Source organism: Peromyscus maniculatus, chromosome 3 (genome assembly GCF_049852395.1).
Source record: "Peromyscus maniculatus bairdii isolate BWxNUB_F1_BW_parent chromosome 3, HU_Pman_BW_mat_3.1, whole genome shotgun sequence".
NCBI classification, from domain to species: Eukaryota; Metazoa; Chordata; class Mammalia; order Rodentia; family Cricetidae; genus Peromyscus; species Peromyscus maniculatus.
The window spans coordinates 74,430,039-74,574,217 of record NC_134854.1 but is presented as its reverse complement, the minus strand read 5'-3'; the positions used below and the strand labels follow the sequence as shown (position 1 = coordinate 74,574,217).

The 144,179-nt window shown below is 45.9% G+C and overlaps 1 protein-coding gene and 1 long non-coding RNA gene across 5 annotated transcripts; one reads left to right on the top strand and one right to left on the bottom strand.

Moving 5' to 3' along the window:
* The first annotated feature begins 39,740 nt into the window (after positions 1–39,740).
* On the top strand, positions 39,741–63,385 carry LOC121828302 (uncharacterized). The gene is made up of 5 exons (XR_013049833.1): positions 39,741–40,265; positions 51,521–51,653; positions 54,109–54,200; positions 57,017–57,144; positions 63,133–63,385. It is a non-coding gene; the product is annotated as an uncharacterized LOC121828302 (long non-coding RNA).
* A 12,732-nt stretch (positions 63,386–76,117) lies between these two features.
* On the bottom strand, positions 76,118–143,625 carry Snx10 (sorting nexin 10). Of its 4 annotated transcripts, none has more exons than XM_042273330.2 (7): positions 143,459–143,625; positions 107,115–107,161; positions 91,362–91,448; positions 86,783–86,883; positions 86,324–86,422; positions 78,348–78,560; positions 76,118–77,897 (listed from the first exon to the last, which is right to left on the bottom strand). In XM_042273330.2, exons 2-7 carry the CDS (start codon positions 107,136–107,138, stop codon positions 77,816–77,818), a joined length of 606 nt encoding a protein of 201 aa, XP_042129264.1. In that variant the 5' UTR covers positions 107,139–107,161; positions 143,459–143,625; the 3' UTR covers positions 76,118–77,815. The 4 variants fall into 4 exon arrangements, with proteins under 4 accessions (XP_042129264.1, XP_076422923.1, XP_006982261.1 ...); XM_076566808.1 differs by having other exon boundaries at positions 143,455–143,576; XM_006982199.4 differs by lacking the exon at positions 143,459–143,625 and adding an exon at positions 127,190–127,399.
* Positions 143,626–144,179: the final 554 nt, after the last annotated feature.

The following is a 144,179-nucleotide window of genomic DNA, read 5'->3' as shown; positions in this document are numbered from 1 at the left end:
TAAATCTGCATGGTTTCCTTCCTTGCCATATCAACTCTAGCCGAGAGCTCCTGTAGAGTGTGGCGTGAAACAGGAAGACTGGACATGCTCTGCTGTATTTGAACTCTTATGGGGTGACGTTTAAGATATTTGCGCCGAACATGCCACCTGTCCTCTTCTCACAGACGTTTCCTCAGGCTGAAGGATCGCCCTGTTAGTTTTTCTCGGTTCAGACTACTGCATTTGCCACGTGTTTCCTCGACGCACTAAGATGGCCACATTTTTGTTCCGGCTGTGATCAAATATCCAAAGCATCCTAGGGAAGAAAGGGTTTATTCTGCTCAGGAGCACTGCCCATTGCGGCAGAGCGACGCTGGGCGAGCCTGAAGTAGCTGGTCCAACTGCGTGCGCGGAAAGCAGAGAGAACACGGATGCTTTCTGTTCACTTCACTTTCCCTACACAACTTAGGACCCACCCTGCTGTCAAGCCTCACGGCACCACGTGACCTCTTTTGACTCCAACAGCACTTTCCTTGCAAATATATTGAGTTCTTCTGACTTAGAAACCATCTGCCACTTTCCTAACAACTGGAATAGATTCAAAACATTTTTTCACAATGTGTTGAAATACAGTGCATGGCAGGACTTGGGAAAACGTAGGCTTAATATAGCCATAAAGATTCAGTCAGTGTTTGAGAAGATTAAAGTCTAGTAGACTTTCTCAATTTCAGCAGTATCCTAATTCATCTATCCCTTGAATAGTCCTGCATCTTATTCTTTCATTCACTTCCCCAGCAAGTGTCTCCTGAGCATCTACTATGGGCTGGTACTGGGTGTGGGTCTAAGTCCAGGGGAGACAAGATGGAGCAAGATGGACGGGGCCCTGCCATAGCACCCTGTGCTGCTCAGACTCCAAGGCAGACGCAGGCTCCCTGCCCAGATCTACTGCAGCGCCCAGCACCCCAGCCCCGGGAGTCTTTACCACCTACAGCTCCTCTCTGAGGCCCTCCCTATGCCTCGCTCCTGGCCAAAAGGAGCTGCCTCACGGAAGTCACAGTGTCTTCTTCAAGGGTCTGAGGAGTCGCATAGAGTGACTGTGGGTGGGAGGACAATATTTTCAAGTCGGGAGCATCCTCGCTTGGGATCCTGGATTCATTACGACTCAAGTCTTCCTTTACCCAGTGAAACCTCCACCCACTGACTATTGTTTCCAGAATGTTCTCTATTAAACATCTCAGGCTCAAATCCCATCTCAAAATCTGTTTGCTGGAGGAACTAGCTTCAAACAGGCCCCAACCCCTAAAATCTCTGTTGAAGATTCTGCCTCTGGGAGGAGAGGACATTAGCCAAATGGTTGCATCGTCTTTCCTTAAATAGAGTCGAGTTTAAAAATACACCAAGACCTGAGGCAAGAAAGTTCACTGGAAAGGAGAGGCCAATTCTTCCCTGAAGATTAAAGCCATAGCTGACCATTCTCAGGGGACTCACACTCCCGACTAATACTCCCTCAAGAGTTCAATAAACAAACAAAACCGCCCACCGAGGAGCCCAGTTTCAAGAACATTTGTCTGCCTTTGAAAGTTCAGGTACAAAAATGTCACAGACGTTCGCTTTGGAAGTTGACGCTATTACTTGGATGGAACTCTCAGCTCTGACAGGAGTCACAGGCTGCCACCATCTGTGAGATGGAATTCCATCTCACACAAGGTCCCCTGTCACACCTGGGCTCTTCACACGAGGAGTGTTTACTCACGTGCTGCCCAGGCCCTGGCATTCTTTCCAGTTTGGTTTCTCTTCGGTGGCAGAGTAAAATTTGCCGATGGTGCAGCAAGACGTGAAGATAACCAGCCTGCACCGGAACATGCGTGGAGGTTCACGGCGGATGGTGCCCCTGCCCCCTCTGGCCCGGCGTTGGCAGTGGTACCAGGTGAAACTGACACGCCCCAGTGACTCGCTGCTCATTCAATAACAACTCAACAGCCAAGCTGAACGCTAAGCCACACACCCAAAGGACCACCCAATCGAGTGACTGGGAGAAGCCTGGGTTATTCTGAGCTCATGTAGCACCTGAAGAAACGTAGTCCAGGTTGGGGGAAGCTAGTCCAAATGCAAACGTCCATCCGTGCCCCACCACACTCCAGAACAAGTGTTATCCTCACCTACACAGTCAGGTTGAACACGGGTACCACTGTGCTCTTGGCATCAGCAAAGAAGTGTGAACTATGGGTTCCTTCTGAGCAAATGATGCAGAATTAGACATATCTATTCCTTTTACACCCCATTAGGTGGTGACGTCATCACCCAGGAATATGGCCTTAAAGGAAGCTGAGAAGTGTGTTCTCTCTGGATATCTGACAAGGGCAACTATACAAGCTACACGGGCTCTAGAAAGCTCAGAGCCTGTCATCCTGCTGGGCTCTGACCCCTGTGATGATCACACCTACAGAGTTTCTGCTAGTGTATGGAAGAAAACAGCTAAGTCAGGAAGCAATAGCCAAATGCAAAGGCCCAGGAAAGGGTGAAGGTGGTCCTGTAATAAAGACGAAGATCTAGGGCAAGAAGACAGGCAAGGCTTGTGGGAGCCAGTCAAGACAGGTAAGCTGAGACCTAAGGGGGAAATCTTAAGTGTCCTAGACAAAGGAACCTAGTGCTCAGAGCCACTGAAGAGAAAGTCTGGTGTTTAGCGAGTCAACCTAAATAGTGGGTCCAGAGCAGCAGGAGTGGGAGGAGGTTTGGTCCAGAGATGCAGAGGGAACAAGGATCCTGAAGGACCTTTCAGACCATAGTGAGAGTCATACACCTGGACTAGGAAGGTAGGGGGTAAAGATGTCACATACCTATCTTTAAGATGGCTGCAGCTGCCGTGGAGAAGACTGAGTCATTATATAATTCACCTACAACTCTAGGAATTCTAAGACCAAAATAGTGAGCATTTAAATATCATCTGTAAGTAACTGGGGGCTGGGGAGATGGTTCTGCCTGTAAAGGGTTTGCCACACAAGCATGAAGACCTGAGTTCGATGCTAGTGTTGGGGAGGTGGAGACAGAACACTTCAGGGACTTCCTGGTCATGCAGTCTAGCTGCACCAGTCAAGGTCAGTAAGGAACCCTAACTAATAGATAGATAGATAGATAGATAGATAGATAGATAGATAGATAGATAGATAGATAGATAGATAGATAGATAGATAGAATGAAAAGACACTGAGGAAGAGGCCCAATGCCAGCCTCTGACCTCCACATGCCTGTGAGCATACACATGCACGTGTACTCTTGCACACACACAAAGGTATATAGCTCAGCTGTAGCATGCTTGTTTAGCATTCATGAGATCCTGGGTTCAATAACCGGCACTAGGAGAAAAAAACTAAGATGAGACATGACTGTCCCAAAGCCACTGAAGCCACAGCCAAAGCCAGGAAGAGTCAAACCAGCTTTTCCAGAATAAGATGAGGCAGGAAGTGCTTTGTGGAAGGGATGGTGATAGTTTTCATGTCTAAACCACAGCTTGCCACCAGTGGAGGGCTCCTCAGACGGCCAGGTTGAAAGGTTCTGTGGCTGACTGAAGAATGCAGGCAGCTAGGAGACAAGTTGTTTTTCCCTGAGGACACAGAAAGATCTGGAAAGTTTATGATTTATGAGTCAAAATCCTAATACACAGGCCAGGCAGCCTGGAACTTGTGATCTTCCTGCCTCAGCCTCTTAAATCCTGGGATTACAGGTGTGAGTCACCACACCTAGATGATGTCATTTTGTGGAAAATAATAAAATTGTATTTGTGACAGAAACAGTAGGCAAATGTATCTAGTTTGCCTACATTTCTTAAAAATACTGCTTGTACATAAATCCCATGTAGACAGCTATAGAATGTAAAAGTAGCATCTGGTTCTCCAGCTCAAAACTCTTTGGCCCACGTTACCTTCTGCAGATACTGCTGAACTGAATTTTCATGAATGACTCTTCATAAACAGTTGAGATCATTTGACCAATTGAAATGTGTAATAGGTGTGTCCTGGCTAGTTTTATGTCAACGTGGTACAAGCTAGAGTCATCTGGGAAGAGGGACTCTCAGCTGAGAAAATGCCTCCATAAGATTGGCCTGAAGGCACACCTGTAGTATGTTTTCTTGGTTAGTAATTGATGAGGGAGGGCCCAGCACCATTGTGGGTGGTGCTGCCCCTGGGCTGGTGGTCCCGGGTGCTATAAGAAAGCAGGCTGAGCAAGCCATGGAGAACAAGACAGTAAGCAGTGTTCCTCCATAGCCTCTGCTTCAGTTCCTGCCTCTGGGTTCCTGCTGTGAGTCCCTGCCCTGATTCCCTCAGTGACTGACTATAACTTGAGGGTTGAAAATGAAATGATCTTTCTTCCCCAGGTTGTTTATAGTCACGGTGTTTTATCACAGTAATAGAAACCCTGCCTAAGACAAGGTGTATGTGTCGACTTTCCATCATTATGAAATCCCTAACACAGGACGCTTATGAAGTAAAAGAAAGGTTTATTTCATGCAGTTTGGTGGTTCAAAGTCTAAAGTCTGATGGCCCTGTAGGTTTGGCCTTTGGTGGCAAATGGTAGCACACCATGACAGGAATGCTTGGAGGACAGAGAGCACGAGAAAGAGGTCCCTCCCCTTCAAGGGTACACCCTCAACAATCTAAGTACCTTCTACTAGGCCTCACCCCACAAAGGCTCTGCCTCCTGTCAACAGGGCCAAGATTTCAGTTACCGTGGGCTTCAGGAGAGCACAATTAAACAAACCACACCTACGCTGAAGGAGCCTCGATTCGGGCATCATAAGCATTGAAGTCTTCAGGAACAGTCGGGAGGCTCTGTTGTCCCAAGATGTATTGGTTTCTTGAGCCCTTGGCTTGTAAAACGATGACACTTTGGATGAAATGCTGCACATTGTAAATAACCCTGAAACTCTGGAAGAAAGAGGCCATTTCAGAGCTAAGACACATCTGCATGAACTCCAATCTCAATTAGTCTCAGGGTGAGCCAATCATCTCAAGCATTAACACCTGGCCTTGGGATGCAATTAAAGGAGAAGCATTTAGGCGGAATCATTGAGGAATTCCCCTAAAGTAAGACGGCTAAATCCATAAACATTTTCCTAAGGGAATAGGTAAGAGTATCATCAGCTTCTAATTCTAAGTACAAAATAATAATAATAAATTAACCCGTGGACCATAGACATCAGCCTAGTGCCAGAACACTGAATCATGCTTTTCCTGCCTCATGTTCCTTGTAACCAATATCTCCTCATATTGTTCAATGAATAAATGTAAAATAGAAATGTGTCTCTGACTCATCCTCCATGGAACAGGTACAGAGGTGTCCATGGGTGTCCACGTTCAAACACCCACATCAGGTACAGACGTCTCTAGGTAATTAGGGATGTACCAAAACTAGGTGGGAGATGAACAAGGCAAGAGAGAAATGACAGGAAACAGAGGAAAGACAACAGAGAGCACCGTCTACTGACCACTCTCCACTTCCCACCCCGCTCATGCTTTCTGCTGGAGGACGGTGTCGTTCCCTCTCAGCAGCATCTAGTCACTCGTCCACCACTGCTCATCCACTATGGGCAGGATGATAAGAGCTTAGATCGGGTCTTTGTGTGTTGCTTGGACCAAGTAGTGAGAAATCGACTTCAGAGAGGAAGGACACGTGCTGGTCTCAGAGGTGTAAGTCCATCACAGTGGAGGGCAGAGAAGAGCAGCCCTCTCCACATCATCCAGGAAGGCTTTCTCCTTCATCCCTTCTCCATCAGGACCTGTCTGGTGGGACACCATTGTCTCTATTGAGAGCAAGCCTTCCCCTCTAGTTAGTCCTCTCTGGAGACACTCACAGACACAGCCCGAGAAGTACTTTACTAGTTTCCCGATTCAATCAAAGGGACTTAAAATTGAGATTTGCAACCACAGAGCTCTTAGATAGGCACCTGGCAAATACAGAGAGAGGGCAGGGGAGACGGCAATTCATTCACTGCCTGGAGTTTTAGTGCAGGCCTTACACAGTAGGTGTTAGCCAGTCCCTGATGGATGCTGCACTGTCTCAAATGGCAGAGGGGAGAGGCTGCTGGGAGCCCAGAACATGAAGCTTACCCCGGAGCTAAGGGAAAGATCAAAAGAGTGTAGGCATCTGGCTGCTCAGGCTGGATTCTGAAGCTAGAGGACCTCAGCGGGCTTCAACTTAGAGGAGGGGCAGGATTGAGCACAGGCCTTGGAGGGGCCAGCAGCATGATGCTCACATCTCACATTTGACCCTAGGACACACCCTGAGTGGAAGAGTCTCCTCTTTTAATGGTGATTGACCGCCAACCAGGCATTTCCAGATTCCTGGTATCTTATAGAAGAATGAAACAAAAGCATACAGGAATTACGAAAGTAGCAAAGTAAATTTATTCACACAAAACTGTAGCACAGGGCAGATACACTATCAAGAGAGAGGACAGCAGGGCCACAAGAGTGAAAGTCCTCAAGAGCCCAGGTTATGGCCTGAGGCTTCTTTTATGGAATCTAAAGGGAGCAGTCTGGTTACTAGGGACCTAAGTTGGGTGGTTCTCTACTTTGATTGGCAGGTTTGCGTTATATAACTTTTCTCTACTGTGCATATTTACTCCCATAATGCATTTGATTTTAATCATATGCACAACCATGTACATATGCATAAGTTGAAAATAGAGACTCCTCCCTAAATGTTCCCGTAAAGGATATAGTTCGCCTTACTATGAGTACACCCACAACTAGTTCAAGGGAGATCAGCACGCCCATCCTTGTGCCCAGACATAACTAGAGTACAATTAAATACAATCTGTCTACGTTCCGTGAGTGTTAGGCGAGGAGAAACTTATTCCATTGTTCACAGTTAGGTGCGCATGTAGCTCCATACAGATGGGGTTCCTAAGATGCCAGTGTGCTTCTAGACACAATGTTCAGAGAGGGTGTGTGTGCATAGAAAATGCAAGCAAGGGTCTCAGATTGTTCGGTGCATTGTTAAAAGAGGGATGTGCCCACAGGCCAAACCAAGTGGAGTCCTAGTCGCTCAATTATTCCATAGACATGCCTGCTTCACCAGGATATCTAGGGTCACCCTAAGAGTCATTTTCTGTCCTGTCAATGACTTCATCCCAGAATGTAACAGTATTTCACTCTCACAGAGGCCAAGTCGGGGAGGAGGGTCAGACAGAGAACATTGAGGGTAGCGTGTTCAGGCTTCTGCCCCCAAAAGGCCCAAAGCGAGAGTGCATGGCTGGCAACTGGAACCATCTAGGGTCCGGCTTGGGATAGCACGAAGTCCAGGACAGCTGCATGGAGCTCCTCTAAGGGATGTGCTTGGAACTAGAGGCCGACGCAGGTCGCGAGGACTCGAAAGGAAAACATCTGGATTCTTGATGTCTTTCATAGCACATGGCCGGAGGAGGAAACCTCTCCAAGAATTCTTTGCTCCTCTGTGTTTACCTTTTGGTTTTATCCCTTCTCAGCCCAGTGCCATTCACAGAACCCAAACCTTCAGCACATAGCTCTTGGGGTGCCACCATCCTGGCTTGTTTCTGTTGCCGTGATAAAGACCATGACCAAAAGTAACTTGAGGCGGAAGGGTCCGTTTGTCTTACATTTCCACATCGCAGTGCATCGTGAAGGGAAACCAGCCCAGGAAGTCAAGGCAGGAACCCGAGGCAGGAACGGAGGCCGGTCTGGAAGAACACTGCCCGTGGCTTGCTCCTCATGCCTTCCCCGGTTTGCTTTCTCATACAGCCCAGGACCACCTTCCCAGGGGTAACACCCCCACGGTGGGCTGGACCTTCCCACATCAATCACTAATCCAAAAATAATTGCCTACAGACTTGCCTACAGGTCTATCTGATGGTCCTCAACTGCCTTTCCACATGACTCTAGCTTGTGTCAAATTGACAAAAAAAGAAACAGCCCAATAGACCCTTGTCAGCTTGATACACAAACACATCACTACTAAACCATAAATAAAATTGTCATGTGACCTGGATTTTATTCCACCCTAGATATATAACCGAAAGAACTGAAAATAGATCTTAAACAAAAACTTTCACAGGGGAGATTCTTGCAAAATTGTTCACTATATCCAAAAGAAAAAAAACAACTCAAATGCCCATCAATGTATGGGACCCATTTGGGTTTCCTAGTGGCTTTATCCAGCAGGTCTGCAGAGAGAGGATGATTGGGCCACGTGCAGGTGTCTGAGATGCTCTGCACTTGGCTGTGCTGCTGCAGCGAGGTCTTTTGCTCCACCCCTTGGCATTCCTTTATATACCCTTGGGCAGAGACAGTCAGGCCTGATGGATTAGGATCCAGGGCCTCTCGGGGCTATCCTGTATTTTCTATCTGTTTCTCCCCTCCTCTATCCTTCTAACTAATATTTCCTGCTGCTCCTACTCAAGAGTACTCTGGGGAAATGTGGGGGTGCTTGGTAGTCCCCCACATCAATGAATAAATGAAATGTGGAATATTCTCCATAAAAATTATAACGTTCTGACCCATGGTAAGCATGCAAGAACCTAAGAAAACCTTGCACCAAGTCAAAGGATCCAGACATTTAAAAATCACATGGTGTCCATCTTAGGGTTTCTATTGCTGTGAAGAGACACCATGACTGTGTCAACTCTTACAAAGGAAAACATTTAATGGGGTGCCTTACAGTTTCAGAGCTTCAGTCCATTATCATCATGGTGGGACATGGCAACACGCAGGCAGACATGGTGCTGGAGAAGCTGAGAGTGGAGCAGGAACGACACCTTGATCCTGTAGACAACAGGAAGTAGTCTGAGACACTGGGCAGTATCTTGAGCATAGGAGACCTCAAAGCCTGTCCCCACAGTGATATCCTTCCTCCATTGAGACCACACCTACTTCAGCAAGGCCCCACCTCCTAATAGTGCCTCTGAGCTTATAAGGGCTAGCTACATTCAAACTACCACAGTACATGACTGCATTTATAGAAAATATCCAAAATAAGAACATTACATTACAACATAATATAGATTTATGGGGAAATGGTAACTGCTATGTAGGCACCGAGTTTCCTGTTAGGATGTTGAAAACATGTCTGAACTAGATAGGAGTGGTAGTGAGACAGCATCCTAAATGGACTGTTAAATTCCACAATTTAAAGTGGTTAGACCTGTTACGTAAATTTAATTGAACAAATGAAGAAAACTAAGGTGGGAGTGTCTTCATGGTTTCTGTCCCTAATGCTCTTAGCCAAGGCCTTCTGGATCCCAGCCCCTCAGACCCCTCAGAGGTACACAGGAGGCAGATGGGACACTTCCCAGTGGCTTATTAATAAGGGAAGATCACAAATATTTGTTAACGGCACAAGCCAGCAATGGGTTTCACGCTTTATATGCTTTTCTCCGTAATTCCCACAGTCACCCCACAAAGCACAAGCTGTTTGTAGGGAGCTGGGGAAACCCTGGTGCTTTAATCTCATTTCTCTTCACTCAGCAATCACCCAGTGTGTTACCCGTCTCATCAGGTGTCGGGGCCAAGGGGCCTCTGCATCCCCAAGGACCACCCTGGCTGCTCAGTGGCCCTAGCATACTTGGCTTCTGGGCAGGCTGTTTCTCTGGGAAGCCCCAGCTTCCTCTCCTTATGGAAACTTCTAGATGCACCTACAGCAGGCATTTCCCTGTCGCAGCTTGCATCTGTCTTGCTCTTCTAGTTAATACAGGGTGTGAGTCCATGCACACCAGAACTGATGCACCCACAGGGATCTCGGTCGGTCAGAGGAAACAGGAGTCCATGGCATTCCTGCTGAGGCCCTGTGATCTCCTGCTTTGTGTTTGGAACCTCTGTTTCCTCATCCATAAAATGGGGCTGCAAGATTGTAAGAATTTACCATGTAGTGTGGGAAAATGCCTACATTATTTCATTCAAAAATTATCCATGGGCCAGAGAGATGGTCTAACAGGTAAAGGTGCTTGCCTCCAAGCCTAACAACTTGAGTTCAATCCCCAGGATCCCCATAGTGGAAGGAGAGAACTGAGTCTTACCAGTTGTCCTCTCTTACACACACACACACACACACACACACACACACACACACAAATAAATGCAGCTTAAATTTTCTTCAAGTACTCATCAAAGATCTATCCATATACAAGGTAACATGATCTGATTATTTGTTTTTTGTCTTTTTCAATTAGTATACTTCTTTTTGTGTTTTTTTTTCCATGCTTTTGTACATGTACATATTGTAAGTCAAACATGTTCCTTTCTTTTCCTAGGCCCCCCAGGCTGGCCCCAAATTCACAATCCTCTTCCTTCAGTCTCCTGAGTGCTGGGATTACAGGCCTGTGCCACCTCACCCAGCTCAGCATGTACTTTTTGTTTGTTTGTTTGTTTGTTTATTTTGTTTTGTTTTGTTTTGTTTTGTTTTTTGAGACAGGGTTTCTCTGTGTAGCTTTGCGCCTTTCCTGGAACTCACTTGGTAGCCCAGGCTGGCCTCAAACTCACAGAGATCCGCCTGGCTCTGCCTCCCGAGTGCTGGAATTAAAGGCGTGTGCCACCACCGCCTGGCCAGCATGAACTATTTTAAAGTGAATTAATTAAGAAAAAAAATTCTGGAATACCAGAGTGTTCATTCCAACAGAAACATCAGGAAAGGAGCAGCAACCACCTTGCCTACCTAGAGGGAGATCTTTCTGAGGCCATAACCTTGGAGCTTAAACTGAGGGACCAGAGGGAATTCAGCTGGGGGAGGAGAATGTTTCCACGGCAGGTCATTACCATGATTGCCCTGAGCAGGAAATGAGGCCAAGTTGTCAAATGGATATGGCCAGTCCTCAGACAGGGAGAGCTCACAACATGAGTGCTTTTTACTTTGGAGGTAAAATCAAGAAAGACATCAAGTTTCATTGAACAGGGGTAAAGATGGTGAGTGAAGAACCTTGGGCGCCCACACCAACTTCTCACTCTGTAACAAAGAGATACCGTAAAGAGCACTCAGTCAGTTTATCGCCAGCTTCCCAATGACTGCCGCCTGGCAGTGTGGTGGTTTCCATTCTGTCTCATTCTTTCCCTGTAGTGGTTTTTTTTTTTTTTTTTTTTTTTTTTTAAATCTAATAATCAGCCAAAGTCCCAGATAATTTTGCTAGTTGGCCAGCTGGCTAGTGTCTATATATCTATGTCTTTTTACAGAGAGTTGTTCAAACCGGGACCCAAACAAGGTCTGAACATCAAATCCTGTTGACACACACCCTCCAAGCCTGAAGCAGCTGAGCACAGTGTCACATCTGGCAATCAGCAGTGAGGAGGCAAGCACCCAAGGATCAAGAGTTTGAGGTGAGCTTGTTCTACCTAGGGAAACACTGTTTCAAAAACAAGTAAATAAAGTCTGATTGTAGCCGTAATCATGTATTCACACTCACTGTTAAACGCAATCACAGAGTAACACACTTTAAAACCCTGCCAAACTCTGACCTCACACTAAGGCAAAAGAAATCTTACAACAACATCTGAAACATCAGGATCTACCAAATCATGTTAGGTTCCCAGAGGCCACATGGTAAAATGTCCATCCAACTTACACACAACAAACACATATGACATGGTCTGTGAAGAGTCTGAGACTCTGAGACCTGAGCCCTTCAGACAGACTATTCAGAAATGTCTTCTCAAAGAAGGTGTCTATAGCACCAGTGTTCATCTCCTTAGTCTCCGGGATACATGTAGTACCATCCTGAGACCCAGAAACCTTGGGGATGGTGTGTGCCGTCATGCCATGACAGTGGCCCGTATGTTGGCAAAGTCATTTGATCTGTGCTTCTGAAAGGGGGTGACTGTCACCTTGGGTTCAAGTCTGAGCCTTTGGCATGATGTTGGTCATACTACCAACCAAGTATGGCATTCCTGGAAGACTAGCTCCACATCCAGATGATTACCATCAGTGCTCATGCAAGATGGAGAGGACTCTGGAATCTGAGAGACGGGAAGACAGGAGAAGGGACAGACAGGGAGACTCTGAGGAGAAAGGTAAGGAAGCATGTATCTGTTTACCAGTTCTCACCAGGAGACAAAGGCAGAGAGGGCCGGACAAAGAGACGGCCAGAGTGAGATGGGAAAGCACAAGATGGAGGCAGATGCACCTCATTTCGGGCATAAAAACCAGCTTTCTGGAGACCACCAACCCCAAACCAAACCACTCTAAAAGAGAGTTTCAGAGAAGCCTCCACCTCCCCATGATTTTACACACACACACACACACACACACACACACACACACACACACACACACACACAAAACACTTCCTAGCCAGCTGTGTGGGTCACCCATGCTGTGCTCAGGGGTGGGTCTGAACAACCAGCCTTTGTTCTGTTCTCCCCCTAAAAGGGGAGAAGCCAGCACAACCCACGGCTTGTTGGTTTCAAAGAGGATCCAAAGCCCAGCAACCTCACCAAGGAGAAAGTGGAGAGGACAGAGAAGACAACCCATTAAGTCGGCTTGTTTGGAGTGACTTGGCATGGTGATGTGATCGGGGTATGTAAATGATCAAAAGCAATTGAGACCCTCTCCCATCCTTCACAAAAGATGCTTAAGGCCGGTGCCTTTGAATGCTGTTTTAGTAGTGGTCCCATACAATACATCTTAAGGCACATTTATACTGTGTTCACTGTGCATTCAACTGTGGCCACTTCAAAGGTTTAGCCAAGTATTTTATGGCCATGGTAAAGGGTTCTTATTGATTTAAATTACAAGCTTGGCTCCCGTCAGCTCCACTTGAGGGCAAAAATGCAATAAAATATCCCCCAGCACAAGAGACAGACATATCGCTTTGAAAATCTTCTGAGATCTCTCTCGCCATAATCACTCTCAATGATATTTATTTATATGGGCAAGGTTATCAGAGAGATTTGTCTGCAGCCTCCAAGCTGTGGGGGTTGCTTTAGGTTGGGGCTATTTGCTTTTAAAGAAATCTAGTTCTGACCCTGGCCGAGGAAAGGTCATGAGTATGCTGGGTTCCTGGGTTTAGTGGCTTCTGCCTCTTCCTGGCTACTGATAGAGTGGCTTGTCCTCAGCACAGTGACATTGACATACTGGCCATCACACTTGAGGGATGATGGCTTTCAGCCCTCTGATCATTTGCATATCCAGCCGGCCAGATTCAGATGAATGAGAGGTGTCAAGGCATGAATGACAAGCTTATCAAGGCGATGGAAGGCTGTCTCCAGATTAACTGTCAGGGAGACAAACTTCGCTCTGGAGACAGACAAGAACATGCACTCCAACGGGAGACTGCGAAATGGAGAAGAATCTGGAGGTTGTCGATTGGCGAGGCTCTTCACGCCACTCAGTAAACCCAGGAATGACCAGCACCAAAGGAGCCAGCCTGTGCTGAGACAAAAAAAAGCCGAAAACCAAAGCGAGATAGTCTGGTCTGCTCTATTCCTGGCTCCTTTGTAATAATTTGCCTGAAACATACCCAAGATGGAACTCACCCCTGGACATACACAGAAAATAGCAAATGACTATTATGTATCTGACATTTGAAATAACATGTTTCTGGAGGGTTGGCATTACAAGAGTCATTTCACTTCAAAATGTTATTCCTAATGTAATTTTTTAAAATTCATAAGAGGCACTTGCTAGAATTCAGCGTAGCACTAAAGTCACTCAAAAGACAGAGGTCAAATTCATTCCATTTCTTTTATGTTTTCTTCTCTCTGCTAGATGAAATAAATGATTAAGCCTAGAACGCTTGGCAGTTCCGCGAATGTGCTCCGTGGCACCATTACAAGATCGATTTTCTCAATACAGGAGTCTTTCTAGGGTGCACATTGCTTAGCTGACATCTGTCGCTGTTGTCATGGCAGCGCACTCTCCAGCACAGTGAGAGGTCAGGCCTGACAGGGAAGGCCTCGCCAGCTCTACCCCAGTCACTTCAAGGTTAACAGCCAATGGACCAAAGAAATAGGCAATTATAGTACAGTCAATTCCGGTTAAGGAAATAGCTGAGAAGTAAATATGTCTGATAAGTGCATGGCAATGAAACAGCCGATGCTACTGATGCAGTCCCGTAATATCAATACCGTTCTGCGGTGGGGTTTGGCTATTCCTTGGTTATTCCTTGTAAAATTTTCTACACCCGAAGAACTCTGGCAGGAGAGAGGATGAGAAGGTTCTCATTGTGCCGCCATTATCCTCTGTACCTGAAGAGCAGGCTTCCCACGGAGGGAAGACAGAGGGAAGACCAGCAGAGAACAAAGCCACTTCAGGGAGACAGTGAAAGAACCCCGGGGTCCTCAACCCCATTGTTTGAGTCCCTGATAGTTCAGCTGCATGTGAAAGCATCCCAAAGAAACTGACCTTAATATTCCTCATTGCTGTATTTACTAGATGTTTCACTCTTCAGGATGAAAATCCATCCTACAGTTTCAATAACATTTAAAAAAATACCAAATTATTGCAAAAAAAAATTCAAATCGTCAATGTGCTAGAATTAATGTTTTCCCATATGCATTCCCACTAAAGCATAATTTCTGGTAAACCGATAAAAGGTATTATTTTAATAGAGATTTGTTGGATAGAATTTAAAAAAACCAGCAGGTGAAACTAAAATGTAAATATCTCCAATTACAAGTCTCATAGACGGGGAATCCAGTTCCTGACGGTGTCTGCAGCTGGTAAGCTCTGAGACTCTTAACTGCGTCCGTTCACATTACCCAATCCTGATGAAATCAGGATCTACAGCCATACTATAGTTAGTATGAAGAGACCTTTAAATCTCAGCAGACACCAAAAAGAATGCCAATGACCTCAGCTATGAGATTGTGCTAATAAGAAACAGTGAGTGTGTCTATACACACACACATATGCACATATAGTCATTGTGCTGACTCATCTCACATTTTTGTAAAAAAATTCTCCGCTACAATCAGCATAGACCAAAGTCGGAAACCTAAGGTCTATCTGTGATCACATCAAGGGGCACCGTTTCTCAACTTGTTTCCTCGAGTCTCAGGGACCAGCCAAAGGCACGATGTCCTCCTGGCAGCTCACTGGGCCAGGCTGCTTTGGCCACTAACAGGTGACGCTACCAGGACAGCTTTCACTGAGTGGTCTCCTGAGGGCCGATGGCTTCATCTGAAAACTCAGGAGGACTCCCGGATTACGTGTGTATGCAGGATATAACAGCCCACCCGCATTAGCCTAAGGGGGAAACATTCTGTTGTACAGATACAGCATGTGGTCCTGAAGAACTGGAAATGGGACAGGAGACAAGTGCATGTATAGCCAATAGGAACCAGACCTGGAGCTGCAGCCCCAGAGCCCAGGGCCCTCCTCGACACCTACGTCTTGCCTCTGCCGCGCCTGCCTGCTCTCTTTCTCTCTCTAGTGAGCAGCTTCCTCCGCGCCTGTCGGCTCTCTTTCTCTCTCTTGTGAGCAGCTTCCTCTGCTTCCAACGCAGCTGAACTTAGCATGCCCTTCGCTTCTGGCAACATCTTGCTCAGTTTCTCAACATACTGATTCTAGTGTCCCCTAAAAGCCAGTTGAATCAACTTAGCCCTGGTAGGTTCTCTCAAGGTCAAGTGCCCAACTGGATTTAATGAGCTAGGTTGTAAGTCACTTGAGTAAGGAGCTGTGAACCGGGTGGGGTAGCTTTTGTTTTGTTTTGTGGTGTTTTAGGGGGAATGTTGTTGAGATTTATTTATTTTCACTTTATCTGTATGGGTGTTTGACTGTGTGTATATTTATGCACCATGTGTTCAGTACCTGCAGAGGTCAGAAGAGATAGCTGGACCCATCTCTGGAACTGGAGTTACTGATGGTTGTGAGTCACCATGTGCTGAGAATCAAACCCAGGTCCTCTGGAAGAGCAGTCAGTGCTCTTAACTGCTGACTCTTCTCTCCAGCTCCTAGGTCATATAGCTGAAACAAGACTGGGCAGGCCCACCCTTGAGCAAGGTCAAGCACATACTAAAAACATGGGTCTACTATATTTCCGACAAGAAACAAAGATAACATGTGAATCTAGAATTCCTTACCTGACCAAAGGTGTGGAAATGGCTATTCAACAGAGTAGTCTTTTGGAATTGTCAAAGTCAAGCCCACCATGAAAAAAGACCACACCAACACAGACCTGCAGGAGCCCCTCCTTCCAATTACAGAGGGAGAGGAATGAACACAGGACAGAGGCAAGACTGGCCTCCACAGCAGGCCTTTGCCTGCCTTGGACCCTCTGCTGTGCTGTGCTGAACAGGGCTGTTTCCTGTTTCCTGTTTCCTGTTGCCCGTCTGAGTCCCATCCTTCCTTTCCCGGTCTTTTCCTCCACTCAGTGTTGACACTCCATCTTCTCTCTGGGCCACAGCTATAATTAAATAAAGCGAACACCTAGAGGCTTCCAAAGACTAACCAGGAAGAAATGGATGGCCTCTGGAAAGGGGGTGTTTTATCAAGCAGAGAGCTTAAGTGGACATTGAATGTCACTCATTAAAGAGGAAACGTGCAGGGTCTGTCCTTGAGGGCCAGCTCCTTCATAAAGCTTCCCCTTGACTATCTGGGTGAAAAATCGATGGTCTCTCCCCAGAGGAAGCGTTTATTGTCTCCATCACGACAGCTGTGAGAACTTGTGGGTCCTGACAACAGACACAGTACACTAGAGTAAAGCCTTGTCATTCAGGGCACCACAGAGGGGCCAGGGGAGCTATGTCGAATCATAAGCACAGGACCTGAAATACCACAGCTCTAGGCTGTTAGTCGAATCACCTGGAATATTCTTTCACTGGTATTTGGATGAACAGCAAAATAAAGGCCCAGATCCCCGTGGCCATCACTGTGACTCAGTCTGTCTTGGACAAGAGGTTCTCACTTCACACGGGCCCACAGGGAATGTCACCTCCACCATCCTGAGATGACTATGTTGCTCGGGTCCTGAAAAGCTGAATGCTCTCTATAGCTTGGTAAATTCTGCATCATCAGTGTATTCTTGGTCAAAGCCATATATCCCAGGCTTTTCTGGGTAGTGCTAGACTTGATACAGACCTACAATTTCAGGCACATCTTCTGAGTAAGAATGCCTATTGTGGGGGGGCTGGAGAGATGGCTCGGAGGTTAGGAGCACTAGTTGCTCTTCCTGAGGACCCAAGTTCAATTCCCAGCACCCATATGATAGTTCATAACTATCTGTGACTCCAGGTCCAGGGGTTTTGACACCTTCACACACATGCAGACATACCAATCCACATGGGTTGGGGGGTCCTTATGGGTCACAGTCCAGTTCTGGTTCCAGTTTTCTGTTTCTGGTTGGCACCGTGGAAAAACGGCTGCCGATGCCTTGGCAACCGTGGAGACACTAGCTACCACACCTTCCTTCCTGTGACGTGACGGATCCTGACTGGAAACTAAAATAAGGCCCTTCTCCCTTGAGTTGCGTCTGTCAGGCGTTTGCTCAGAGACATACAAGTAACCAATACAGTACTGTAGCCGTGAAGAAGATGAATGCTTTTCACCCTTTGTCTAAATTATCCTTCGAGTATTTTTACTCCCTTTTATCCAATATGTAAGATACCCAAAATTTTACTAGGCATCTTGGAATACAAACATTTCATGGTCTAATTAAATAGACACATATGCAAATAGTTGATATAATGGGATAAACTCAGAGAACAAGCTGTGTGTTAAAGGAAAATACTTTGGTCCTTACTCAGGCTTCAAATGGTTGTCTGTCATGGGAAGGAACCTTTCCAGCACAGGGTCACTTATATAAGTTACATTTGTCTGTGTAACAAGTTACTCCAAATCACACATAAAATTAGTAAACTCTTCCCTCACAGTTTCTGTGGGACAGGAGTTCAAAGGTTACCTCAAAGTCCTTCCAAGGCTGTAATCTCATAGCTCGTGTGGTTTTGGGCACGAGGCTTGGTTCCTCTGTTTCCTCTCATATTGATTTCTCCACAGATCTGTTTGAGCATCCTCATGAAAGCTCAGCCAGAGAGTACAGAGAGGAGGAAGAGGGAGAGAGAGAACACCAATGTCTTTCATGTCTTAATGTGGGAAACACTCTATTCTATCATTTCCTACATAGTCTGCTCATTAAAACTTGCTAGGAGCCGGGCCTGACATCACACGCCTATAATCTCAGGTACTCTGGATGATGAGGCAGGAGGACCACAAGTTCAAGGCCTACCTATGTTTCACAGAGACTCAAAGCCACCCAGGACAACTTAGTGAAACCCTATTTCAAAAAACAGAAACATAAAATCATGGGTTGTGCTACAGCTCAATGATGGAGTACTTGGCTAGCATGTGTAAGGCTCTGGGTTCAACCCCGTTGCAAAAACAAATCAACAAATAGGTTCCCAGGTACTGCCTACATGCTACAGGATGGTGAGTAGCAGGGCTCGGGGGAGGTCAGTCCCAAGTGCTTGTCACACAAGCATGAGGACCTTAGTTCAGAGCCCCAGCACCCATGAAAAAGGCAGGCACGTTGACTATAATCCCAGTGCCGGGGAAGAAAAACAGATGGATCCTGGAGTTTATTGGTCAGCCAGCCTAGGCAAGCTGGTGGGCTCCAGGTTCAGCGAGAGACCTTGTCTCAAAAAATTAGGTTAAGAACAATTGAGGAAAACACCAGCATCAACCTCTGGCTTCCAAGGTGTTTAAGTTACTTTTTTATTGCTTTGCTAAGGCATCATGACCAAGGCATGGTCATGATGAGTCCATTTGGGCTTACAGTTCCATGGCAGGGAGCATGGCAGCAGGCAGGCACGGCGCTGGAGCAGTAGCTGAGAGCTGACACCTTGAGACGCAACCACAAGGACAGAGAAAGGAAGGAAGGGGAGGGAGACAGGGGGCACTGGGAATGGCTTGGGCTTTTGAAACCTCAAATATATGAGCCTATGGGGGGCGGATCTCATTCAAACTACTACACGCAGGCACATTCTCTCTCTCTCTCTCTCTCTCTCTCTCTCTCTCTCTCTCTCTCACACACACACACACACACACACACACACACACACGAATAATGCATAAAGAGATTGGCAATTAGGTCCCATATTTTGAAGGGAAAAGAACTTGTGGACATATTTTTAAATAGCCACAATTTCAAAGAACGGCAGGGAAGACAAAGCAGAAGGAACAGCACGGAGAACAAGAAGTTCCAAGAATAATACCCGGCTCCTCGCTGCTGGTTTTCAAATGCATTTTAACCTTTTACATGGACAAAAGTCTTACAAGGAATCCCGGTGCACAAAACAACTGAGAACAGTTCTAACAGTTGAGCTCAGAACGATACTGAATGAAGGAGGGAGAGAGCAGTGGACTCCCCAGGCAGCCTAGAACTTCACTGGAGAGCCTAGAACTTCACAGGGTGTCTGAAAACCACTGCTGTGTACAAAAGCCCTAAGTGCTTACCAGCAGGTGCAACATAGGATTTGTTCATCTTTCTCCTACAGGGTAACAAGCTAGGTTCTTTTTCTATCATTAATTTGTGGGGGGAAGATACCCCCCGCAAAAGAAGTCCCATTAAGAGACTAGTGCTCTTGGGACTGCTCTTGGGCTCAGTGGTTATGAGTATTTACTGTTCTTCCAAGGGACCAAGGTTCCCTTCCCATCACCCACATGGTGGCTCACAACTATCCATAACTCCTGTTCCAAGGGAAATTGATGCTCTCTTCTGGACTTTGTGGGTACTGCACACAGATTGTCCACATGCATACATGCTCATACACATAAAAAATAAACAGATCTTTTTTTTGAAAAGAGATTCCCACCCATTCTTATCTGTCCTTTCCTAAGATAGAGGCCAGATGGGAGCTGGAGAGAGTGCTCAGCACTGACTGCTCTTCCATTAACCAAGCTGTGGCTTCCAGCATCACACAGCAACACAGAACCATCTGTAACTACAGTTTCTGAGGGACCCAATGCCCTCTTCTGGCCTCTGTGGGCATCAGGCACACACGTGGTACCCAGATATATATACAGGCAAAACAGCCATACACTTAAAATAATAAACAAACAGTGCTCACATCTCTCCCTCTATACTCTGCCTTTCACCCCTGCCTCCACCCTTGACCTCTCACTCTTACCCATCCTCTGCTTTCTGACCCTAAATTATCTTGCGTATAAACTCCAAATCCTCAACAAAGCTCACAGCTTACTGCCTAAAATAAAACGATCAGAGTAAACCAACTCATATACGTGTGCAAATGATACATCACTTACCATTGGCTAAAACAATTGCAGTGTGTGTGTGTGTGTGTGTGTGTGTGTGTGTGTGTGTGTGTGTGTGTGTCCCAATGCTTGCAGGTGTGAGAGACTAAGTGTGTGTAGAGGTCAGAAGTCAACCCTAGGTACTCTCTTCAGGAGCTGTTCATTTGGTTTTTCTTGAGGCAGAATCTCTCACTGGAACCTGGGGTTGCTGATTAGACTAAGCTAGCTCACCAACACTAAGAGTTTATGTGTGCACATTTTATGCAGGTTCTGGGATATGAACTCATGCCCTCAATGTTTACCCAACTGAACTATCTCCCCAGCTCGACATTTACAGGGTTGAAGTGGCTGTCTCACAGCCCAGCATCCCTCGGACCGATGAGATTTAAATGGTAAATATACTAATAAACTTTGATGTTTCCAGAGAAGGAGTCTGTGTCTTCAGTAGCCTGACGCTCTGTGGAGGCATTGATTGCATCACTTTTGCTTCCAGTATTCCCTTTCCCTCATGCTTCTGCAGAGAACTGGATTCACCAGCCGGTACATGCCTGGGTTATGGTTTACATTTATTACAGGACAAGTGTTGTTTCCCGTTTTTGGACTTTACTCCATAGGCCAAATCTTTAAAGACTTTCTTTTTTCTGTTGACATTAAAAATGATGCACTTTAGCATGAAATATGTCGACTTTGGCTTAGAAAGAGCTGAAGGATTTGGTCCTCATACTGGCTTTCATATGAACAGCCCTCTTTTATACAAACGAACAGGTATCTGGAGAATATTGCTATTAATCGTCTCTGACAATATGTTTACTTTTAAAGACAGACTATAAAGAAGATTCCAATTATTCAATTTTACTAATAACCAATTTTCCATCCTGATTAAATGTATGTCTGCACAGACAAAAGAAGGAGAGAAGTTGAGGATCAGAAATGCTATGTAAGTGATTGATCAGTATAATTTGGACCCAAAAAATATAATATTATTGATCCTGAAGTATGAGTGTGTATCTGATTCTTCACTTCTGCAGATGCCTTTGTAAAAACCCTGGTAATGTCAGCATGTCATGACAGTGCTGTTATGTCATAGTTAGTCATTTTAACAGCCTTTTTTTTTTTTTTTTTTTTTTTTTTTGGTTTTTCGAGACAGGGTTTCTCTGTGTAGCTTTGCGCCTTTCCTGGAGCTCACTTGGTAGCCCAGGCTGGCCTCGAACTCACAGAGATCCGCCTGGCTCTGCCTCCCAAGTGCTGGGATTAAAGGCGTGCGCCACCACGCCCGGCTCTTAACAGCCTTTATATAGTCGACACGCATCCCTGTTGCGGGGGAAACCACAGCAGCTGTCTTGAAGAAGAGTAATTTCTCTTCTGGTCTTATCAATTACCAATAGCAGCATTGATTTCACGGGTTATATCAAGTTCAGATTCAGGATGCCTGGATCCTTCTCACACTGTTTTCTTTACATTAACTAAAGATGTCCGAATTCCATGCTACCCAAGAAGTTATGTTTGTACCTTGTTTCTTAATGACAAAATTTCTAAATAACATCAAAGTTCTCAGTGGGAGCTGTGACGAGATGTGATATGAACTGTGTGCTTGATACAGAGTGAGATGGGGAAGTTCCATCCTCAGTTATCAGGATAACCAGTCACCCATGGCTGTCCTTATTACTGGCTCATTTAGGCCTGCGGTTTATAGCAATAGTTCAAACTCCAGGATCTACATTCACCAGGCAAGATCTTGACAAGTTACTTCTCTTCTATGAGCTTCTATAGACACCTGTAATCCCAACACTTGGGAGGTGGAGGCAGGAGGATCAGGAGTTCAAGGTCAAGGCCAACCTGGACTACATGTCTCAAGGTATGTGTGTGGAGCTGGGAGCAGGGGGGGGGGGGACACACGACAACAGGAATGCAAGGCCAATCCTGGCCAACCTGGCCTACATAGTAGAACCTTGACTCCAAAAACCAAATAAATAAACAACAGCAAAAGAAAGATACACAATAAATCATGATCACCCATACCTTTGGAACGATTACTGGAGTCTCAGAACAGTAATGATATTTATTTTAATATTTAATGATATTTCTTAGTTCGGACATGTGAGTGCTTCAACATTTAATTGCAAAGTTTTACAACTCACATACATTATAACATGGCATTCAACACCATTCAATGAAGAAAAAGCTAGAGAACCCCTCCCTTACATAAAAATGAAGCCCATTCATCTCAGGTGGCTCTTCCTGACCCAGCATCTCATCCCTTATGGGAGGGCTGTATCCTACAGGTACCTGATCCTACAGGTCCCTCTCTCCCACGATGTACGTAGTCCAGTCAAGCAGTGCTCTGGCTCTACTGTTACTTTTGTGTATTTTCTAAACGTAAGTGTGCCATGTCTTGTCAAAATGGCCGCCTCTCCTCAGGAGCCTTCCTGCCCGCCAACCAGAGAGCAGAAGGGGGGTTTGCATTCCCTGCTTCACAAAGAAACCGGCCAACCTGTTGTTGTTCGCTCTGGTGCCTGAGACCAGGGACACACCCTGCTTCCTTCAGGCTGCTTCGCTTCTGGTTTACCGTCCAGGGTCCCTGGTGCCCCGCCTTGGTGTCCCCAAAACCATCCCCAAGTTCTTCTACAGGTCAGAGCGCCCTCCACCTGAAACGGAAAACCTGGTGAGGGGCTGGTGCCTCAGGGGTTAGGACCCAGTGACCCAGACTACGGGACTGGTGATAAGACATTGCCTAACTGAGCTTTGAATACATGGGCACTGTTTATTATACACGGGCATGGGCCCAGAGAGAACTGAAGCCCAGCTCCCACACGGTCTAGGAGCCCGCCCCAACACAGGCCCGACCCCCACTCCCACACAGCCACCCACAGCTTTCCTTTGCTTATTTATATTTATTTATTTATTTATTTATTTATTTATTTATTTATTTATTTATTTATTTATTTTTCTAAGACCGGGGTGGGGGAGGAAGGAGAGGAAGAAGGGGAAGTAATTTTTTTTCTTAATAGGTTTTCTCTTCTTACTCTAGGTGGGATCAATGCAAGTGGGAACTTACTCCCTCAGATTCCCTTCTCTCCAAGCTGCTTCCTCCCATCATAAATAATTCAGGCAAAATAAAATAATCATGGGCTGGTAATTACCACTGTCCCCTCCCCCCAAAACATGCCATTCCTGAAATGCTACAGACTTCCTTCCTCTGGAGGCCTCAGGAGCCATTGTGTACCACACCCCCATGGCAATGGCAGGAATGGCCAGTTGAGGCTGGGCTGTGTGTAGGTAAGGGTGGGACAGCTGTCCTGTGGTCATTCCTGAACAGGAAGGTAATGACATGAGTTCCTGTGCTCCCATGGAGACAGCTGGCCCTCTGCTCCGGAGCCCAAAAGCGGCACACGCTGCAAAGAGCTTTATAGGCTATATAAGGAAACTCACTCTTACCGCTAATTCTACTTGTCATATTTCCAGCTCTGTGCACGGGAGCAAAGCTTTTGTGCCTCATCTAAAGCAGGACAATGCCCCTTTTCTCCATCCTCACCCCATTGTATGATTTCTCTAATTGTTTTATTTTTTCATCCGCATCCCTTGCTGCATCGGCAGGAGCAAGGCTTTGAGAGATCAGTTAAGTCCTGTGCAATATAGAACATGGCACAACACAAGAATGGATATCCTTAGTGCTAGAGGAGAAAGGGGTAACATCACACACACACACACACACACACACACGCACACACGCATGCACACAAACACACTTTTTGTTTAAAAGAAGGAGGGGAGCGCTCCTAACAAAAACGTGTGAGCAGGTACAGGAAAAGACTGAACTTACAAGCTCGAGGACTAAACCTGGCTCCTCCTCTTCCTCCCCCTCCTCCTCCTCTTAGTCACACCTCTGAGGCTGCAGGAGGAGTCCCACCCCCACCCCAGAAGCACAGATGTGGCCAGCTATCCCAGCAATTTTAACTGCAGGCCAGTGGTAACCCAGGCAAGAGGCCCCAAATCTGACTTGTCTGGCACTACAGCCACCAGCAGCATGTGGCTATTTCCACCTAATTAATTTAAATAAGTAAACCTTAATTTAAATAAAATAAATTCAGTTCCTCAGTCACACTGGCCCACGTTTCAGGGTCTCGATAGCCACATATGGCTAATGGCTGCCACACCGGATGGTGAGGATGTGGAGCATTTCCATCCCCTTAGAAAGTCTTGTTGGGCAGGCTGCTGTAACACTGACATGCAGGGAAAGCCTGGCAGATGTGTGGGCCCTACTGGAGAGGAAGGGGATGTATGGGGGAAGGAGAGAGATGTGAAAGGGATCCATCCTAAGTCAGTTCCACCTTCAGACACAGATTTTTTTTTTTTTGCAGCAATTCCAATAAGTAAAATATCCATGGAAAATAGGCCCCGAATCTGGTGTTTAATACCTGTTTGCACACTAATGACATTTAAGATACAGACATTAAGGTAGAGCATTGCCTTTTTGTTGATGTTGTTTTTCTTTTATTGAAAGTAGATCTTTTTTCATATAATACATTCTGACTACAGTTTCTCCTCCAACTCCTCTCCACCTCCCCTTCCATCCAGATCCACCCCCATCTGACTCACATTAGAAAATAAACAGGTGGCACACACCTTTAATCCCAGCATTTAGGAGGCAGAGGCAGGTGAATCTTTGTGAGTTTGAGGCCAGCCTGGTCTACAAATCTAGTTCCAGGACAATAAAGGCTACATGAAGAAAACCTGTCTCAAAAAACAATGCAGAAAGGAAGCAAGGAAGGAAGGAAGGAAGGAAGGAAGGAAGGAAGGAAGGAAGGAAGGAAGGAAGGAAGAAAGAAAGAAAGAAAGAAAGAAAGAAAGAAAGAAAGAAAGAAAGAAAGAAAGAAAGAAAGAAAGAAAGAAAGAAAGAAAGAAAGAAAACAGGCATCTAAAGGATAATAATATAGTAAATATAATATCGAACAAATCAAAATAAGACAAAACAAATAAACAGAAGGAAAAGAGCCCAAATAAAGGTACAAGAAACATATAAACGCAGAGACATGCTCATTTGTACATTCAGGAATCTCATATGTCTTAGTTAGGGCTTCTGTTACTACTACAAAACACCATGACCAAAAGGCAAGTTGGGGAGGAAAGGGTTTATTTGGTTTACCCTTCAGCATTGCTGTTCATCACTGAAGGAAGTCAGGACAGGAACTCAAACAGGGCAGGAACCTGGAGGCAGGAGCTGATGCAGAGGCCATAGAGGGGTGGTGCATACCGGCTTGCTCCCCAGAGCTTGCTTAGCCTGCTTTCTTATAGAACCTAAGACCACCAGCCCAGCCATGGGACCACCCACCATGGGCTGGGCCCTCCCCCACTGATCACTAATTGAGAAAATGCCTTACAGCTGGATCTCCTGGAGGCATTTCTTCAATTGAGGCTCCTTCCTCTGATGACTCTAGCTTGTATCAAGGTGACACACAAAACCAGCCAGTAGACCATAAAAACACAAAATCTGAAGTCATTTAAAACCTTTAGGGGAAAAATAAATAAAGAAAAGAAAAGAAAAGAAGTAAAAGTAAAGAAAAAAAGCCCTAACATGACATTATAGTCAAGGAACCTTCAAAGATGCCATTGAGTTCTTTTGGAGTTGGCCGTCAACTGCTGGGCATGGAGCCTACCCTTAAGGATAGTTTGTGTCCTCTCCAGGTGCTGGTGACACACCCTTTAATCCCAGCACTCAGGAGGCAAAGGTAGATGGATCTCTGTGAGTTCGAGGCTGGCCTGGTCTATAATGCAAGTTCCAGAACACCCAGGGCTACACAGAGAAACCCTATCTTGAAAAACAACAACAACAAAAAGTTTGTTTCCCCGGTGAGACTCCCTTGGAGAAAACTAAATTTTCATTTGCAAGTCGTTATCAGTTGGAGATAGTTTCTGGGTTAGGGATGGGACATGTGTCCACTTCTCCTTTCAGCTCTAGGACCCCATCTGGTACAGACCTGTGCAGATCCTGGGCATGCTGCCTCAGACTCTGTGAGCTCATGGGTGCATTGGTCCTGCTGTGTTTAGAAGGCCTTGATGTCCTCCATCCCCTCTGGCTCTTACACCATTTTTCCCACCTTCTTTTCCACAGGGTTCTCTGAGCCCTGACGGGAGGGATTTGATGGAGACATCCTGTGTAGAACTGAGTACTCCAAGGTCTTTCGCTCTCTGCACAGTGTCTAGCTGTGAGTCTCTGTATTCGTTTCCATCTGATGCCAGAGGAAGCTTCTCCGATGATGGCTGAGCAAGGCACTGATCTACGGGTATAGCAGAATGTCGTTAGGAGTCGTGTTATTGCTATGCTCCTCTTGGAAAACAGCGGTATTTGGTTTTACCCTAGGTCCTTGGGCTATCTAGTCTCAGGTTCTTGGTCACCCAAGCAGCATCAGGTTTGGGTCCCATCTCATGGAGTGGGCTTTAAATTAAATCAGATATTGGTTGGTGACTCCCACATGCTTTGTGCCGTCATTGCTCTGGCACATCTTGCAGGCAGGTCACCACTGTAGATTGAAGGGTTTGTAGCTGGGTTGGTGTTTATGGTTCTCCTTTGGTAGCGTGCAGAGGACCTTCCAGTACATAAAGACTAGGCCATAGGGGTGAGGGCTCTAGGTCGGCACCAGTTCAATTTCTCCTTGTTTAATGAGTTGTGTGGGTGTCATTTTTCAGACATAGGGTCTTGCTGTTGTTTTCTGGAGAGCAAACCATAGCCTGTGCAACAACCTGTGTTGTTTGGGGGTTCCCATGGGACCCCTTTGGCCAACAACTGGATTGGATATAAGCCTTCCTGGCACTGAAGCTTCATTTGGTGGTAAGAGATGTCCAGTTGAGGCTCTGTCTCTCCTGTCATTTGGCAATTTCATTTCGATTGCCTCCATAAATGTATATACTTGGGAAGCTTCTACTGTATTAGGTTTCCAAACAACCCCTCAAAGGGCCCTTAATTTTCTCTGCCTCCCCCTGTATTCCCTCCCTCATCCCCCTCGGCCTTCCCCTCTCTGTTTGATTCTCCCATTCCAGCTGCCACACCCAGTCATCCGTGACTATCTATTCCCTTCTACTCTACTCTCTTCCCCTTTTGTCCCCCCACCCCACTCTGTGGCTGTACAGATTGCAGTTTTATCATCTTTGACTTAACAGCTAATATCCACATATAAGTAAGAACATACCATATTCGTCTTTCTGGTTTTGAGATAACTCACTTGGGATGATTTTTTCTGATTCCACCCATTTACCTTTGCATTTCATGATTTCATTGTTTTGCTGTCTTAACAGAGGAGCAATCTTCCGTTGTGTTAATGTACCACATTTTCTTTATACATTCACCCAGTGACACACGTCTAGGTTGTTTCCAATTCCTGGCTATTATAAATAGGGCAGCAATGAACGTTGCTGTGGGTAGGATGAAACATCCTTTGGGTATACACCCAACAGCAGCATAGCTGGATCTTGAGATAGATCGATTCTCATCTTCCTAAGGAACCACCACACTGATTTCCATTGTGCATGTACAAGTTTGCACTCCCACCAGCAAAGGATGAGTGTTCCTTACTCCACATCCTCCCCAGCATGAGCTGTCATTTGTCTTATTGATCTTGGCCATTCTCACTGGTGTAAGATGAAATCTCCAAGTAGCTTTGATTTGCATTTCCCTGATGGGTGAGGATGCTGAACATTTCTCTAAGTGCTTCTCCACCACTTGAGTTTCCCCTTTTGAGAATTCTCTATTTCGATCTGTACCCATTTTTAATTGGTTTTTTTTTCTTGATATCCAATTTTTTGAGTTCTTTATGTATTTTGGATATTAGCCCTCTATAAATGTGCAGTTGATTAAAAAAAAAAAAACACCTCCTTCTGTAGGCTGACTCTTTGTCCACATGATGGTGTCCTTTGCCATGCAGAAACTTTTCATGAGTTTCATGAGGTCCCATTTAATTAATTGTTCATCATAATGCCTGTGCTAATGGTGTTCTGTTCAGAAATTCTTTTCCTGCACCAATGAGTTCAAGACTGTTCTCCACTTTCTCTTCTGTCAGGTTCAGTGTATCTGGTTTTATGTTGAGGCCTTAGATCCATTTGGAATTGATTTTGTGCAGGGTGATAAATATGGATCTATTTGGATTCTTCTACATGAAGCCATCCAGTTTGACCAGCACCATTTATCGAAGATGCTGTCTTTTCTTTCTTTCTTTCTTTCTTCCTTCCTTCCTTCCTTTCTTTCTTTCTTCTTTCCTTTCTTTCTTTCATTTTTTTGTAAACAGTCTATATTTCTGGCTTCTTTATTTCTTTATCAAAACTCAGGTGTCTGTAGGCATGTGAATTTATGTTTGGGTCTTCAATTCACTTCTACTGACCAATGTGTCTATTTTGGTATCAGTACCATGCTGGTTTCATTACTATACCTCTGTAGTACAATTTGAGGCTGGGGATGGTGAGACCTCCAGCAGTGTTTGATTATTCAGGATTGATTTAGATATCCTGAGTTTTCTATGCTTCCATCTGAAGCTAAAAATTGTCCTTTCAATGTCTGTGGAGAATTGTGTTGGAATGTTGATGGGGACTGCATTGAATCTGTAGATTGTGTTTGGTACCATGGCTATTTTCACTATATTAATCCTACTGATCCATGAGCATGGGAGATCTTTTCATCTTCTGGTATCTTCTTTAGTTCTTAGAGTTTGTATCGCCTAACTGTTTTGCTTGCTTGGTTAGAGTTACTCCAACATATTTTACATTTCTTGAGACTATTGTGAAGGGTATTGTTTCCCTGATTTTTTTTCTCAGTCTGTTTGTCATTTGTATATAGGAAGGCTACTGATTTTTGTGAGTTATTTTTGTACCCAGCTACTTTGCTGAATTTGTTTATCAGCTATAGAAATATCCTGGTGGAAATGTTACAGTCACTTATGTATACTATCATATCATCTACAAATGAAGATACTTTGATTTCTTCCTTTCCAATTTGTATCCCCTTGGTCTCTTTCAGTTGTTTTATTGTTCTAACTAAGACATCAAGTACTGTATTGAATAGATGTGGAGAAAATGAACAACCTTGTCTTGTTCCTGATTTTAGTGGAATTGCTTTGAATTTCTCTCCATTTAAGTTGATGTTGGCTATGGGCTTGCAGTAAACTATATTTATTATGTTAAGGTATGTCTCTTGTACCCCTAATCTCTCCAGGATTTTCATCATGAAGGGGTATTAGATTTTGTCAAAGGCCTTTTCTGCATCTAATGAGATGATCATGTAGTTTTTGTCTTTTAGTTTGTTTATATGGTGGATCACATTTATTGAGTTACATATGTTGAATCATCCCTGCATCTCTTGGAAGAAGCCTGCTTGATCATGGTAGATCATCTTTTTGGTGTGTTCTTGGATTTGGTTTGCAAGTATTTTATTGAAAGTTTTTGCATCTATGCACATAAGGGAAACTGATCTGTATTTCTTTTTTGTTGGGTCTTTATGTGGTTTAGATATCAGGGTAACTGTGGTCTCATAAAATGAATTGGGCAATGTTCCTTCTATTTCTATTTTGTGAAATAATTTAAGGAGTATTGGCATTAACTCTTCTTTGAATCTGATAGTAGTCTACACCCAAACCATCTGGCCCTGGGCTTTTGGGGGGACGCAGGGGGTGCTGGGTAACTCTTAATGACTGCTTCTATTTCCTTGAGGGTTATGGGTCTTTTTAAATTAGTTATCTGATCTTGATTTAACTTTATTAAGTGGTATTTATTGAGAAAACCACTCATTTCTTTTAGGTTTTCCAATTTGGTTGAGTACAGGTTTTAAAGAATGCCCTTAGGGTTCTCTGGATTTCCTCAGTGTCTGATATTATGCCTTCATCCCTAGGTTTGCTCATTTGGATCTTCTCTCTCTGCCTTCTAGTTAATTTGGAGAAGGGTTTGTCAATCTTACTGGTTTTCTCAAAAAAGCAATTCTTTGTTTCATTGGTTATTTGTATTATTTTTGTTTGTTTCTATTTTGTTGATTTCAGTCCTGAGTTTAATTATTTCTTGTGTTCTACTCCTTTGGGGTGTAGAATTATTTCTTCTTTTTGTTCTAGATCATTCATGAGTGCTGTTGTTAGTACGGGATCTCTCCAGTTTCTTCATGTATAGGCACTTAGTGCTATCCGCTTGCCTCTTAGAATTGCCTTCATCATGTCCCATAAGTCTGGATGTCCTGTTTTTATATTCATTCAATTCTAGAACATTTTTAATTTTTTCTTAACCTCTGTATTAGTCAATTTTTAAGTTTTTCCTTCAGTAGTAAATTGTTCAGTTTCCCTGAGTTTGCAAGCTTTCTGTCGTTTCTCTTGTTGTTGATGTCTAGCTTTAATGTGTGGTGGTCAGATAGAAGGCAGGATGTTGCTTCAATTTTCTTGTGTCTGTTGAGACTTGCTTTGTGTCGGATCAGGTCATCAACTTGGAGAAACTCCCATGAGCAGCTAAGAAGGTACATTCTTTTGTGCTTCTGTGAAATGTTCTGTAAATATCTGTTAGGTCCCTTTGGCTTGAAATGTCAGTTAGCTTCAGTATTTCTCTGGTTAGTTTTTGTCTGAATGACCTTGTCTGTTGGCAAGAGTGGGATATTGACGTCTCCCACTATCAGTGTGTGAGGGCCAATATGTGGTTTAAGCTGTAGTAGTGCTTCTTTTGCAAACTTGGGTGCCCTTGTGTTTGGGGCATAGATGTTAAGAATTGAAAAATCTTCTTGGTGGATTTTTCCTTTGATAACTATGTAGTGTCCTTCTCTATCTCTTCTGATTAGTTTTGGTTTGAAGTCTTTTGTTAGATATTAAAATGGCTACACCAGCTTGCTTCTTAGAACCATTTGCTTGGAATATCTTCTTCAACCCTTCACCCTGAGGTGATTGATGTCTATCCTTGATGTTGAGGTGTGTTTCTTGGATGCAGCAAAAGGATGGATCCTGTTTTCATGTCCACTCTGCTAATCTGTGCCTTTTTATTGGGGAACTGAGACCATTGATGTTGACAGACATCATTGAGCAGTATTTGCTGATTCCTGTTATTTTGTTCTTCTGGTTTGTCCTGACTGCTCCCTTTTGATGCGCTGGTCTGGGATTATTTGTTCCTTGTGTTTTCTTGGGTGTAATTAACCTCTTCTGATTGAGGTTTCCCTTCTAGTGCTTTCGATAGAGCTGGGTTTGTAGATACATACTACTTAAATTTGGTTTTGTATTGTAATGCCCTTCTTTCTCCATCTATTGTGATTGAAAGTTTTGTGGGTATTGTAGTCTGGACTGGGTCGGCATCTGTGGTCTCTCAGAGTTTGTAAAACATCTGTCCAGGCCATTCTGTCTTTTAGAGTCTCCACTGAGAAGTCGGGTGTAATTCTAGTAGATCTACCTTTATATGTAACTCAGTCTTTTCCCCTTACAGTCTTTAATATTCTTTCTTTGTTCTGTACACTTAGTGTTTTGATTATTATATGCCAAGAGGACTTAACTTTCCCGGCCCAGTCTCTTTTGTGTTCTGTATGCTTCTTGTACCTGATAGGCACCTCTTTCTTTTGGGAAATTTACTTCTATTTTGTTGAAAGTATTTCTATACCTTTGGCTTGGTTTCTCCACCTTCCTCTATTCCTATTATTCTTAGATTTGGTCTTTTCGTAGTGTCCCAGATTTCCTGGATGTTTTGTGCCTGGAGGTTTTAGATTTAACACTTTCTTTGACTGAGGTCTCCATGTCTTCTACCTTGTTCCCAGTGCCTGAGAAGCTCTTTCCATCTCTTGTATTCTGTTGCTGAGGCTTGCCTCGGAGGTTCCTGATCCAGTTCAGTTCCTAATGTCCCTTAGTTTGGGTTTTCTTTATTGAACGGTCTCGAACTCTTCTGTTCGTTCCTTTCTACTGGCTGTGTTTTCACAGATTTCTTTAAGGAATTTGTTTGTTCCCCCTTTCAGGGCCTCTAGCATATTCATAAAGCTATGTTAAGGTCCTTGTCTTATGCTTCAACTATGCTGCCTTTCTCAAGGTTTACTGCAGTCGGGTTCCCAGACTCTAGTGAGAACACACTGTTCTGCTTGTTTTGATTGTGTTTTTATACTAGCGTCTAAGCATCTGGGGTTGGGATGATCGTAAGTGCTGATATCTGGTCTTGTCTTTATTGGGAGTGATGCTTGGGAATGGGAATGGGCTAGAAGAGGGTGGGGGGAGCTGAGGGGAGGGAGGAGGGAGGAATTCTACCAGAATCTGCTTAGTCCCCTGGGAGTGGGGGCAGAGAGGGAGGGGAGGCCGCAGCAGGTAGTCTGCTACAGAGCCGGGGGTAGGACGGAGGGGGTGGGCAGGGGTTGGATTTGGAAGCAAGAAGGGAGAGGTGAAGCTCTGCAGTTAGGCTACCTGCCGCCCTGGCCTGTGTCAGGCAGAGCATTTTCAAATGCTTAGTACTGCAGCTGCCAGTGTGGTGAATTGGGCCTGACTAGTTGTGCTTAGGAACTGCTAACATAGCAAAGCTTTTGGAGAACTTATTCTAAGGGTTTTTTTCTTCATATTTTAAGAAAGAGACATGATTACAAAGATGAAAATATTGCATGAAATTCTGCAGATTGGCTTATATGAAATAAATTCCAAAATATCAGTGCTTTGTGAAAAGGTTGTGCATATGGTTGCCGTGCCTCTGTTCCGATGTCCAGGGCAGCAGCCCAGCTCCACCTTTCCCTCTGAGTCTAAGATGTCTTCATCAGGAGCCAGAGACAACAGCTGGCCCTGGGGGGTCCAAGCTACGTGGATGAAAAGCCGGCCTCACTATTAAGCTAGGACGTGGAGAGCAGAAGTAGAGAGTGTGCGGAAACAGCTCTCAGCAGGAGGCAGCAGCTCACCCAAGGGCGGCAAGGGCTCCACCTTCTCCCGGGTGTGCTCCCTGCACACCCAGACTTCCAGCCCGCAAGGCCAGCGTCGGCTACAGAACAAGACCCTGCCTCGACAACCCAAGGATGTAGCTCAATGGTACACAGCTTGCCTGGCATACTGAATTCCATCTGCAGCATCACAATTAATTAATTGAAGTCTGTGCTTTTAAATGCCACACTTACAACAATATAGATACTAAGATCCTGAAAATTTTCAAAGTGGTATGACTCGTAAGATATTGACTTATTAAGTTTAGTATTGCCGTAAGTAGGGGAGAGGAATGTGTATATTTCTTATTCTTACACTTAAGCCTTCTTTGGACAGGCAGGGTGCTGTACACTGGTTGCAGTGTGACATGACAATCCTTTTCAAGGGCCTGGAGTGACTTGTGATCACACTGATTTTCACCTCAGTATCCCACACATTTCTCTCCTCGGTTGTTTTTTTTTTTTTTTTTTTTAATGCTTTCTTTAATCCTGGTGTATGTTCTTTCTTTTCAACTAACATACAATCTTCTCACTCTACGTGAGGCACTGAGTGAGGTTGTGGTGGATAAAATGGTGCATCAGAGCCTTCTGGCCAGCAGACTAGGTAAAATGTTTATCTTCCCAAATATTTCTAATACTATTATACTATATGATATACGTACTGGATACTATACTAGTATTCAGCTGAGGGGTGCTGAGGGCCAGGCAGCAGGTGAGGGGCCAATAAGCCTTCTTGGGAGGTTTCAGTCTCCAGGAGAAAACAGGCCTGGTTACCATGGGAAAGGAGGTGCGTGGCACAGCTGGTAGGGAAGGAACCAGAAGACGGGGCATCTTTCGAAGCTATGGAGCCCGGGTTCAGCAGAAGAGAGGGACATCTTCACAGAGGAGATGGGGGAAGCCCTAGACGTGTGTCAGGGGCACCTGAAGAGCAGTGGGAGAAAAGGTAAATCAGACCTCAAAGGGAACCTCTTTTCTTTCACATATAAAGTCACTATCCCTTTGGAAATTCTTGCACATGCCTTTGTAACAAGCACAGAGGAACTGCTTTTCCTGACAAACACTGAGTCTTCACTTGGGACCACAAGGAAACCGGAAGCAGGACGAAAGCCAGGGGCCTCCGCCCCCTCTTTGTGTCTGTCTGCTTTACGCCAGGTCAGACACCTGCTTATCTCTGTGCAGGTACAATAATCACCGGAGAGTCTGTCTGTCTTCCTCGCCAGTCTCCTCTCCTTGCAGGGCTGAAGGCACAAAGATAAGTCACTGTCCTAAACTGCAGTCACTCCGCATCTAGAAACAAATCCGTACAGGACAGACCATCCCAAGATGGAAACAATTACCTCTGCTGAAGAGCCTTCACCCTGGAGGACATCATCTTGTCAGAAGCAGATTGGTCCCCTCAGGTGATGACAGCAATTAACAGATTAATAATTTATCAGACCTCTTGCAGAACCAGAGCTGAGACAGTGATGGGCAGGACCATACCTTACTAGGACTTGTTAATTATGCATACTTTTTTTTTTTTTTTTTTTTTTTTTTTTTGCCTTGACACAGGGTCCCAGCATGTAGCCTGGCTGGCCTGGAATTCACCATGCAGACCAGGCTGGCCTTGAACTCACAAGAGCTCGACCTCCCTCTGCCTTAGTGCTTGGGTTAAATGTGTGCACCACCCGCCTGACGAGGCAGAATGCTGGCCACCTGCCCCAGTTCAGCCTCGGTTGAAAACAAAAGCTCCTACTGATGCCTTTTAAGATGAACTCAGGGTCTCTAGTTTGCTCCTCTTCCCAGTGGCATTGGTTAAAGTCCTTTTTCTGTTTTTCACCATTGTTCCTGTCTTTGATTGGCATATCGGGACAGGTGGCTAAACCTGTGCTTGCGCCCTGGAACTCTGATTACACTTTGGCAAGATTTCTTTTGCTCTGTTATGATTTGGTTGTTTGTTTTGATTTGGTATTTTCTAAGGCAGGGTGTGAAGTCCAGACTGACCTCCAGTTCCCTAGGTGGCTGGGCATGACCTTGAACTCCTGATCCTCCTACATCTGCCTCCCAGATGCTGCAACGACAGACCTGTGTCGCCACACTTGGCTCTTGATTCTTTCTTTTCTTATTGAAATGCTTTTTCGTTTTCTCTTTACTCTCAGGCATATGTTCTGATTCCCCACACCACTCCCCTCATAGAGTCACCAAAATCCTATGCAGTTTGCCCATGTGCCTTAAATACATGTCATTTTTACATGTGGAGGACCACGAGAAAGAGAGAGAAGCAGGAACCTAGGTGAACGTAGCCGATTAAGGAAGGCCCAGGTGCACAGGGCAGCCTGGGCTGGGAAAAGTATTGCTTTTTAATACTTGAACACAACATGGACTATTTTTCTTCATTGCAAATATCCACTTCTGACTTTACGTGTATGTTCATGTGTGCACATGCATGTGGGGGCAGGGGCCATTGGGGATGGAGGCTAGAGGCTGAGGCTGCTGTCTTTTCCAGTCACTGTCCCCCTTATTTTTTGAGACATGATCTCTCACTGTCTGGAGCTCACCAATTTGGCTGGACTAACCGTCCCGCAAGCCCCAGGGACTCTCCCGTCTCCCTCTCCCCTCACTGGGATTACAGGCATGAGCCACCACGCAGGGCTTTTTACCTGTGTACCAAGGATCTGAATTCGGGTCCTTGTGCCTGGGGCAACAGCACTGACTGTGTCTCTTGATTCTCCCCTAGCTTTTACTTCTTCACTGAAAAGGTTAGTTTACTCTGCAACTTATATTTTGAGGCATCATGGATTTCTTAAGTGCCTCCTATGTGCTTAAAATCATATTTCAAGCCCAAAATTCCACCAAGTGTGGGAATACAAACCTGTAATCCCAGCATTTGGAAGGTAGAGGCAGTAAAATCCAAGACAGGATCTCCTGGGGTAGGGGCACTGTTTGTATCCCCTGATGGGGGGAGGCCGAGCTGAGGGATCATCTGGGGATCCAAATCTTTTTGGAACTATCTTTTGTTTTTCGCTTTTTTTGTTTGTTTGTTTCTGTGGTGCTCTGGACTGAATCTAAGGCTTGCACAGCATGCTAGGCAAGTGCCCTGCCACTGAGCAATGGCCCAGCCTCCTTTCTGGTTTTGTTTTGAATTGGGATTCTCACCAAATTGCCCAAGCAGGCCTTGAACTCCTGCTCCCCAGTCTTGGCCTCCTGAAAAGTTAGGATTACAAGCCCGTGTGACCATGCCCAATTTGAAATGTTTTTCAATGTGATCAGACCACGTCATTATATCTGGAGAGAGGCAGCCTTGAAGCCAGGTGTGAGGAGATGAAGGGACGGTAATGCGGTGGTTTGAATAAGAACACACACACACACACACACACACACACACACACACACACACACCATAGCTCATAGATTTGAACGCTTACTCACCAGGGAGTGGGGCTATTTGAAAGGATTAGGAGGTGTGGCCTTGTTGGAGGAAGTGTGTCATGGGGGGGGTGGTGTTTGAGGATTTCAAAAGACCAAGCCAAGCTCTCTCTGCTGCTGCTCCAGTACCATGTCTGCCTGTGTGCCACCATTCTTTCTGCCTTGATGATAACGGACCAAACCTCTGAAACTATAAGCCAGCCCCAATTAAATGCTTTCCTTTACAAGAGTTGCTGTGGTCATGGTGTCTCTTCACAGCAATAGAAAACTCTCCGTGTGGATAGGGCCTGACAAAGCCAGCCAGTCTTTGGAAAGAGCCAAATACAAGTGGTAGCTTTGCAGATCCGCCTTCTCACTGGAGCCTCTGACCCAGAGAGCCTCAGACCCAGGCGGACTCTGAGGGAGGGCGTTGGATACAGCTTTAATAGTTCAGTGTTCCAATGACTGTGCCGCAGAGTGGGTGAGCATCGTCTGTCTCACTGCTGGCTGCTGACTAAGCCCTTGCAGCATGGGAAGAATAGATTATATCCTGGCAGTCCAGTCCTTTATCTATGTTTACAGAAGAAAGAGAGCCCAGGAGGCAGGCCAGCAAGAGACAACAAAAGCCAGGTAAGCCAGTTGACCAGACATGGTAACTTTTTTTCTTTTTTCTTTTTTTTTTTTTTTCCACTTGTAATCCTAGCATTTGGGAGGCTAAGCTAAAAGGAATAGGAGTTCAAAGCTAGCCTGAACCTCAAAAGTCCTGAGGCCACTCTAGATTATGTAAAACCCTGTCTCAATAAACAGCAAGGAGCTGGGGGATGGTGTGGTGGGTAAAAGCATTCATCCCACCAATCTGACCATCCAAGTTTGATCCCCAGAACCCACAAAGAAAACTGGTACAATAGCAGATACACCAGAAACCCGACTGCTGTGGGATGGTCTGTATGTCAAATTACTCTGATTGGTCAATAAATAAAACACTGATTGGCCAGTGGCTAGGCAGGAAGTATAGGCAGGACTAACAGAGAGGAGAAAAGAAAGAACAGGAAGGCGGAAGGAGTCACTGCCAGCCGCCGCCATGACAAGCTGCATGTGAAGATGCCAGTAAGCCATGAGCCACAAGGCAAGGATTTATGGAAATGGATTAATTTAAGCTATAAGAACAGTTAGCAAGAAGCCTGCCATGGCCATACAGTTTGTAAGCAATATAAGTCTCTGTGTTGACTTGGTTGGGTCTGAGCGGCTGTGGGACTGGCGGGTGATAAAGATTTGTCCTGACTGTGGGCAAGGCAGGAAAACTCTAGCTATACCCAACCTCAGCCAAGTGGGATGGCAGAACTAACTCCTGCCCTGGCCTCTACATAAGCATCAAGGCACACGTGCACATGCAAATGCACACACTAAATAAATAAATTACACATATACACAATCTATATAATGTGTGTGTGTGTGTGTGTGTGTGTGTGTGTGTGTGTGTGTGTGTGTGTAGTGCTACAGCAGATTGGAAGAGGATCCTTCCCCACACTTGGACTTTGGGTTTGGCCACAAGAATAGTTTTCACTAACTGGAAATGGGACATAGCTAAGGCTTAAAATGTGCTGTGTGTTAGGGCTTGCCCACTCATATTTCTGTCTTGACCTTCAGTTATCCCTTGGTCCATCCAACACAGTGCAGACTCAGACCTGCAGAATGAGACAGAACCAAGTCAGCCAGCCTGTAGATCCATAACAACAAACAGCATAATATAACCCTCGCCTACAGAATCCAAGTCACTCGGAGCAGGAATCCAACATCCCATAAACAACAAACAGCATAATATAACCCTCACCTACAGAATCCAAGTCACTTGGAACAGGAATCCAGCATCCCATAAACTGTGACTGTGCCTCAGTGAACAACTTACTACCCATCAAAAAAGTGTGGTCCCCGGAAAGAAGCTGAGAAGAAGGGGTACACACGAAGATGATTTTGTTCCCACTGGAAGCAGTGGTTGAACAACTAGCATACAGTAATCCAAACACATTTAAAATACATATACTAGAACAAAGCAACTGTTCACTCTAGCTTTAGCAAAAGAGAACAGAACAATAACTAAAAGGTCGAACTGGCCCAGATGTGAGCTGGGTCCCATCTCAGAGGCATCTATAGTCGCTGCATCATCTCAGTGTATCTTCCTTTTTTTTTAACTTTTTATTTTGAAATCGTTTTGCACTTGCAGAAAAAAATAATTAAATAGACAGTTCCCGCCGGGCGGTGGTGGCGCACGCCTTTAATCCCAGCACTCGGGAGGCAGAGGCAGGCGGATCTCTGTGAGTTCGAGGCCAGCCTGGGCTACCGAGTGAGTCCCAGGAAAGGCGCAAAGCTACACAGAGAAACCCTGTCTCGAAAAACCAAAAAAAAAAAAAAAAAAATAGACAGTTCCCATATTCTTCACTTAGCTTCCTCTAATACTATATAAGCCTACATAACCTTACCATCCAAACCAGGGCATACATTTGGAGAGACATGCTTGGGTGTGCTTTAGGCTTGGCTTGGTGCTTCACCATTTCTCATTCTGTGCCCCGCCTGAGCTCTAGGATTTGACCCAGAAGCCTTATCTCTGCTCTTTTCTTCCCATCCCAGCAGTTCCTCAATCTTCCTTGACATTTATGACTTGGGGCATTTTTAAAAAAACACTGATCACTTCTTTTATAGAATTACTTTATCTGATGTGTTTTCACGGTGTGTGTGTGTGTGTGTGTGTGTGTGTGTGTGTGTGTGTTAGTTTAAGAAACCGTAAGAATGTTGCCGTGTCCCTCTGGAGTGCTGGGGCACACTGTCTTGTTGCGGTGACATCAGCTTTGACTATTTGGTCGAGGCGTCTCTGCAGGAACTCACCATCATCCAGTCAGCGGTTTCCTTTTGAAGTCAGTGACTGCCTTGGGGAAGAGACCACAAACAGCATGTTTCTCCTCCAGCCCTCCACGGTGGACTTGAACCTCTAGCAGCTGACCTTAGCTGAGACACTACAGCTGCTGCGCACAGCAGCTTGCACACCGAAAGCTAGAGGGAGCCACTAAGGAACCGTCCCTTCGAATCCATCCCCAACCAAACCACTAAGAGACGCGAACTAAGTGTGCAAAAGCGCTCAGAACGGTCCTTCCTCGGACTGGTTGACTCTCAGCCACCTCTCTGCACGGCTTTGCAGAGCCAAGCGAACAGCCTTTCCCGGGTCTTACAGGCGTCAATACAGAGAACCGCTAGGAACATACCAGCGTCCATGTAACCAAAGCGTGTAAAGCCAAGGTGTAGAACAGAAAACCACAGGAGCCTGGTGAGCACAAACAGGCATTCAACTTAGCCCGCTGCCGGCTTCCTGCGAGTTGTTACATTAACAAAGAAACGGCCTCCTCTGAGCTATGGCCCAAGCAGAGCCCCAGACAACATCCTCATTTTCAATAACTCTTCCCCTTTATCTCACTCCGCCTGATGCCTAATAAGCTGATTGCTATTTACTTTGGGCCAACAGCTAATCTGTTAATGATTGATTTTAAATTTTTACAGTCATTTGTCTTTGGCAGGACCTGAGACTAAGGAAGGCAGTCCTTTCCTACCTGATGAATTGGCTTTTTCTTTAGGGGAGAGACCAACAAGGCAAAAAAAAGAAAGAAAGATTTAAGTCAAAAGTCGTCATGGTTACATTGTGCTGAGGAGCAGTTGACACCCAATGAGAAATTTCAGTGCAGAAGCCGAAAAGGTAAATTCTTCCCCCGAAAGTCAGCTGCCTCGGAATTGTCAGCAAACAACGCAAGTGGGCGTCTTCCTGATGGTGCCCCTGGGTAAAGACTGTCTTCAACATGAGGTAAATTGTAATTGTATCATAACTTTAAAGAGCCTGAAACTCTTAATTAACAAAATTGATACTCATTGCCTGGCTAGAATGGACTAACTAAAACCAAAACCATTCCAGTCCTTTAAAACAATCTAAACTGCACACCACACGGTGTATGGGTTTTTGTAGAAAATATGCCGAAGAGTGAGTTTGGCTTTCCACTTAAAAATCAGATGACCGTCGACGAGACAGTTGTTGGTCTGATTGGCATCACCCAACGGCGCTCTGCAATTTAATCACTGCTTCTAAGAATGGAGCCGTGGACAACTACTGTGTTCTGAAAAGGGCAGGGAACACCATGAGTTAGTGCTGTGCATCTTCAGGAGCATGACTTCTTCCCAAAGTTAAGCTCTCCTCTGAGATGCCATCTCTAATTTTGTAAATAAGAATGACCCCCAAGGCTAGCGTCTCCATCAAATATTTATTAAAATGCACCCCAAGACCTCTAATCTCAAAATGAAATTGAATGCATCCAAGTGTCCCTGAAAGACGAGAGTGATTTTTCAGTGTGAACCAGCACACTGACGTGATGAAGAGGAGGGACATGGGGAAAAGTGGGGTTCAGGGGTGCGGAAGTGATGGCAGATCTTCCTGGAGAGCCAGTATCATACATTAACAGACAGGACACTTTACAGAGCCTCTAAAAGGAAAGGCTAAACGGTTTGAAGGATAAAAGCCTTACCTTATTAATATTTTAGATCCCACAAGACATTGAGGCTCCATCTGCCATCACCAATACCTGAGAAAGGATGGGGGCAGTGGTGGGAGCAGGAGGGGGGGCATTGCCTCCCCCTGGTCTGCTGACCTTCTAGAGAGGCAAGTACCCCGTGACAGCAAGTGCCTATCTCAGCAGACACACTGGGAATGGGAGAAAGTGTTAAATATAACCAGGTGGACAGTGATGAATTGACATACTGAAAAATCGAACGCTTCAGTAATCGGCCTAAGGATCTGATATCAACAACATTTTTCAGTTTTGTCCAAATTCATTGAAAGGCGTACTTTAGCAAGTTCACTTCCCATTGGTGAGACCTTTCATCTTTACACTGCTTTCCTGATTGGATTCGGTGTCGCTGTCGCTTTGGGCGGCAGTATACACCAGCCGCTGACAGTTCGCTCGTGAGCCGAGGCAAAAGAAGATGAGCACAAGTATAAATGGGTTTTACTCTACCATTAATTAAAAAACGATTAAATATCTATCAATGTGGTTATTTAAAAAGAATTATGAAAGCCCTGCTATATAAAAATGCATCAGGTACTGAGCCCGATGGCGCTGGGAACCCGAGATGCTGAAATATGGGCTTCTGTTTTGCAGGAAGGAGCTTCTATAACTATAATTCTAATTACAGAACTCTAATTAATGTCAACAAGGCTCCCGATAACTTCATTAAATCTTTGGAATATTTGTATTATCTTAAGACAATCTCTATCCATTAGAATGAAGAAATCCTTTAAAATAACTTTTTCTAAATGCTGCTGCTGCATTTTTTCTTCTTTGGGGACACAAGTCATAAAATTTACTCCATGGTTTCATTCATCTCCAGAGCGGTATTCCAAAAATTCTCAAACTCAAACACTCTTCTGTTTTTTTCCCCTGGAGCAGATGTAACATGGCTGTCAGCTACGATCACTCTCTCCCTTAGGCCTAAATAAAAACTGGCTCCAGCTTCCTTCCCACATCCTGTGGGAAGGCCAGCATCTTCCCCCTAGATGTCTGAGAATGGCTGAGAGCTAACATTCTCAGGGTCACTTGCCTCTCTCCCCAATGGCTCACTTGTCTCACATCTCCTGTGGCCGAGTTAGAGTCTAGACCTTGTACACAACCCTTTCCACTTTATTTAAAGACTCAAAGTGTCCATGGGAAGCCGACCTTCCCTTTTCAGAAGTTCCCATCCTTTGCTGTCCTGCTTGCTCCCGCATTTCATCTCCCACCTCTTCTTCCATCTCCACATTCCTGTAAACTTCTTCCTCAGAGCAGTTTACTATCTCTTCAGCTAGCTCCAGCCTGTCCGGGCAATCTCCTCTGGGCCTTATCTTCATGGCCAAATGCCTCCATTAAGGTGGCAGACTGTCTCCTCCCTGAAAGGAATTCCTGGCCAGCTCTTAAAATAACAGCATTTTTCTCCCGGCTGCCCATATATTATGAGAACATCTGACTCATTCCTTCAACTGTTCAGGAAAAGGAACCACAAAGGACAGCTGATTTTATGATAAGCACCATAGGAAAGCATAGAAGGTATGCAACAGATAGGAACATAAGGTCAATATGGGGGTGGGGGAGTAACTTGTGGGTAGGGCCTCTAATTTCAAATTCATCCTGTGAAGGTTCATCAAAAGACTAGTCTGTAAAATAACCGGAGAGCTATGTTAAACTGATAACGAGTTTTCTAGGTCTCTAAGTTCCTAGCTTTTTCCAGAAGGTGCTGTGTGTGAGATTCTTATATAGTAGTGTGTGTGTGAGAGAAAGAGACTGACTGATTTCCCATTGCAGACTAAGCCAGAACCTAAGAGAAGACAATATCTTGATGCTTGGAAGGATGCAAAGAATTCCAGAAACAGGCAAGAGGTCAATGGCTTTCCTGTCCTCTCAGAATGTAGGAGACAGTGTCTCTCGGCTCCCACAGCTCAGACCACTGGTGACTATAAAGATAATAATTCAGGGTGCGACTTATATGCCCATGAGAGGTCACCAGCCTTAGTAGAGTGGGTCCAGCCCCAGATCCATGGATGCAGAGTGTCTCTATTCATTGCCAAAGTCAGACACACCCTAACCTCCAGCAGGATAGTTCACGGAGAAGAAAGTTAAGATATCTAAAGGGGTCACTGAGCAATGCATTTTTTTTTTCTGTCTGTTGTGGCAAAGTACTAACAGTTTCTAAACAAATGATAGTTGTTAAGTCAACTAAGTTCAAGCCCAAATAAAAAAGTTCATGTGAACACAATGCTGGAACCATATATTCAATCTACTATGCTTCACTCAGTGGGAAACAAAGGTAAAAAACTACCTACCAGAATACTCTAACCAAATCACTGTGAACTTCTTGAGAGGACTGAGCCATCTGTTGACAACAGACTTTATTAAAATATTGTGACTCATTAAGCATTTACCTCTGCTGTTCCGTGGCTGCTTGGAGGCATGTGGGGCGAACTTGCCCGTCACATTGCAAGGGACTTAATATAACTGGTCAAAAATTCGTTCTTTGAATCAGACTACATGTGATTCGATCCATTCAGGCTGAACTCATGTGTTCAAAATATGATATAAATAGTAAACAGTTCAATAACACCATGAACCAGGCGCTGTTATTTAAAAAAAAAAAACTTTCTATTTACTAATTTATATATCCTTTGCGACACTAGAAGGCAGTGTCTACCAACATTCCCATCTTACAGAGGAAGAACTGAGGGATGGAGATGGAGTAAAACTTCCTTGAGCTTTCACCAATAACACATAGCCAAGCCAGGCATGCCACCAGGAGTGTGACCAACCAGGCTTCACACTCAGATGTCACACTGCCACATGTGGGCCGTAGTCCAACTTCAACCGCTCAGCAGTGGCAATGCCAGAAACCAAGGCATGCATGGGCTATGGTGTTATTGCCAACTTCATGCCCTGAGGTCTGAGGCCTCCAGGAAACCTCACAGATTCCAACTGGCTGCAGGGAGGGTAGTGGCTGATTAAAGGATTTGCATTGCTACATATTTAGGATATACCGCTTCGGATAATTCTGCGTGTGAATGGTACCTTCATCCACAAGTCACTAATGTGTCAACTACAGGCTCTGGAGTCTTGTTTAAATAATAAGGTAAATATTATTTGTATACGATTATTTCACATGACAGAGTATTAACACATTCTCTATACTCCTGCTTGGAGAATCTCTTCTTTTGCATATAACTCCTCTCTTCAATACTGGTCAACACCAGCCTGACCAAATGACCTAGTGTGTGCTCCGAATTAAGGGAGGATGCATTCATGAGACTAGACTGCAACTGTCGTGGGGTATCTGAATCTCTACCTTAACCCAGGAGACACTGTAACAGTGCATACACTAGGACTTACCTGAGATCGTTTTGCACTGAGGCATCCCCTTTCACACAGTCGGCTGGCTGCACTGCACGTTAGTTTGGGTAGCTGGATAGAATACATTCCGTCAAATTGCCTCCAAACGAAATTCTCTCATTATCACCGGCCCTTAATATACACTGGACAAATTAATGCACACAGTTACATTTCCTGCTGTCCCTTTTATATAGTCTCAACTCTAAGCAACAGAAGGCCCCAACTCCAGTTGCCACCCGATGAGAGCATCTCTGCTTCCAGAGAACTAGAACTTTATCATTCATCGCCCGTAGCCCTCCGTTGGCATATAACAGACATGGCCTCTTTTGTGCGCTTGTTCAATGTATGTTTGCTTCGTCGCTGTCTTTCCCTGCAAGACTCCTGTGAGAAGGTGTATGCAGCAGTCTTTACTGCCTTTGCATCATCCTTTTGGGAGAGGGCCTGAGTATCTGCTCTCCCCGTACATGACTCAGAGTTCATCCTGACTGGTCCAAGCTGTTGACTGATTTAGACACGGGCAAGTGAGCAGAAGTCAGCTAGAGATCTCTGGAGTGGGCTTTGCCACTCTGGGAAAGACTCAAGACAGGGAGGGAGAGAGCCTCTCTGTTTCAACTGCTCTCGCTGCCTAGATGTGATGCCTGGAGATACAGCAGCTGTTTATGGCAATGAGGGCACCTAAGCAGGGCAGAGGGACGAGATGGAACTGGAACAGGAATGACGTTACGGAGCTATCAACATAACCGATCACATAACTGTATTTCCAAACGTCCATTTGTATGAGATAATACGTGTCTCACTATGGGTCAGGGTTTCTGATGCTCAGATCTACAAGTGTGGCAGGAGCTGGCAGGTCATGGGACTGTGGCCTTCACTGTTATTTGTCCAGAATTTGTTAATTAATTATCCATAGTTGCTTATATTGTCATAGAGCTTGGACACAGAACAATAAATAAAATAAGTAAGTCCCTGCCAATGCGGAGACTTTGTGAATTAGTAAATTCACCCTGTGCATTTGTGTTAGCCTTGTGTATTTAGTGCACCCACATGGGAGAAAGAAGATACCCAAAGCTGGCAGAGTGAGAAGGAAACAGCATTTACTGTGTGTGAGAACAATTCTCAAAGACTGTCCCATTCTGTCACCACAGTCACATGCTAAGGTTTCTTTAAGGTCTCCATCTTACCCATAAGAACGCTGAGACGCGGAGAGCATGGGCACCACAGTCAGGCCAGAACCCAGGTCTGACTTCATCTCTTTCGGGCCTCTGGGCGCACCAAGCCAGCAGCCTAGGAAACAGGTCTGAAGTGGTGTCAGAGCAAAGCGGAACACACACATCTCAGCACGCCTGATATGGACATGTCACAGACACCCATCCCCTACCTCATCTCGGGCCACTGTGTGCACATGATGACTGTAAACAGGACAAGACAGTAAAATTCAGGACAATCCAAAACGGATGGCCTCTGGCAAGGGTGAGATAAACACTCGGAGCTTTTGATGCGCTGGAGGCAGAGAAGGAAAGAGCAGGGCTCAGTACTCTGAAGGGTGTGTGATTTCCTGGCCTGTCAGGCCTGGTCCAAGTTGCCCTGAAAAGAATGAGGCCCTGACTTCCATAAAAGACAAACACAAATAGCTTCTAGGCCACAGAGAGGCTGATTTAAAAAAAAAAAAAAAAAAAAAAAAAAAAAAAAGTTACTTCTGAAAGCTGCGTTTTGCAGCTACAAGAAGCAAAGGCAAAGCTTCCAGCCTCTTCCACAGGTTCCTAATACAAGCCAGGGACTGCGCTCTGCTCCTCACCTGTAGCATCATGTCATGGAGTTAATTCTGTCGTGATTGCCATGTTTGCGTGTGTGGAGGCACGAGACAGAGAGTTTAAAAACTCTAGCAAAGGTCTCAGAATAAGGACAGGCAGAGGCGGAGTTTCAGCTTCTTCACTCTGTTCCTCCCTCTGAGGGTCAGTGGAGTTCCATGGCCCTTGTGCGTGCATTCTCCTCTCTGATCAGGGTGTGCTTCTCAGCCTGTCTACAGGGAGGAACGGTTTGTTTATCTGTTTAGTCCGTTTCCCGTGGACAATTATGCTCGCCACATCATACTCATAACCTAACCTTCTCTATATCCTACAAAGCCACCTCTGACCACTTCTTAGACAGAACGAGGACGAAGGGTTCCAAGCTTCTCTCAGTTTCTGCGTCTGTGCCATGTGGGCCAGCACACCGTGTAGGGAGGCACTAGAACAGACCCCTTCCCACATGAATCATTGATCAAGAAAATGTCCCCACAGGCTTGTCTATAGGCCAGTCTGATTTTCTCAAATGAAATTTCCTCTTCCCAAATGACTTTAGCTTTTGTCAAGTTGGTGAACAATTAACCAGCACACCTTTTATCCCCTTAATCCCATCCATACCTTAATCCTATTCATACCTTAACCGCATCCATACCTTAACCACATCCATACCTTAATCCTATTCATAAAGGTTCTGCCTCCACATACTGTGACATGGGTGGGTAGGGGGGCTCGGAGGGCTACAGTTTCACCTGATGAATTGGGGGTGGGGGATATAATTCAGTCCAGAGAAGTGGTGATATCAAATATTTTGATACAATATTTTATTAATTCTTTGAGAATTTCATGCATGCATACAATGTACTTGGATCACATTCACCCCACTCCCCCCAACTCCTCCAAGATCCAACCCTTACTCACTCCCAGCTTCATGTCCTCCCCTTTCTTTTTCTTTTTCCTTTTCTTAGAACCCAAGTCCACATACTCCTAGGTGTGGGGACATCCACCGGAACTTGACTGACGGCCAGGGGCCACATCCTTGAACAAAACTGATTCTCCTTTCCCCATTAACTGCCAGTAGCTCCTCAGCCATGGGTGGACTCGCAGACCCCTCCCCATTGCATGCTGGATTGAAGACTGGCTTGATGGAGTGCAGGCGTGTGCAGCTGCTCTGAGCTCATGAGTGCGGTGGTCCTATCATGCCCATAAGACACTGATTCGCTCCAACCTCCCTGACCTCTGGCTCTGACAGCCCTCCTGCTCCCTCTTCTGCAGTGATCCCTGAGTCTTGGCACGAGGGGCTGTGATATCAATGTCCCATGTGTGGCTGAGCAGGCCACAGCCATTTCTTCTCTGCACTTTGGCCAGTTGTGAGTTTCTGAGTTAACCATGATATACTGCACTGAGAAACTTCTCTGATGAGGGCTGAGTACTATCTGGTACTACTGGGTAGAGAGACTTGAATTTAGAAGGCAGTCTGTATCAAAGAATTTTTAAAGGGGAAAAAACCCTAAAATGTTAAAGGAAACAAGATGAGCATACAATATTCTATAATAAATATCATCTCACCTCCAATGCACCAAAGCCTAGTGTTTAGACTATGAACCACACTGTCCTAAACTACAGAGTGGTAGATTACTGGCAGTTTGTACTTATCTTTTCAAAACATATACCAATTTTCTCATTTACTTATTGCAGGAAAGTCGTTAAAAATTAATTCTCACTAAAGTACAAATGATGACTATGTCTCCTTCTTATATACTAAGAAATATTTAACTTAATAAGAGACAGAATTAGTTATCAGAAACTCACAGTCAAGACTTCAGTTGTTGGCTCTGTAACGGTACTTGGAAGTCAGCCATCACGTGAGACTTTGGATGTTACTCCCAACCCTGGTCCCAGCTTTTCTCTTTCCAAATGACAAAGAATGAACGAGTCCCTGCCTATACCAACAATCCATGAAACTAAGTAAGTAAATGGCTGTCTCGTTTCCCAACTTAGGAGGTTTACTTAGGGAAGCTTTTAATTATTTAAGACTTAAAACTCACCTACTTCCCCAAAGAATTTGAAGACACTTAAGAAAACAGTTCTATTAAAGACAGAATAGAAATAGTTTACCAGCGCCAGATGATAGCTCTAAAGATATGAGAATGTAGCGGAGCAATGGATTTTGTTTGCATTTCCCTCCTAGGACGCAGTATTAGTTTTCATGCAATAACAATTTGTTGAGCGATTGCATGCCTTAAATCCCTTCCCACAGTAGGTGTTCAAAATGAACAAATTTAATCCAAGTGCATTAACTGGAAGGCTTAGCTTTCTCTCTAAGGAAACTGGAAGAAGTCGATACTCAAATTACCAAGTATTTTGTAAATTCCAAAGCAATAACTTACTCTGATTATCATTTTCTTTTCCTGCCAAGCCTTTTAAAGCATCTCAGGCCTGAAGTACGTGGTACGTTATCACTTTATAATGTATTTAGAGCTCAGCCGATTTCCCTTCCCCTCACCTCCCCATCAGATGATCCGCATAGGTCAAACTTGGTGTCAAGCAAATTAAAGTGTTATTTTATTATCTGAAGTAATTGTTTCTGTATTAAAAGGCCATTATTCTGAATGGATTATGTTGGTGATTATGCCATTAAGGATGCGGGGCTATCAGCAGAGCTGAATACCCATGTTTGTGAAAGTCTTTGTGAAGCTCTCCTGTATGTGGCAAATCATTCTTAACTGGGTACTCCAAGTGGTCTATGTGCCTCTGATGCATTTTTCTAAGCCATTACCATTTTGAAGCCCCACCCCCAAGGCCCCAGTGGATCATTAATTAACCAGAGAAGAAGGAGCCAGGCTTCCCATTGTGATATGGCTGCCACTAACTTTTCAGCAATGGAGCACAGAGCCAGCCCCTGGATGGGCTCAGAGTCGCAGCAAATGGGTTTTCACAGTGTAGGAGCTCTCTGTGAAGGCTTCTGGGAATCTCAGCATTGGGAGGATTTGGAAACAGATGCTTTAGCCTTCAAGCAGTTCCTGTGTCTGATGACCCACTCAGCACCGAGCGGTGTCCCCAAGGCCCACGTGCGTGGCTCTCACGCTGCCTTTGGTAGATCCCAAAGCCATTGCATTCCAGTTCCAAGCTTACATTTATGATGGAGAGAGACTTGTCATGCACATGCCTAAGAACTCGTGGCCAGCCAACCAACTCCAAAAAGATTCCCAGAAAAAAACTTCAGGAAGCAAATCAAAGGATAATGAGTTGAGTGTGGCAGCACACACCTGTAGTCCAAGGGCTTACTTAGGAGATGGAGGCAGGAGGATCAGGGATTCAGGTCATTCTCAACTACATATCAAGTTTATGTTCAGACTGAGCTACATGAGACCTTGTCTCAATCCCATGCCCCAAAAGAATAGGTAAAATTCATTTCGCAGCACACACACACACACACACACACACACATTTGATTCTCATATAACACTCAGAACTATGAAAATTCTCCCCAAATTAGTCCATAGATTTATTTAGCTATAAATGGCATAAATTATACAGCTCTAATAAAAACCCCAACAGGATCTTTTTGGAAACTTTGAAAAATAATCCTTACATTCCTCTAAGGGAACAAACATTCAAGAATAGCCCAGAAATTTCTAAAAGTGAGAAATGAGATGCTGACATGTATGGCACTGCCTTAGAAACTGAGCAAATGACCATCGGGGGCCCAGAAGGGCATGTGGACAAGGAGAATGGTGCATCAGTGGGCTAAGATAAATTATTCCAGGATGGTCTTGGGAAACCTAGCTAGCCATTTGGAAGAAATAAACTCATCCTAGAGTCCTTCCTCATGCCATGCAAACTCCAGAGGGATCAAAAACTTAAATGTGAAGATTGGGACGGTAAAAGTATAGAGGAAAAACAGATAGAGACTTTCATTGCCCAGGAGAAATGGCCGTCTATCCGATTATGAGTCAAAGGCCGGAAACAGAAAGAGGGAAAACTCGATAAATTTTATTTCATAAATAATGTAAAACCCTGTAAGTTTGGTGAAAAGGCCAAATGATAACCATAAATAATGTAAAGCCCCGTAAGTTTGGTGAAAAGGGCAAAAGATTAACAATGACTATGGTGATCAAAGAGTTAATGTCACAGATCTTCAACAGTAAATAAAACATTCCCTGCTGTATTTCCCAACGCCATTTGTTTGTTCTTGGCTTTGGTTTTGAGACGGGGTCTCATAAAGCACAGGCTGGCCTTGAAGTAGACTACATGTAGGTAAGGGTGAACCTGGAGCTTCTGAGTCTCCTGCCTCCGCCTCCCAAGTGCCAGGCAATTACAAGCATGCACTGCTGTGCCAAGCCCTGTTTGGCTTTGGTTGTTGCAAATAATGAACAAGGCTAGCAAGATAGTGAAGGTGCTTGCCACCAAGCCTGATGGAAGCTCATTCTTCCAGCCCTACAGGTGGAAGGATAGAACCAACTCCACAGATTGTCCTTTAACTTCCCATGTGCTATGAGCATGCACAGACACACACACACACACACACACACACACACACACACACACACACACACACACACACTAAACACATAAATGTAATTTGGGGGGTGGCGCTCAAGACAGGGTTTCTCTGTGTTGTTTTGGTGTCTGTCCTGGATCTCAGTATGTAGACCAGGCTGGCCTTGAACTCACAGAGATCCGCCTGGCTCTGCCTCCCGAGTGCTGGGATCAAAGATGTGCGCCACCACCGCCCGGCTACTGGAAGCTTCTTTGATTTTGTTCTAACAGGTAAGAGTTCATTAAGATGATGTAGCAAGGGCAATGGTGGCAGAAACAGCTGAGAGCTCAAATCTTGACCTGTAAGTAGGACACACTGGCATGATATCAGTCTTTTGAAACCGCTAAGTCTGCCCTCAGTGACACACCTTCTCCAACAAGGCCACACCTTCTGATTCTTCCGAAAAAGTTCCACCAACGTGGATCTGAGTCTATTGGTGTCATTCTTACGCAAGCCGCCACAGCTTCTGGGTCAGCGCGGCAGCAGGGTAGCAAGCAGCAGGCCTGAGGGCTGGAGATAGCAGGCTGAGAGCTCGCATTTCAAACCACAAGCATGAAGCAGAAAGGGGGAAACTGGAAATGGCTGGAGTCTCTAAGCTCTCAAGGCTCACCCCTAGTGACGCACTTCCTTCAGGGAGGCCACACCTCCTAAGCCTCCCCAAACTGCACCACCAGCTGGGGACCAAATGTTCAAATGCATGAGCCTACAGGGGACACCATTCAAACCACTATGAGACTCAAGATGTTTTCCATGTATCTGAGTTTATCCAGACAGAAACAAAATAGACCTAAGTAGAACACCTGTAAGACCAACTATGTGTCAAATTATCATCTCTTAGGATGCATGGCTTGCCTAATACGAAGGAGTTTGGTGGAATTCTGGAATAAGTGAAGAAGGCTCTATTGTTGGCCTCACCTGGCTTTTTGGAGACTTGAACTTTACAAAAGAAAGCCAGAAGCCGGAGAGACTAGGTGAGAACCTGCAGAGCCTAGCCGTATGCCTCATTCATTGATATTGGTGATTTCCAAATAGCTGCCAGTGAGATGGCCTTATACCTGCATCCACTATGAAGTCCTGTAGGGGTGACTCCTCATTGAACCAAATCTGGTATTTCATTCATGTGGAACAAAGTCTGGCCAGCGAGAATATCTTTTCATTTTCCCAGAAGTCAAGGGCAGCAGAACTCTGTTGAAAAGAGAACTCTCTTGCTGTTTATAACTTTTCAATAAATATTTGCTGAAAGACAAATTAGTGTGACCGTATTCTAGTTCTCCCACAGTGGGAAACTGTTGCCAAGATTCAGCTAATCTCACTGTGATTTGTGGCTCAATCTTTCTTTTTTATCTTGACTAACAGGACTTCCTACTCCATAGTGTGACTTCTACACTGCACTGTATTTATCACAGTGCCCAGGGCTGGACTCGCACCAGAAAGCTGAGGAGAAAGCTTGGTGGGAGAATTCAGGGTCACACACATCAGAAGTGTGCTGTGTGACAAAACATGGCTTGGACCAGGAGCGGGAAGTAGACACACAGCTGTTAGTTGGAATGCAAGATGATTAACTTGGCAGTATGCATCCACATTTAACTGTGCATTTCTTTACCTCAGAATTTCCACTGCTGAAAATTTTCCCTATGAACATGCTTGTCCAAATCTGAAAATGCATTGTTAGCCGGGCGTTGGTGGTGCACGCCTTTAATCCCAGCACTCGGGAGGCAGAGCCAGGCGGATCTCTGTGAGTTCGAGACCAGCCTGGACTGCCAAGTGAGTCCCAGGAAAGGTGCAAAGCTACACAGAGAAACCCTGTCTCGAAAAACAAAAAAACAAAAAAACAAAACAAAAAAAAAAAAAAAAGAGTATTCATTGTTGTGAGGGTAGAAATGGTAGGCCTTTAAAAACTGTTTCATCATGCTGCCGAATTCTATGCCGTCATTGCAAAGGGTGAGGAGAGATGTTCAATATATTATTAATTAAAACTGCAAGACTGCAAAGAGTAATGTTTCTTGTCAACTCGCTTATGTAACCAAAGAACAGAGACATACAATTGTCTGTGTACAAAATTAATAGAAGGAATATACAAAACATTAACAGTGGCTGTGACATTTGAAAGTATAGTAGAAGAAGAGAGGAGATTTTATCTTGTGTCTTATACAATTGAATTGTTACTATTGAATATACTGCCTTCGTGATTTCTAGCTTCCTCCATCTTCTTACTCACCTTTTTTTATCCATTGTGAGTTATTCACTAGGTTTTCTCAGGATTGAGGTTATTTATTTTATATTAATTCTCTCTAACATAAATCTATTTCCCAAGTGTGTTCTACCAAACCATTTTTCCCCTTTAAATATGACCTTTCATGGCTCTTTAACCTGTGATTAGCCAGGCAAAACCTCAGTACATGGACCCCACTGTAAGCACTGAGTTTCAGATTTTATATGTAGGGGGAAAGTCACAACATCAACAGTCATTGATGATACCACAGTGTCTGGATGCAGGAGGTCAAAGACCCAGACACCCTGTACTGGGAGCCACAGGAGGGCTTAACTGGGGCATTTCTGGTTGTGCCTTAGGACCATGAGCACTCCAATCTCAAGATATGGTCATTATCTCCGGATCATTGCCACGAAAGACCCAAACAACTCCAGTCTATCGTGTCAATGTGTATTCCGGGAGTCTTTAGTGCACGGATCATTGGTGAGCCATACCATAAGAGCCCAGTAGGAGCCATGGCCGCATGTGGAATCAGCACACACTCGGGGACTCCCCCAGGCCGCATCATTTGCAGCGCAACGTGCCAATGCATACTCCGGGAGTCCTTACTCTGCTGCCTGTGCACGATGAGGAACAAGACACACCAACAGTACTTATGAAATAGTCACAGCACATACACAGTATTCACTCTTGTAAACGGCACATCAGTGAGTGGAGTGTGGGACAAATAACTCCTAAAAGGCACAAAGCACTCCTGGAAGCCAACTTCGTACACAACAGGATTGTGGCATGGCTGTGGCCACCCCTACAGAAAACAAAGGAAAGAACAGACACCTTTTAAGCCACAGACTCTGCTCTGTGTCTTCAGGAGGTTCCACGCAAAGACAACCGCTCTTGACTTCCTTTTCCCTGCTCAGTTTCGAACCATCTGCAGAGGAAAGTGAGTTGGTACAATCAGAGCTAGAAAGTTCCTTGGCTCTTCCACCTCCAGACTAACACTGTCCACAGAAATAGAAAAGGAGCCACAGACATAATTGTAAATCTTGTACACAGGCACACATCTTTAAAAAACAGAAAGCAATATATGATCATAACACCGTATTTTATTTCACACACTATATCCAGAATATGATGCTTTCAACATCCAGTCAGTACTTTACAACGACTACTGAGAGAGTTCACGATCTTTCCCTCACACTGTATCTCCTCTGCAGGAGGATTTGGCCTGACCACACTGCAGGTCCCAGGTGGCCAGGACACGCTGGTGAGCAGCCCAGCTGTCATGGCCTAGAGAGATGAATAACAGGTATGTAAGCAGTCATGTCTACCTTACGTGTCTAGACAAGTGTGCCTGTCTTTCCCCCTCCTTCCTCACCAAGGCTGCTAGTCTTTCCTTAGCAGCCTGGGTGTTCAGGTCCGATATGGGTTTTGTAATCATAAACATGCTCATAAATACGCATTCAGAAGGAGAAGAGGACAATCCTTTCAGCCCTATCGCTAACGCCAGGATTAGGTCATCTTTCTTGCAGCTGAAGCTGAAGGCGATCAGGGATGGCTGCGGAGGGAGGGAAGAGGGCAGAATGGGCTTCAGCGCTTAGGTGGTTAGATGTGCAGCCCGGGGTCGCAGGGTCACTAGACCTGGGGGCGTCGCTGATGTGGGACTCGGAGTCTCGTCAGAGACACAAAGGGAGGGAGAGGCGCGACAACGGAGACAAAGCGGCTGGAGAGAGAGAGAGAGAGAGAGAGAGAGAGAGAGAGAGAGAGAGAGAGAGAGAGAGAGAGAGAGAGAGAGAGAGAGAGAGAGAGAGAGAGAGAGAGAGAGAGATGCGGGCGCGGGCGGCGCAGCCCCGGGACTCAAGGGACGGCCGGGGCGGGGGCGGGGTGGCAGGCGACACGGCAGGCGATTTGAATATCAGGCTCTGCCACACTCGGGGCGCCGCTGACAACTTCATTACCTCCGCATATAAAAATGACTGCCGGGGAATGCAAATGGCTCGCGCGTCTCGGCCGCCTGCCCCCGCTCCGCCGCCGGCTGCGGGCCCCGAGCAGCCACTGCGCCGGGGTAATGAGCGGCCCAAGGCGCCTCCTTCCCGGCCGGCGGGCAGAGCCGAGTCGGCGGCCAGGACATTGCCCAGGCTCGGCAGTGTCTCCCGAGCCTGGCTCTCGGCTCGCATCCGGGCACCGGTCCTAACCCTGAACCCTGATGGCGCGGGTCCTGCCCATGCCCAGGGTCACCACCCCCAGGGACGCCTGGCCTTAGCCTTAAGGAGGGTTCTCATCTACCCAGCAGGGAGGGAGGGACTACAGTTCCGGCTCCCTAGCCCTTCAGGTCCTACTGCCACCCGGAGGACACCCAGGCACCTGCAGGACCCGCGTCCCTAATCCTAGGCCTGTGTTCCTCCGGATGGAAACTAAGGCAAGCCATGTGCAAAGAGGAAAGCGGTATTTACTAGAGCCTTCCTTCTATGGCACAGAAAAAGGGAGGACCCCCTCCTTAGCAAGAAGTCACACCTGGTGACAGCCATGGAGGGTAGAATTAGTCCATCCGCGTGAAGGTAGCGCTGCAATCACCGAGCGCACCTTTGAGGCTCTCTCTACATTAAGTGCAAGGCACTGCGCCTGCTTTACGCGACGTGTGCCACACACCCTACGGCTCTCCTGGAAACTGCGGTTTAGGAAATAATGGAAAGAAGCGCAAGGGAACCCAGGTAGGAAAGGGACATACTCCCCACCGCTCCGCGAAGTTTCTTCATGAGCCCTTCTTGTGGTACATGAAGGGGACCCGCACTTCACTCCACTCCGGCCATCCCCAACCCCCTTCTCCTACTATGACCTGAGATCGGGGCAAGCTCTCTCAATCTTCCACGATCCGTCCCTTGCCGCATCGAGGGGTTAGTTTGGAAAGAGTGTGACCAGTCCTAAACACCATTTGAAGGGCCATCGGCCGGAAGACCCTGAGGAACAGGAACATCTTGTCCTAAGAAAGTGTCTCATGGAAGAGATTCCCATTCCTCGGCTGGGTGGGGTGTGACTTTTACCTGGTAACCCCGGAAGAGCAAAGCGACAAAGCTGCCCTTTGCCATGGGAGAGTTGAGTCCTTGGAAACTTGCCAAGTTTTATGTTTTAAAAGCTACATGAGAATAAGCACTACAGAGCAAGGCCGTGTCTGAAAAAAAAAGGGGGGGGTCGGGAGGAGGGAGGAAGGAAAAGAAAAAAATAAAAGATTTTTATAGTTTATTTTAAATCGTGTGCATTTTTTCATCAAAAAACAAAACTGTGCAACAAAAAAAAAAAAAAAAAAGGTAAAAAAGGTACTGTGTTTTAGTTTTGGAGTCAGGTGGCAATAACCTCAAATGATTGTTTCCCTCTGCCAAGGAAAGAAACCCAAATTCCTGAGCAAGACCTTCAAGACCCTCCTGGTCTTCGCCTAACCTAACCTCATTTATCTACCACTATCACATTGCTGTGCCCCTTCCCGTGACATGCACTGCACTGTGTTGGATGTCCACAATCTCTAGTGTGCCCTTGAACTCCATCTCCAACCATTTAAATACTGCAGATTCTTTCAGGCCCGCCTTAAATCCACTTCATTCGACAAGCAGGTGTAAGCCACCTCTGTAACTAAAGCTGGCAGATGCAGGGTTCACCAAGTTCTACCTTCTTTGCCCCTTGTCTTAAAGACCCCACCACCACGTTGCTTACATATACTCTCGTGTGCTACAGTGGCATCTCTGTGAACCAGAGACCATTAAATCCAGTGGAGAAACTGAGACCCTGGAGTTTAAGAAAAAACTTTCTGGAAATTACGCTAGTTAATGATAGTGCGAGCAAGCTTCCTTCTTTTCTTGTTGGTCTGTAAGGGCAACGATGCTTTTGATGAATAACTTGAAGGACAGAATTCCCTCCAACCAGGTCAACCCATTAGACCCTTAATTCGAGGTAGTAGTGCCCATTCCCACACAACTCAGAAGGGTGAGGACCTGGAGACAAAGGGCATCCTCTAGCCCCCAGCCCATCATAACCGGGGATGCTACCTTCTACCCCCTCGGGTCTCACACACAGCTCCCTGATATCTCCTCTAGCCCCTAACGCCTACTCATTTCTGCGTCTCTTCAAATCTAGCTCTCAAGGGCATCCTTAGCCAGGCTCTGGCTCCCAGTCTGACCTGCCCGAGAAGAATGAGGAAAACAGGATGGAAGTGAGCATTGCTGACCCTTCGTTCCCCATCACAGTGAAATTAGAGCCCGATGGTATGATGAGAGTCTGATGGTTCAGGGGGTCAGCCCTAAGAACAGGGGGTTTCATTTGTGGGGCTGGGGTGGAACCCAGGCGCTTGCACACGCTGGGTGAGCTATCTCTACCACTGAGCTCTCCCTCCACCCCACGCAGTACATGTTTAAACCTCATCTTTTTGGTTGGATGTTCCCCCTGCAATCAGGGTTTGGATTTGGAGGCCCGGGAACCTGTATTGAAAAGGTACGGAATTCTTCCATTAGCAGCTTTCAAGCCCACCAGCCATTCTGATCAAGTCATACATCTCTAAATAGAAAGATCTAGGATGTGCTCCAGTTCACTCAGATTTTTAAACCATTAAAGCACAGCTAAGGAAATGAAACCTAACCACCACTTCTCTTCTTCCCCTTCTCCTCTTCTCCTCTCCTTCTTTGACCAACAATTGCTGCGATCCACACTAATGAGGGAGAATATGTTAGGAACTTTCTTCACTTAACGTTGCTCATTATTAATAAATTTTGCACTGACAAGTCTAAAGCGAACACTTTGGATTTATGCACCTAACCTAATTACATATGCCGCGTGTACGCATTTCATTATTTACTTGACAGATTCATTCCTTGATATCATAAATAATTAAACAAGAATCAAATATTAACAATCAGAGACATGTTAATTCTCCTCAAATCTGAAGAAACAAACTATATTTTTATCTTCAGTTCAACAAGCATTGATTAAAATTTCTTCATTAGGAAAATTTCGTAAGCAAAGTTCCCGGTCCACTTTTATTTCATCAAAAATTAAACCTGGAACAAATTATTCCAGGGCTATTTCATGGGCACAAGTGAACACAGCAGTATTTCAGCAAACCACTGGATTCACAATTTCTCACTTGCAGATCTTATGTCTGAAGCATGCATCTGTGTGTTCGTTAATTTTCAGGTGCTGTTTTTACTATGCGCTGGAAACCGGTAGGATATTGGCAGCTAGTAGCATCTGGCCAGAGACGCCATGCCTTGTGGGACAATGGTTTTAACCAGTTATTTTACTATGCAGTTAAATCCAAGGCACTGTGGATGAGGGCAGAACTCAATGACTCTGGGCTCCGAGTTTTCTCAGCTGTTGCTCTTTCTGCATCCATGAGTGGCTTTAAGGTCTTCTCGTCATGTACATCAACATCTTCCTTGATCAAACTATTCTCACATTTTATCTGATTTGCTTTGGTAGAGCACACCATACAATTTCATCATTTAAGGAATATTAAAGATTCATAGATAGCCACATTACTCATAATACAAGATTAATGCTGGGCTGACAGGTTTTTGTAAAGATCTGCCTCTTTTTTTTTTCTCGGTGCAGGCACCATATCTGTGTGAGATGTGCCTTTGATGTTGCATATTGATTACTCCCTTCTCTTCTCTTTGAGTGCTAAAGAGAGAATATTATAGAATGATTGTCAGGGTCAGTGTGCCTCTGACCTACACATGTATGATTAATAATTTATGAATGGATTTGAAATACAGCACCAGGAAACCAATGGAGGACCAAGGCTGTTGCCTAAGGCGACACAGACTAGGGGCTGACAACATGTGCACCCACACTTTGAGGCTGTTAAAACCTCTAAAGAGATGCAGACACTCCAAGTGTCAGGGTTAGCAGAATGGAAGAAAGATGCACCTTTGTTAGAAATTTCAAATGCATTTATCTCTTTCCATCTACAGCATGGAGATTTCCTTTGAACATTATTTAATCGCATTGTTAACTCATCGTGTCCATAAATAGTACAGAGCCTCAATTCAAATAGTATGGGAGATAAAACAAAAGCCAGCTAGCTCTTTCTCCCTGGGTGCCCTGGGTCTTCACACCCAGGTTTTCACACCCAGGTTGTGGTAGTGTCTCCAGACTGTTTTCTGTGTTCATGCAGGGACAGAGGAGGTGGGGAACGCATGTCCCCTCTGTGCTCAGAAGTGGTAAGGTACTGACATGCTGTGCTGCGACTTGGTCCTCCCACTCAACACAGTAACACAGATACCCCAGCTCATCAGCACATCTGTCTGCTGCTCATTTTTAAAATCAGTGCTCCATTTGATGGATGCCCTGTGCCGTGTTTACCTACACCCTTCCTGATGCATTCCTAAGTGAAAAACAAGGCCAGACTATAATCCTGGTAATCAGAGGCAAGAGGGTTGGGATTTCAGGGCCAGCCTGAGCTACATAGCAAAACTGTCTGAAGAACAAAAACCAGCCACAAAATGCCATACATATTGAACATGCATTTATGAATTCGCTGACCTCCTACTTTCAGGTAGATTCCTATCAGAGCAATCACTAGGTCAATAACTGACCTTTGAAACTCCTTAGCCCATTAATTAGGCAATAATAAAAATATTCTTATTTGAGCTTTAGATAATATACTAGTTGATTAATAGAGGTGCCCATAATATTTAAGGACATTTTAAAGGAATGTATTTTTTAAAACCTTAATAATACAGAATAATGAAGAAAAAGTTTTAAGCTTCAATTTCCTTAGTTTTCTGTGTGAGGAACTCCATGCAAAAGCAAACTAAAGCCTCCGTGTTTAATGCTTTAGTAATATGTCATCAGACTCCGTGTCTGTATAGATTATATTTAGCATCAATATCCCAGCAGCCAGTCTTCATTTTAGCCATGCAATAGACAACTAACACCTTAAAGACGTGCTTATAGAGATTGACATCTGCTTAATGCTTCTCAAAACAGACTCAAGGAATTCTAGCTGCGGAAACTGCATCTGGGAAGTCAAATTAATAACCACGCTGTTGTGTTTATTTGAAACAATCACACGCAAGTGTGTTTGTAAAATTCTCCGCACTCAAATTGTCTGAAGCCTTCTCCGTGACTGCAACGGTACCTAGAGTGTCTGTCAAGTTCTATTATCTGAAGTAGAATATGCTTTCAGAAAAGATGCCCTGCATCCGATGACAGGCCCTTCCTATCTGCTAGGACTCATAAAAATTGGAACATTGATCATTTCTTGTAGAGATTTGCTTTAGCAAGAAGATAAAGGGGAAAAAACCTTGTTATGCCAAATGACTGACTAGTCAAAAGTAGCCAGGACATTGAAACCTGAAAACTAGTTAATGGCTTGTAACAAGTCAGAAATAAAGATGTTCAACCAAGAAAGTGACATTAAGTAGCACTGGCTATAAGAGGAAAGAGCAGCCTGTCAGAATCATGCTAGGGCTGCAGTGACAGCTAAGGAAAATCGGATGACAGGGCTTCCTCTCAGCAGGGGAGGCTGCCACAGCTGCCTCCTGGGAGTTCCCATGCACTTCCTCCAAGCAAGCCTTCCCTCTAAAGATGGCAGCAGAACCCTTGGAGGCCTTATTAAAATTCTCTTTCTGTGTTACAAAGTGTGTCACAGAAGGCTGTTGACAGTGCCCAACAGTTCATTCTTCAAGGCACAATGGTGGGGGGAGCGCGGGGGGAAGGGGGGGGACGCCAGTCACACCCGTCAGGTAGCTCAGGGGCTGACAAGCCAGTAGCTCTGCACAGTAGGCTTTGAGAAAGAGGAAATGAGCCCCAGGGAAGGTGGGCCACAACCCCTATGGCGGCGGCAGACAGCGTGAATCCAAACAGAAGCAGTAAGGCACAGAATTCATATTTCCTGCGTAGACCAGTGTGTGTGATATCCGCAAATGAAATTCGGATACTAGCTTAAGCCCTCACAGTGTGTGGTCCAACAGCATGACTGGGCTGGAGAACAGAGCTCATAGAGCAGACAGGAAACAGAACCCAGTGGCCGCCCAAAGATCTTCATAGCACTTGTTTATACATTCCAAAATAAGACTATTGTCGCTTTGCGCTGTTACGTAGCTGGGTTCTAGCGTCCTTACATCATTTCATATGTCTATTTAAAATGTTATAATGCTTCTAAACTAATTTCCAACAGAGCAATGGCTGGGAGAGCCATCTCTAAACCATTTCTCTCTTTTTTTTCCTCTATCCTCAGCATATTTCAAGCTGGATGACAAAATAAACATTTCATAACATTTTTCAGCTAAAATTTTTTTCTACTAATGTCATCTCAGCCAGTGGGAGGTCTATGTTTCCACACAGCAGTGCTACATTTAAAATTATTTCTGCTATAGATTAGCTGTCCCTTAGTGAGCTTTGAAAGATAAAATCTTAGCCTCTTTAAGCCCATCTTGCTTGACGGCATGCAATATTTACGTGAAATAAAAAGCAAATATTTGTTCTTTTCATACGAGCTGTCAGTAGAAACTTGGGTTGTTTAGAAACCTGTTCAGACAAACAGAATTGGTTTTTACCACACGATCTATGCTAAAAGGTCAACGACAGGTAACATCGGAGCTTATTTGAAAGAAAAGGAGATGTAACATGCATTTATGGAATCAAAGGTGTTGTGTTGGCCTTTAAATTACCGAGTGTATTGACAGCTAAAACTTTTTTTTTTTTTTTTTTTTTTTTTTTTTTTTGGTTTTCTGAGACAGGGTTTCTCTATGTAGTTTTGGTGCTTGTTCTGGATCTCACTCTGCAGACCAGGCTGGCCTCGAACTCACAGAGATCCCCCGGCTCTGCCTCCCTGAGTGCTGGGATTACAGGCGTGCGCCCGGCTTTTTGTTTGCTTCTTTAAGACGGCATGCATTGGGCTGGTGAGATGGTTCAGCATGTGAAGGCCCTTCGCCATGCAAGCGTGGTAACCTGTGTTGAATCCCCGGAATCCATTTAAAGATGGAAGGAAAGAGCCAACTACACAAAGTTATCCTTGGACCTCTACATATGTGCTATGCTATATATACATGGGCATACATACAAATATACCATGCACACAGACACATACATTAATACTTTTTATTTTTTTTTTCATAAAAAGAAAGTGTGGTTTAAAGCTAGGTGTAGTGATACAGACCTATAATCCCAGCATTTGGGAGGCAGAGCAGTGGACAAATCCAAGGGCTACAAAGCAAGACGCTGTCTTAAACCCGCTCCCCACTAACCAGAATGCCTGGCTTCATTTTAATTTTATGCTTGCCAGAGTATTGACTTCAGGTCTACTACAAGGATATAGGCAGGAAAAAAAAAATGTTTGCTACCTTGAAAAAAATCAATTAAACTTGTTTCGGGTCTGCGGTCTCTGAGGAACCTTCTAGCGGCTCATAGAAACACGCTCTGAAATGAGGGGATCTGACATAACTGTGGCCCAATCAGGGTCATGGAGCCAGCCCAGCTAGCTGCCCAAACAAACTGTGCTTCTGCTTGGGGACTCGGTCACTCGTAAACACACAGGAGCAGGTAGCTGTTCACCCTCCTCTCAGACAGACCCTCATGCTGGGGGCAACTTGGACACGCCCCAGACAGCATCCATTCTGAAGTCATGAGCACGGGACTTGGTTCTGCCTCCTGCCCGCAGTGTCCCATCTGCTGGACCGACATTTAATCTGTAAACTCCATCTCCAGGAATAACACCTATTGCTATTAACCAGAAAATAGCATCTTTACAAGATTCCCTGAAAAGAGACCCTGTCAGCGCCACTCAGGCTACCTCCAAAGACAAGTCGTTGTAATTACTTTCTCCTCTCCGCTGCCCTGTCTGGATAAAGCAACAAGAGCAGGAGAACCTATTCATTCTCCCCAGATGCCTTCCAAAATGCACATCTGCTTTGCAGGCTGGATCAGAGATTTCATTATCTGTATCTGTATTGGTAATTCACTGCACAAAGAAAACAGGACCAGCGGAGGAGAGCGAGCAGGGAGGCAAACATCAGACAACTGCATGTATGCAAATGCTTTCAGATTTCTGCCAGCACGTCCCTAGGTATCACCAAGCAACAGGGAAGGGCGCTCATTCCTCTGACTTTTTTGCTACCAAACGTGATTGTGATTTTGGAGGAAAATATCAGAAAACCTTGAACTTCCAGGCACAGGGACTACATCTAACTCAAAATCTACATCAAAGGCCAACAAAAAAATAAAATGTATGGTTTTTGTGTTTTGTTTTTTAGGATGGGAGATAATGAAGCTTCTTTTGAAAACAAGATGCCCTGTGAGGGAGCGGGGAGGGGTGCTTTGTGAAGTTTTCCAGCCTGGTTGGCAGAGAAGTAAAACCCTGTCGCTGAGGTCACACATGTGCATAAACAGCCTACGGGGGGAAAGGCAGATAACAAACCGGAAACACATGCAATAAAGGAAATGTCCAAATTCAAACTCTTAAATACAAGCGCTCAATCTCAAATAAATATTCAGGAGTCAGCAAGACTCAGCATGTATTTGGTTTGTCTTGAAATCGATTATTTCAAATAATAATGGCTACAGGCCTTTGCAGAACTTCATTTGGGTTTTGTTGTTTTTTTTTTTCTATCCATCGAAGATCAGTAATGGCAACGACTCACCCATATGTGGACAGTAATTCAGCTCATCCTCAAAATTACGCTTGAGGATATGGTCAGTTATAGTCTTCTTACACGTAAAGAACCGAGGCTCCAAAATGCAGAGATTTACTCAAACTTGCACAACCCATAAATAGCAGGACAGTAATTCAAACTCTCACGTGGGACTTTGAAGGCCAAGTGTCAGCACACGGCTGTGGCTTGAGTGCCTCTCCAAAACCATGTTGGAATTCCATTCCCCTTCGACAGCTCTAAGGAGTAGGACCCTAAAAGGTGATTAGGTTATGACAGTAGCAGCCCCATGAGTGGATTGAGGCTGTTATCACGGAAGGGAGTTAGTCATAACCCAAGGATGTGGATTCGTCAGAACATGGCTTCATAAACTGTGGGTCAGGTATGAGGTGGCAATACCTGAATTTGGGGGATGTAAAAAAATGGCAATAGTGAGACTCCTGAGCGCACAGTAACCAGTGGTGATTTGATGACCAACATCAATTCAACATCACACGTATAAGGAATCCCAGATGTTTCTGGCAAAGCTCACCTTCGTTGCCTTTCATGACTTCATGGCAGCCTTGGTTCTGAGAGCACAGTGTGAGCAAGACAAAGAACCCAGCTCGTTCTGTCCTTTAGAACAGTCATGTCATATATGTTCCTGTGTCTACCCTCAGAGTGGAAACCCTCAGAATAAGGAGTGTATGTTTATCATTGCGTCCCCCAGGCCCAGACACGTGCTCAGACTTTTCATGTGAATTCATTCATTAAGCTACTCTAGACACATTCGTTCGCTCATTTCAACTTCTAGGACATCTTGTCTTTTTATCACACAAAACTGCACAAAGTCTCAGACCAATATGCACCCTGTCACACCCGAGGGACAGGATCCCAACAACAAAAGCAGATACGCTGTTTGGTTCCTTGCACACCTAGGGACCTTCTCTCCTCTGACATCCTCATGGCCTTAGATTTTACACAGGTGAGAGGAGAGTGCAACTCGGCCTTCCTAAGTCACGCGATTTTGCTGTTGTTGCCACTCAGTAAATGTTGCATTTGCTAAAAATGCAAAGCACGGGATTCCCTGTGTCCTCTCCAGAGGCCTCCATGTGCAGTGTCATCATTTGGATTCTACTAGAGTAGAAATGACCTTGGCCTTTCCTTGAATAATTTAATTTCAATCTAAAGCCCTTTTTAAGCACCACCATCTTCAAATTTTGCAACCATAGGGCTGAGCTAGGGCCCATTCTGGGGCTGAGATACCGTACACGCAGGAGGACCCAAGTTCAGTCTCCAGGACTATGCAAAATGTGGTGGATGGCGGCACGTCTGGGATCCCAGAGTAGAGAGTGCATCCCTAGAGTTCACTGGTCAGACAGCCCAGCCTACTAGTGAGAGACCTGTGACAGACCCTGTCTCAAGATACAAGGAGCTGGAGAGACGGCTCCTCTTGCTCCACAATCAGAAGAAACTGAGTTCAGATTCCATCACCTACCTAAGAAACCAACAGTCCAGTGCAATCCTGTAACTCCAGTTTCGAGGCAGGGAGAGACAGAGGCATCACTGGGGCTTGCTATCTTCCAGGCAGCCAAGAAACTACACACATCAGGTTCAGGGAAAGATCCTGCCTCAAAGGAACCAGAGGGAGGTGTTGGAAGAGCACACCTGACAAGCACATATATCCAAATAGACAACAATACATGCATCGATCTGCAAATAAATCCTCAGAAAAAGAAGATAAAAACAAGGTAGACATCTCCTTCAAGGTTTGACATCTGACCTTCATACATGCACCCTAAAAACCTGTGATCCTAAGAACAGCCCTCCTCCTTCCTCCCTCCTCCCTCCTCCCTCCTCCCTCCTCCCTCCTCCCTGGGGAAAAACCTGCCCAGCCTTGCTTGTGGGTAGGTGTACCATGTGACAGAGTTCTCATTAAGTAATACAGTGATGGGTACAACTTCCAGATCATCTGTTTAGAGATGCCAAGGGCTCTGTTTTAAATAATTCAGAGAGGAGGTAGGGCATGGGGCATCTTTGAAAGATAGAAGTAGTGTCTGTGGGGCCCTCTGAAAGTAAGTAGTTGGCCTACGTGGCTGTGGAGAGGTATGATATGACATCGTGCAATGGTGTTTTTAATTGCTTAAAAAAAAAAAAACACTAGGAGGCCAGTGAGATGGCTCAGTGGGAAGGCCTGACTTTAATTCCCAGAACCCACATGGTGGGAGAAAAGAACCAACTCAGACAGTGGTTGTCCTCTGACCTTCACACATGAGCTGTGGCATACACACAAGGAAGGAAGGAAGGGAGGAAGGGAGGAGGGAGGGAGGAAGAGCAAAGGAAGAGAGAAACAGAAATGAGAAGTCACAGCTTGCCCCAGTTGTGACTAACACACACTTTGCAGACCCCAGGCTCCTCCTGGTCCCTGGATGTCTTCCTGGAGCCAGGCTTGCCTTCCGATCCTGAGAGAGCTGCCTGAAAGAGAAGCCGATTTCTCAGCCACGAGAGCCACTGCTCACGATGTCTCCTACCAGTCTCAGGCCTCCAGGTAAGTCAAGCTCCTCATCCGTTTCCACTCAGTGGACACCTTTCTCCTTTACTCTAACAATAACATAACCACATACTGTCTCCAGCTTTCACCAACCGTCCTTTTTTCTGGTCGGTTTATAGGCCAGGGCATCTTAGAACACCATAGTGCTGATGTCCTCTGTGGTCATGTATGGTTCTCAGTCAGTCATCTCCTACTCTGGAGATGGAGCTGCACACATACCTAGACTCTCCTAAAACAACCTTCCTGTGTTTTGTGCGCACGCGCGTGCGTGCGTGCGTGCGTGCGTGCGTGCGTGCGTGCGTGCGTGCGTGTGTGTGTGTGTGTGTGTGTGTGTGTGCAGGCACACTTGTGACCCTGCACAAGTGTAGAGGTCAGAGGACAACTTTCAGGAGTCGGTTCTTGCCTCCCTCCTTGCTGAGGTGGGGCTGTGCTTATTTCTGCTGTCTGAGGTGTCCTGTGAGTTTGCTGGTCCTCAGGTTCCTGGACAATTCTCCCGCCTCTGGTTCCCATCTCAGCATAGGGGTGCTTCGATGACAGATGTGCGCCACAAGTATGGAGACTCCTGGAACCGAGCTTGGTTACAAGGCTTGGACAGTAGTGTTTTACCCAGTGACCAGCTCCCCAGCCCTTATTTTTTATTTTTGTGTGTTTGTTTGTCTTTTGAGATAGGATTTCACTTTATAGCCCAGGCTTGCCTAGAATTCACCATGTGGCTGCCATGGCAACCTTAATTAAATTGTTTCTAGCCAGGTGTTGTGATTCCCACCTGTATGCAACATCAGCACTATAGAGACCAAGTCAAGATCAACCACTATGGGTTCAAAGCCAGCCTAGGCTACAGTGAGTTCCAGGAAAGCCTGGACTACACAGTGAGTTCCAGGAAAGCCTGGGCTACACAGTGAGTTCCAGGAAAGCCTAGGCTACACAGTGAGTTCCAGGAAAGCCTGGGCTACACAGTGAGTTCCAGGAAAGCCTGGGCTGTAGAGTGTGACCCTGTCTTTAAGACAAAACAAGCAAATAAATAAATAAACTGCCCCTGACAGAACTCACTGCAAAGCCCTGTACACAAACATCACATTTTGGAGCTTGGAACTTGATTCTTTCACATAGCTGTAGGCAAACTTTTGATCCAGAAAAATATCATAAATCATTTTATCAAGACTAAGGATGAGGGCTGGGAATGTAAAACATTTACCAAGCATGCAAAAATACCAAAACAAAACACACAAACAGCAACAAGGAACAATTTAGGAGGAAATAGTAAAGTTGAGAACATTTCAACCAGAAAACAAAAGGGTTTACTGCGAGACTCACTGTGTCACACTGTAGCTTCCATGATGAGATTTTTTTTTCCTTTTTTTCTTTCTTTTTCTCTTAAATTTTATTTTATTTTATTTTGGCAGAGGAAGGCTGCAAGGGCAGAGGATGGATACACAGGGAGGGGAAATGAATGAGATCAAGATGCATGATGTGAAAGACACAAACAAGAAATAAAAAGAAAGTTACAAAACAAAACAAAAAATGGTGAAGAAAAATTAAAGCTGGCCATGGCCACATATGTCTTTAATCCTAGCATTTGGGAGGCAAAGACAAGCAGAGCTCTGTGAGATTAAAACCAATATGTATGTAGTCTACATGAGTCTAGGCCAGCTAGGGCTATGTAATGAGACCCTCTCTCTCAAAAAAAAAAAAAAAAAAAAAAAATGTCACTCATTTGAGAGATCTTTCAGCAGTTAAGAGAATGAACTGGCCAGGCAGTAGTGGCACACACCTTTAATCCCTGCACTCGGGAGGCAGAGGCAGGCATATTTCTGAGTTCAAGGCCAGCCTGGTCTACAGAGTGGGTTCTAGGACAGCCAGGGCTGTCTCGAGAAACCCTGTATCAAAAGAGAGATGGGGAGATCTCCAGTGGAATGTCACTGGGGTTATCAACCACACTCCAGGGCAGGCCCCATTCCCAGGAGTAGTTGGCCAACACAAAACAAATTCTGTGGCTGTTTTTGTTTTTGTTTTGTTTTTTGTTGGGACTTTTTATTTAATTTTGTTTCGTTTGAGTTTTTTTTTTTTTTAAACTTATTGGTGACGTGATAGTTTTTTTTTCTTTTGCTGCTGTTGTTTGTCATTATTGTGTGTGTGTGTGTGTGTGTGTGTGTGTGTTTTATTGTTGTTGTTGTTGTTGTTAAAGAGAGAGGAGGGCTGGAGAGATGGCTCAATGTTAAGAGCACCAACTGCTCTTCCAGAGGTCCTGAGTTCAATTCCCAGCAACCCCATGGTGGCTCACAACCACTTGTAATGAGATCTGGTGCCCTCTTCTGGCCTGCAAGGACACATGCAGGCAGAATACTGTATTCATAATTAATAAATCTTTTAAAGAGAGAGGAAACACAAAGTTAGGGAGGTGAGGAGAGTTTGATGGGGGAGACATAATCAATATATATTGTATAAAAAAAGTTGAATAATGATAATAATAAAGAGTATACTGCTCTTTCAGAGACCCTAATCCAGTTCCCAGCACCTAACCTGGGCATCTCCCACCACCTGTGGTCCCACTCCAGGAGAGCCAGCGCCCTCTACTGGCCTATGCAGGTCTGAACTTAAATGCACATACCGAATCTGAACTCTCCCCCACACAAACACCAATAAAAATGAAAATTAAATCTGTCTTCTTTTTTATCTTTAAACACAGCTATATTTAAGCAACCTTGTAGCTGGGACATTTTTTTTTCTCTCTCTGTCTCAATTGGGAAGAGCTCAACACCGCTTTCAGGACTTGGGTATTGCAGTGTGCTCGGAGGGCAGCCTGTCCATCCTGGTAGCCTCGTGGTGCATGGACACCAGCCCTGAGGGATCTGCCATAACCTGGGCTTCACCAGGAGGATGGGCCATGTGGGTGGGAGGTACCTTCTGAGAGGAGTGTCCATCTCTGTCACGGATTGCCAGAGACACCAAGGTTTTAGAGGCCAGTTTTCTAAAGTCAGGGAATAAATTTGACAGACAGATCTGCAAGTGGAAAGCTGAAATCAAACGCAAGTAGTGCTCATTAACCTAAGCAAAATGGGGAATTTGGCTCCGGGCTGAACTCTGTTCACTGTGCTGGCCAATGGCAGCCTTTGCACACCACACATATACACACACACACACACACACACACACACACACACACACACACACTCCACCCTCCCTTCTCCTTCCCCTCAGACCAGTGCTAAGCTGTGATTGGTTGGGTCTGGAATTAGTGTGAGTGGAGTGAGGGGGTACATGGTCACACGTACCGAGCCCTACTGAGAGGGAACAGAACTGGGGGTGGCAGAGAAAAGAGCCGGTGGGACTGGGGTTGGCAGTGTGCAAGAAGGCTGAGAAGCAGCAGCAGAAGTATGGAGTGAGTGTGTGTGTGTGTGTGTGTGTGTGTGTGTGTGTGTGTGTGTGTGTAGAAAGAGAGAGAAGCCAGGTTTTTAAGAAGCTTAAGAGGTTAAGTAAGATTCCATTCTTGATGGTATTAGGTCTTAGTCAGGCTTTAAGCTCCTTCAGTGAGTGTGTCAGAGTCACCCTGGCTCCTAGCTTACGTGGGCCTCTGTGACAGAACCGCAGACACTTGGAGAAAATGCTCCCCATCTGCATAGGTGAATATTTCAACTTACCACCTCTGTACTGAGTGGCCATGCTACCTCCTACACATTAGAGGAGACACAGCACCTAACCAGAAACAGGTAGACCTAAGTAGCCAAGCAAGATATTCCAGGGGATGACCAAAGAATTCTCCTTCAGTCAAAGAGAAGGGCAGTTACAGCCGGAGCATGATTTTGACTACACGGTCAGCCTCATGAAAGGAATGAGTTACCACTTCCCAGCAGCCTCTCCAGAGGAGAATGGGGGCAAAGCCGCAGCTGGTTTTGTTTGCCCTCAGGATGGCTGGAGATTTCCAAGTCCTTGCACAGAGGCTCTCACCCGGCTCTGAGGCCTGCTGGTGACAGATGTGCCACAGGAAAAGGGGCTTTGGGAAGGGCCTGTGGGCCTCTCGCTTCCCCAGGAGTCATTCCACAGTGTGCTCTGCCTCCATCAGCTGTGCCTAGTGTCACAGGAGGGAGAAGGGATCCAAGGTGCAATGGGGTCCCCATCTTCCAGCGGCTTCCGCCTGAAGACAGGGATGGTCAGGTGACAAAGCATGATTAAAGATTCCCAGTGTTGCCAGAAAGACACCTGGAGATGGGGAAGGCGGGACTACGGAAACAGAGAGGCGGGGCACCAGACTTCAGTGGGTGTGGTCAGAGCATGGGAACATTTCCTCGGAGGCATAAATGACTAATAGAAACTGACCAAGTCCAGGGGCTTTGGGAAGGACGTGGGTGAGTTCTTTGCAGGCAGAGGAACCAGCACACCTTAGAGGGGATCCGCCTGCACCGAACACTGCCTCTCAAGCACAGTTTTATTCTCAAAGAAGCAACATCAGAATAAGGGTGAAGTGACTGGCCGGGTACTCACTTTCAACTTACCACCCTAGGGCCTGCCTCTCCAGCAGAACCTTGTCTTGAAGGGCGACTATTCCCTTATTCTGAGACAGAATGTCACGCTGTCTAGGCTGGCCTTAAACCCACTATGTAGGCGAGGATGACCGATTTCTGCCTCCACTTGCTGAGTGCTGGGTTCACACGCATGCAGCGTGATAACAGGTTTGGAAGGGGACTCTTTCACAGCTCCACTTGTCCCTGGCACCCTGGCCTCAAGAACACCAAGTGGGAATACAAGAGCCTCTGGATTGTTCTGAGAAAGAATCCAAAGCACCATAGTTTCAAAGATATTTAGATTCTCTTCTTTAAAACAGTGTAAGGACTGCCTACAATCCCCTCCTGTTCCTGACACACAGGTTCACGGGAAATTGTGACATGCAAAGGCAATGAAAAATCCCCTACAGGTTTAATGCTAATCTTTAATGTTACTCCCATGTGTCTGGAGCACGGTCAGCCATTAAAACCTCCATCCTTTTCCTTTTAGAAATGCTTACTTGGGTCTCTCAGACCCAGCACTCTAGGGAACATCTGGAGGATACTCTGTACCCAGATTTCTTGTGATATCGATGTGGAAATGGAGGTCCAGAGAGTTGGGAACTGCCCTTGAGTATAATCCAGCAGCCGAAACAGAATCTGGTTTAGCAGACTTCCATATCAACATCGTCTCTAGTTAACTGGGCTTCAGTCTGTCTGCTCTATACTCCTGCTTTACATAAACAGAACACACAGAGCTGATAGCATCACAATTGTCAAGTTACACATACATCCCCCTTCGTTGAGAGAGAGAGAGAGCTGGGCAGTGGTGGCACACACCATTAATCACAGCACTCGGAAGGCAGAGGCAGGTGGATCTCTGTGAGTTCAAGACCAGCCTGGTCTACAGAGCGAGATCCAAGACAGGCACCAAAACTACACAGAGAAACCCTGTCTCAAAACAAACAAACAAACAAAAACCAAAAAAGAAAGAAAGAAAAAGAATCCCTATATGAAATCTGAGATCATGTACATAAACTTCTACTGTGTTCACCTACACTATTAATAACCCGTCAGGTTTGTGCCGTTGCCCAAGCATTGCTATCATCTGTTTATCTTCATTGCCATCCCACTGAAATAATAATACCAACCACCAGCTCTTCTTGTTCAGTATGAAGGATAATGTTAATATATGGATGCAAATGTCGAGTGTTTATCATCGCACATTTATTCCAATGGAACCAAAGCTGAAGAAGTCACTCCTTAACGAGGCCACCCCAAACAAATTCCTCACCAAGTACTTTGATAGATCAAATCCTCTTAGCCCTCACTAAAATTCTTTACTGCGGCACTCGGTCGGAATCAAGACCTCCAAAACAGCAAAAAAACGCAAGGGTAAAGGAGTAGAAATCGGCTCCTTTTCCACCAAATTTATTAACCATATTTGTTCTATTAAAACACAAGTTGTTATAATGGCAGGAAGTTCTTAAGGCGACAACTGGAAATAAATTTCAAGAGCAGCCAATACTCAACTTTGAAGAGCATTTATGAATAATAATGCATTAGGAAAGGTCAATTGGACTTCTGGTCTAAGTATTCTGGGCCTCTACTCCAGATTCCTTAGGAGGTCTTCCTTATCGGCACAAGGAGGCAAACGATCCCAGCGAACGTTTTAAATGTGCAACTTTGCTTATCTCCCCGTATTAATGATCCTTATGGCAGTTGCTGTATTAACCTTATCACACAGCATAGCAATAAGGGAGGCCTAATGTGCAAGAAAGGGAAAAACATCCCGTTGAATCTCAGGGACCTTTTTCTAACCTAGCCATTTTCTGACTGTCAGGCAGGGTGAAAAATGAAAGCTGGGCTTTTACTGGGTTTTTGTAAAATCACAAAGAAGCTAAATGTTTTCAAATGGGAGACCCACTCATCAGTGGGAAGGGAATCAGATTAGATTATCCACTAATGCCCTGGCCTTGTGAGGTCTGCTAAGGAGCTCTGGCCAGGAGACAGGAAGGACGTCTTGAGCGAGCCGGTCTCCTTCAGGGCTCTGAACTGTCCATCTGTGGGGTAGGCACTACCAGAACCCCCAACTGTCCCTGTCCACGTGGAGGAGACTCCAAGACCCCCTTCTTTTAATTCCCTCTTAACTTTGACAACAAAAGGAACCTTGACCCCCAAGACTCTTGCATCGTTTGTCTCGGGGTACCTGAGAAACCACCTAACTTTAAGATGGAAATTAGTATTCTCTTTCAGGGGCAAATGCTTGCACTCACCACACACAGTGGCAGGGTGAACCCAGCCCCTTCCACTTGCCACGCAGGTAATTTCTTTTTCATTATCCCTTTAATGCAAAGCAGGGCCACTGATTACAAAAAAAGCAGTTTGACTCCAGCAATAGGCCTTCTTTGGTAACCCTCACTGTCGTGGAAATTCCAGCTGCTCCAAGAATAAGAGGCTCAATCCATATTTGCCAGCTCTAATATGAAATCTGTCAGAGCCCAAATTAATGAGTTCCAAATTCCTTACATCACGATAACAGGTTAAGACTGGTCAATTAATTACATAAATCCTTCCCGATTCATTGTGCGTTTGCAGCCCAGATTGTGTCTTACATTACTCCATGACACAAGGCCTTTTGGCTCCTGTTGTTCCGAAGAAAGGCCCCATTTAAGTGGAGGCTGCCTGCCACGGCACAATGTTAAATGTCACACGTTAAATGTGCACTTTTCTGTAATTGCTTTTGTTAAAAAAAAAAAAAAAAAAATTAAAGTGCGGGGCTCCGCTCCTAACACACCACGGTGCTGAGGGCTGGGACTGTACTGGGCACCAGCATGGTCAGTACCTGTGCTCTGACTCCTACAACTCAGACTTTCTTCTGTAACCATGCTTTGCACAAAGAAGCCGAAGGCTGGGTTTATGGGAATAAACCCGGTCCCCCTAAGATCAGTAGTGGCAAAGATAGACAGTTAAAGGTGCTCTTTTTTTTTAATGAAGGGATTAAGATCTGACTTCAGCTTCTCTTGTCAGGCAGTAAAATTACAATTAAACGTGTAACCCATGGAGGACCTAGTTAACTTAAAAAGGAAGGCACTTTATACACGTGTATACGGTACATGTGTAGTTCTCGTCGCCAAAAAGGATGCTCCTGATGGCTTTGCTATTTGGATTTGTAACTGATGTGCACATATAGAGGGTAGAATTGAGGACTCAGGGGGCCACAGAATCATCAAGGCAAAAAGTTTTGTTTTTTGTTTTTGTTTTGTTTGAAAAAAAATTAAAAACCGTCCAAATGAGTTTGGTGTCAGCTAGGTAGACCGTGATCTGAAACTGTGACTCTGGACTCCTAGCGCCGTCTCCCCTTCACGCCGCGGTACTGCTTTGTGCCCGGATGCAGAGATACCATTTCCTGAACCATCTCACGGCAGCCTTGGGATCTGGCAAGCACCAGCGAGCAGATGATGCTTTGGGCAGAGCCCGCAGGGTACCAGCTGCGCCACGCTGCCCGACAGCGACCCCATCCGTCCACCCGTGGCCTCGCACGGCTGGTCATCCTCAAGTGACCTGCCTCGGCAGCTTGGGGACCTCTATCTCCCCACGCGCGCGTTACACACCAGCCTCACCCAAGACCCAGAAGCACGTGCCCCTACCCCAGCGTCCCAGTTCTGCCACCGGGCACAAGTGTCCGCGCCGGGTCAGGGGAGAGATGGATGTTAGCGTACTGGGCTCCAGTCTGGAAGATTCCAGGCTCCTGAGGGTACGCGCTCAGCAGCGTGGGGGTCATGGAGCCGATGGAGCCATGTGCACGCTCTCGGCGGGCGGGCGGCGTCTGAAGAACAAAGGCCCACGTGCCTCCCCCACCCGCGCCCGGCATGTGTGCGGAGGCTTTGTTTGGTCCTCGCTGTCCGGTGCGGGACGCTGGCGGTGGGTGCCCGAGGCAGGTGGGCCGTGGTAAATCGCTCTCCACCCGCCCACTCCAAATGGCTCCCCCGCCCCGCCCGGTTCCGCAGAGCAGTTGCTATGGGTTACCAGGGCGGTTGCCATGGGTTACCGGACCGAGGAAGCGGGAGCGTGCGTGGGATGGCGGGAGCGTGCGGGCTGCTGAGCCGAGGCCCACGGGGGTGGGGGCTGAGCTATAAAGAAGGCCCAGGTAAGAGACGCGATTCCACGTGCGATGCCACGCAGAGCCTGCTGGCTTTGGCGGCGTCTACACTTCTCTTCCGCTTAAAGCAGAGTGGATTCTGCGGAAATTTTTGTAGCTTAGTTTTCTTCTCTCCCTCTTTTCTGCTTTATCTTTTGAAAAGAAGTCTTTGGATTTTGAAGGAAAAGGGTCATGAACTAGCAGAGTCTGTGCAGCTAAAATAAATTAGTGTCCAATGCACTGTGCTTAACAAGGACCTAGAAGTTTCCAGCAAGAGGGAAGGGCAATTGTGTTTGACTTAGAGGGACAATGGTGACGAGACTGTAAGATGCATACGGCCAAGAACAAAGCCCCAAATCCTTTGTAAATACATCAAAACCCAAAGTTATTGTTTCTTTACGTGCTAATTTTTTTTAGCTCCATTCTATTAAAATGTCTGCATTTCTTGTGCTGACTTGCAAAGAAAACTGTATCCGTGCCTTTAATGAATGTCAAGTTGCCACAACAAAGTTCAGACATTTTATATCTGGAAATGTGTTCATAGCAAATTAAGAAACAGTTTTCTTCCAAAACAAAACTGTATTGAAATAAAATGTTTCCTCTGTGAAAAAAAAAGATGCTGCATTGTATTCATAGGGTACCAGCTAAGTAATTTAAATATTAAGAGGAAGACGATTTAGAAACAGAATAAGCCTTCCTAATTTTTGAACGGGAAAAAAAGAGGCCTTTCGTGCAAAAGGCTCAATACTTAAAATCTTATTGTACACATTTAACTCAATGATAAAGCACCAAAATAAAGAAACTGAGTTTAAAACAACATCCAGCTACCACTATCGGATATAATGTGACTCAACAAACATCTATAGTTTGCCTGGTGGTTTTTGTTTTTTAACTGAAATTTTTAACTAGAATTAAAATTAGTTTTTAGCAAATGAGACTTTAAGTCTTAAGTAATAGGTTGTTGACTTTCACTGTTGACACCTTTAGCTACCTATAAAGTCAGCTTTAAAACAAATGCATAGGATTATGACCTTCCAGGTGCAAGGGCTATTGCAGAATTATCCAGGAAAACAGAGTTTTGCTGAATGTAAATCAGAATTAGAATCCCTAAGCTTAACTCACATTAAAAGTAGTACTAAATGTCCATCTATTTAGTTACAGGTATAGTTACTTCGCTCTCCCCCAGACAGAAAAGGAAAAGGCAAAGCAAGTGACCCATTGAAGTTCATCGAAATATCCAGGCCCCTCAAAGCCAGTTTGAAAAAGCAAGTGCTTAGGTGTGGCTACAGCAGAGCAAATACAAACACAGCAAATATCAAAACCAAGGCTTATCAAAGTTCTTCATAAAAAACTACCAGTAATTTTAAAAATATTGAATTTAGGTCTGAGTCAGAAGAAATGTATTCTCTTATGTAAAATAAGTGATCTGATCCAACAATGTTGTTTTCTATGTTTAATGTGAAAACAATGACCTTGTGAAGTTTACAGAGCAAATATTAAGCATCACTTAATATTAACTTGGATGGTTACATAATCTCGTCAAGAAACAGTATGATAACTGGTGGCACAGTATATGCTCTTCACACGTGCTGTAGAACATAAATGTTGTGAATTCATATATATTACTGAGGGGTGGGGATGGCTCTAGAATTTAGCAGCTGCTAAATCTTCCTGCATTAAATTAATACTAGAGGACAAGATCTAAGACACTAAATCAAAATATTTATAGAAGTTTAATAATGTGTCAGAAATTTTTTTAAAAGGAGAAATTAAAGAAACCATTCTTATTCTAAATTTAATACTTGTTTCTTTTTTTACCAGTTCTCTGAAACAAGCATTTCAAAGGACAATTCAATAACTTTTTATTAATACAATAACTTCTAAACACCCAAGTAAATGGCTCCTTCCTGCAGCAGCTTTTACACCCAGTGAGAGTGGGAGCCATTCACTGAAAGCAACAAGTTATCTCACGTAAGTGAAAATACCTTCTTTTAGCTACCGAAGATACTGTGCATCGTTGGTGGGGAGGACCTGGCTAATTATCCCAGGAAAATGCTGCCTCATCTGAAACGGGAGGTTCACAGCGGACCCAAGGCATCTTATCTTTGGGCCACAAAGAGAGAGAGAGATAACTATCCAAATTAAGCCAATCTTCGGGTAGATACCTTTAAAAGAAAGGGCTTCTAAAACACAAATATGAGCTCTGACATTAGCAACCTGACTTCCACTCCAAAATTATTGAAATATTTATAGATAAAATTATTTTAACTCATAAATACCTTCTTCCAACTTAAAAGTAAGTAGTGAGGAGCCACCGCTGTGAAAGTTACCAGGTGATTTTTTTTGTAATGCACATTTTTTTTAATGTCAGAAAATAAATCATAAGCTATGATTCTAACTACACAGTGATAAAATGCCTTGTTTGCCAGAAGCCATGTTTAAGCTGATTTTGGACAGTGAGAATGTATTTCTAAATCTACGGATGGCAAATTTAAGCAAAATTACGAACATGTCTATTCTTTTCCCCCCTAAGATGTAAACATTATTTTAGTACGTCTTTATTTGTAAGACATATTTTCCATTTACATGTGAAATAGTATACTGGAAAGCTTAAATACTCTTAAATATTTCAGTCAAACAAAGTGTTTTCCAGAGTAGGGGACGTCTCCACAAAACAAGAGCCACGTGTCAAAGAGGCAGTGTGTGGCGCCACGGTGACTCTACCCTGGCTCCAGTCACACGCTATTTACCCTGACTTCCCCAGGGACCCTGCAAGGATGCTCTGTCTGGGTTTTAAATGCTACTGGTACACCTAGCTCCTTAAAATTCAGTTAAGACCAACTGTGCTTTATTCTTATATACACAGCATATGACTCACTTCACTGGAGAGCAGGATCATATTTACAAGTATTATATGGCAATAAAGGGTCGTATGGCATTCACAGACCGTACAGCTTTTGTACAGAAGCCTGGCTAAAATTAGACAACATAAAAATACTACCACTAATAACCCACCACTGTAAGTATTTGACTACCTAAGATAGTAACGGTGGCGTTAGGTAAGGATCTATCATGAGCCAGCGTTCTCGCTGGCTGGGCACGGTTTCGTGCCTGAGGTGGCGGCCGGGGGATTCCTCCTCAGGACTCCTGCAGAGCTGGGCTTGCTTTGCATCCCTGGGAGACGCTGTCATCGCTACTGTGTCCAAGCCCAGAGGATGAACTGGAAAAGAAGAGAGGGGGAAAATAATAAAAAGAGGAAATTGGTTTTCACAACACACTCAAAGCCCGAGTAACAGAGGGGAACTTTAATTATCTCCAGTCACAAAGAGAGACAGGAAATTTGGACTTTTAATTAGCCATTTGGAGTGCAGTTGGATATTTTTTTAGCTAGATAATTTAAACGCGAATAATTCAAGTCTGACTAAATGAAAGTCACATAATCAGAATGCAGATAATTGAATTTCTGCTGCATTCATTAATTCAGTGTGGAGGTGTGTGTGAAGACCACTATGATGAGCTGTCACAGCTCAATAAAATCTCAGTCAATTAATTTTTTCATTATCTTAGTATTACATCAACAAAAAGCAAAATGTGTATATATCTATGTGCATGCACATGGACACTGTGTGTTATATAAATATGTCTGTTAAATCAAAGTGCAGAGAAATACCTTTCTGAATCATAATCTACATCGTTGTCTTTTTTCCCTTCTTCGTCTTCTTCAGGGAACCGTCTATTCATCAAGGCAAACTTGTGAATTGCTTCTTCCACCGAGTACTTGGTCTGCCCAGAAACACATGCCTCAATGTCCTCGGAGTTCAGATGGCTCTGCAGAAAGAGGTGCAGGCTGCTGTCGGAGAGCAGAAGTGCATTCTGCAGAACTCTGCACGGGGGGGAAAAAAAAGAGGAAAGAAAATAATTGATGAGCAGGCATGGGCAGAGATGGGGAGCAGACAGGAAACCCTTGCAACGGTACCACTGATCTCTCCGCTCCTCTGAGAACTTTGCCCCGACACTGGGCCCTGCCCACCAGCGGGGTGAAAACATATGCTAACTTTTACTCAATTATTTGGAATCTTAGGTGAGTAAAAACACGAAGCTAATGGTTAAGGACATCTGTTAAAAGAATAACTTCAAGGACATTTCTTCAATTTAACCATCTGTTAAGACCATGTGGATTAATTATGGAAATGTTTTGCTTCTATGGTTATAGAAATTTATCCTACTTTTAAAAATTTACGACCGACGGCATGTCAGTGCCGCCGTCTTTATTGAATGAGCTGTCACGAACCATCAAGACTTCCAACTACCACTAAAATTACAGGAAAAGTCCAATGCCCTCCGCAGCACATTCTGCACTTTACTAGTGTGCTGTGTATGTAAGTACACGTTTACAAGGCTCCTTTGAGGCGGCTTTTCCAATATCTAAAGTTAACTAGAAACTTCTGCAGCAGTGCATCTCTTGTCAAAATAAGCAACCAAGTAATTTTGCTCCTAAGCCTTGTCCCCAAGAAGGGTAATCTGGTGCTAAGTACACACTGGTGGTCCAACAGGACAGACTTGACACTTGTTACCAAGACAGCACAAATTTCAACTACAGCATCAGAACCAGATGGAGGTTAGAAACTGGCCCCGTAGCAAGCATCTAGCATGGTCACGTTCGTGTTCACAGCTGAGTATGTGCTTTTCTGGGGTGCCTCAGAGTAAGAAACCAAAACAGTGTCCCCTCACACTTAAATAAAAACTGGCTTTTCATCTTTTTAGCAAATATTTTTGAAATATGATACTGAGTCTCTATTAATGGTGTTCAATGGTGACATTACAGGACACACAAGGACCAGGATGTATGAATTAAAGGGGAGATGCTACAACCCATGAATCATTTTGCACGACATGGGATTTTCTCATACAGAGACTATGAAAACCAGATCACACATTTCAGATGAAATGAAACTTGCTTTATAGCTTGCATGTTTAAACAAGTAATTAGAAAAGTAATTCTCCTCTGGACATTAATACCAATTTTGTTAAACACCAAGGGCATCACAATACCACATCCTTTTCTTCCAGACAACACCGTTCTTTCTTGAAGAAGGCAAATGTCTACAAATGCACGAAGTCCAGCCCCATCCCTTCTGCCTCAACAGATTGATAAATGTAATCTGAGGGGAGGGGGGGGGCTCTCTACTAAAAGCAAAAGCAAGACTGTTGTGCTTTACAAAGAGAAAATCTCAAGGAAACGTCTTAAGTGCTCAACGCTGTGCTCCTCTGCCCTGGTCCTCCCAGAAGATGGCCGTAGGGTACGCTAAAGGTTCATTTGCCAAGCAGTAAAAGCCTTGGACTGCACTAAAATCTATCTTCCTTGTTTACAAATGCTTCCCATTCATGCCCTAAAGAATCCAAATTAGGAAAGAGTTTTATGGCCATAAGCCCCCGATACGAACTTGGACCCGCTGTGCAGTCTGGGCCGCGCGCTTCCGGTGGCTGTCCTGGTGGCCGCTTCCCGCCAGCCACAGGACAAGTGGCTGTTCATAGGATTGTACACACGGCTTTGTTTCTGTTGGAAATGTGTTTTATTTTCTCTATAAAATAATGGGTGATCTTTAAAATTGATTTTAGATGGTCTGAGGCATTACACAGCACAGAAGTAATGTGCACTAATGGCGACGATATTGGACACAAATTCATTTTAGCTTTATTTCACGTCTAAAGCAATTCTACTGAGCCTTGAACTGCTCACGTGCTGTTATTAACTCGCTGGGTACCTAACACATGGGTACCGCAAACAAAAGTGATCAGGGTGCAGGCTGATGGAGACCTCAAGGCTACTGTCCCTTTTCTTCTGCCATAATTCAATTTCCAATTTGACTGTGCATTAGTCTCCTTAGCTCTCGGTTTTCTGCTGAATACTGCCACCTGGAGGACACAAGGGTGAAAAGCGAGAGTCCAGGCCACCCAGTTCACTGGGAAGAGAGGTAAGCGTGGGGGACAGGAGACAGACACCCCCCTGAAGGCTCACACTCACAGGGCCCCGAGAGAGCTCGGAACCACTGTGCCTGCTGAGTTTAGTTTTATTTTTTAATTTTTGTGCCTTGATGGCTAAATTTAGGCCACCAGGACTGTACAGGTATGAATTTGAAACAAATAAAAAACTACTTTAATATATATAAATATATTCGTGTTTTCATTTTATGGTCAGGTAGTTTACATTGTAAAATTTAAAATGCAAATCTTAGAGTCCGGAGTGGTGGTACTCACCTGTAATCCCAGTGCTCAGGAGGCTGAGGCAGGAGAACCAAGAGTGAGACCATCTCAAATAATAATAACTTTAAAAATATTTTTTAATTTAAAAGATGTAAGCTTTGGGAGGATGAGAGGGCATGGTGCCTCTTCTGAGTGATAGTTGTTTTACCCTCCATCAGTGTTGTGTCTACCACCATCAGAACAGAAAAGCCTTTGTTTTCCTCAGGCATATCTGTGCCACATTTTCCACAAACAAATCTAATAATAGAAAATCAACTTCAAGGGCTGGAGAGATGGCTCAGCGGTTAAGAGCACTGGCTGCTCTTCCAGAGGACCTGGGTTCAATTCCCAGCACCTACACGGCAGCTCACAACTGTAACTCCCGTTCCAGGGGATCTGACACCCTCACACAGACATACATGTAGACAAAATACCAATGCACATGAAATAAAAAATAAATAAATAAAAAGAAAATGAACTTCAAGCTTACTACAACAAGGACTTTGTAAAGCAGTCAATAAACGTAATTATTAGAAGCTGCCACAAAAATAAATGGTGATGGTGGCGGCACACTTTTAATCCCAGCACTCAGGAGGCCGAGGCAGGCAGAGCTCTGAGTTCAAGGCCAGCCTGGTCTATAGATCAAGTTCTAGGACAACCAGGCCTATATATTGAGACCACACACAAAAAAATATAAAATAAAATAAAATGTATATTATTCTCAAGCCTTCGTAGTGGGAGTTTCACAAAGCAGCCTGTAGAATTTTAAAGGAATTTCTGGAAATATATTTACAATGCAAGTCCAAAGTTGCTTCTTCCTCGACCCTCTACCCTGACAATGCTGGACAAAGCAAGGCCTGCGCTTCCCCTCAGTGGACACAGTGAAGTCTGGTTTTCCTTAACGCAATTTTACTAAGCATATTATACAGTGGGTCAGTTGAAGAACAATATGATGCACAAAATCATTTAATTCTACAAATGCCCTGGATATTCTGAATTCAATATGATGCTCCCTACACACAGCTGTAGTGTACGGAAGGTTGATGCTGAAAACAAACAAACAAACAAAACTAACTTGGCCTCTTCTTACCACGAGAGAAATAATTTAAACCTATAAATATTCATTGAAAGATATTCATAATCTATGCTGTGGTGCCCTCTATTGAACATAGAGATTTATTTAAAAAAAAAAAAACTGTGTGTACCTGTGTGTGTTTGTGTTTGTGTGGGATGTGTGTCTCTCTCTGTGTGTCTGTGTGCACGCCTCTGTGTACGTGTCTTTTGTTTAAAAACAAACAACTTTCTCACACAGCCATCCTCCATTACATAACCAGTTCAAGGTCAGCCTGGGCTGTCCTCAAACACCAACAAAACGTGAATAAAAATTACAGAAAAGCACATCTAACGTCTAAACTGGCGGTGTGTGCTCTCACTGGGATGCATTCCGTAAAGCAGAGTCAGCCCAGGCGGAGACTCCCACAGACTTCACAACTCTAGTCCATAACCTTCTGCCTCCGTTCCTATTGGAAGAGCCTACAACTTAGTACTAGGAGAGAGAATACAAAAGGACAATTACAGTCACGGGGGAAAGGGAACGTCTGAAGTCTCACAACCACACGGGCCGGTTCAGCTTGCCGTGGCCGCTCTGCTGATCATAAACACAGCAGTTCCTAGCACTCAGGACCGGCCTGTCTTCCTACAGGTGGCTCGTTTGTACAGGTGAGACGACACTCCCCACCATCCAAGACCAGCGAGCACTGAAACAGAGCACCTGGAGCGTCCAGCACGGACAAGATCAACACATCGTCTTCTCCGACGACCAAACAGAGAAAGAATCTCTGATTCCTCCTTGAGCGTCAGCCAGAATCTGTATTGTGCTCATATTGAGTACATATTATTACACAACCTTAAAATGAAAATTTCACTTTACGTTGCACACACATACATATGCAGAAATATTTTTTCATGGTGTTTTAACGACTTCAAAAATTACATAAATATCAAAATTTTTAAATATATGCTTAGAGTCTGTAACCAGCACATGTCACATATTAATGCTATTGATTCCAGAGGCCTTCCACCAAACAAGGGGTCGGCTACAGATGGATGACCCTACTGAATGGGGGACCATTGATCCCTCAGATCCTGAAGGGTACAGCTCACCCAGCTGCCCTAGTGACCTACGGCTGAATGTAGGAGGGGCACCAGGGGCAAAGACAGGGATGGCTGCCACACATGCCCAAACTGAACCAAACAGGAGAACTGCGCAATGATAAAGGAGGGCTCAGCCATTGGGCCCAGTCCAAAGCCAACTGGGAACCGTTATTTATTTATTCCGTGCACTTGTGGGGGATGCATGCATGCCACACCACGCAGCATGTGGTTCAGAGGACAACCTGTGGGAGTCTGCTCTCTCCTTCACCACAGGGGTTCTGGGGATCAAACTCAGGCTGTCTGGCTTGGCGGCAAGCACCTTTACCCACTTTTTTTTTTTTTTTAAACTTTTAAGTTAGATTTATTCCGCTTACTTCGTGTGTGCTTTGCCTTCATGTATGTATGGGCACTGCATGTGTGCGTGGTACTCATGGAGGTCAGAAAAACGTAGCAGAGCCCCTGGAGCTACAGTCATGGATGGTTGTGAACCACCATGTGGTTGCTAGGAAACAAACGCTGGGTTCTCTGCAATAGTAACAAGTGCTCTTAACCACTGAGCTGCCTCTCTAGCCCCTCCCACGTCATTGTTTATGTGAAACTAATTCATTAGAAACAAATGTTCACATGGCGTGAACAGTATCCCAAGACAGCCGTCTGCTCCGTGATTTGATCCTCGGATGACAATCCATATTTTATATGTACGTGTATTTGGCCTCTATGTACACTTGTACACCAGACAGGTGCACATGTGCGTACCTGGTGCCCAAGGAGGCCAGACGTGGGCTTTGACTCCATTGAAACTAGAGCTTCAGAGGGTTGTGAGTTGCCATGTCGGTGCTGGGAACTGAACCCAGGTCCTCTGGAAGATCAGTACATGCTCTTAACTACTGAACCATCATCCCTCCAGCTCCCAGATCAAATGTGAATTACTTCAGAGCTCCCAATGAGAGTGGAAGCTTCGTAGGCTTCGGTCCTGTAGTCCTGGCACACAGCTGGCAGATGAAGGGTCAGCACATGCATTTCAGGATCCTTGCCAACCAGTTATCCGAACACAGCTACCAGCAAGGACAGCAACACACGGGCTACACTGCTCCACGCCACAACCAAAACAACTAAGGGACTCACAAGGATCTGGGTTCCAAAGCCTGGAATAGCAAGAGCCAGGACTGCCGGGAGCCTTAGCCCCAAGTCCCTCGAGATCCTGAAGCAGGATGCTCGCCACCGTAACGTGCCTCAAACACAGCCAGTGAACGGCCAAACGATACACAGTACCAAACCCCTCTGCCCTAGCACAGTCCCGTGGGAGCAGACGATGGGGGAGCAGCTGTTGACGGAAGAGTGCTTAAAAACAGTGCAGAGGGCAAAAACCAGACGCTGGGCCTGGCGGCACACGCCTGTGATCCCAGCAGGCAATCGGGAGTTCAAGGCCAGAGTCAAGTACGTAGTGGCTTTGAGGCCCGTCTAAGCTCCAGGAGACCCCGTTTCAAAAGACCAGCGACAGAAATGATCAGTGCCCTGCGCTGACCTAGTGACATAAACACAAAGGTGCTTTCTGTCCCTGGACCTGCTGCACTAGCCCAACAGCTCCCCGGTGCCAGCCAGGGCTGCCAGCCAGGGCTGCTCGCCTGCTCCCTGCCCAGGCCTCCCAGGTGGTGGCCAGGCTGCAGGCTTCCCCGGGAGAGCATCTGGAATGAGGCTGCCCTGTGGACATGAGCTCCATCTTAAGGGAGAAGCCCTCGGCCACCTGGGCACCTGGGCGACGACAGTTAACAAAAGGGAACAGCTGGGAAGCCCCGACCAGCTCTTTGCTCGGTCACCACTGTGACGCCACGGAGGACACCGCTGTAATGTTTTCAGAGGACTCTTCTCACAGTGACCGTTCTGGTGCCTGTCCTTCCCCTGCCCTCTCTCAATTCATAAGCTTCCAGCTCTCCGCGTGTCCCAGTGACCTCTTGGAAGGAAAGGCACTGGGTCAATCTAATAGAAATAAGTATTAATATTCATGTGCATACTGAATCCCCAGGCCCTTTATAAGTGAGCCATATGGGGAAAGCAGCATATTGTTCCAGGACTAGCTCGGGGTCCTATTTAGTGAACTCAAAAGGAGATCATTTCAGATCCCAAAGCCACTAGAGAAGAATGGACCCTTGAAGACCCCTGCTTCTAACTGGTACTCACCTGACTCTGCCTACTTCCTTATCTAGAAAAAAATATATATATATATATATATATATATGAGCTCACAGCTATTTCAGCCCTGAGTGTGCTATAATAATAATAATAATAATAACAACAACAACAATGGCGGTCAGCACCCGTAAATTAGGTTGCCAGGCACCCCTGTCAATGCATAGCCTACGTCACTGTCTCAGTCCTTATGGGAAGGGCTACCATTGTCCCCATTTTACAGGTAGGACCAACCACACAGGCACAGAGAAAGGAAAAGGCTTGCCTAACTCCCAGCCAGTAAAGTGGCAGGTCCAGGATTTGAACCCCAGGAGCCTAGCTTCAGAGTCTGTGTGCCACCCGGAGTGGGGCAAGCCTCCTGCGCTGGCATTCTAGAGAGCAAGGGAGACAAGGGAGCTCATGGCGGAGAGGACCCGGGCGGCTCCCGCAGGAGTGTAATCCAGAGCCAACCTCCCGAGGACACGTGCGTTGACAAGGCATTCTCTGCGAGAAGAATAAAGCCATTCAGACAGAGGAGGGCCATCAAGGCTCAGGGACAGACGATTCGGCCCGTCAATTCTATCTGCTGTAAACAAAGCCAGTTTTAAGGAAGGGCTTCTTTTAAATAACAGGACACACTTATTTCCTGGGAAATGTTACTTCTGTCAGCTGGACTCCCGAGGAACGTGCATCCACTTTACCTCAGCTGCTTTGGGTTTGCTGTTGTTATTGTTGTCATTTTATGGTAAGGAGTGGCCTAGAACTCACTGCAAAGCTTGGGCTGGCCTCAAATTCACAGAAATCCTCCTGCCTCAGCCTCATGAGTGCTTCCATTAGAAGTGTAAGCTGCCACGGTCTCTACTTGACTCTTAAGAGATCATGTGTTTATTCTCTGATTCAGTTATCCATTGTTTCTAGAAGTCTCTGTTCATATCAGTACCATTCAATGTGAGCCACAAGATGGCGCTCTAATACAGGATATGAACATATGTGGGCCACAGTCCAGCAGCATTTCAGAGATGGAATCTTCCACACAGGTTCTCTCTGCCTATACGCCCAACTCGGCTACAGACCCTTACTTACTTTCTGAGGAAATCTTCCAAGCCCTGACGACGCTGGTCAACGTGCTGGCGATTGTTCATGTTGAAAAATAGATTTTTAGATGGAAGTTCTGGTAATTGTCTGATGAGAAAAAAAAAAATCAATCAGTAAATAAAGGTGACTCGGCTATAGAAATCACTCAAAGTGAAGGCACATTGTGCCTGGTAATAATTATCACACAGTTATCACATAATTATTGCTGTATAATATTAACTTAAAGGAAAATCTGTCTTCAAACGATCCTGGGGCTGTTTGTAATCAATATCCATTAAAAACTGGTAAAGTCACGTGATGGATTTTAAATTCAGATGCAGGAGGCACAGAACTAACCAGAGGAAGGAAGCCTGTGGCCTATCCTTACCTGGCGCATCTTGATACTATCAGCTTCCAGTTCTGGACTACCAAGACAGATCTCCACAATTTAACCCATAAGTCACTTACACCAGCAATGCATTGCTCTGGAGTCTTTGCCTCAGCCACACAAATTCTCTGTACCTTCTTCGTACACAAGATGTTTTCATGGTGAAACACATGCTGTTAGTCTGTGTAGAAACAGAAAAACGTGAGCCTCGCCTCAGGGAAAAAGCACTTTCTTATTACATATGTAACTCACTGCTTCCAAAGATGAGGGAATAAATTCTGGTGGGCATAGTAACCCACGCTGTCATCTCACCTCAGGAGGCTGAGGCAAGAGGGCCAGGAGTTCAAATCCACCTTTGGCTACAAAGTGAAACCCTATCTTGATAAACACATACACACACTCACACACCCTAAAATGTAAAATGCTCAGGGGCATCCATTGCATTTTTAACAGCATCCGGGAGCTTTTGTAGAAAAGAATTGACCTCCCACAGCCCTTCACAAGGCATCACAAACATCTGCATCTCAACATGCATGTCACCAGTCACTGGGAATCCTGAAGTCACTGCCCAACTAGACAACATTTTCCCATCCTGCTTGGCAATGAGACGGATGGGGGATTTGAGTCAGGAAAGCAATGGAACCCCGGTTCAGCATCAGTATCCATGATGGGCAGACATAAATGTCGGCCCTGGTTCTGCTCCAGGAAAATGACATCAGCTCTGGTTCCTTGAGTGGGAAAACAGGGTGGATACAAAGATGAGCAAAGAGCACCTGGCAAGCACAGTTAATACCATTAGTTACTAGCTGTCTGTTTCCCTGTGGCAGCCCCGAGACAGGCTCGGGAAATAACAGGTCCAGAGTCCCCAGCCTCCACTGAGCCATACAATGTCACTCCTTTGGGTAAACACGGATGAGTAAATAGTCTCCCTGGGCTAAAATGCAAAGGTGGCAAACATCTGTGGCTACTAGTTTCAAAACACAAGGTCATCTCTGCGAGTGTGAAGGCTCACACTTAGAATGCAAGGACTCCAGAGGCTGGGGCAGGAGGATTGCCACCTGACTGGAGTCAATTTGGGTTATAAATGAACTCCAAGCAGTCTGAGCTATGAAGTGAGATCCTGTATAAAATCTCAACCACTACCCCTTTAAAAAAAAATTAAAAAAATAAAAAAATAAATAAAACCTCTACACACATGTATATTGTTTTGTTTTGTTTTTCAAGACAGGGTTTCTCTGTGCAGCCCTGGCTGTCCTGAAACTCCCTCTGTAGACCAAGCTACTCAGAGATCCTCCTGCCTCTGCCTCCCAAGTCCTGGGATTAAAGGTGTAGGCTCTAGGCCCAGCTTTATATTCATTTTAAATGAAGTTCATAACCATTGCATTGCTAAATGAGAAACTACCTTTTTGCTACTAAGATCTGTGTATTATTACAAAACTATCCTGCCAAGGAAGCTCAGCTGTATCCTCGGGAATACATCTAAATGACTGTATGCATTTGTCCGGAAGCTGGCCCCATAACACACTGGGGAAAGTTCCTGGGTGCAGAGAGGTTCAGAGCCTCACCTGCAAGGGCTGCACAACACTACATCCAGCCACTTCTGCATTACAGAAATGAAACAGACCTACAGCATGGTGACATTCTGCAGGACAACTTCAAACACAGCCTGACTCGAATGCACTCCTTGGAGACCAAGACTTTGTGACACCAGAATCAGGGCCCTAATGAGGCCCAAGCAGACATCCCCTCTGCACTCTCCACACAGAGCTCCAGGCCCCTGCCGGGACTTCGGACATCGCCAGTACAAGCTGGACCCATTAAATCCCATTTCCCAGCTCACAGTCACCACGGGTGCCGGTAACAAAAACCCACAGGATCCTGATACCAGAGTAAGGCCCATCTGTGATTCCTTCAACCAGGGGCAGGCAGCTCTGTCCTCCACTGCTCTGCAATCCCAAGTAAATATGGACATCCCAGAGTCATCTGGCATTTTTTCCCTTGAGGTTCATTGGGGTAAACGGATTCCCAGCTGACGTCCTCAGAGCTAACCAAGGCTAGCCAAAAGCCTCCTTCATCTACCAGCTGTACACTGTACCACAGGAGCAGGTCTACACTGAGATCACCGGCTAAGTCGGTTCCTCTAAGTCCATATGCTTGCCTCTGCCCTCCACCAAGCCAAGACGTACTCACTGTCAGCTGATGAGCACTTCAAGAAATACCAGAACACCACCAAAATAGCACGACTCTTGAGTCCAGGTAGAGTTCTCAATTCACATCGTGCAGTTTATTAGCACAGAATGATCTATATTTCATTACCTCCTGAAAACAATCAGATTTCATGATGCCCCCAAGTATGTGACAAGGGCTCACAAACATTTTTAGAGGCGTTAAAAGGCAACTAAATAATTTCATTTTGTTCCAAATGCTTATTTTTTTTTTTGCACATTCTGTTCCAATTTTTTTTTTGCACATTCTGTTGCAAATGCTTATTATTTTTTTGCACATTCCTTCTTTTTTTGGGGGGAGGGGGATGGTCAGGGATTGAGACAGGTTCTCAAGCAGACCAAGCTGGCCTTGAATACACCACACGGCTGAGGATCCCCTTGAACTGATCCTCCACCTCTACCCGACACTTGCTGGGATCACAGGTCTGGACCTCCACATCTGATTCAAATGCCTACTCCTTTTTAAAATCTTATTCATTTAATTTCATGTGTGCGACCTGAGTGTAAATCTATGCACCCTGTGCATGCTGGAGCCTGGGGATGTCAGAAAAGGGGCTGGATCCCCTGAAACTGGAGTTACAGCTGCTGTGAGCTACCATGAGTGTTGGGACCCGAACCCCCAGATCCTCTGCAAAAGGAGTGAGTGCCGTAACTGCTGCGCCGTCTCGCCAAATGCCTACTCTTATACGTCCATCATTTCCCACATAGAATGGATCCTCAGTGTGAGCTTTTTAGTAAAAACAAAAGCAAAATAACAACTTATACAGTGCCAGGCAGTGGTGGCGCACACCTTTAATCCCAGCACTCAGGAGGGAGAGGCAGGTGGATCTCTGAATTCAAGGCCAGCCTGGTCTACAGAGCGAGTTCCAGGACACCCAGGGCTACACAGGGAAACCCTGTCTCAAAAATCAAACAAACAGGGCTGGAGAGATGGCTCAGAGGTAAAGAGCACTGGTTGTTCTTCCAGAGGTCCTGAGTTCAATTCCCAGCAACCACATGATGGTTTACAACCATCTGTAATGAAATCTGGTGCCCTCTTCTGGCCTGCAGGGATGCAGGCAGAACACTGTATACACAATAAATAAATAAATATTTAAAAAAAAAAACCAATCAAACAAAAAACTGAAAACAACAACAACAAAAGCAAACAACTTATGCAGCAATGGCTTAGAGAAGAACTGAAAAAAGAGAAAAGCGGGAAGAAGCCACTGAGAGCTTTTGTCTAGTTTGGTTTTCTAAACTGGAGACTCTTGAAAGAAACCATTTTAGGTGGTGTTTGGGCTTCTAGTATGATTCCAGTATCATCCCAGATGACACTGAATGATGCTGCGTGTTACTTCACTTGCCCTGTGCGGTCCCAGATGCATCAGCTCCGGACCGGCTCAGATAAGTGAGTATCTTCAAGGCCAGTGTCTGGGGCCAGTCTGCCCACCTCCCGTCTTTCTCCAGCAGTTCCGAGGGACACGATCACGGGGGTGCGTTTGCATACTGTCTAGGCTGCCCCTGATGGACTGCAGCACAGCTGCAGCACAGCTGGCACAGCTGGCACAGGGCATTGTCCATGCGGCCACATGGAGGACAGGTGTGCCGACCTTGCTCAAGGCGAGCACAGAGGCCTCTCACCACACAGGCATTTCAGGAGCTTATGGTTCCATATTATTTCCACTTGGGGGATGTCGCCTCTGGATGCTTACTCTGTGCTAGTGACTCAAAATCTAGACTAAGGCAAGCAAATGTACATAGTCACTTCCAAAATTTCTGATTCCATATATAAAATATAAAGGCACCTATGAAGAAAAATGCTATAATGAAAACCAATACCTTTTATTAATTTAAAATGGTTAATACTACATCTCCCTTTGCCCCAAAATTCTGTCTCCTCAAAACCTGATTTATTAAACAATATATTATCATATATTATCTTTTTTTTTTTTTTTGGTTTTTCGAGACAGGGTTTCTCTGTTTAGCTTTGCGCCTTTCCTGGAACTCACTTGGTAGCCCAGGCTGGCCTCGAACTCACAGAGATCCGCCTGGCTCTGCCTCCCGAGTGCTGGGATTAAAGGCGTGCGCCACCACCGCCCGGTAACAATATATTATCTTGAGATACGATATCACAAAGAAATGCCATTGATGTGTTATATTCTTTAACCATTTTTTAAGTACTCACATCTCCATAAGGAAAGGTAATAAACATTAAAATATTAATAGTTTTTTAAAAAACAAGTACAATGTGAGCTTCCAATAAGTAATTCTTCAACTTCAAGAATCATCTTACTGTTTCGTTTGAAATACAAGCTCAGCTGGAGTCATCCTGACCCGGTTCTTTGAATTAAGGCCTTTTTTGTTCTTGTTTGTTTGTTTAGTTCTTAGCATCATTATATCACATAAAACATTCACCACCTAGAATCCCATTTCCTACTGACGGTGTACTTACATGAATACATATCTCGTAGTCGATATAAGAGTGCCAAAAGTCCTCCTTCTGAATCCTGGGGTCTCGGACCCAGACACTTACGAACTCCTGCAAGGGCATGGCGAACAAAAGACAGTGTCAGGCTTATGGAAAGGGCTGGAAGGAGCTGGGAGGACTGACCCGGAAGCATCAGCCAGTGCGCTCGCTGTCCCTCAGGAAACAAGAAGTAGAAACCATGAATCAGGCATCACCCGAGTCCACGAAACCCTTCACCACAAATGGAAATTTTAAATGCTGCAAAACTGAGCAGAATGCTTAGGGACAGTGTTACTAGTGTGTGAAGACAGGCAAGAAGATATATTCCAAAACCGATCCTTTATACTCAGTCGTGAAAACTAAGTTCCCACTTGTCTCAGCTTTTCAACGCCACAGCTTCTGTCATCTCAGATACCTATCGGGCCAGTCTGGAAAACTGCTTTCTAGGTCACAAGGAAGACAGAGTAACAAAGGTCCCATGCAAAGCAAGAACCAGGGACGCAAACTGCCTCGCCTCAGGCTCGTGAGAATGAGCCATGGTGACTTAACAGGAAGACACACACCTTCATTCCCACTATGCTTTTCTATTTTTAAATATTTTCTCTATAGAGTAAATCATTTCACCTTCATTGTTGTGTTATGAGTTAAAAAAAAAAAAAGTTTTTAAAAACAGAGGCACAGCGGCGCACACCTGTAATCCCAGCACTTGGGACGTAGAGGTGGGAGGAAGGCCATAAATTCCAGGCCAGGCTCAGCTCCAGGGTGAAAGTAAATTAGTAAGTGGATACACACACACACACACACACACACACACACACACACACGCACACGCACGCGCACGCGCACGCACACGCACACGCACACGCGCACGCACGCACGCGCGCGCACACACACACACACACACACACACACACACACCACAGTGGATTTTTTGTTAAGATAGTAAGAGTGAAAGAAAGGAGCTGGAGAGATGGCTCAGCGGTTAAGAGCACTTCTTGTTCTTCCAGAGGACCAGGGTTCAATTCCCAGCAGCCACATGGTTAACTCCAGTTGCTAGGGGATCTGCAGCCTTCTTCTGGCCTTCCTGGGCACTGCATACATGTGGTACACAGACATATATAGGAAAAACACCTATATACATGGGGTGGTCTGAAAGAAAATGACTCCCAAGAGTAGCACTATTAGGAGCTGTAGCCTTGTTGGAGGAAGTGTGTCATGTAGAGGTGGGCTTTGAGGTCTCATATATACGTGTGTGTGTGTGTGTGTGTGTGTGTGTGTGTGTGTGTGTGTGTGTACCCAAACCATGCCCAGTGTCTCAGTTCACTTCCTGTTGCCTTCAAGATGTAGTACTCTCAGCTCCTCCTCCTGCACCATGTCTGTCTGCATGCTGCCATGTCCCATCATGATAATGGAGTAAATCCTCTGAACTGTAAGCTGCCACCTCAATTAAATGTTTTCCTTTATAAGAGTTACCATGGGCCAAGTGTGGCTGGTGCATGCCTTTAATCCCAGCACTCAGGAGGCAGAGGAAGACTCTGTGAGTTTGAGGCCAGCCTGGACTACAGAGTGAGTTCCAGGACAGCCAGAGCTGTTACACAGAGAAACCCTGTCACAAAAAAGAAAAAAAAACCAAAACAACAAAAAAGAGTTGCTGTGGTCACTGTGTCTCTTCACAGCAATAGAAAGCCTAAGACAACACATAAAGGTTTTTAATTTTTTTAAATAATCCAAACAGAAGAGGAAGGCAGGCCAGGGTTTGAACAGACCTCCATGCTACTGTTCAGACAATAAACAAGAAGTTTTCTTCGGTCCATAAGATACTTTTCAAAAGCAGAAAAGTAGACCATGTTTCCTGCCAGTAACACTGTGCCCAGCAAGTCTTGTCTCAGAAGGTAGCACACCCTCTGATCCTGCATCTCAGACTCTGTCTCATTAGGTAGCCCTAGGGACTGTGAGTGCATGTCCCCAACAGGCTTATTTTTTAAATGTTTTCACTGTACTTCTCCCCCTTCCTTCGATGTTTGGTTAGGTTTGGGACACAGTCTCCTGCTTCAGCCCAGGCTGGCCTGGAACTATGTAGCCCAAGCTAGCCTTGAATTCATAGGGATCTTCCTGCCTCAACCTCTCAAGAGCTGGGATTTTGGTCTGAGCTACCACATCCTGCCTTCTTTGGTCTTCCTGAGACAAGCCTTATCATGTGATCCAGACTGGTCTTGAACTCATGATTCTCCTGCCTCTGTCTCTCATTTTAAAAATCATTCAGGGGGCTGGAGAGATGGCTCAGAGGTTAAGAGCGCTGACTGCTCTTCCAGAGGTCCTGAGTTCAATTCCCAGCAACCACATGGTGGCTCACAACCATCTGTAATGAGATCTGGCGCCCTCTTCTGTATACATAATAAATAAATAAATCTTTAAAAAAAAAAAAAAAGAAAAGAAAAGAAAAATCATTCAGAGACAGAATGAAAATCAGGTAACAAAGCTATACACATAATATGTTAATTTATTAATTCTGTGTTGTGTGTGTTAAATTCACTTTCCTGTGGTGCTTTTCACATAGACGCAGTTTGGGGTATTTTGGGGTTTTTTTAGATTTGTTTTATTTTTAATTATGTGTTGGGAGTGGGTATGTAAAAGAGAGTACAGGTGCCCTCGGGAGGCCAGAAGGCATCAGACACACACACACACACACACACACATACACACACACACACACACACCCCGGGATAGGGTTACAGGTAGTTTTGAGCAACTTGGGAACTGAACTCAGGCTCTCTGGCAAGAATAGTATGTACCACCAGGCAGGGGTGGCATACGCCTTTAATCCCAGGATTTGAGAGGCAGAGGTGGGCAGATAGATCTCTAAATTCAAGACCAGCCTGATCTACAGAGTGAGTTCTGAGACAGCCAGAACTACACAGAGAAACCCTGTCTTGAAAAACCACAAAGAAAAAAATATAGTAATAATGATATGCACTTTTAACCCGGAGCCATCTCTCCATCCCTGCATGGGGTTTTTGCAATCAAGCAATCCAATGACCAGAAAGTTAAATAGGTTATGGGCAAGTTTTCTGTGGAACCTCTCCTGCTCTCTGGAGTTCTTTCCTACTTTTCCTTAATAAATCTCTTTGCTTAGCCAGCAGGAAGGGAAGGAAGGAGAGAGGGAAGGAGGGAGGGAGGGAGGGAGGGGGGAAGGATGGAAGGAAGGAGGGAGGGAGGGAGGGAGGGGGAAGGATGGAAGGAAGGAGGGAGGGAGGGAGAGAGGGAGGGAGGGAGGGAGGGAGGGAGGGAGGGAGGGAAGAAAGGGAGGGAGGGAAGGGAGGGAGGGAAGGGAGGGAAGGCAGGCGGACAAACAGGTTAGGGTTCACAGCCGTACCACCCTGAACACATCCAATCTCATCAGATAAATAGGTTGGGAAGAGAAGAAAAGACCAGAGTCTGCAGAAGACCGAACCCCAGTCCAAGGCTCCCAATGCTGCATATACTCAAGGCTCCATTCTGGCTTTCATGGGCCTTTCTTATATACATACATACACACATACATTACATGTTACACACACACATTATGTACATGCATATGTTGCACACATACATACTTATTTACATAGTCATATTTAACTATGGTGGTGTAAAGAGGACTATACTAATGTTTCAAAGCCTTTCTTTGACCTAAAAGTTCACTCTTCTAATTTTAAAAGAAATTAAAACAGTTTTACTGGCCCGCAAAAGTAGCATTGTCCTTGGCACTGTGTCTAATGAAGGACTGTGGGATGGCTCCGAGTCACCACGTCCCGTGGAAGCCACATTCCCACAGAGGGTGTTGGCAGAATCCGTTTTCCATGGAAGAGGAAGACATCCTCAGATGAGTCAAAGAGAAGCCAACTATTTCCAACCACTCGATGTCACACGTTCACAGCAGATGGAAAACATGGCAGCTATTGAAATGGTGGGTCTTCACACCACGTAAACAAAGGGGAAGCTGGTCAAGGTGGCTCATACCTACAATCCCAGCACTCGGGAGGCAGAGGCAGGACTGCCATGAGTTCAAAGCCCACGGGCCATATACTGAGTTCCAAACCAGTCAGGTTTACAAGGTGAGACTCAACCTCAAAACCAAAGCCACAGCTTTGGTGAACAGGAAGGAAGAGAAGACACGTGTGTCAACACAGCATGCATGTGTGATCTTGGCATGTCTGAACTGTTAAGTCCCACTGTTACTACAAATGCCACATGTGGCCAACCACACAGCATACTAGTAATCCACCATGGTAGCCGATAAGTGGTTCTAAAATCGATACATCAATGTTTTCCTCACCCTACTTCTTTGCCATTGACCACTTACTGGCATATCAACACTGAACAGAATTTCTAGTCACAAAACTACAAATGAATTCTGACTCACCCACCTCCTAAAATTATTAATTCACCAAGCGTCACTTTCTGCCTCTGGAAATGGGAAGAATGTCTGTCCAATCTATTCCAGCTGCTAGATAGATCAAATATCAAAACACCACTGAAACATCAGGGAATGCTCCATTAAAGCTAAACAAATACAAAGCAAATCACACACAGGGAGAGGAGGCTTATCAGCTCAGAGCATGGAGCCTTCCCACAGACACTGGCATTATGAAATAAGAAAATCTAATCCAGGCCTTGTGAGTGAGGAAGGAGAAACTATAAACAGGATATACTGTATGAGAAAAGAAACGATTTTCAATAAAAGGGGGGAAAAGAAATTTTTAAAAAATCTAATCCAGGCCTGATGATACACACCCATAATCCCAGCACTCAGGAGGAAGAGGTAGCAGGATCACCTCAAATGCAAGGCTAACCTGGTCTACATAGTGAGATTTGTCTCAAATCATCATCATCATCATTAATGGCCCCTCCTTCCTTGCAAGTCAGGATCTCATTATGTAACCCAGACTAGCTTTGAACTCTAAATCCTGGCTCAAGCTCCACCCAACACACTTTTTTTTTTAAGTAAAAAATATTGATTTAGGAACTTAGTAACAAACACCATAATAGTATAATTCTTAAGCAAAAAGTGGCCTAAAGGTTGAAGTGCACATGTCACACATGTCCTTCACAATGTGTGCAAAGGGAGACACAGTGAAACGCTATGGGAAAGCCGCTCTTCCCAAGCAGGCTGGAAACTAACCTTTGCCTAGAGACCAGCATGTAAATATTCCAAACCGTACCAGAATACAGAAATGTATTTGTTGTTGTTGTTTTGTTTGTTTTTTGAGACAAGGTTTCTCTGTGTAACAGCCCTGGCTGTCCTGGAACTTGCTTTGTAGACCAGGCTGGCCTTGAACTCACAGAGCTCTGCCTGTGACTTCATTTTGAATGAGCACCTAGAATTCACTGACACACTACGTCTCTACATTATTCTTTCAACACTGAAAGTCTTTAGCCTGACTGATGCTCTTGCTGGCTAGTTTTTATCAACTTGATATAAACTAGGGCTAACGAGAGAGGAAATTTAATAATTACAGAATTACCTGCCCGAGACTGGCCTGTAGGCATATCTGAGGGACATTTTCTTGATGTAAGAGGGCCCAGCCCACTGCGGGTGATGCCACCCCTGGGCAGAGGGACCTAGGATGATTAGAAAAGGCAACTGAGGAAGGACAGGGAAACAAGCCAGTGATCAGTTCCTCTATGACTTCCGCTTTAGCTCCTGCCTCAATTTCCTGCCGTGATGAATTGTGATCTGGGGTTGTACATGAAATAGACCCTTTTCTCCCTAACAGCTGGGGTGCTCGGCAGCACTGTTCTTTTGTGGGTGGTAAGCTTGCATCCCCTCTCTGCTTCCCGCTGTGTTGCTGTGCCTCTGTGAGCCATACCAGGCTGCTGTTCCCCGACAGACTCATTTCTGGTGACCCTACGCACACGCACACGCACACGCACCGCGGGCTGGTGATCCCTAGCAGTTCATTCCAGTGCAAGCATCTTTGCATTGTACCGAACCTCCAGCCTGATCCATCAGAAGTCCCAAGAGTACCAAGTGCTCACGGTCCCCACGTCATTCTGTCCCTCAACACAATAAACAGCACCCCACCCGCCCCAGCCAGTGTCGGTTCCCAGCCCCAGACTTGTGACTGCCCGCTCCGGCACACACTGGTCCACCCCGTCAGACAAACCTCCCAAGGAACCTTCTTCTGTGTACCGACGCCCTCCCCACTGCGATACACCCCCCCCCCCAAAGGACGGAGCCTCCTAGGACACAAGCCTAAAGAGATATACAAGACTCAGCTTTCCAGCTGTTACAGAAGTGGTGGCCGTTGCTGAGGAGAGCAGACTCCGTGACAGCTGCCTAAGGCTGGGCAGGGGGCTCCAGGGCGGCAGCTGTGTGTGCTTTCTTTCATGCCCTGGAAGGAACAAGCTGGTCTTCCTACCTACGTTACTAAAGCTAGGCCATTTTCTTTTCCTTTCTTCTGCTTCCTACCCCCACCTTTTTTTTTTCTTTCTCTCTTTTTGCTCCCTAATCCAATCATTTTTCAAATAACAACCCAGTCAGCACTCCTCAGATTTCCTGCCGTGACGTATTTGACTGTCCTCAAGGCACCACTGTTCTCCCTGGCTCTCAGTACGATACTGCACTAACCCCTGGGCCTCCTCTCCTGGATCCTACCATGAGCAACTTGGGCTGGCTTTCAAGACATGAACGTCGGCCACCCCCAGCGTACCCACTGACAGTCAACCAATCCTAAGCGCCTGCAGGAATGAGCAAATCGCCTTCGGAGGGAAACTAAATCAACTGAAATAAAAACGTCTTCCACCTGGCCTCTTGGACGCCACTCATCATTTGGTAAGGGATTTCAGAGATGGCCTCAAGTTTATCTTAATTTACCAATCCCATCCTCCAAGGGTGTGCCAATTAACAGCAGAAGGTGACTAGAGTGATGCTTAAGATCTATGAGAACAAACTGTCTTCCAGCACCCTAAAGAACTTCAGAAATGCCTATTTACATAGAAATAATTGAAAATCATCCTGATGCCCTCAGTAACTTCGTCCCCTAAGACATGTGCCGGGCAACAATTTGCTAGCCTAGTTGGAATTAAAATATGTACTTGACTGTAATAAAAGCGCATTTATTTTAAAATATTCCGTAATTCAGATGGGCCTCTCCTCCCCCACCCCGCAATTAGTAGGAATTAGTGAAGTTTCAACCCACTTCCAGCTACGAACAGCATGCCCAGACAGTCGAGGTTCACCTATAATCTCTTAATTAGACGCATCCCTCACGACCTGCCCACCATCCTTCACGGGGATGCTGACAGGCTGTCAGCCACAGAGGACAGCCCTCTGTCCCATACCTGGAATCACATGGATTTCCTATGGAAATGGCTTCCAAAGCTGCTGTTAGTCAATTTAATAACCTTATTAAACACTTTAACGACTTCTTGGGCCTAATGACTGTATCTGCTATGAAAGGAAACGCCAGGAGGAACAGAATTAAAAATTTAAAGTAACTGATCCTTCCCGCACTCCGTGAGAAAACAGGCCATGAGGTCTGTGAAAATCCAATCACTGGGTACTCTCTGATTTCCATGGCCCTTTTCTCCCTGACCCCTGCCCCAGGTTCAGCCTTATCTGTCTGTCTTGTCTCCTCTTCCCTAACAGCTGGGTAATATTACCCCAACTCCACAGATAGGAGAAGCTTAAGCAACTGGCCCAAAAGTCAGATGACCAGCAAGGCCGGGCTGCGTTTATAACTCGGATGTGCCTCTTGTCCAAAGCCTGGACTCTGGTGGTTCCCTGAGCAGCAGTGTGCCGCCGCCGCCGCCGCCGCCGCCGCCGCCGCCGGAGTGTTCCCCTCCACTGTGTGGGATTATCTGCTGGTGGATCAATGCGGGCTCTCCTCGACTGTTGCTCCCACCCAGGATGCCATGCTTGGTCACTGTCTCCTTAGGCTCCTTTTGGCCTGTGGCACTTGCATAGATGTCCCTTGTTTTTGATGACTTTGATGGTTCTGAGAACTTGTTGGGTCTTTGGTAGACATTGCTCAGTTATCAGTGCTTGTCTCGGGACCAGACTGGGGTTCTGGGTGTTTGGAAGGAAAACCATGGAGATACAGGTCCATCTTTCATCACATCCAAGGCACCTGCGGTCACTGGGATTCTTCACTGCTGTTTACTTTGATCACCTGGCTGAGACAGTGACTCACAGGTCTTTCCATCATAAATGTACTGTTTCTTATCTGTTAATACATGTGAAGATAAATTTGTGCTGATTGTTTTCTAATCACTCCTAAATCAGTTGGAGCTGGCAAAGTAGTTCTTAAAATGTATTAGAATGCCGGCCTGGAGGAGAGAGATGTTAAACTATAAATTCTATATGATCTCGGTTTCTAAAAATGCACACACACACAAGTGTGCAGGAAAGGGCGGGAAAGAGTCCAAGCTTCTATCTTCCCTTGGAGCTTATATTCTACATCGAACAAACCTTTTAAAATCTGGGAGATGGAAATAAAACCTTTCTTCGGGAGGAGGACAGAATGGAAGAGCCTCAGGTGACTGTCACACAAATGGGCCCAGAATACCAACACCGTGGGAACCTGCAGTGTGGGCAAGGAGTAATATTCCAGGCTGCTTTTCTCTTCTTACTGAAACTGTACTGTCATTTCTTTATTTTATTTATTTATGTTTGGCGGAATGTATGTCTGTGCCCCACATACACGCATGGTATAGACAGGAGACCAGCACAGGGCATTAGATCCCCTATGATTGGGGTTAGACAGTTGTGAGCCGCCATGTGGATGCTGGGAATTGAACCCAGGTCCTCTGGAAGAGCAGTCGGTGCTCTTAACCACTGAGCCGTCTCTCCAGCCATAGGAAGTGTACTGTTCTTCAGTGGGAAGACTCAGTAACTGGGAAGAATGCCAGTGGCTGAGAATAAGAGGAGAGAGGGAGGGAATATGAAAGGAAGAGAGAAGAGAGCAGACCTTAAATTCAAGAGCGTACTAAAGGGCTCGGGATCACGGGACACAGGCACTAGTCTCTGTTTTTCAGTGATATCCGTTCATTTAAACCTTAGTTTCCAACCAGTCGCCCAGTATCAAAAGCTACAGCCCCGGGTTTTCAGGCTGCAGGGTCTGGCTCAGTGGTAGAGTGCTACATGTTCTCCAGTCCTGGCACTACAAAAACACAAGCAAAAAGAGAATGCCAGGCTGGGAATCCTGCTGTGCACCTGCTAATTCTCAGCACTTGGGAGGCCCAGGTAGAGGATCAATCACCAGGCATCTGAGGCCTCCCTAGGCTAAACAGTGAGGGCAGGGCTAGCCTGGCCTACATGGTGAGGCCTTGCCTCAAAATTTAAACAGAAACTTACCACCCTTTCCTAAAGCAAGTCCCAGATGTCTCCACTGGTAAGTGTGCTTGAACATATTAACACTATTCATCCATTCACGAAGGTTGTTCATCCAAAATGGCAGCAGGTCCTTCCCATCTCTGTAGCACCCTTCCCTCCCTCAGTGGACTGGCTGGTTTTGTGTGTCAACTTGACACAAGCTAGAGTCATCAGAGGAAGGGGGTCTCAGCTGAGGAAAGGCCTCCATGAGATGGATGCATCTGTGGGGCATTTTCTCAATGAGTGGTCAATGAGGGAGGGCCTAGACCATGGGGGGTGCTGCCATCCCTGGGCTGCTGGTCCTGGGTTCTATAAGAAGGTGGGCTGAGCAAGCCATAAGGAGCAAGCCATTAAGCAGTTCCCTTCCATGGCCTCTGCATCAGCTCCTGCCTCTAGGATCCTGCCCTGTTTTGCATCCCTGTCTTGACTGCCTTCAGTGGTGAACAGCAATGTGGAAGTAAGTGTAAGCCAAATAAATCCTTTCCTCCCCAACGTGTTTTTCAGTCATGGTGTTTCATAGCAGCAATAGGGACCCTGACTAAGACACTCAGTGCTGGGGTCCTGGTGGTACATGGAACTCCCTTGGGACACTTAGACTTGCCCTATCCTGGGTATTCCCTGCCAAAACCACTCACTCAACCCAGGAGTGGTGGCGCACACCTTTAATCCTAGCACTCTGGAGGCAGAGGCAGGTAGATCTCTCTGAGTTCAAGGCTAACCTGGTCTAAATAGTGAGTTCCAGGATAGCCAGGACTATGTATAAGATCCCATCTCAGAAAGAAAGAAAGAAAGAAAGAAAGAAAGGAAGAAAGGAAGGAAGGAAGGAAGGAAGGAAGGAAGGAAGGAAGGAAGGAAGGAAGGAAGGAAGGAAAGAAAGAAAGAAAGAAAGAAAGAAAGAAAGAAAGAAAGAAAGAAAGAAAGAAAGAAAGAAAGAAAGAATAAAAATATAGAACTCACTCAGGTGTCAATATCGGGTGGTAGCCCGAGAGCCGTTGTTATTCCCCAACACGAAGTACAGACGCTTTGAAGAAGAAAAGTCCTCGCCGGGCGGTGGTGGCGCACGCCTTTAATCCCAGCACTCGGGAGGCAGAGGCAGGCGGATCTCTGTGAGTTCGAGGCCAGCCTGGGCTACCAAGTGAGCTCCAGGAAAGGCGCAAAGCTACACAGAGAAACCCTGTCTCGAAAAACCAAAAAAAAAAAAAAAAAAAAAAAAAAAGAAAAGTCCTTATCTTTAAGGTATAAGTCTCTAAAGCTGTGGGTCTCAACCTTCCAGATGCTGCAACCCTTTAATACAGTTCCTCATGATGTGGTGACCCCCAACCATAAAATTATTTCATTGCTACTTCATAACTGTAATTTTGCTACTGTTATGAATCATCGTGTAAATATCTGATATGCAGGATATCTGACAGTCAACCCCAGTGGGGTCTTGATCCACAGGTTGAAAACCAATGCCCTAAAGGGAGACCGCCACTATCATGTTCCAGGAAGTAGGGGGACATACAGGTGTATACAGATACACAGGCACAAAGACAGGTCCCAGCCCCTAAGAGGGTTGTTCCAGTTACAGCAGCAGCTGAGGAAGAAGCCCAGCACCTTCGTGGAGGAACAGCAGCCCGAGGGTCACGAACAAGATGTGAGTCTCCAGGACACAGTCTGTGTCCTGCAAAGAGGGGCATCTCCTTCACCGCTTCAGAAAACAAGCTTCCTGAGGCGGGGGGGCAAAGGTCCTCAGTGGTACAGAGAAATCAAACTGCTCCTCCTGGGCATTAGAATATAAAAAGAGCAAAAATGCCTGACTCCACAAAAGATGCTGTCTGAAATGTGTCCCCTGTCACACCCACCTGCCTTTCCATTTGAATTCTGGGTTCTGTCTCATTAAACACAAGGGTTGATTCAGTTGGGTCCGTCTAATTATTCTTATTAAAATATGTAACCATAATATTTTAATTGTAAATTAAAGTTGCATGCATGAATGAGTCTGAATTCATTTTAATTTTACAGTGGCCCAATGCCAAGGCCTTTTTATAGGGACAATCCATCAGCTGGGGTACTGCTCTCCTGGGAATTCAAACCAATGTGCAAATGGAACATATTTAACTAACAAGGGAGAGGCTCGCTCCCTTCTCTCCTCTTGCTAGATTTATTATGGTAATAAAGCTGCTTCGACATGAGAGACTACAATTCCCAAATCTTAAAAAAAATAATAATAAAAATGACCAAACCTCGAGGCTGGCACCACCAGCTCTGTGGAGCTGGCATGTCACCACTAGCCATCTGCACCCTGAACAAAGATGGCAAGTAGGTCTTAATCCACATGCCAATCTCATGATTAATTAGTAATGTCGACGATCTATGGGCACCAACTGGAACGCGCTCATACAAACACTGGTCTAGCTAGCTTCTAGAACAATCAGTGAAACTGCATCAGACCCTTCCGTGTACAATCAGGGGGGTCCTGACTAAACAACAACCAGTCGAGACACCCTACAGACTTGGCGCCTCTAGCTGGCCTTGAGTGTAAAGTATTCTTGAGGCAATCAAGGAGATGAAAACACCTTTAACTGAGGCTGTCGGAAGTCTTTTTGATCCCCAACTGAGGCCTGAAGGAAGAGAAGGCATCAGCCCCCTTCAACAATGTATGGAAACCAATGGAGCAGGAGGGCAGTATTAGAACAGCCCAGGGGACGAGACTGCACAGAGCTATCGAGGCACCAAAATAAGCCGGAAACAGGGAGCAAGAAGTGCCCCGCAGTTGGGGAGAAGTAGGAAGGAAGCCTGGAGAAAGACTTTGGGCATGCAGGTACCTAGAAGCCGTGTGCAGGAACTCTGGCTGTGCCCAGCACTCTGGGCCACATGGAGAATAAACAGACAGCTGATGAGCGGCCAGATGTTATACTACAGTTGTTATACTACAGTATACCCTGGCTCTCACTTCTCTGAAATTATTTCTTACCAACAAAACTAAGCTAAATTTTTGAACACTGTGTCCCCATCTATTTGCAATATGTTTTTTCCATTGAAGGAATTGCCATTCTTTACATTGTTAATGCTATAATCGTTCCATAGTCATTTATCAGAGAGGACATTCTCAAGATCATTGATACGTTATCTTTATATAGTTGGTGTGACGGCTAATATTGATTATGATGGGATCTGGACTCAAACCTCCAGGCAAATCTATGATGGATTCTCTTGACTAGGTTACTTGAGACAAGAGTTCTCCCCTTAAACATGGGTGTCACCATTCGCTAAGCTCGGGTCCTGGACCGCAGAAAAGGGACAGAGTTGAACAGACTGGGGTTGGGGGAGATGCCTCAATTGGCAGGGTGTTGTGCAAGCATAAGGAAGGACATGTGTGTGCTCCCTAGATTAGGGCTTGGTGACACAAACCTGTAATCCCAGCATTTCGGGGAGAGACAGAATCCCTGTGGTTCACCAGCCAGCCGGTCTATCCTAATTGGCAAGTTCCAGGCCAAGTGAGAGACCTTGTCTCATAAAATTAGGTAGAAGGTACATGAGGAATAACACTTGAGGTTGACCCCTGACCCCCACATCATGCATCACTGCACACACACTCTGAAACACACACACACACACACACACACACACACACACACACACACACACACACGGGGGGGGGGGGGGGGGGGCTGGAGAGATGGCTCAGAGGTTAAGAGCACCTTCTGCTCTTCCAGAGGTCCTTAGTTCTGTTCCCAGCAAACACATGATGGCTCATAACCAACTAAAACAAGATCTGGCGCCCTCTTCTGGTGTCCAAGCATACACGCAGACAGAACATTGTATACATAATAAATAAATCTTTTTTTTATTAAAGAAACACACACACGCAAGAATGAATGAATGAAGCCAGGAGTGGTGGGCCACACCTTCAGTCCCTGTGTTTAGAGGCAGGGGGATCTTTGTGAGTCTGAGGCCAGCCTGGTTTACATAGCAAATTCTATGACAGCCAAGGCTACAGTGAGACCCTGTTTCAAAGAAGCAAACAAACAAACAAATAAATAAGAATGACCGAACCAACCAACAGCCACCAGCTCCTTACAACTAGGACATAACTCAGTCAGGAGAGTGCTTGCCAGCCATATATAAAACCCTGGTTCGGGAGGCTGGAGAGATGGCTCAGAGGTTAAGAGCACTGACTGCTCTTCCAGAGGTCCTGAGTTCAATTCCCAGCACCCACATGGTGGCTCACAACCATCTGTAATGAGATCTGGTGCCCTCTCCTGTATACATAATAAATAAATAAATCTTAAAAAAAAAAAAAAACCCTGGTTTGATCCCTAGCAAGACACAAACTACATTTGCAAACCCAACACTCGGGAGGTGGACGCATCAGCTATATATCAAAGTCAAGATCAAACTGAACTACATAAAACTAAAAAAAAAAAAAGGTTCTTGCTGCTTTCATAGGTGAACACACACACACACACACACACACACACACACATACAGAAAGAACATTTTTAAATGTGACTTTGGAGCCGTGCTCATGGTGGGCACAGCTCAGCCAGTGACATCAGACTAAGGCAGGTGTAGTAAGGAATTCACCCCACCCAAAGAGAGGACAGGACCCTCTGAAGCTGCAGGTTGTCTCTAGACCTGTGATATCCTGCCTGAGTATGGTTTGGCTCCTGGCCAACCTAACTACCTGACCATCATGGACTGTTGTACCACTTTCAGAAGAAATTAAAACTACATAGACTCTGACTTCCACACCATGGGTTCTGCATTCAAAGAGTCAACCAATGACATGTCAAACATAGTTGATAACAGAGCCTGGGAAGACAGCTCAGTCTATAAAGTGTTTGCCAGGCAAGCGTAGGACCCGGGTTCGATCCCCAGAATCCACATAAAAATCAGGTCACAGTGGCATACATTTGTAATCCCAGTGCTGAGTAGGTGGACACAGGGGGATTGCTGGGGCTCAGTGGCCAGCCAATCTAACCTAAATGATAGGCCCCAAGTCCCAGTGAGTGGCTGAGTCTCAACATACAAGTTGGGCAGCCATCTGAGGAGCAACACCCAAGGTTGACCTCTGGCATGTACCCACACACATGTACCAGTGTGCACACACAATTGGAAAGAAGCTGAGTGTGAGGATGGCTCATACCCAGTTCTGGGCCATCTTGGGCTACATAGTGCATCTGTCGTAGATATACACAACTTTTTCCCTTGTCATTCTCCCCTAAATGATGTAACTATTACCACAGCATTTAACTGCACTTGGCATTGTATGTCTTCTAGAGATGATTTAAAGTATGTGGGAGACTGGACATGGTGACACACACCTGTAATCCTAGCCCTGGGGAGGTAGAACAGAAGGATCAGAGAATCAAGCCCAGTCTTGGCTGCATAGTGAGTTCAAAGCCAGCCTGGTACCCTTGCCTTAAAAGACAAGAAAGAAAGAAAGAAAGAAAGAAAGAAAGAAAGAAAGAAAGAAAGAAGGAAGGAAGGAAGGAAGGAAGGAAGGAAGGAAGGAAGGAAGGAAGGAAGGAAGGAAGGAAGGAAGGAAGGAAGGAAGGAAGGAAGGAAGGAAGGAAGAGAAAGAGAGGGAGGGAGGGAGGGAGGGAGGGAGGAAGGAAGAAAGGAAAGAAAGAAAGAAAGAAAGAAAGAAAGAAAGAAAGAAAGAAAGAAAGAAAGAAAGAAAGAAAGAAAGAAAGAAAGGGAAAGAACATAAATACTTGGAAAGATTGGGCAGGATATATGCAAATACTGCACCATTTTATACAAAGGGCTTGAGCATCCTGAGTCAATGGCATCCTCTGGGGTGGATACTTTCCTACATAGAACCAATCCCCCTGGGTAGCAAAAGACAGCTGAGTTAGCTCTACCCCAGATGGAAGCCCAGGAAACTGGGCTTTGGAGGCCTGAAGTCCAGGATGAAGTCAAGAAAAGATAGTCTCGCTTGAGTTGTGCGGGAAAACAACAAACAAACAAAAACAAAACAACAAACAAAGCTCTAAAGACAACAAACAGCCCTGACTGGAACTAAGGGCAGGCGACACTTTGCTGGGAGTACCCAGGGAGGAGTTAGTAGAGCAGAAAACCAAGCAAGCGGAGGGAAGAGATGCTCAGGGGAAGGGTGGGGGGGGTAGAACCGGGGAGCATTCTGGGTCTGGGAGGCAGTGTGTAGACAGGCGCATGACTGGCAAAGTGCACTCCAGCTAAGTCCCAGAACTAGAAAGGGATGCCACGGACGTGTCTACAGTGGGGACAGGGGGTGTCCCTCTTCCTTCGGCCCCTTCCAAGACGTCACCAGCTTTTAGTCACTACCTGGACTGATCTGTGATCAGCCAAAATCCGTGGGATATTTCTTTTCATGTTTTCAACCCAGTCTCTGCATAAATGAACAGGGAGTGTCTCACCTCTTTCTGCTGTTCAGGAAACATCTTCAACTCAGGACACGATCAACCTGAAAAATAAGGTACCATCAATACTAAGGACAAACTTCCACTCCAGAGTGCCCCCATGTTCCCCAGACTCTTCGACCTGTGAAACTGAAACTTTGATTCACAACTCCCCATTCTCTCCCCTCCAGCCCTGTGAAAACAGATAACTAAAATGTGTGCTGTGCAGTCAAGAGGGGCAGAATCCTCAGAGGGTAGAGTTGAACTGTGGCTACCAAAAAGTCAACCATGAACGTGACTTTATTTGGAAAATAAACAGTTAAGAATGCACAGATAAGCTGGGTGGCAGCGGCGGCGGCGGCGGCGGCGGCGGCGGCGCACGCCTTTAATCCCAGCACTTGGGAGGCAGAGGCAAGCGGATCTCTGTGAGTTCGAGGCCAGCCTGGGCTACCAAGTGAGTTCCAGGAAAGGCGCAAAGCTACACAGAGAAACCCTGTCTTGAAAAAAAAACAAAAAAAAAAAAAAAAAGGAATGCACAGATAGAGTCATTCTAGCTTAATGAAGTGGATCCTAAATCTAATGACAGGACTCCTTTTTGAGTTGGGAGTAGGGTCTCATATATCCCAGGTGGGCCTGAGATTCACTGTGTAGCTGGTCCTAGTCCTCCTGCCTCTACTATCCAAGTGCTGGATGTAAAAGTGTCACCGCCATACCTAGTGACAAGCATCCTCATAAGAGAAAGAAAGCAGAGGGCCAGATGGTCTGGCTCATGCCTTAGTTCCAGGGAAGCATTGTGATTGTCATGAGTTCTAGGCCAGCCTGAGCTACAGAGAGACCCAGAGGGAAGGAGCAAGGATCATTTACTAAGCTTCTAGAGGGAGGAGCATCCTGCTAAGACTTGGGCTTCGGACTTCCAGCCTCCAGAACTGTGTAAGGATACATTTCCGTGGTTTGAAGGACCAAGTGCGTGGTAATACGGGATCCTAGTACAGCAGAGACCTGTGTGGAATGAACTAGAAAGACGACCTGGGGGTACATCTGGGAATGAGGGGACTCGTGCATTTGTCCAAGCTCTCGTTCGATGAGAACGGACCGAGTTCCTACTATATGCCCTGCGCTGACCTAGACACAAGCAGAACAAAGCAGGCTCAGTCCGTGAGGTAACTACACAATTACAACATGGGGGTGACTTGAAAAGGACAGGGCAGGGGACCCTGGGACAAGAATGGAGGGACACACCCCACAGACGAACCTGGAGGCCGTGATGTCAAGGGAAAAGGGGACCGTCACAGAAACCCAGGCACGCGGGAAATGCCTACAGTTGTCACAGACAGAAGCAAAATGGCGGCTTCTGGAGGTGGCAGGCAGCGGGGTGGCGGTGTTCACTGGCGGCTTCGGTTCACAAGTTGAAGAATACTGGAGATTGTTTGTACATTGTCTATGAGCGAAGGAATCCCAAACCACGTGTGTATCTACAAATGGTTATTACAGTCAATCTTATATGTGTCTTACGTATTTTATAATACATAACGTAGCTTCATATATACGTGTGTGATGTCTCCTGATCTACTGCGTTTCTCCAACAGAGCAGAAGTGTGGGGGAGACCTGAGCATGCTCACTGCACGCAGCTGAGGACTTTGCCCAAGGTCTTTAAGTGAAGGAACGTGCACAAGAATCGCTTCAATTCCGACCCCTCTGTTTCCCAACTCCAGTGCCTAAAGCTGGCTCTATGGTGATATGATAGACAAATGGGTCAGGGGTGAGGACATCCCCCAGGGAGAACTTTCCTCACCCACGCACCAAGTATGGGTGGATTCACACCTGAGGGAGAAATTAGTGGGTTTTATTGATAAGGAGACACGTTTTCTCTCTTTTGTTGGATGATTTAAGAGAAATGAGTGGGATAGCTCAGTCAGTACAGCGCTTGCTATCCAAGCAGGAGGTCCTCAGTTTGATCCTAGCACCCAGATATGACGGCATGCCTTTGCCATCGCAGCTCTGAGAAGGCGGACACAGGTAAATCCCTTGGGGGGTGGGCAGAGAAGATGGGGTAGGAGGAAGGAGGGTAGGAAGGGAGAATATAAATGGGAATCCTCCAACAAACCCTTGACCTTGACTGTAAGCAATGCTACAACACAGACCACAGGTCCTAGTACCAAAGTTAGTGGAGGACAGCCTACAAAAATACAAAATCAATAGAAGATCGGACACCAGTCATTGATCTAAGCCCATGAGAATTTAAATCTGTGGTCTGTCTCAGGGGGGAAAAAAAGACAGGAGGAGCACTTGCTGCCCGGCTTCAGTTCCCTGCACCCACGTCTAGTAGCTCACAAGCCCCTGTGACTACAATGCCAAGGATTAGCTACGCTCTTGCAGCTTCTGCACACACTGATGCACATACACACGAGTCAAAATACATTTACAAAAATTTAAAATAGACACGTCAAATAACAAAAATTATTTGTAACATACGTGACAAAAGACCAACAGATCAGTTCCTGAAATGCTCTTGCAAGTCTACCAAGGACTTTCTGTAAGGAGGCGAGCAAAGGTTTTCAGCCATCAACCTGTAAAACTAACACCCAAACGGTATAAAATAACAGAAAGCCTTTGATTTGGCCCAAGTCTCACACTAGGCTCAACAGACTGGTCACACCAGAATGCAGTCTCCTGTCAGGTGCCAAGTAATGGACGAACTTTGAAATTCGTGCCAATGAGTCACAAGGCTCTTTCCATAGCGTGGCAGGATGAGCAGGGCCAATCTGTTTGAACCTGACCAGGAAGTAATTAGTCCACTTGTTCCTTGTTCCTATCTCTTGCAACGTGTTTCTTTCCTCAGCCCTTTGCCCGAGTTTGCCAGCCTCTGCTACAAAGCCAGTCTGCTCTGCTCAGCCCCCAAGAGGTCAACAGCTGGTCATATTTGTGTGTGAGAGATAAGGAATCAAACTCAGGATCCTACACATGCTAGGAAGGTGTTCCACTAACTGAGCTATGTCCCCATCCCTCATCTAGTCTTTAAATAATATACTCCCTGATTCTTCATCACCATCATCATCATCCTCATCATCAAGTCAGGCAGTGGTGGTACACGCCTTTAATCCCAGCCCTCAGGAAGCAGAGGCAGGCGGATCTCTGTGAGTTTGAGGCCAGCCTGGTCTACAGACTGAGTTCCAGGACAGCAAAGGCTACACAGAGAAACCCTGTCTCAAAAAATTTAATAATAATAATAATAATAATAATAATAATAATAATAATAATTTTGAAAATAGAATTCCCACATACAGTAATTCCACTTCTGAGTATATATTTTATTTTTTATTATTTTATTTCATGCATATGGGTGTTTTGTCTGCATGTATGTCTGTGCACCGCATGCCTGCCTACTACCCTCAGAGGTCAAAAGGGGTGTCAGAACCTGTGGAACTGCAGTTACAGATGGTTGTATCCATGATGTGGGTTCTGGGAATTGAACCTGGGTCCTCTAGAAGAGCAGTTTATATCTATAAACTGAAAGTAGGATCTCAAAGAGAGATTCATACACATGTCCACAGCAGAGTTATTCACAAGGCTAAGATGGAGAAGCAGTTCAAGTGTCCATAGATGGATGAAACAATAAACAAAATGTGGCATGTGCATACAACAGTGTCCAGCCTTAAAAGGAAGTAATTAATACATGCTACCATGTAGATCAGTGGTTCTCAACCTGTGAATCACGACCCCTTTGGGGGTGAACAACCCTTTCACAGGGGTGCCTAAGACCATCAGAAAAAACAGATATTTACATTCCAATTCATAGCAGTAGCAAAATTACAGCTATGAAGTACCAATGAAAATCATTTTAGGGTTAGGGGTCACCACACCATGAGGAACTGTATTAAAGGGTCACAGTCTTAGGAAGGTTGAGAACCACTGATACAGATGGACTTTACAGATATTAGGCTAAATGAAAAACTTGGTCACAAAAGACAAATCCTTCATGATTCCACTTACATGAGGTTGTGTGTGTAGTAAATGTATTGTCAAGTGTCTTTCTCAATTCCTCTATCATATTTTTAGGGACAGAGCCCCTCCCTGAACCCAGTGCTCACCAATTAGGGAGACTGACGAGGCTGTAAGCTCCAAGGATGCTCTTGTGTCTGCACCCACCCTGCAGTGAGTTACAAACACACGTCACCACATCAGGCTTCTTACAGGGGTGGGGGGACCCAAACTCTGGTCCCCAGGTTTGCATGGCAAGGACTTCTCCAGCTGAGGTACTGCCACCCACACCCTCCTGTGAGGCTTTCAAGCCAGTCAGATCATACAGGAAGTAGGCAGAGGCTAGGGAGCAAGGAGGAAATGGCACCTTCTTCTTGTTCAGTGGACAGTTTCAGTTCTGCCAGACACTAAAAGAGCTAGAAAGTGTGGCACGTGACATGCACGTACTACACATGACTGAGCTGTGTATTAAATGGGTCAAATGGTGAGTTTCATGTTACACGTTTCCTCTCACAATCAAGACTTAGAATTTTTTAAAGCTCTAAAGTACATTTAAATACTTAATCTTTTCTATTAACAGAAGCTCAAAGACACCAGATACCACAGCTGTCCCTTTAAAACTCAAGATTCGGGGCTGGAGAGTCAGCTCAGAGGGTAAGAGCACTGGCTGCTCTTCCAGCCAATCCAGGTCTGATTCCCAGCTCACACCTGGTGGCTCACGACCACCTGTAACACCAGTCCCGTGAGATCTGACACCCTCTTCTGGTTTCTTCAGGCACCAGACACACACGTGGTACACAGACATACATGCAGGCAAAAATTCACACACAGAAAACAATTTTAAGAGAATAAAAGTAAAGACTGGATGATAATATCCACTACTGAGAGGGATCATTAGAAATGGAGATTAAACAACATCAGTAGGAATATGAGCTATGTCAACACCATGAAAAATAGTGAGACCCAAGCTGGGCATGGTGATGTATGTTAACCCAACACTTAGAAGTCTGAGACAGGAGGATCATGAGTTCAGGGACCGTCTGAACTACAGAATGAGACCATGTCTTAAAAAAAATTCTAAAAAGACAATTCAACCTTATATTTCAAACGTATTTGTAAATTGTTTATATTCCTTAACTCAGAAAATTCAACCCAAACAGCTCAATGCAGTTTGTGCAGAGTATTTATTTGCACACCGGCAGACATCCCCAATGTGCTTTGCCTTCAAGGGCTCATCCCAGCTGTGGGGAAGCCATGGCAGGAAGAGCGAGGCAAGCTCAAGCCAGCCTGTGTTACAGTGTGAGACTGTATCTCAGAACAATAAACAGCCAGGCCTGGTGGCGCACGCCTTTATGCCAGCACTGAGAAGGCAGAGGCAGCCAGATCTCTGAGTTGAGGCCAGCCTGGTCCACATAGCAAGTTCTAGGCCAACAAAGGATACACGGTAAGCCCTTGCCTCAGAAACAAACTGGGGCTGGAAAAATGGCTCAGTGATGGCTCCATTCCCAGCACCCACATGGTGGCTCACAATCATCTATAACTCTGTTCCAGTGAATCCAATGCCCTCTTTTGGCCTGTGTGCTCAAGACATGCACACGGTGCACACACATGCACACAGGCAAAACATTCATACACATAAAACAAAATAAATAAATCTTTTAAAATTAAAAATAAATACAGGGGTGAGAAAGATGTCTTAACAGATTAAAGGTGCTCATTGCCAAGTATGACAACCTAAACTCAATCCCCCTGAATTGACATGGTAAGAGAACCAACTCCCTCAAGTAACCCCATGATCAACACACACACACACACACACACACACACACACACACACACACACACTAAAGATGTAGGCCAGTGGCATAGCATCTGCCTAACATGAATGAAAGGCTGTAGGCTCAACCACTATTACCACACACAAAAAAAAAAGGTAGGAAGAAAATATGAGAATATAAAACAGAGAATGTTTGGACTAACCAGGCCATGCTATTAATGACTTCTGCAGGGTATATGTTTGTTTCTTTACTTATTTACTTAAAAATGGATCTTATGTGACCAAATAAGGGATGGTCACTTCTGGGTAGTGGAATTACGACTATTCTAAATTTCTTTCTTTTCTGCATTTTTTTCCCAGAAGATGAAGATGAATTTGTTACTTTTGTTGAGACATGCCTGGCTTCTTGTTTTGCTTAAGACAAGGTCTCGCCCATCACCTAGGCTAGCCATGAACTCACAGCATACCGCCTCAGCCTCCTGGGTTCCCAGGCTGCAAGTATCCTGGAGATGGAGCTTGGGAGCTTTGTGTGGACTAGGCCAGCATTCTACCAACTGAGGCACATCCCCAGCCACGTATTTGTTACTTTTAAAATGGTAAATTCAGGCTGGGCAGTGGTAGCCAGGCAGGTCTCCGAGTTCTACAGAGTGAGTTCCAGGACAGCCAGGGCTACACAGAGAAACCCTGTCTCCAAAACAAAACAAAACAAAACAAAACAAAACAAAAAAGGTACCCAGGAATCAGAGGTAAGTGGATCTCTCAAGGCCAGCCTGGTTTACACAGAGTTCTAGGCCAGCCCAGGCTACAGAATGAACCACCACCACCAAAATAAATAAATAAATAAATAAATAATATCTAATGAGGCTGGCCAATTGTATACACACACACACACACACACACACACACACACACACACACACACACACACACGAATGAAGTCAGCTTCACTTTTCTGTGCTCTGCTTCCCCATAAAATGCTCAGCTGCTTTTCTAATTTAGTTTTAAAATTCCGTGGTCCTCTTAGGTTCATGCTCGAGGACACTAGATATTACATAGTTTTCTGAGGCGTTTACTCACCTGCTGGCTCTGCCCTGGGCACTGCCCTGGGCACTGTGGCAGGGCAGGCACTCTCCCACACCTGTCCGGAGCTGCATGCACTACCCTAACACCACTTCTGTGACTGTCCCTAAGCATGGGTTGCAACATCAAGGATGAGTGTTGGACTCCAGAGGGGCCAACCCACAGGCTGGGCTGCCTCAGGTACCACCCCGTATTTAGGTAACGACTGACCGCTCCCTCCCTGCATCTGAACCAGGAAACCCTGGAGCGCCACTCAGGAGCTCTTAGGGAACTGAACTGCGCTGGAAAGTGGTTAAAGACAACTGGAGAGATAAGGATGTCCCGGCTAAAGGGCTCAGAGGTGAACTGTAGAAAGATGTAGAGAAAAGGTTTTCGAGCTGAACCAAGCCTGTCACCACACCAGTGCTGAGTCATCCCTCGGCCTGTGTGCCTGCCTGTTGGGGGGGGCGCTGGGGCTGAGGCAGGCACACAGACCTGCACGCGGTAAGCCAGCACCCCACAATTCTGTCCGAGTCACTGTTCTGTTGCTGTGGACAGACACCATGACCAAGGCAATTCATAAAGAAAGCACAGGCTGGGCGGTGTGGTGGCGTACACCTTTGATCCCTGTGCTCAGGACAGAGGCGGGTGGATCTCCGTGAGTTCAAGGCCAGCCTGGTCAACAGAGCTACACAGGGAAACCTGTCTCAAAACAAAAGAGGGGAGAGAGAGAGAGAGAGAGAGAGAGAGAGAGAGAGAGAGAGAGAGAGAGAGAGAGAGAGAGAGAGAAAAGAAAACACTAGCAGGGGCTGGAGACTTGCTTACAGTTCCAGACAACTCGTCTTGGTGGAGGGCATCAAGGTGACAGACGGCTGGAGCAATGCCTAAGACCTTACATCCTCTCAGCAAGGGGACACAGGAGCAAGACGGGACCTGGTGTGGGTTCTTGAAACCTCACAGCCCACCCCCAATGACACTCCTCCTCCCACAAAGCCACACTTCCCCATCGTCCCTAAACAGCCCACTGACTTGGAACCAAACAATCAAATATATGAGCCTGTGGGGGCCATTTTTGTTTAAACCACCACACACTTTTACAGGTTGTGTGAATGAAAATCAACAAAACCACTCATGTTCAAATCTCTACCATATGTGCTAGAAGTTAAATTTATGGTGCCAACCATGACCAAAACTGGGGTTTAAAATTAAGGAACAACAACAACAACAAAAATTAACTTCACAATTATTCTGACGACATTCTGGAACTGTGTGCACTGCATGCTGAGTGTTGGGCCTGACCCCCTTTCGTCCTCACAGTAGGAAACACACCACTGGGGGCTGGAGACATGGCTCAGCGGGTTTCCAGAGGACTCCAGTTCGATTCCCAGCACCCCCGTGGCAGCTCACAACTGTCTGTAACTTCAAGATCTGACACCTTCACACAGACATACATGCAGTCAAAACACCAAGGCACATAAAATAAAAGTAAATTAGTTAAAAAAAAAAAAAAAAAAAAAAAAGACAAGACACCATTCCGAACAGTGGGGGAACTAACAAATATGGGGGAGGGGTGAAAGGAAGAGAACAGGAAGAGCAGAGGAAGGGACGGGTGGCCGCCACCAGAGCAGGTGTGCAGACGCAAGGATGCTCTAACGGGAGCCGTGGTATCCCTGCTCAGAAACGGCCCTCACCTCTCAGATCAAAAAGTACTACTTCCTGCAGGGCAGTGGTGGCCCACACCTTGAATCCCAGCACTCGGGAGGCAGAGCCAGACGATCTCTGTGAGTTCGAGCCCAGCCTAGTCTACAGAGTGAGATCCAAGACAGGCTCCAAAACTACACAGAGGAACCCTGTCTCAAAAAAACAAAACAAAACAAAAAAAAAAAAAAAAAAAAAAAAAAAGTACTGCTTCCACCTTCCCCGGGTCTTCTTTGATGCTAACAAGGCTCCCTTTGTTAATGATCTACTTGAGCTACATATGTTTATTTCTGTTTTAGAACAGCTGGTAAATGCAGATGTGGTAGTGCATGCCTATAACAGTGATTCAGGAGGCTGAGGCAGATGGATGACGCACAGTCCAAGCTAGCCTGGACTAGTAAGCCAAAATAAACTCAAAAATAGGCAAGTAAATAAAAAAAGGGGTAACTGATGGTGGGGCGTCTGGGGTTCTCTAGAGGACAAGTCCCTGCCAAAGGATCATTTTGTTTTGTTTTCAGATAGGCTCTCACAATCTCAGTGCTTGGGAGGTAGAGGCAGTGATTAATAACAAGTCCTAGACAAGCGTGGATTTCATGAGACCCCCCCCAAAAAAAAAAGCCACATAATATCAGAACTGTTAAATTTCAAAGCCAGGACTAAAGGTGCCTATCTAACCTATCACAGCAGACCTGGCCTCCAGGTTCTCCCAGCATCCCTCAGTCCCTACTTGTTACAGAGTATGGCTGACATACCCTCCCTCTACCTGAACTTTTCAGCCCAGGGGCTGGGCTGCCCTTCCCCCAGGGGCTCTTCCCTAAAGAATCCAGATGGTTTGGTTACCTGCCCCTTTTGTACCTTTGGCCTTCTGGCTGCTGCACTTGGTCCCCCTCCCTCCTCTCCCTTCTCCTCCTCCTCTCCCCACAGAGCCTTCTCATGGAACAGAATATCTAACTATGTAAAGATACATTGCATTTGTTTGTTTAACTGCAGAATAATTGTTTAACTATGTAAAGATATGTGTGTTTGTTTGTGTTACAGAATAATTGTTTAACTGTGTAAAGATGTGTTGCTGTCTCACCTTGCCTGCCTAAGGCACCTGATTGGTCTAATAGAAAGCTGAACGGCCAATAGCGAGGCAGAGGAAGGATAGGCAGGGCTGGTGGGCAGAGAGAAAAGGGGAGCCAGCCAGCCCGGGGCCAGACAGACAGACAGAGAAAGCAGGAAAGCAGGATGGACAGTATGTAGGCGAGGTAAACAAGCCTAGGGCAGCATATAGATTAGCAGAAATAGTTTAAGTTAAAAAGCTGGCTAGAAACAAGCCTAAGCTAAGGCTGTGCATTCCTAATTAATAATAAGTCTCCATGTCATGGTTTGGGGGCTGGCAGTTCAAGAAAGCCTGCTACATAGCCCCGCTCAGTGTGGTCATGTCTACTCTGGACTCACCCAGACGTCCCTGTGCCTGCCTCAACCTATGTTCTCCCATGTAACTATGATAAACTTTCTCTTCCACCATACCTAGGAGCAGTCATGTCCTTTCCTTTTTATTTATTTCTTTCATCCAAGAACTAACAGACAAAACCCTGTAAAAAGTAAAGGAATCTCAACATTTGGAAGATGATGTAGGAGGACCCAGAGTTCAAAGTCAGCCTCAGCTACATGAGACGCTGTTGCAACAGCCTTTCCTTGCCCCCACAAAAAAGAAAACTAAAGGCAATCTAAATAAATTGAAAATATCCTGTGTCTGTGGATGAGAAAACATCAAGATAAACAGCTGCCCATCTGCAGATGGATGCACTCACTAATCCCAGATCTTTCTTTGACTTTCTGAGCTGAGTGTGGTGGCACACCTATAATCCTAGCATTTAAGAGTCTCAGGAAGACAGGGTGAAGTGGTGCACACCTTTAATCCCAACACTGGGGAGGCAGCCTGGTCCACAAAGTGAGTTCCAGGACAGCCAGGACTACAGAGGGAGACCCTGTCTCGAAAAACAAAACAACAAAGAAAAATCTACTTAAAAAGTCCAGGGATGTTGTTCAGTGGTAGGTTGCCCAGTGTATTAAAATTTTAAGCCGGGCAGTGGTGGCGCACGCCTTTAATCCCAGCACTTGGGAGGCAGAGTCAGGCGGATCTCTGTGAGTTTGAGGCCAGCCTGGACTACAAAGTGAGTTCCAGGAAAGGTGCAAAACTACACAGAGAAACTCTGTCTTGAAAAAAGAAAAAAAAAAGAAAGAAAATTTTAATTTCCTATTTTTTTTAAAAAAAAAAAAAGGAGTAAATTCCCATAGCCTTAGATTTAGCAAATGATTTTCAGATAAGGTAGCAACAACATAAACAACAAAAACCAATTAAACCAGATTTCATGAAGAGTGTTTTGAAATGTAAACTTGGCTGGGTAGCAAAAGTCTGTGATCCCAGCAAGTGAAGAGGTTGAGGCAGGAGGAGGCCAAGCCCAAGACCAGTCATCAAGGATGAGCTCCTATCTCAAAACCAAAAAGATGGAACAATCGCAGTCACCACCCGGCCACAGTGCTGTGGGAGCCCACAAAAACTTCCCAGTGAGATCTGAGCTTGCTTTACACAGCAAGGCTGCATTAGGGGATGGCTTGACCATGTACATGGTCACCAGGTGTCTGAGATGGTCTGCACTTGGCTGTGCTGGGGGGAGGTCTTTTGCTCCACCCCTTGGCATTCCTTTAAAAGCCCTTTAGCAGAGACAGAAGGGGCTGCTGGGTTTTGACCCAGGCCCTCCCGAGGCTGTCCTATGTTTCTAACTGTCTCTCCCCTCTATATTTCTATCTACAAATTCCTCATTTCTCCCTGCTCAAGAATACCCTGGGGAAAAAAGTGTGGGCAGGCCCCTCACACCTTCTGAATAACTCTTACAATCTTACACATACCTACCTGGTGTGCAATGTCCCCTGAACTAACTGGTGGGAAGGGTTGGGATCACACTAAGGGCTGTTTTCCTAACTTATGAAACACCACTAATAGAATCCACACCGAAAGTAAATACAGGGACTTCTTACAAGACCTAAAAACCCAACTCTGTAAAGGGTTACACAGTGATCCAAGCAAGATTCCTAAAAACTCTGAACTTCCTTCCTTCCTCAATCCTGTGGATCCTCCAACTCCAGACATCTCTGGGTGCCTGCCACAGCCATACCTGCCCTCTGTGCCACCAGCCACCTGCATATAGATCTGACCGAATCTTACCATTAACTGAGTCCACAACCTCCTCCATAGACTGTGGGATGGACATCTGCTCCTCACCCCTCGGCATGTACTTTAATTAGTTTCAGTTTTAAAAGACTAATCATATTTCTAACAATGCAATTACTTTCTAATATATTTTATACTTTGTGTGTGTGTGTGTGTGTGTGTGTGTCCACCCACACGCACACACACACACACACAAGCACCACAGTGTGCATGTGGAAGTCAGAGGACAAGCTCCAGAAGCTGGCTCTTTCCTTCCATCACACAGTACCTAGAGATCTGCTACAGATAGTCCCACTTGACAGTAAGCACCTTAACCCACTAAGCCATCTTAGGAGCCCCTAATCTTATTTACACACACACACACACACACACACACACACACACACACACACACACACACAGACTTTGTTTCACATGTAACCTGAACGTGTCCTCTAAATGCCTCACTGCTGGCCAGCTATGGACAAGTCAGATATAAACCTGCATTTGACAAAGTTTTGTAAGGAATATAAGTCAAAAGAGAGAACCAGAAGTTAGCCTTTAACCGTACTTTGGGAAAAGAAGACGATCAAATGTGTTTCCTCCCACCCCTCCCTCTCCCCCCCCCCCCCACACCAGCTGGATTAAACTCATCTTCTGGGGCCAGTGTCTTTAGCAGGAATCTTAAAAGTTCTTATTAATAAAAGCAAATCCAAGGCCAGTTATTGGGGTCAATGCTGGTAGATCAGAGAGACAGAACAAGCCATAGCTATCTCACCTCACCAGTTCCTCAGCTGGTCCTGTTTCCTCAGACTGGAAGCCTCTGAGTCCTCATCCAGAATGAATCTCAGCTGAACTGTGTTGCTCCAAAGCCTGGATGCTTAACCAGCCAAATGCTTAACCAGCCAAATGCCCCTAGTTTCTGGTCCTCACGCCTTATATATCTTTCTACTTTCTACCACCACACCCTGGGATTAAAGGCTGGCTTTCTGGGATTAAAGGTGTGTGTCACCATGCTTGGCTATTTCCAATGTGGCCTTGAACTCACAGAGATCCAGAGGGATTTCTATCTCTGGAATGCTAGGATTAAAGGCGTGTGCTATCACTGACTAACTAGTGGCTTGTCTGTTCTCTGACCCCAGGTAAGTTTATTAAGGTACACAATATTTTGGTGAACACAATACCACAAGTGTCTCCACTGCTTTTCAAGGTACCAAAAGACCAAAGGCAGGCAGAAAACAGCCTGTCTTTTTTGAGACAGGATTTCTACAGCTTAAGCTGGCCTGAAACTCCTACAAAGCCCAGGAGAGTCACCCCTTCTGACTCAGCCTCTCAAGTGCTGGGATTACAGGCTTGGGCCACGGAAGGGACTCTGGCCAGCTCAAGCATGGTGAGCATGGCTCCAGCAGGCCTTGCCCTTCTCCCCCACACCCTCTACCTTGCTAAAAAACTATTAGATTACATTCCAGAAGCTAGCCGCCGGGGCCTATTCCCTTACTTGGCCACTTCCTCCTCATGATGACTACTCCCACCAAGGTCCAGCTATCAAAGTATGAAATCCAGCAATCAAAAGCCCCCTTTTGCTCATCTAATTAACGTGCCCAATTAAAATTCAACACCTCATCCTAACACAGGGTTTCTCCTTTACTTTTATAAACCGCCACTTTCCTATGGGCTCCGTCTGTCTCCTCTCTGTGCAGAGGCAGTCCTTGGTCCCTCGGGGACAAACACCCCTGCCCCCTTTCTCTTGTCCCCTTCCCCTTCTCCCGCATCCTCTGTCTCTTCCACCACCACATCCTGGCCATCCTAACACAGACCTCCCCTCTTCCTCTTAAGAAGGACACCTGCAAGGTCACTGGCTGCTGTTTCTCTGCCTGAGTCACAAAGCAGCCACTTGAACTTTTCTTCCCCGCTTAGTAAAGGATCTCTGTGAAAACAGGTGTTTGGATGTGGTTTGTGCCTAATCCTGGGCCTGGGAGGGAGCCCCCCACTGTGGGGTCAGGAAGGGAGCTCCCCCCTCCATTCAGGAGTCCCCTTCAGCCACCACACCTGATTCAGAACAAGCTCTCCTAGATGGCACTCAGGACCAATACTCAGGGGTTTTTTTAATTAAATTTTGTTTATTTATTGTGTATGTGAGCATGTGTGTGGTGACATGTGTGGACGGGCATGTGTGTGGTGACATGTGTGTGGTGACATGTGTGGACGGGCATGTGTGTGGTGACATGTGTGGACAGGCATGTGTGTGGTGACATGTGTGGACAGGCATGTGTGTGGTGACATGTGTGAATGGGCATGTGTGTGGTGACATGTGTGGACGGGCATGTGTGTGGTGACATGTGTGGACGGGCATGTGTGTGGTGACGTGTGTGGATGGGCATGTGTGTGGTGACGTGTGTGGACGGGCATGTGTGGACAGCACAGGACACGACACCAGTGGGAGAAGCGTGGTGAAGCCCAGCACTCAGGAGCAGAGTGACTCTCTGAGCTCAAGGCTAGCCTGGTCTACAGAAAGAGTTCTAGGACAGCCTAGGCTACACAGAGCAACCCTGTCTCAAAGACAGGCAGGCAGACAGGCAGGGATGGGGTGGTGGACAATCCAGCCTGGGAATCTTTTTCATAGGAAGCTGATCTGGCGATCTCATGAGCAATCCCAAGTGCAGTGACTATCAAAATGCCTGGGCAAACAAATAGCGGCGGGAAACCGAGGCTTTCTTCTAGGAACAGCCTAGTGAGCCAGCGGAGGTTCTAGGACCACTGCAGCTGAGGCAGGGGTCAGGGTTAGCAAGCGGTGTCACTGAATCAGCCAGATTCCCTAGAGGCACAGACCTGCTAGGAGATACACAGATATGTAGCTATAGATATAATTATTTAATATGCATGTATATTAAATTAGCCATGGTGCAGCCGGTCCATCAATGGCTGTCCCAATGGAAAGTTCAGGAATCCAAGTTGTTCAGTCTGGTGTCTCAGCTGGTCTTCAGCCTAAGACAGAATCCCAAAGAAGTAGGCACTGCAGTTGGTGAAGGAATGGACTTGCCAGTGAGAGAGCAAGCCGGCAGAGAGAGAGAGACAGAGACAGAGAGAGCTTCATTAATAGAGCTTGCCAACAGATTAAAGGTGGATCTTCCCACTTCCAAAGATCCAGATTAAAAATATATCTTCCCACTTCAAATGGAGAATTTAAAAAATTCTCTCACAGGTGTACCCAGCCTCTTGAGTTTTAGTTAACTCCAGATGTAGTTAAGTTGACGACCAAGAATAGTCAGCACAGTCACCTTCACAAAATTGTGGAGGTAGAGCATGCGGGAGTCATCATCCCGAAGGAATGCCTCTGCCCGGACACAGGGTCAGAGCTCTGTGCCAAAGCAGACGGTACCTCACACGGGCCACCTTCACAGAAGGCAGGGTCACCGACCGCAGTCCGGAGCGCAACAACCCGGACCAAAATCACACGTCCAGGAGAGAGTCCTTCAGAAGCCAGCCCGGGACACAAAGCTGCTCCCAGGGGATGCTCACTGCAGCCCTGTTTGTTGTTTGAGTTTTGGTTTGGTTTTGGTTTTTGGGTTAGTTGGTTGGTTGGTCGGTTTGGTTTCATTTGATTTTTGTTCTGGTTTTTGGGTTAGTTGGTTGGTTGATTTGGTTTCATTTGGTTTTTGTTCTTTTTGTTGTTGTTGTTTTGTGAGGCGGTGAGTTTTAATTAAGCCAGCGCCTTGTACATACTAGGCAAGTGCTCTACCACTGGGCTCCATCCCCATCCATTCACGTTTATAACCCACAAAGCTGAGATAACTGAAATGCCCACTAGCAAGGAAACGATAGTGTAGAGTCCAACACATTTGTGCTAAACCCAGTAGTCGGAAAGAGGCAACTGTGTAAAGGCTGAGCCAGGGAGACATCCGTGGTGCAGGGAGCGGAAAGCGCAGCCCACCCACCGACGTGAAGTGTAATTCCCTGACATAAGAACACACATGCAGTCATTCTGCACACTGCCCAGCTGCACCGCTGAATTTCTATCCTGCTTAAGTCTTATTTATCTTTGAGGACAGGCTGCCTGTGGGCCAGAAGTCCTCTTCACATAGGCTGGCCGATAGCTGTCAGATCTAAGATGGCTGCCTGCTGGAGTGACCACCTCTCACCTCATCATAACCCTGTGCATGCTAAATGACACACGGTGCTGTGGTAGCTGACAGGCGCCATGGTAACAACGGCAAAGATCCAGGAAAGGCACAAAAGGAGGATGAGGGGCCCAAAGTTCCAGAAAACCTCCACCCACCCCCAGGAAAGAAATGCTACCTCTCCCTTCGTTAGCCAGTTCCTCCCATCATTGCCCAAGGATGGAGAGGCTGTCCTATGAGCTTTTAGCCCATTTCTGCCATTCTTAGCCAAGAACAAATGTCTCCTTCACTGCTCAGATGGTGTTACAGGTTACACAATCCAGAGACAGGAAGGGAAGAAGACTAAGTTGTGGGAAGAGACTCATAACATGATATATACTTAGATCCTTATATATGCAAAGATGAAAATGTATACATACAGAAGGATGTATGCCAATGTAAACAGAACCGGGGAATTATACACTCCTAGAGTAACCAAACTTTAAAAAACTAACATTTCTTTTGTAAGTTAAAAATGTACTTATGTAGGGGTTGGAGAGATGGCTCGGTGCTTAAAAACACTTGACGCTGTTCCAGAAGACCCGGGTTTGATCCCAGCACTGGAATGGCGGGTCACAGTTATCTCTTAAGTCCAGGGGATCGAATGCCCTCTTCTGGCATCTGTGGGTACTGCAAGCACATAGTGCATAGACACACACACAGGCAAAATACTCAAACACATAAAATTAAATAAGTAAAATCTCAAAAGAAAAAAAGAAGGTTCTAGGGCTGGAGAGATGGCTCAGAGGTTAAGAGCACTGACTGCTCTTCCAGAGGTCCTGAGTTCAATTCCCAGCACCCACATGGTGACTCACAACCATCTGTAATGCAATCTGGCACCTTCTCCTGTATACATAATAAATAAATCTTTAAAAAAAAAAAAGAAGGTTCTAGTAAAACTAACGTAAAATACCCACAAGAATAAAAGCAGCTGCCATTTACAGCCATTGGTCACACTGTGTGCACATTGTACACACTGTACTGTGTACATTACACACACTGTCTCCCTCACCTCTCACAACCTGCCTATTCTACAAACAGACTAAAGCTCAGAGGTGAGTGATCTGTTCAAGGTCACCAATCTGTTCCAGAAGTCAACCCCTCTGTCACAGGTTACCACGATGCATTCTTAAGGTGCTGGCTAGGCTCACTAACCCCAGGGAGCTTTAGCCTAACTTCCTCCAACCAGGTACGGGCCTACAAGATGACTCCAAAGGTCAGGGGACTTGTCACCAACCCTGCTGACCTGGATTCAATCTCCAGAAGAGAACCAGCTCCCACCAGCTGTGTTCTGACCTCCACACAAAGAAATAAAATGTAATTTTGTTGTTGTTCAAGGCAGGGTCTTTCTGTGTAGCCCTGGCTGCCCTGGAACTCACTTTGTAGACCAGGCTGGCCTCAGACTCACAGAGATCCACCTGCCTCTGCCTCTCAATTGCTGAGATTAAAGGCACCCTGCCTATAAAATGTAATTTTTTTTTAATTCTGTGATACATTTCCTTTGTATAACCTTCCTGGGAAGATCCGATCACAATATTTTTAGCCTTATCTGGCAAACACTGAATTACAATCTGCCTTCCGGAAAACTGTGAAGTCCAAATAGCACAGCTCCCCTCCATCCTTGCTTTTTTGGGATCTCTGGTCTCTACCTTAATAGCACAGACCGGATCCCCTGTCACATTACACTGACAAAATGGTAGTGACAAAACAATGCCCAGAAGTCACCCAGAGCTTAGGGCACCACACTAACAAAGCCTAGGGTGCCCGGTGTCCGCCCATGGGTTGGTACTGCAAAGCCAGATCTCTGAGCATACACCTCACAGCACTCCTGACTGTGAATCAAAAAAGTCCAAGGTCTTGGCCAGGCAGTGGTGGCGCACGCCTTTAATCCCAGCACTTGGGAGGCAGAGCCAGGAGGATCTTTGTGAGTTTGAGGCCAGCCTGGGCTACAGAGTGAGTTCCAGGAAAGGTGCAAAGCTACACAGAGAAACCCTATCTCGAAACACCCACCCCCCCCCCCCCCCGCCGCCAAAAAAAATGTCTAAGGTCTGCTGGTGGTGGTGGTGGTGCACGCCTTTAATCCCAGCACTCCGGAGGCAGAGGCAGGCGGATCTCTGTGAGTTCAAGGCCAGCCTGGTCTACAGAGCTAGTTCCAGGACAGCCAGGGCTACACAGAGAAACCCTGTCTGAATACACAGACACACCCCAAAAGTCCGAGGTCTACTCATCTGCCTAGACTCCTGCTAAGTGGCCTTGGACCACCTGCTTCACCTCGCCTTGCCTGGTAGCCTTGCATATAAAACAAGAGCTGACAGCAGAACCTGTTTCTATGGTTATTGAGCAATAAACAAATTAATGCAAGGAGAACACCTCGGACTCAAGTCTCCCTATTAAGACACACATACAATTACCGCTAATGTCTGTTATTAGGTTTTGAAAAACACGGAACCACAGGCTGAAAGGGCTGAGGGGTCAGTGTTTGCTTCTCGTCTGGTCACTTAATACATACTAATACGTTTAAAAGATGATGTAATTGCACCAATGAATCATGCTTCCCAGCAGTAATCCTGGGATGCTGGACAATCCTGGGTTACTTTGAGTTCTGAAGACGTGTGACTCTAGTTCAATTTACTTAAGCTAGCCGGGGGTCCCCATGTATCGCCTGCTCAAGGAAACAGGTTGGATTTGTTTACCAAGGCACAATGCTAAATATACTGATATAAATATCAAAATCTCAAATTTGACAGCTTCAGTTCCACACATGCAAGAGAAAATAGCCATGTTATAGTTGATTCCCTAACCAAAACAAAAACTCATTTGATTTGTTATCCCTATTGTGTTAGCTATCGTGGAATTAAGATACTGTCAAGTATTTTGAACCTTTAAAAAGTTATAAAAAGGGGTTGGAGAGGTTAAGAGCACATATTGCTTTTACAGCGGCCCCGTTTATTCACAGCACCCACACTGGCTGGCTCACAACAATGGCCTGTAACCCCAGCTCCTAGAGTCTGGCCCTTGGCCCCCTTCTCAGGAACTCACAAATGCAGACCTACACAATCATTCTATGTAGACCTAGCCAGCCTGGAAATGGATATGTAGCCCAGGCTGGCCTCGAACTTGTACTGATCCTCCTGCCTCTGCCTCCCAAGTGCTGGGATTACAGGTGTGAGCCACCAGGCTAGGCTCTAGGTTAGACTCCTGAGTACAGATATTCCCACACGTACACCATGACTGACTCTTCATCAACCCAATGAACGCTTTTCTTTGAAGTGCTCTTTTAATTTCTTCTGGTTAACTCTTCTCATCATATATGGAGTCTTAATATTTGCCTGTTTTCCCTGCTACTTCAATCTGATACCACCCACCCATCCCCACCACCCATCCCCGGTCTCTTTCTTCTTAAAATGCTTTCAGCAGAGGCCAATGCAGCGCATGGGCTTTGCCTGACAGCAGCCTGTGAAAGTGAAAGCAGCCGGAACTATCGGAAACTTCAGAGCAAAAAAAAAAACCCTCAGATTTCCCTTTCCAGGACCTGAAGTGATTTCCCGATACCCAGGTAAGTGGTTTACTACCTGTGACTACAGCTTCAAGGGAGAGAGATGCTGTCTGCTGGCCTCCACAGGCACTGCCACAGCCACACAGAGACACACAGATACATATAAACAAATTAAACACAAATCTTTAGTCCGGCAGTAGTGATGTGCACTTTTAATCCCAGCACTCAGGAGGCAGAGGCAGACGGATCTGAGTTTAAGGCCAGCCTGGTCTACAGAGTGAGTTCCAGAACAGCCAGGACTACACAGAGAAACCCTGTCTCAAAAAAAAAAAAAAAAAAAAAAAAAAAAAAAAAAAAAACACTTTAAGAAAGAAATGTATACTATTGGGCGAGAGAGATGACTCAATGGTTAAGAGCATTTGATACCCTTCTAGAAAGACCTGAATTTGGTTCCTAGTGCCCACACCAGTAGCTCACAACTGCCTGTAACTCCAGTTCCAAAGGATCGTCTGAGGGTGCCTGCACATACCCACACAAACACACAAATAATTCAAAGTAAAATACATCCTTTTCTTTTCATCATTATTAAATCTCAGCACTTGCTCACAACAGGTGAACAAACAAGAAAGCTGCCCAATGTTTTCAGACCAGTGCATGAAAACAAGCCTCACAGAATCACCAGTCACTCAATCGCAAACCAAACACACTCAACAAGCCAAGGCACCAACCTGTTAAACGACGACGACGGACTTTGAAAATGCATCCTCAGAAAAAGCCACCTCTGTCTAATAAAGCAAATAGGAGTAGCGTTCCAAGAAGAAAGCTGTATTTCTGCCTCTGCGGAGTTCTTAGGGGCTCTGGGTTTGCCCATCAGTCTGATGACAGACTGGACATCCCAGGGTATTTTGTTCTTACAAAGCGAACCCGCCAGAGCCTTAAGAGGAAGAAGGCGGAGACAAGCAAGGGTAGGGCTTGTTAGGCTAATGATTAGGCAAAAACATGTCCGGCCCACTGGTTTCATTTGCCTGAGTAATGGTTTAACTCTTCGTTGGCAAGTGTCCTATTCCTCTGAACGTTCTTCTCACACCGCTGCAGCTCCTCAGGCTCTCTCTCCTCCACTGGCTAAACATGCAAAAGTGAGAGGAATCAAGTTCCCAACACAGAAACTGTTACAGGCCAAGGGGAGCAATGGCCTTGGGGGAAAGACGTTCTTATGACATCAAATACGGCTTCATAGTCCACAATATCATACCTAAGGCTAAAAAAAAAATCTTAAGATAATCTCTTCCACATTTAAAAAAAAAATGGCTGGGAGGTGGTGGCACAAGCCTATAATCCTAGCACTTGGGAGGGAGAGGCAGGCAGATCTCTGTGAGTTCAAGGCCAGCCTGGTCTACAGAGTGAGTTCCAGGACAGGCACCACAGCTACACAGAGAGATCCTGTCTTGAAAAACCAAAAGAAAGTCGGGGCTGAGCAGGTGGCACAGATCGTTAACCCCAGCAAAGGCAAGCAGATCTCTGTGAACTCAAGGCCAGCTTCATCTACATAATCAAAAATTCATAGTCAAGATTTGGGCAGGGAGGTGCATGCTTGCCATCCCAGAACGTGGGATGTGGAGGCAAGAAGCGCTGGAGTTCAAGGATCTTCTTAGCTATAAAGTTCAAGGTCAGCCTGGGCCACATGAAGTCCTGTGTCAAAGTACAAACAAGGGGCTGGAGAGACGGACAGTGGTTAAGAGCACTGGCTATTCTTCCAGAGGACCTGGGTTCAATTCTCAGCACCTACATGGCAGCTCACCACCATCGGTAACTCCAGTTCAAAGGATCTGATATCCTCCTCTGGCCTCTGAGAGCACCAGGCACACATGTGGTGCTCAGACATACATGCAGGCAAAACACACACACAAAAAATAAAAGTCAGTGTCTTAAAAAAAAAAAAAAAAAGACACCATATGCTGAGCAGTGTTCTAATTGGCCTTCAAAGGAAGATTAAGAATGAGAAATACAAGTACCCCCAAAATGCTGCAAACCAATCTCACCCAAATTAGTGACTTCCAACAGCAGAGATTCCTCATTACACTTCTGTAAGTCCGTGTTAAGACATGGGTCTCTCCAGGCTAAAATCAAGATGTCCATAGGGCACCAAAAGGCCTGAGGTTACTTCTCCTCAGCCCACAGTCAGGAAAGCCTGTCCGCTTTGAAGGAGTCATCCAGAATAAGACCATGAAGATAAGACCATGAATAATAAGACCATGAAGATGGTTCACTTGCTACAAAATCCTGCCAACCTGAGTTTGATCCCCAGGGCCTACCTTAGGAGAAAAATGACTTTGGAAAGTTAGCCTCAGCCCGCTGCAGCACTTGCAGGAACACACACACACACACACACACACACACACACACGCACGCACGCACGCACGCACGCACGCACGCACGCACGCACGCACGCACACACACACACACAGCAGGCACATAGTGTAACTTGCTCCCTGAGCTCCTGCTGCTGTGACCCACATGATGGGCAGAGACCTAGAATTGGAGATCAGGCTGGGACTGGCTGAAGAACCAGCTACTGTCCCTAAGAGCTCAGTATCACTGAAGTGCAGCCGTCTATGCTTCACTGGGACAGCAAAGAAGCACTTCCTGAGGTCAACACACAGAAGCTGATACCAACTGTGGTCCAAAAGAGACGACATCCTGAGCTGAACTCGGCAATGCAAGAGTCTCCCGTGGATTACTGGTTTCGAAGGCAGGAGGGGTTCAGAGAGAGCAGCTCAGGCTTGGCACCTTGTGCCGGGGTCAGTGTCCTGCAGGCAGGGCCTGGGGGCTATCGGTGAAGGCCCATCTCCAGTTGCTATGGAGATCCCAGGGTATCGGGAGATGCCACGACCTAGGAGAACTGTAGAAACCGAATGGCGATGGCCTAAGAGAGAGCCTTTGGAGGCTGTGGATGGCAGAGCTGGAGAGGCAGGGCTGCCCAAGCCCTTTGGAGCCCAAAGAATTACAAGCCTCAGATGCCAGGCACTGAGCTCCGCAATTTGGATCCACACTGCTGGATTTTGGTTTTGCTTTGCTGTGTCTGTTCCTATGTCCTGGTTCTCCCCCATCCTGGCATGTCCATAGAGCATGCTCACAATCACACAATAATAATTTGTTGTTGTTTTTTTAAATCAAGATCTCTGGCCAGGCATGGTGGTGCACACCTTTAATCTCAGCACTTGGAAAGTGGAAGCAGGTGGATCTCTGAGTTCCGGGCCAGCCTAGGTCTACAGAATGAGTTCCAGGCCAGAGCTACACAGTGAGAACCTGTCTCAAAAGAGAGAGAGAGAGAGAAATTAAGTTCCTTAACATAGCCACAGCCTGTAAAGTCCTTTTTTCCAAGTAAGTAAACCAATTCACAGATTTCAGGAATGAAAACTTTACCTGTGATCTTTTTTTTCCTAACCTTTGAAGGCTGAACTTGGTCCCTTCTCAGCAGAGAAAGCTGCGGCACAGGAGACACGCTGGACACTGGGCGACAGTGCAATGCGGGTAAAGCACCAGTCTGTCCATCCACTACTCTTCAGTTTCGCTCTGACAGCCTCTTATTCTAACACACTTAGGGGATGGTGAGATGGCCCAGCAGTCAGACACACATGCTGCGGCTCTTGCAGAGGACCAGAGTTCAGTTCCCAGCACCCATGTAGAGCAACCCACGGCTGCCTTTCACTCCAGATTCAAAGGGGACCTGGTGCTTCTCTCTGTGGGCGGGCACACACACACACACACACACACACATACATGCATATGGTGTGCATGCATTTGCACACATACACACGCACTTTTCAAAACAGATTCTGCAAAAATGTATCTATTTAATTGCTGTGAGATGTCTTTCTGTATACTGTGAATACATGTTGCTCTGATTGGTTGGCCCAATGGTGAGGCAGAATAAGGTGAGGCGGGACATTCCAACTGGAGAGAGAGGAGAAGAAAGGAGAGTGGGAAGACGCCAGTCCAAGGAGCAACAAGATGCCAGCAGACCGGTAATGCCACAGCCACATGGCAACATATAGACTAATAAAAATGGGTTAAGTTATAAGAGCTGGCTAACAAGAAGCTGACCCATAAGCCATACAGTTTGTAAATAATACAAAGCTCCGTGTGTTTACTTGGGACTAAGCGGCTGTGGGACGTGGGTGGGAGAGATTCGTCCCGACCACAGGGCCGAGTTGGCGACATTTAATGTATGAGTGATTTGCCTACACGTATGTCCGTGCACCACATGCATGTCTCATACCTGCAGAGGTCAGAAGGCATCAGATCCCCTGGAACTGGAGTTACGGACAGCTATGTATCAGCATGTGAGTGTTTGGAACTGAAACTATCCTCTGCAAGAACAGCAAGTGACCCATTTCTCCAGCTCCCACACACACACTTTTTAAAGTAATAAAAATATTTTTAATTTAACACATTTGGAAATGTGAAGAATATGAGTACAAAATGAAAACTCCCCCACCCCAGCCCTCCAGTCCTTTGAGCATTCTTCTTGAGACACTTTGTGCAGATGTGAGTATATAGATGTTTATTCCATATCCCTCTTTTCCTGCGAATGGTAACAACTCACACGTCTTCCTATGCCTCATTCTTTATACTTAACCGTGTGGCCTGCACCCAGCTATCCACAGAACGCTCTCCTTTTTTGCAGCTGCATACTACTCCACCATGAAGACGTACTGTTGCGCATTTTCACCAGCCACCCACTCACACACTCTTGTGCTGTTACCAACAGTGCTCAGTGAAAACCTTCATGAGTACAGCTGAGAAATAAATATCTACAAGCAGAATTTCTCGGTTCATAAGGTCAAGTGAACTATTAACTATGGCAGATATGTACCCCTGCAGAGAATTCACAGTTGAGTGAATTGCTTTTCCAAATCTTTCCTAATATGATAAGATTTTCCCAGGTCTGCATAAGTGACTTGATTTAATTACATTTATTTGTACGTGTGCTCACACATGAAGGTCAGAGGACAGCTTATGAGAGTCAGCTCTCTCTCCTTCCATCCTGTGGCTCCTAGAGACTGAACTCAGGTCATCAGGCTGGGTGACAAGCACCTTTACCTGCTGAGCCAGCCTGCCAGCTCTAGTTCAGTGACATTTAACTGGGGTGGGGTTTTTTTTTGGGGGGGGGGTTCTTCCAAATATGTGCAAGGCCAAGGTCCTTCCATGTGCTTATGAACTACTTATTTCTTTTGCATGAATTGTTTATATCTTCTAACCATTTTTGTTTGAAGTATTTTTGAGACAGGACAGGACAGTGATTCTCCTGCCTCAGCCTCTCCAGTGCAGAGCATTTGTTCTTTTCTTGGCTGATTTATAGGTTTTGGTATTTTTTTAGGAAAACTGATTCTTAATGACATGAATTACAAATACATTTTTCTGGTTTGTTGGGTTTTGTGGGTTCTGGGGGTTGCTTCACTAATTTTTTTTTTTTTTTTTTTTTTTTTTTTTTAGGTAATGAGTTTTATTTATCAATCTGTTCCTATGGTGCCCACCACATAGAGAAAGGCCATTTCTGTCCTAAATTTACAAGGACTGTTTCCTTTTGAATTTCCTAGAGAGAACCCAGCCATGAACAATGAAGCTCCACCATGGTCACAAACTGTAGCCTCACCCTAGTGTGCTCCCAGACATACTATATGGAGACGAATCAATATTGCTCATAGAGCATGTACGTGGTTATTCAAGCAGGCTGTACAAGGCTTGTGTGTCCCGTGGCAAAAGAAGTGTGGTGCACACTAACAAGCCTTGAATGCCAATTCTTCTCTCCGGTTGTATATGACCTCTCTTACCAAACACATGGCACCCCCAAGCACTAGACTTTAGGGAGCAGTCGAAGGTAAGAGGCATCCAAATCACAAATACCCCAGCCCCACACTGCAACAGCCCCAACCACGCACCTCATGCCTCTCAAGAGTATCTATGGTGGGAAAACTGTGCCAACCCCAGTCCAGAAGATAGGTCTTACCTGTGTTGTGGGCCCTGTAAGCCACACCCCTCAGAGTTGCCCAGCTACGTCTCCCTCTGAACTCTTCTGCACACACAGCCGGCCTTTTCCACTGCCCAACTCATTCCTCAACCAAAAGCCTTTTGTGCTTCCTATTCCCTTCATATCCGCCCCGCCCCTCCGGCTCCCTCACCCCACTAACCACAATGGCTCCTTCCTACCCTTCAGGTAGGCCTCTCCACCTCCGCAGAGAGGCAACGCTCCATTTTTTTTTTTAAAGCTTATCTTAATTGCAGTTGGTATTGTTTTAACCATTCATTTATTTCTGTGTTTATTATCTGTCATCTCAAAAGTCCCCCGAGGTCAGGGCCTTGTCCAAATCATTTAGGCTTGAAAACCCAGCATTCACTTAGCAGGGTGCCTGGCAGAGAGTCAGCACTCAATAAATATTGGGTACATTAAACTTGTCTGAATGAGTTCCAGAAAATTCTCTCCATTTCTGCATCATCAAGTTTCTGAAAAGTTCAACCATGGGGGGCCCAAAACAGCCTGACCACCCAGCTGCCATGACAGGCTTAGAGGCCCAGACACAGCTTCTGGCTGGCAACACCTGGACCCAGGAAAAGCCAGAGCTGACCCCACCCAGGGGGGCCTGCATCTAAGGGGAAGTACCTGACATTCCAAACATTCCCTACACCCCTAGACAAATGTCAGCCAATCAGGGTCCTGAACCCTGGAAATCCCCTCACCCCAACCTCTGCTATGATTTAAAAAAAAACAAAAACAAAACCCTACCCCACCTGGGCTCAGGGCTCTCTGCTCTCACTGCTGCATTGGACAGAGAAACTAAGCTCAGAGCTTGAAAAATAAAGGCTCTTTGCTTTTACACATGGGATTTGGTCTCCGTAGTGGTCTTTGGGGGGGGGGGTCCCTACGACCTGGGCATAACACCAACCACCTGTGATGGAAAGGTGGACATAAGAACAGTAATCTCTTATTCCAGTCCACCTCTCTCCATCATGGTTAACCCTTCATCACATGATGAAAAAAAAGTACTTCCCCAGCTCTGACCACAGCTAATATTATATAATAATAATAATAACACGAGGCTTTCACTGTCTCCTAGTTCTTGATTCCACTGGACTGTGGAAGATGAGCTGGTTAATAAGAATAATGTTAATGGCCAGGCGTGGTGGTGCACGCCTTTATTATTTAGAGCCAGGCAGATCTCTGTGAGTTCAAGGCCAGCCTGGTCTACAGAGCAAGATCCAGGACAGGCACCAAAACTACACCAGAGAAACCCTGTCTAGGAAAAACAAAAACAAAAAAGAATAATGTTAACATTTTGCCCTAAAAATTCAAAAGGGAAGTGCTCACAAGGCCCTACCTCTCCCTGAGAATTTAGAGGCAGTTAATGATTGATGGGCGTGGTGGTTTGAATGAGAATGGTCCCCACAGGCTCATGTATTTGCATGCTTTGTCCCTAGACAAAGAACTGTTGGGAAGGATTAAGAGGTGTGGTCTTAGAGTAGGTATGACCTTGTTGGGGGAGGTGTGTCACTGGGGGTGGGCTCTGAGGTTTCAAAAGCCCAAACCTAGTCTCTCTCTGTGTCCTTCTGTCTGTCTCTCTGTCTCTGTCTCTTTCTCGCCACCCGACCCCCCATTACCTGCAGACCAGGATAAAGTACTTCTCCAGCACCGTGCCTGCCCGTGTGCCACCATGTGCCCCGCCATGATGACAATGGATTGACCCCCTGAAACTGTAAGCCAGCCCCCAACGAAATGCTTTCTTTCCTAAGAGTTTCCTTGGGCATGGTGTCTCTTCCCAGTGACGGAACACGAGCCAAGGCAATGGGGGAAAGAGAGACATTTTTCTCAACACTCTAGTCCACTGGTAAAGTGTTCATATTCCTGTAAACAGCCCCGCGCCCCACCCCCCAGTGATCCTCTAATGTGACCGACCCATCAAGTAGAAGAGGGACTGGTTTGGAAAGAGAAAGGAAATCACCAGGAGGGGACAAGAGACATTTGTGGGGGAGAATATGATCAAAATATAACACACAACGAACCCTTTCATCATGCATAGTTCACATAAGCTAACAAGACATCTTTTAAAAAGAAAAAAAGTGGGCGGCTGAAGATGTATCTCAGTTGGCAAGTGGATCTCTGTGGGTTCAAGGCCAGCCTGGTCTACACCTCCAGTTCAAGGACAGCCAGGGCTACACAATAGAAAGACCCTGTTCAAAAAAAAAAAAAAAAAAAAAAGAGGGAGAGAAGAAAAGGCATGAGCCACCTAACTAGGCCTTGATACTGGCAGAGGACAAGCAGGACAAACAGGGACCAGCATGGGACTTTTAAGGCACGAGGCAGCTGGCAAGATGGCTTGAGAGTAAAGGCACTTACCATGCAAGGCTAGAGACCTGGGTTCAAACCGGAGTGGAAGGAGAAAACAAACTCCACGGAGTTGTTCCAGACTTTGGCACCAGAGACTGGAGTTTTATCCTGTTACAAGGCAGGGCCCCAGGTCTGACACCCCAGACCCAAATTCGATGCTTACGCCCTTACCTAACTGCAGATCTGCGCACGCGTACCCCTATAACTGGCTCCCAACTGGTTTTCTGGGGTTTTTTGAGTTTGGGCCCCAGCTAGTTGTGGTGGAATAATCTATTTGTTCACTGTGAAGATGTGTCTTTGCCAAGGTACCTTCTGATTGGTTTAATAAAGAGCTGAACAGTCAATAGCTAGGCAGGAAGAGGTTAGGCAGGACTTCCGGGCAGAAAGAGAGGAAGAGGAGATGAATCTAGGCATGAGAGAGACACCAGAGGCCATGGAGAAGAAACGGGAGGTGCAAGATAGAAGAGAAGTAAAAAGCCACAGAGCAAAATGGAGATTAATATAAATGGGTTAATTTACTCTATAAGAGCTAGTGGGAAAAGCCTAAACTATAGGCCGAGCTTCCAAAATTAATAAGTCTCTGTGTCATGATTTGGGGGCGGGCAGTCCAAAAAAAAACAAAAGCCTGCTCTAGCTGGCTGCAAACTCACCACACAGGCAAGGATGTCCTTGAACTCCTGCTCAAGTGCCAGGATCACAGGTGTGCGATACTGAGTCCAGTTCTGTTGCTCATACCCCAGCTTCAGCTCACACAGACCCGCTGTAATGCTTCACGGCAAGTTCAAGTGCTGCCTCCCCTACGTCTTCTGCTCAGTTTTGCTGAGAGCCTAAAACCACCCTAAGAAATAAAGACCACTCGGGGCGGGGAGGTGGGGGTGCGCCTGGGAGGAGGTTAAGGGGAGGAGTTGGGGGTGAATGGGGTCCAAATACATAGAATGAATTCTCAAGGAATTAATCAAAATAACAAAAACTTTTATAGAAGGAAATAAAGGCCACTACGCAACAGGAGGAACTTGGACAGAGGGCACAATGGAGAAGGGGCCAGATGACTCACAGACCAGTGACTGGACGAAGGCTGGTGTCACAGGCAGGGTGAGGACCAGGCAGAGGTCAGAAAGAAGACTGAGCTCAAGAACGAGCTGGCACAACGTAGGGCATCCACCATTCCTGTTTGGGGCTAATATTAGGAAGGGTACAGGTATGAGGGTTAGAGAAAGAGCCGCCCAAAGCTCTGCCTCACACTGAGACCCTCTCCTCGCAAAGGGAGAGGTGGGGCTGGATGTGGCGGCTCACACCTGGGATACCGGCCCTTGGAAAGCTAAGGAAGGAGTCCTCAAATCCAAGGGCAGCCCGAATTCCAGGACATCCTGGGCTACTGACGGAGACACTACCTCAAAAACACGAAGCGGAAACAAAAAGCACAAGTATTGCAACACACGGCAATCGCCACCTTCTACATAGACGCCGAGAACTGGTGCTGGGCGGGGTTTTCAATAATCAGGAAGTACACATGACCTACTTAATCAAATTCTAACTACCCAACAGAATACTGCTCCAGATGTGGCGAACGGACAGGTTAAGGAGGAAGGGTTGCCTGGTGAGCAAGGGAATCACCTTGTGAGCAAGCCAAGTACCTCTACACTCAGCCAAAGGCACAGCAAACGGGAGGGGGGGGGGGGTGTAAAGGCGGTCACTGCCAAACCGACTGTGCATTCACATTCTGCCCTTGGCCAAGGGAAATCCTTTAATACCTCTTGTGCCTCAGTTTCCTTACCTATAAAACAGGCCAACTGTGTACTTCATAGATCTACTGTAATGAGTCAATGAGAAGACATGGAGGCTGGTGTCTGGCACTCATATGCCGGCTCCCGTCACAGCTCACTTGGTCCTTTAAAAACAATTTTCTTTCAAATGTCCTCCATGTCACATAACAATGTTTAGGGGACAGAACGTTTCCAACATATATGTTCTGCGGTTCACCTGCAAGCGTGAAGCACACGTCATGGCCATCGCCTTCAAGGGTCAGATCACTCACTCTTAGACATCCAAGGCCTGGATCGAGAAGTCAAAGGTAAGATACACAGAAAGTCCTTCTAGAAGGAGGTGAAATGTCAGAGTTATTATTCCTAACTCCATTTTTGGCAGAAACACTGAAGTAATCTGAGGTCATCTGATATGTGTCTGTCTACAGACTCAGCTCTGCCAAGTTCTCAAAACAGGGAGGTCACAGTTTTTCAGTTTTCCACCATTGCTCAACCATCAGAGAGATGAGCTGAACATAAAGTGAGTGATGGCCAGGACCCTGATTCCAATCCTAACACTGATTTCCCAGCATATGGAACATGGCCGTGGGCTGGAGAAGGGTCTGATCACGGCTAGGCAAACGGATGAAAAGGCTACACGTTAGTTACTCCCTGAGACCCACATTCCAGTCTGCCAACCCAAGTAGACCCCCAGCCTTCACACGCAGCAGGATCAGCGTACCTCCCCCACCTCCTCCAACGTCATTCTACGCTCTGCCAGGAAGAGATCATTACTGAATCCTAGCACCATACAGAGCTCCCGGTGTGTCTGTGACTTCAAGGAGTACAGGTTCCCCACATACACAGTCATGTTCTGCCCTGTCCACTAACCATATAAGCTTGTACTCACAGAAGAGGAACTGGGGGGTGGCAAGATGACTCAGCGGATAAAGGAACTTGGTAAACTTGATAAGGAACTTGATAAACGCCATTCCTGATGACCCGAATTCAATCTGTGAAGTGCACATGGGGAAGAAGAGAACTCCCACAAGTTGTCCTCTGACCCTAACACTTGCCCGCGATGGCACACATGCATGCGCAAAGAAGCGCACACATAGCGTGGCACACACGCCAAGTCTTAGCTACTTGTCTATTGACCGAGGCAATTCATCAAGAAGTGTTTAGGGGCTGGAGAGATGGCTCAGTGGTTAAGAGCACTTGTTGTGCACCCAGGGGACCCGGGTTCAACTACCAGCACCCACACGGTGGCTCATAACTGTCTGTAACTCCAGTTTCAGGGGGATCCAATCCCTTCTTCTGGCCTCCAAAGACACCAGGCACACATGTGGTAGACAGATATACACACAGACAAGACACCTATACACATAGAAAACAAAAATAAACCTTTAAAAAAAAACAGATGAGCACTTAATCTGGCTTACAGTTTCAGAGGTTGACAGTCCATGATGCCAGAGCAAAGGAATACTGGAGAGCTCACATCTTGATCCACAACCACCAGGCAGAGAGAAAGAGCACTGGGAATCATAGGAGTCTTTAGAAACCTCCAAGCCCACCTCCTCCTCCAAGGCCACACCTCCTAATCCTTCCCAAACAGTTCCACCAACTGGAGAGCAAGTTATTCAAATATATGTGCCTAGAGGGGCCGTTCTCATTCAAACCACCACATGCCTTTACACACACATAATAAAGAAAGAAATGAAGCTAAAAACTGAGAGAGCAAGTGGGTGGTGTCTACAGTAACAGAACAATGGTTCTAGCGCACAGGGGACCGTAGGAAGGGAGGGGCCTGGAGCTACACCGGTGGCTTCTCCTTTAACCTCGTGGAGTCAACTAACAGACAAACCCTAGAGTAGAGTGAGGCTTCTCCATCAGTGATGACGTGGCTGAGTTTGTGAAACAAGAGAGCTCAGAACTGAGAACTGGGGATGCAGCTCAGTGCTAATTACAGCCCAGCAGGCTCCAAGAGGCCCTGAGTTCCATCCCCAGCACCAAAGGGAAGTCTCTGGCTTACCAATGACTTCTGAAGCCATGGGCACAAGCCGGACTTGTACAGTCTGTACCAGCCTTGGAGAAGGGGAAACAGACTCCCAGGTCTCACCGTGGGCCCTGAGGCCCAGAAATGCCCTTCTTCCCACATGATTCCTATGGATAAAATGTCCCGGGGGGGGGGGGGGGGGGGGGCAGATAGCATAGTAGGTAGCATCACTTGCCACCAAGCCCAAAGACCTGAATTCAATCTCTGGAACCCACAGAGTGAAAGAGAACCAACCTCAACAAGCTGTCCTTGGACCTCCCCACCTGCAATGCCGTGACACACAAGCACACCCAGCTAACATGAAACACACACACACACACACACACACACACACACACACACAAATAAATGTTCTTTTTTTTTTTTTTTAATGTTTGAAAACCACAGATCCAGGGAGACAGTGTTGACAAGAAAAAGATGCATTGGAAGGGTCTCAGGGAAATTGAGGATCGGGCCAGAGAAGCAGAGGATGGCTGGGGGGCCTGGAATCAAAATGCAAAACGAGAAAGATGACCGCAGGAGAGCCTGGCAAGCGCTAAGTGAAAAGTCAAGTGTGGTGAGTGCCGGGCCAGCCATGTGAGGAGCATGAACATAGAGAAATCCCAAGGAGAGGCGCAGGGGACCCAGGAGCCTCATAGCCCATGGGAGACAGGGACCGGGTGCTTGAATGTCAGGCTCTAAGAGGCTGTTTCCCAGCAGCCTGGGGCATCCTTACCTATGCTCCCATTGCTGGTACCGACTTGAGGGGCCTGCCTCTGTCCTTTGGTGTCCCCTTTGACTCCTCTCACCCCCTTTTCTGTCTTTCCATCCCCTAATCAAAAGGGGCTCCAGACTGCTTTTCTTTCCACGGTAAACTGGTCCCCTTTCATTTGTAACTTCACACCTAGGACTGAGCACCTTCACGATTTAAAGAGACGCATTTAGTGCATGACCCTGAGGGTGCATGGTGCAAGCAGCAGCAGCTGTGCTCTGAAGGCCCCAAAGTGCAGGGAGCATGCACGAAATAAAGACATCACATGGCAGCCGGGCCAGCAAAGAGCAACCCGGAGGTCAGCCTCCGGCTTCTATCACAACTTTCTCACAGGAGATTTAATCCAGGGTCCTGGGAGGACTGTCTTTGATCCCTTTTAAGGGCAAAGCCCCCAATCACCCAAGGACTCCCACTGGGCCCCACCTCCTATAAGTTTTACAACCTGTCATGGGTTCACACTGGGGACAAACCCTTGATCCCTTGGGGGACAAGCAACGGCCAAAATACAGCCAACTGATTCAATACTAATGTTGACAGCAATCAAATCCAGTACGAATATCCCACTAGACTCCAAAAGCAGCACCTAAGAGGAGCCTGCCCCTTGAAGAACTGTGGTGGGACAGAACTGTCTAAGAAACTGAATTCTTTGTACATGCGTGTGTTTGGGTTATTGATGAATCGTTAACTCGGTATTCAACACTGTTACCAAAATAGAACCTCATGTAATTATTAACAAAACAAAGCAAAAAAAAATTACCTTTCATATCTTCCTAAAGGATTCAGGAATTGGACAAGGAGGCACACAACTATAATCCCAGCACTTGGGAGCTGAAAATAGGAGGATTAGGAGTTCAAAGCCAGTCTCAGCTTTGTGTCAAATAAAAAAAAAAAAAAAAAAAAAAGTGGGGGGTGGGGAGGTGGTGGTGTTGCACGCCTTTAATCCCAGCACTGGGGAGGCAGAGGCCGGCGCATCTCTGTGAGTCTGAGGCCAGCCTGGGCTACAGGGGGAGTTCCAAGAAAGGCACCAAAGCTACACAGAGGAACCCTGTCTTGAAAAAAGAAAAAAAAAAAAAGAATTTAGGGAGGCCAGTGAAATGGCTTGTGGTCAAGGTCTCTGCTGCCAAGCCTGAGTTCATTCCCCAGGATCTCATGATGGAAAGAGAGAAGTGACTGGTCCCCTGATTTCCATTTATGTGCAAGGGCACGTGTAAACACACATATGAATGTACACACAAATAAATAAAGGTGTAATAAGAAAAATACAAAAAAAAAAAAAAAAAAAAAAGACTCAGGAGGCTGGGCACCCACCTGTGATCCAGCACTTGGAAAGTAAGTGCAGAGCATCAAGCCTTCAAAGCCTCAGCTACATATTGTGTTTAAAGCTAGCCCTGAGCCACAGGAGATTCTTCCTCCAAACTAATTAATTAAATAGTGCCAGGTGTGGTGGCTCACACCTCTAACCCCAGCACTTGAGAGTTCAAGGCCATCCTCAAGTACATGCAAGAGGAGCTCATGCTTGTAATCACGGCACGGGAGCCACACTGCCAGTCAGAGACCAGTCTGGGCCACATGAGACACTGTCCAAAAAATAAAAAAAAATTTCAAAATTAGGACCAACCATGCTGACATCTTCAATCCCAGCACTTGGGAGGCTGAGGCAGGCAGATCTCTGAGTTCAAGGTCAGCCTGATTTACATACGGAGTTCCAGGACAGCTGTTTTGTTACGTTTGAGACAAGGCCTCCTAAGGTTAAGGATGGCCTCAGGCTCCAGATCCTCTTGCTTCCACCTCCCAAGGTGATTACAGATGTGCATCACCAAGACCGACTCTGCCAACGAGAGCTAGCCAGCAAGAGTTCCAAGATTTCAACTCAGAAGGATCTGAAACCAGAAGCTGTGGCCAGCGCACCGTCCCATACAGCCTCTAGTAGGGACAAGTCTGGAGAGCCTATGTGTCAACTTACACCTATTTCATAACTGGGAAAAAGACCTCTGGTGATAACAGCCCTAAAATCGGGGGACCTTCCAAGTGCTGACCATCATCTTAGCCAACCCTCCTCTGCTGTTCTCCAAAACGAAACCCACTGCAGGCTGGACCCTGTTCTCAGGCAGTTAGTTCCCCGCCTTTCACAAGTGGTTGTTACACCGCAGCCCTGAACTAAAAGAGGAAAGAGAAACCAGTTCCCCCAATGGCTTAACTCAAAACGAAAGGAGTGCCATGCCAGGCTGAAAAGGGAGATCGGGAGCGGGCAAAGTAGAGGGAAGGGGCTGTCGTGGGACATACGGGCAACTCTAACACGCAGAAAGGAACGGCGGTGCTTATTTGTACTTTGTGTTTGTTTGTTTGTTTGTCTGTTTTGTTTTTCGAGACAGGGCTTCTCTGTGTAGCTTTGCACCTTTCCTGGATCTCGCTCTGTAGACCAGGTTGACCTCAAACTCACAGAGATCCACCTGCCTCTGCCTCCCGAGTGCTGGGATTAAAGGCGTGCGCCACCACCGCCCAGCTTTATCTGTACTTTCAAGACACCGATCTCTGAAGGTCTTCCCATAACTGAATTCAAAGGAGTCGGGTAACACAGTCCAGGGCAGAGGAGATTGAAGTACGCAAGCCCACCCCACCACCACCATGGGCACACCTCCTTGGGGGCAGTGCCAGCCAGGCCCGTTTCAGTAACTAAGAATGCGCAGACAAATTGGGCGGTGGTGGCCCACACCTTTAATCCCAGCACTCGGAAGGCAGAGGCAGGCGGATTTCTGTAAGTTCGAGACCAGCCTGGGCTACAGAGCGAGTTTCAGGAAAGGCACCAAAGCTACACAGAGAAAACTTGGGGGCGGGGGGAATGTGTGTAGACTGTAGACTTTGGGAGGCTGGAGAGATGGCTCAGCGGTTAAGAACACTGGCTGCTCTTCTAAAGGTCCTGAGTTCAATTCCCAGCACCCACATGGTAAATCACAACCATCTTAATAGGACCTGATACCCCTTCTGGTATGCAGTTATACATGTGGAGCACTTATGTATATAATATAAGTAAATAAAAATTTAAAAAAAGAAGTGTGATAGCCCTTTCATTAAAAAAAAAAAAAAGAATGCTCTGACAGAAGAAACCCAGATGGATGGTCAGTTAACTAGAAGCAGTTGCTAATGAGGTCTTTTACAGCTTCACACAGTCACTTCTAAATATATCTACATTAATATCAATGTCAATCAATCTCAACTCTACTACCCCTTTAAAAAAATAAATGGGGTGGGGGCTGGGGTGCACCTCAGCGGTAAGGTGCTTGCTAATATGCTCAAGACCATGGGCTCCATCCTCAGGACCAGAAGGGAGGAAGACACCTAGAGGATGGGTGAAATCGGAATGACTGTCCTGGCTGTATCCTTGCTTTAGGGACAGGAATCACGCGAAGTCATGCAGACTCCTCAACCTCACTTGAGATACTGTTGCCAGGACACTTAACCTCCACCTCCTGAAAAGCCCCTCAAAGATGGGCCAGTGGTTGGAGGAGTCTCCTAATGCCCCCAACCCCCTCCGGCCACTCCCACAAGCCATTCCCAGGAGAGGAGGGATTTTCATACACCCCTCCACCGGGTGCTTTCTGCTCCCCCCGTCTCGGACCTTGGTTTCACCTGTCGCAAACTGAAAGGGTTGATGGAGATCACGCCAAACCCCCCTCTGCTCTCAATTTCTAATCCATCGCTCTCCACGCGCCTGTGCCTTGCGGAAACAGACATCCCGTGACCATCCCCTTAACAATCCTTGTAATTTTAGCAAAGTGTGATGTGTCCAGAACCGATAAACAGGCTGTTGCTTCCCTGTGTCATCAAACCCGATCGTCAACGTGGGTTCCTCCGCGGCCTTTTCCATCAATCCCACAATCCCATGAAGAAGGGGGGAAAAAACCCCTTCTTTACCCCTTCCAGCCTCTCTAAACTCAAAGATGCCCGGCCTTGCATTCAGGGGAAGAAAAAATAAAGAACCCGCCCGCGCCAGCATCCTCCGCGTCCCCGGCCGGGCTGAGCAGGTACCCGCCACCCGGCTCCCTCCCCGAGGCTCGGCTTACTCACGCGCGGTCTGGGTGGCGGCGGCGGCCGGGAGCACCTCGGAGTTTGCTGACTCAAGGCTCGGCGGCAGCGGCGGCGGCGGCGAGCGCCCAGGAGCGCACCCGAGGAGGAGCGCAGCCCCGCGTCCAGCGCACGCAGCGCCCGCCCCGCCCTGCGCGCCCGCTGCCCCCGCCCCGCGCCACTGCCAGCCTCCTACAGGAACGTGGGAACAGCCACCTAGTTCGTGGGTCTTTCTCTCCACCCGGCAGTGAGAGATGAGGGAGGTTGGGAACAGACAAGCATGACTGTTAACAGCGGGATCTCAGTGGAGGGCTTGTGACTGATTGCTATAAAAATATTTTTAACTTCTCTGTAATTATTTCTTTTTTTTTCTTTTTTAAATCCCTTTTTTCATGAACTATGAGGAGAAAGCTCTGAGATCTGCCAAGGATATGCACATTTCCTAAATACCATCTTGGTCTGGATCTCACCCACCTGTGTGCATGGAACATCTCAATCTCACCCACCTGTGTGCATGGAACACCTCAGTGGTCCAGGATGGGAAGATGGCTAAGCTTTAAGAGCACTTTTTGCCCTTTCAGAGAACCTGGTTCCTAACACACACACACACACACACACACACACACACACACACACACACACACCACAGCTCACAACTGCCTATAACTCCACTTCACCACCTTCTGTACAGGCACCCACGGGGTGCACATACACATACAAGCCG

Bases quoted from the DNA above. Each gene is read 5' to 3' on its own strand.
- Snx10 (XM_042273330.2), bottom strand. From the start codon at position 107,138: ATGTTTCCTGAACAGCAGAAAGAG. The intron at 91,449-107,114 runs GTGAGACACTCC...ATGCCCTTGCAG, and splicing joins TTCCTGAACAGCAGAAAGAG to GAGTTCGTAAGTGTCTGGGT. The intron at 77,898-78,347 runs GTATTTCTCTGC...CTTCTTTTCCAG, and splicing joins GTAGATTATGATTCAGAAAG to TTCATCCTCTGGGCTTGGAC.